The sequence below is a fragment of the Ammospiza nelsoni genome, chromosome 16 (assembly GCF_027579445.1).
Source record: "Ammospiza nelsoni isolate bAmmNel1 chromosome 16, bAmmNel1.pri, whole genome shotgun sequence".
NCBI lineage: Eukaryota > Metazoa > Chordata > Aves > Passeriformes > Passerellidae > Ammospiza > Ammospiza nelsoni.
Genome location: NC_080648.1, coordinates 1,248,247 through 1,391,727, shown reverse-complemented (window position 1 = coordinate 1,391,727; position 143,481 = coordinate 1,248,247). Strand labels below are relative to the sequence as shown.

Below are 143,481 nucleotides of genomic sequence, written 5' to 3'. Positions count from 1 at the left end.
GTGAGCACAAACATCTAAAGAGAAGAATTTGCCCTTTCAGACAAAGAGGAATCGTTTCACCCACCGCTGAAGTGCAGCTGCCTGTGAGGCAAAACATGGCAAATGGTTAAAGGTTCAGACCTTGGAGGTGCTGATCTCTATCAGCTCTTGAAGACAACGAGACCTAAGGATAGTCAACACCCCAGCAGGGTGCTGAGCTGGGTTTCAATTGTCTCGAGGCAGTGTCTCATCAATACACAACTTTCTTGGCTTTTATGGGCTAAAAATTAAAGAGCTCTTAAAATTAACTTCCTTTGTTTCTATTTTGAGCTGACTTGGACTTTTCAACTTGAAACATTTCATTTCAGGGCTTTCTAAGGCCAAGATTTGCAGACTGGGAAGGCTGAGTGGCACCCTTGGGCGCTGGTGCAGAAACCACCATAGCAGAAAGCTGTGCTTGTTCTGTTTGCAGCGCTGATGGCAGAGTCGTTTGCACATTCAGGAATTATACATCAATTTGGTTTTCTTGCTCCAAAGTCCCTCGGGTGGCACAGACGGTTCAGTGCAGAGGGTGTTTAAGTTCCCTTCACTGGCACAAGCCAGGGTGTCAGGTTAGATGACAGTGGCCTGGGGCACATCCAGCTGCCTGAAGTCCTTCCTGCCTTTCCTCCACCACCTGATGGCTCTGACAAGCACTAAGACAGATCAGGGCTTTAAATCCACAGTGCAGCACACCAAATACCAAAGAAGAAACTCCCTTCCCATGCTCTTGCTTTGCTTTGATTTTACTAGAAATGGCTGAATTTCCAACTGCTCTGCCTGAGCTCTTTTTTGGATAACCCACCCCCAAGATGCAATCCAGATGCATAGCCAAGTGCCTTAAACCTCCAAACTGACTAAACCAAGTTATATAAAATCTTCTGAGTCTGCAGAATCGAGTTGGGAGTCTCGAGAAAACAGGCGTGCTTAGGGGATTTCCAGCGCTTCCTCCTCCTCCTCCTCAGGCTGGCAGTATCACAGAGCAGCCTCTTCCCGTGGTGTTCTGGCACTCGGGGGCTCCATCCCAGCCAGAACAGTCATTTGCAAAGGTGCCCAAAGTTTAAAAAAAATGTGGGGGAAAAAATATTATTTGGCATCTTTAGCTCACAGAAGGCTTCTCTGAAGCACAGGACAAACTGGTGGCTCATTACCCAGGCAGGTTCTGCGGCCCCCGACTCTTTGGGTGATGGTTCAGTCACAGACCTCCATGGAGAGCCAAGCACTGCAGGGACCCCAAAGGCCAGAAGGCTTTGTTTCTTCCTGTTTCACTAGTGGATGGGCTTTAACCAAAAGCTAAGAGCCATACTGAAGGAAAATTGGAATAAGGGGCCAGGACCAACTCTCACAATAGTCCTTCCGCTCTTTGTTAGTGTAATTAACACCCGGATGGCAAACCTGGGCTTTGGGAGCACCTGAAGGAAGCCCGGGGGTTGCAATTCATGGCCATTCAAATACTCAGTGGCATTTGCTAGTACGGTTTTGCACTTTGCTAAATGCAAATATAGTTCCACTCGCATTTCCCCAGGAACTCTGCCTCTCTCAATGCTGTACTCAAAAACTCAGAATAAACCAGGAGCCAGACTACCTAATAAACAAAGAAGCTTCATCCCCTCGCCATTCCCCTCTGTGAGCTCCGGAAGCACAAAATCCCTGACCATGTTTCGAGGGGAGATGTGCGAGCCCCAGCGCTGAGAGCTCACGGGCAGTGCCCGGTGAGGGGCCCGGGGATCGCGGCCAGGGCAGCGCGGAGCCGCAGGGCTCGGTGAGCCCGGCCCGGGGCTGCTGGGCGGGAGCTGCGGGCACACCGGGGCTGCTGGGCACAGCCTGGGCTACGGGGCACAGCCTGGGCTGCTGGGCACACTGGGGCTGCTGGGCACAGCCTGGGCTGCGGGGCACAGCCTGGGCTGCTGGGCACACCGGGGCTGCGGGGCACAGCCTGGGCTGCGGGGCGGGAGCTGCGGGCACACCGGGGCTGGCTGGGCACAGCCGGGGCTGCTGGGCAGGCACACTGGGACTGCTGGGTGGGCACACCGGGGCTGCTGGGCAGGAGCTGCGGGCACACCAGGGCTGCTGCGGCCTGGCAGGGGAGCAGAGCTCATTACCGTGCAGTAACTCAATCACCAGCTACCATCCCCATCTCCAGTCTCTAAGGCAGTGGGTTGGTTTTTTCCGAAGGCCGGAGAGCCTCGCAGGTCCCCAGGGCAGCGGGGGATGTGCAGGTGCTCCAGCCCCGGAGATCGGGGCCTTTTGCCGCTGGGCGAGCGCAGCCGTGCCCAGCCGTGCCCAGCTGGGCCCAACCGAGCGCAGCCGAGCGCAGCCCGGGCCCAGCCGTACCCAGTGGTGCCCAGCCATGCCCAGCCGAACCCAGCCGAGCGCAGCCCGTGCCCAGCCGTGCCCGGCCATGCCCAGCCGAGCACAGCCCGGGCCTAGCCAAGCACAGCCGTGCCCAGCCCGGGCCCAGCCGTACCCAGCTGTGCCCAGCCCAGGCCTAGCCCAGCCGTGCCCAGCCATGCTCCGCTGTGCCCAGCCATGCCCAGCCCGGGCCTAGCCGTGCCCAGCCGTGCTCAGCCGTGCCCAGCCGTGCCCAGCCCGGGCCTAGCCGTGCCGAGCCGTGCCCAGCCGTGCCCAGCTCGGGCCCGCAGCGGGGCAGCCCTGCCCGGAGAGCAGCCGGGCTGGCATCGCTGGGCCCACAGGCACGGGCTGGGATTGAACGGGGAAAGGCAAAACTGGCCCAGACCGTGGGGGTGGGACGGGAGGGGGAGCGCCTGACCTCGGAGTGACTCCGCAAACCCTCATGTCTATTTATCGTTGTCATTCTCGCTCTTTAGGCTTCCAAATGCGATGAACCAGTTTCCCTGAGATCATGTTTTAAATATACTGCCCCGGGGCTACTCCTTAAAATTCAAAACATTGGAGGACACACAGGGAGGGCGTTTCGAATCATTTTTGACAAGCAGAAATTCTCCTTGACAACCTGAAAGGTGAGCGCTGGGAAGGCCTGAACCCCACACACAGCGCAGCACAGCATCAGAACAAGACCACAAAAATGCAGTTTTCTTGTAAGACACTGCCTTTTCATCTGCACAATTTGCCAGCAAATCTGAACCATGTTGCCGAAGGTTTCGATGTTGGATAACCCCTCTGGAGCACAGCCTGCTTCAGCAACTGCAGACCTGATGGTGCTGAGGGCCAGAAAGGCTCAAAGCAAGTCAGGGAAAGGCTCACCTGATGGTCACTGTCCCTTCCCATCCCATACACTGGGTGTCCAGTGTCTCAGATTGAAAGGAAAATCCAGGCAGATGGTGGTCTGTGCCCCCCCATCAGAGCCCTGGGTCCCTCCCCATCTGGGGCAAAGGCAAACTGGCACAGTTTAAAGCCATGACTTCAGAGTTCAATCAAAGCTCTGCGTTTCTGCCAGCAGCTATCCCAGTGGACAGACCATATACCTTTAAGTGCTGCTCACTTGCCCTCTAAAAGGGAGAAAATAATTTTAAAAAAAAGAAAAAAAAAGAAAAAGAAGCTGTCAGGAGTTATATTACCTGCAACAGCTGAATTTAATTAGTACAGCAATCACAACAAATATTTAAAAGGTCTAAAAAGCTGTGAAGGGAAATTTTCTTTCCTAGCAGAGACCTGCGCCTCGCGTGCTCTGTGCAGGACAGAGCTGCCATGAATGACTCATGTTGGAGATGCTTCACACAGCTGTGGGTTTTTGCAATCATGGCATGAGCTGGAGTATAGAGACAGGACATAGAGATTTTGGTACAAATCAGAATTTCGTCATCCTGTTGCCAACTCTTTCCAGCCTGTTCCTGGATGTGCTGGCAGTGCTCTGTGTGCTCTGGTCACTGCCATCCCTCCCTTAGCTCTGCCTCCAGCTGGGAGGGGAGTTGTTCCTCTGATAAATCATGAAAAAAGCAGCAGCAATAAGGAGAAGGTGGAAGATTTGCTGCTTGCTTTGAGAGCAGTGCAGCAGCCACCAGGGAGGCAGCACTCAGCCCAGGGGCAGCTGGGTCAGCTCTGCCCCAGCCTGGGGTCAGACAGGGCGGGTGGGGAGGCTGCTGTTCTCTGTCCAGAACACAGCCTGGATCAGGGAGAAAACAAAGATGTTTGGCCAGTTGGTAACTACACCTTTATCCTTACCCGGTTTTCACTGTGTGTGTGTTTTCTAGAGCCTGAAAGATCAAGGATAATGACTCTCTCCGAGGGATGGGCACAGATGGCAAGAGCACTGGCATTCCTTAAAAGCCTCATGGCAGGAAAATAGCCCTGGTGGAGAAAGGGTCCCACAGCCTTGGAACTCAGGTGACATGGGTTGTGGCACTGTCCCTAAATGTGAATTTGGAACATCCAAAGAGTTCATTTGTGGTGCCAGCATGGTTCTGTAGCCCCCTTCAGCCCAGCAGGCTACTCCTCCTCATGCAGGCTTGTTTCTGTGTCTATGGCCATCGTCACTGGTGCTGGGTGTCTCTTTTCCTGCCCTCTTGTTCTATTTTAAGGACAATATATGACACAGTATGTGGTTTAACATGTTCACATACCAAAAAATGGAGGGAGTATAAAAGAGTCATCTGTCTGGGGAGGGATTCTGCTAAAAGAGGAACCAGAGTAGGGTAAAAGAACTACAGAAATAGTTAACTTAAACACAACACAGTTTGGTGCAGCTTGGCTCTGCTCACAGCCAACACATGGGAACTCTGGGCAAAACCATATTGCACTAGTTACAGGCTCATCTTGTGGACTTAGAGATGGAAAAGGCTTATTAGGTCATTGAATCCATCCCACCTGCCAGTGAAGGATTGTTCCCTGCAGAATTTCCTCTATTGCTTTGTACAGTCCAATTTTAAATGATCCAAGCGATGTGGTCTCAGTAACTTCCTTGGGGAGGATCTTGCACAGATATATTTTGTTTGACTCAATCTTTTAAATGGTTAACCCTTTTCTTTCCCAGTTTGTCTTGCATTTTTCATTCTGTGTCCACTCTCTGAAACATGGAAAGTTTCATTTTATGTTTCCCTTGTTCTGTACTTACACAGTTATGGTCATACACTCCTGCTGCTGCAGGCTCTGAAACACAGCATCATCTCCAAGAGCTAAAAACATGACAATGTAATGCACAAAACCCCCACATTTGCTTTAACCATCTATGCCAACAAGCTCCTCAAAGCCAAGAATCATTCAGGACATTCCAGCACAACATAACTATCAGGAGGATGCTCCAGGACATCCCTGTTTGGTGGAAAACCAACCAGTTTCTAGCTCAATACATTTCATTGTCACCATTAGGATGTAAAGCCAGTACAGTTCAGAGCTCAATTTGAACACTGGCAAACTCATCACAGATTTTCCCTGTTACTTTGGCACCTAAGGGCAAAATTTAACCAGGGACAAGCCTGGCTTATATTTTGCCCATCTCAGTGGAAGTGATAGTATAATAATAATTCTAGATAACAAGGTTATCTAGATATCTTGCTAGATATCAAGACCTGGCTCTTCATTGTTTCAGTCTTTCTCTAATTATTCTTTTGGCATTTCACTGTGAAGTGCACCATCAGCTCACAGGCCTGACACAACTCAGCTCTCTTGGCAGAGTGGGAAATCAGAGCTGTGATGCCACGGAGGAGGAAGGCACTGACACAGGGGTCTTCAACGGAGCCTTTGGGATTTTTTCTTCGCATTGGAAAAAGCAAAGAAATCCAGGACATGCAGCTCTGTGATTTGAGGAGCTGCAAAGATGGAATACAGACAAGGAGGATGATGTACAGATTACAGAGCGGTGTCCATCCCTGCAATACCAAGGACATAGCAAAAGGTGTTGCAAAACTTTGTTGGTTTTCCTCAAATCAAAGGCCAGGGATTGCTCCATTAATCTCTTAAACCACAGGATTTATAGAGATTGTGCAGTTTCCTTTCTAGAAAGGAAATTTGCACAGATAAAAGTAGTATATTTTATCAGACAAACTGATGCAGATGAGAACAATCTACCAAGCCGTGGGGTCTAGAGGACAGCTATGTAAGACACTGTGTCTTAAAGGCTTGGGGTTTTCTTCCCCCAGCCCATTGTGATTTTAATCTCAGACAAGTTCTATTCCTGAGACAGAATATGCATATATTTATATACATGCTAGTATGTTTAGATTTTGTTGCTGCTGTTGCTTCGGAGACCTTTTCCCCAGACAGCTGTTGATCAAACACTAGAGGTGTCATGCCTAAAGACATTCAGTTCCTGGGTATTTCAAGGAACAGTTTAACTACTTCCCAGCAGGACCCTAGATCAATCCATCCCATGCTGATTTAGTTGGTGGAGAATAATGTTCCTCACGAGATGAAGAAGCTAGTCGGATGACCACCTTTGGGCTTTGTTTTCCTCCCCAGTAACGTGGAGCTGGTGCAGCACAGTAACTGAGAAGGGTGGGAAGCAGAGGCTTTACACTGACTGTGCTCCATATCCTGCAAGGACCAGCCTAGCTGATCCCTTCTGGTGCTTCTCTGGCTTAGGGCTGGGTTGTGCTTGGCCATGTCTTTGTGTGAAAGGTGGTTTCTCACTCAAGGTAAGCAAGAGAAAATTATCCGAAACCACAACCTTCCACTGGTTTTTGTTTGTTTCTTTGTTTGGCAACTCCCAAACCACCCAGCCTATATTTAGAGGGAGGATCAGGAAGTGGTGGAGAGGGAAAGCTGGAAGGTAGGTGTAGGTGAGGGGCAGGTAGGGCAGGGGACTCCCAGGTGGAAGTGAAAAACAAGGCAGGAGCCAGACTTGGCAAGAGCGAGCTCAGTACCGGCCCCGGCGGCGCGGGGCTGCCAGCAGCATGGGAGGGGAGCAGAGGCACTGCAGGGGAGATGCCAGGTGGAGAAGGGAGAGGGGAGATGAGGTCAGGGAGGTACTGGTGGGTGGAGTGGGTCCCGTGAGGGAGGTCACATCCAAGAGTGCAATTTTATATAAGCCAGAGAGAGTGATGAATTATCCTGTTTAGTGCAGCACAGATAGCAGAGAAGGAGGCTGAGGCTGTCTCTGACTCAGGTTTCCTTATTCTGAGCTTGCTAAAAGATCACCTTTTACTGCCTTGTCTACAGCCAAACAGATAAATAACCCCATGCCTCTCCCCCAGGCTGGCTTATCACAAGGGTGTGAGTAAGCCTTGGTGCCTGGATCCAAATCCACACTCCCAGCCTCCCGGGATGTCCATCACGCTATTCCGTTCAGACCTACATGCATCCTCAGGACTGAGCATATCCCCAGCAGGGGCTGTTCCATCAACCCTACACCACTTTCCATGGGAGACCTCAGTGTTCTTCAGAGGGGCCTGCTGCAGGCAGAGGTAGCCCCACGGCTGCTGTGGGCTAAATAGTCAAAGAAGCTGTCCAACAGATGAAAGGAGTTCCTCGTGTGTAGCAGGATCCTTCCAGACTTCAGATCCAGTTGTTGATCGGTAATTAATTCCATCGCCTAGCAATGGTGGTGATCCAGGCAAGGACCAGTTTTTGGGTATTGAGCAGACCAAATCTGTTGCCAAGAACCAAACACTGCTGAGGTCCTCACCACTGAGCAGACAACAGCTCTCCCCACCTTCCCCGACCCCTTCTGGTTTCGCCCCAAGCAGAGTCTGCTTTAAAGCTCTGTCTCTTTATTCCCATACAGATCTGGAGGTGGGGAACATGGTGGTAGCAACATCCTGACCCTGACATGAGAGATGAAGCACTTTGAGGCTCATGCAGGAGTTGATGTGAATGGATGGTAGTGGTAAAGTCTTGAGAATGGTGTAAACACTGCTGCTGCAAGCTCACAGCTCTGTGGGTGACCCACCAAGCCAACAGGTCTCACCAGCTCCAGGATGTGCAAGCATCTCCATCCAGAGCTAAATCAGTGAATCCAACCTATGGGGCTTCATGTGCCCCCTTCCACTCCAGTCAAGTCTGAAGCCTCCAAAGGTTCCACCAAACTCCAGAGGTTTTAGCATGGCTCCTGAGGTTTTAAGGACCCAGGAGCCAATGCCCTCACATGCACATGTAACACAGCACAGCAAGTGGTGATTACAAACCAGTGGATGAAAAGCATGCTGCTTCCACATTGCATAGGATGAAATTAGTAATGTGTTGATAAAATCCACCACCCTTCAGGTAGAAGGTACCATCCTTCAGCTGAGATGCAGTAGCAGCAATTTTAAATTTGGGATGGTACCAGGCCTCAGGGTACAGATCACCAGGCACCATAAGCCAATCAGGAGCTCCTGACCTGATGCAGAGAAGGACCAAATGTTCTCCATCATTTCCAAAGGAAACAGCAGAGTCAGCACAATCCCACCTACACCCAGGCTCTGGTGAGTCAGCTCCAGATTGGAAAATTCCATTACCACCCATGGAAACCTGGTCAAACAATGTCCCAGGTCAGGCAGGGACTGCACGGGAGCCCAGGCTGCCGCAGTGCACACTGTGCCTGCCCGGGTCACACAGAGGCTTCCCAAAGCTCTCAAATCCACCCAATTCAATAATGCAACTTCTTGGCCCAGCCAGGCTCGGAGGGAGAGTGCTGGGCACCACCTACAACCAGGCTGGCTCTGAAATTGGGGTGTTTTGGGCTGCTGCAGAGTGTGCCGTGGAAATACCGAACATACCACGCAAAGTGCTCTGCATCTCAGCCCTCACTTGGCTGGAGGTAGAACTCTTCCCAAAGCAAGTATTCCAGGCTTGCATATAAATTAAAGCTCATAAATCAGTAGAGAAAAAAATCTTCTCTATGGAAATGGCCAGCTTGTTAGAAGGGAGTTAAAGGCTGCAGACGGATTCAAGAGAGCCTTCCTGGCTGTCAAGAATGCACGAGGCAGCAGAGTTGTTTGGGTTGGGAGCACGAGTTGGATTTTTCTCCCCTCTTTTGAGGACAATGAAATGTAACAGCTTTCCTTCCCCTCTGAGCTACTCTGAGCAGTGTGAGCTGGGAGACAACAGCACAGATAACATCTCTGGAAATCATGAAGTGACTGAAGAATGGCTGAGGAGTTCTGAATAACTAAATAAAGCCCTCTGTGTTTTCTTTAGCAAGTAAAGAAAATACTTTTAGCATTTTAGTGTGACTTTTGGGGTCAAGGGGGAATCTCAAGTCCAAATACAACAAACTGGTGTGGAAATTACTGCCAAGAGTCTGATAGGCTGGGAGCTTGCCTTAAAGCTCAGATGAGAGAATACCGCTCACAGAAGGCAGGCTGAGTCTGAGGTTTTGCTCAGATCATGGAAATCTTGGCATTCCTGGAGGTGCTTGCTTTTAAAAGGTTGAGTGTACCTCAGCAGCCCACAGGAGGGGCAGGGACTGAGCTCCAGGGCTCCCCAGAGAAGGAGAACACCCTGGGAATGGTGGCAGGTCTCATGTCCAGCAGCACTTCCAGGACACCAAGCACAGAGTCACTACTCAGCCACCTGCAAACGCTTCCCTGACACGAAACACATCTTCCCCTTGGGAATCCCAGGTCAGAACACCTGAAAATGAAATGTTCCCAAAGTGTTCACCGTGGGACAGCAGCGAGAGGCTCCACCCAGTACCCAGCACAGACCACTGCACCTGGGGACGTCTGGTTTGAAACCATTCTGCTTTCACCAGTCTCTTCCCCAAACAGGAGCTTTCAGGTTTCCTTCTGTGTGCCATAATGAGAGCAGCAGCTCTCCCAGCACCAGATGGGAGATGGAAACAGTACGTAAAGGAGCACATTAGCACTGACTCCAGAGAGATGTGAGCTGGGAGGAACTAAAAGGCTCAATAAAGAAGCAGGAAATTAAGAATTCATATTTCCCAGCTTCCTCACTTTTGATGCATTTACTATTGGAATTGCCATCTCTACCCATCCCACTAGAAGGTCTAACCTTTGTTTGGCTTGTGCTGTTAATTCCAGTGCTATAGTCTGAATAAAGTCTATATTAATAATTCTAGCTTCAAATACACATTCAATAGATTTTTGAAGAGGATTCTTTGTTTGCTGAGGTGGTAAATGAATAGTTACATTAGTACATCCACCAGAGACCTATCAGGCCTGGTTCCTGTTTCATAAACCCTGTTTTCATCAGTCTGGGTGGAACAACCCTGCTGCCATGAAGAGCAGAAGAGCACTTTAGAAGCATCACATTTATTTCTTAAGCTAACAGTGGTACTGCTGGAGCATGAGAGGCTTTTGTTAGCCCAGTACAGCTGGAGAAACAGACAGGCTTTCAAGTGCACAAGTGCTTCTTCTGCTTTCCTGGTATCACCACAGTTAGCCTAATAAAAGCCATGACCCCTCTCTTCAAAATGGTCTTTGTTACTCATGACATGCAGTCAGATGAAAAGACGATTACAATAAATAGCATGTGGATTTTGTCTTATTTTCTTCTGTTTCATTTCTGTGTCTGCAATGGGGGGCACCAAGGATTCCCAGAGAATGTCCTGTGCCTCCACTAGTGTGGAGCCTTATCAGGAGCTCTTCTGCTCCCAGAGCCATCCAGCATCTGACACACCGTGTCCCAGCACAGCCTCCTGTGGCAGAGCATCCCCTGCATCTGCTCAGCTCACAGTCATTTCCAGCCACCTCAGGTTTGGCCTAAACCCCAGTACATCTGCTGGCTTAGAGGTACCACAGCAAAGTAGCTCAACAAACCAAAGTGATTGGTTTTAATAAGAGTCTTGGCTTGTTTTGACAATGCACGGAATCTTCACGTTGGCACTAGGAACGATTTTTTAGGAAAATATATGCATCTTTGCAGCACTCAGCAACTAAATCCCCTCTGCTCTTCATGGAAAGGGTTTCCTGGCTATTTGCTTTCTGATGGATTCCAAGTCTCTCGCAGCTGTTTGTTGTCTGGCTGGGAACACTTTCACATGGAGCTCAGAGTGTCCCCGCTGTGTGCTGTGTGTGGGCAGGGGCACGGGGCACGAGGGGCACGAGGGGCACGAGGGGCACGAGGGGCACAGGGCATGAGGGGCAGGGGGCATGAGGGGCAGGGGGCATGAGGGGCACAAGGGGCACAAGGGGCACGAGGAGCACAGGGCATGAGGGGCACGGGGCATGAGGGGCACGTAGCATGAGGAGCACGGGGCATGAGGGGCACCTAGCATGAGGAGCACAGGGTATGAGGGGCACAGGGCATGAGGGGCACAGGGCATGAGGGGCACGAGGGGCACAGGGCACGAGGGGCACAAGGGGCACGGGGCATGAGGGGCACGGGGCACGAGGGGCACAGGGCACAGGGCACAGGGCACGAGGGCACACCCTGTGCCCCCTCTCACACTTCCCAAGGTGCTCCCAGAGTGTGCAGGGGCACGGAGGGACCCCCTGCTCCTGCCCCGGGGAGCAGAGGTGTTTGCCACGGCTGCGGGAGCGGCTGTCTCCTGCTCCCGGCCCTGTTACAGGCAGTAGCAAAACTCCCGGAGTTCAAAGGCATTTCATGCTCACTGAGCATTTTTCAGCAAGAAATCTGAGATTAAATAAACTTGAATCCACTCTGAGGAAAAAGCAGAAGATGGAGGGCGAGGAGCTGGCTCTCAGCTGCACAGCACGGTCCCGGTGTACCTTGGAAAGGTCCCAGGTGAGGTGCACCTCAAACCCACATCTGGCCACATCTGCAGGCCGGGTTGTGCCTGTTGGCAGCGCTGTGGGTCTCGGTGTGCTGGTGCCACTGCTGCCAGCCTGCTGCACACCCCACAGTCACCTGAGATGCCTGCCAGGCTTTTATCCCAGGGGATTGCTGAGGGTGGGGTTTACAGTGGATTAACATATTTTCTCTATTTTCATCCATAAAAGATGACCCGTTAGCTTATCACCAACAGAAATATCCAGCTTTCAGTGAGTACAGGCACGAGACCCTGCCTCTCTGGAAGGAGCTGAGCTGTTCACTAGCAGAAGGCCACATTCCCCCCTGGTGCTAAAGAAGTAGGGCCCTGAGCACATCAGCACCCTGAAAGGTGGCTGTGAGCATTGCTCATCCAGGACTCAGCACAAAAAATCCAACTGTTTGATATTTTCCCTCTCCCTAACAACTCTGCCTCTGCGGGAGAAAGAAAATATTTGGGTCACACAGCTGACTGAAATGTCATTCCCACACATGAGAGCTGTTTGTGCAGTCTCCGTGATGGAGGAAGCTGGAAATGCCTGTCCTGGGCAGCCCCCACACCTGAGCCCCAGACAGCAGCTGAGTGCAGGTGAGCTGGGAGGTTTTATTCTGGAGTGAAACCATTCCCCAGAGCTGGGGTGAGGTGTGTGCTCAGCTTCCAGGCTGGGATTCACCGTCACCAGGCTCCAAAAGGTGCTGGTGCTTCTGCAGATGTGCAGATGTGTCCAGGGCATGGAGCCCTCTGTCCCAGTGTGCCTCAGAGCTTAACTCCACTGCCTTCCCGAGACAGACACAAGCCCAGTGTGGTTTGGAAAATCCTGCTAGATACCATTCCTCATCTTTAGGTGACCAAATACTTCTGAAATCCCATCCCAAACACCCTCAGAGACTTTGGATAGTCTGCACGTAAGTTGCTCCTGGGCTGCCCAGTTGAAAGTCACCGTGGCTTTGCTGGAAAACTTTCTAGGTCAGGTCTGACTTAGGCCTGTCCTTGAAAAAGCCATGGTACTCTGGAGCTGAGAATGCTGCAGTGGCAATTAGCACATCTCTGCTGTAGACAAGAAAAGTCCCGGACAGATCTGAAAGCTTGAGAGACAGACATACAAGAGTGTTATGTCCTCTGTCTGAGAGCTGAATTCCAGGGAGGGTGGAAACAGCAATGTAGGACAGCTGTGAGTTTGCTTAGTATTAATATAAAATATAATGGTAATTCAAAACAGAGTCTTTTGGTACAGATCTGAACTACACGAGCCAAGTTATGAAATGATATTAGCAGCTGGATCTGAGGAGCAGCTGAGAGTAAGCTGGCCAGCAATTGCCATATGTCTCATCTGCAGAGAATATTTAAATAAGTAAACACAATGAGTTAATAAATACATGAAATAACTGTGCAAGATAAGCACCTAGTGGTGTGGCAGGTCATCAGAATGATCACATCCAAGGGAAACCCTGAAAGGGAAAAATGTGTATGGCTCAATGCTGGATATTTTTTTGAGTACTCAATTGACTGAACAGCATAACCCAGAATGGTGAACACTTATGGTGATCCTTATCTGCTGGCAGGTGAGAGGATCCTGTTGCCATTGCCAAAGCCTTAACTCATCTTGGAACTAAAAGCTGAAACCTTTTAAAGACCTTCTAGCTACATCCCTGTGTAGGCAGAAGGGGCTATCATTTTACCAGCATCAAAGGTATAGAAAGTCATGCTGCTTTCCAGTAATTCCCTGATAACACCTAGAGGGTGAAACAAACCTGCTGGTGGTCTACTCTGAACTGGAGGAACAAAAAAATGCTAAACACTGACTCTGGGAAAGAAACTATTCCTTAAAAACAAGCCAGACAGATCCAGTGTCCTGAATTCATCCTAATTTGTGCATGTTTTTAAATGTCTCCAGCAAGGGCTTAACCTACAGAGGATTTCAGGATTTGACCCAAGGGAAGCTCTTGAAGGACCACCAGACTTCAGGGGTTTTATTAAGAAATCTCCCCCCCTTGAGCAGCAGATTGAGGGCTTGAGCATGAGGTCAATGGCTTCCAATTGCTCCACATCCACAGCTCCCAAACACATCCAACCCCCGAGCAGTTCCCTCTGACTCTGAATCACATTCTTTTATTGACAGAGGAGGCAGAATATTAATTGCATACCAAGGACATTTTTGCACAGAATTTTTTTGTAATCTCAGCATCTCCCTAGAAGATGTCAACAATTTGATTCTAATAGGCTCTGGCAATGCATGTACTATCAGTTTATCAGCCTCAGCTTTTTTGCTTTGGGTGGTACAAAATGGTACTGAAAATTAACACTGCTATTAATAATAGGTGCTCAAAGTGATACTTGCAGTCATTTTAGAAAAGTTCAAAGCCCAAGTTTATTTTGGCTCTCTAAACTAGATCACATAACACTGTTTTAATTTAGAACAGGACCTTGCTTCAGTTCTTACATGGGCGAGTTCAAACAGGACTGACCATCTCAAAGATGCACAAGCTGAATCCTCCTGACTTCATTCTTGTTTGCTCTCCTTTCATGCAGGACAGGATAAATTGTGTCATTCAGTAGAATCAAACCACATCTATTCAGGTTTCCTGGGGTTTACTTCCAACAGGTGTAAAATCCCTGTTTTAACATAAAGCAGCAGTGCCTCTCTCCAGCAAATCTTCCACCACTGAGAAAGGTTTACTCCATGAGGGCAAAGAGCTGTGTCAAGACCTGACACACAAAAGCAGGTCTAACCAACCATCAGTATCACTTTTTCCTTGCCCCTTGTGAGTAATTAATGAACAAAGTTAAATTTTATAGAGGCTGGTTGTGATGGGTAGCAGATGAAATGGTTGTGATGTTTGGAGGATAAGTTCTTTAGGATTCAGTCTGACTGGCAGAAGCTGCACAAAAAAATTCTGTTGCCACCCCATCATCCTCTCCCCATTTTGCTCCCTCGTGGGCAGCTGCACATCTGCCAGGCAGGGGAGGCAGAGGAGCTCTGCACCGTGGGGCTGTGCTTGGGTTCACTACACCTTCCCACCTCTCTCAGCCCTGAGCCAATAACATGAAGGCTCCACACCCCCAGCAACAGCCCTCAAAGGTAATTTGCACTTTCACAGCCTGGTTTGAAGTTGAAAAGCATATTGAGGGAGTTAGTTAACGATACAGACAGGTATAAAATATATGCAAGTGCCTAAAACAGAGGAGTAAAATGGCTCGAACCAACCAGACAGAGCAGTCAGCCCAAGAGCACAAACACAGAAATATGATGGGTATGAAATCATTGGGAGCCAATCAGTAAGCTCCAACTTCTAAAGCAATTTCATAATTGAGTAATGGGACACAGCAGGGTCTGAACTATTGTGTATTATAATCTGAATGGAATGCTGTGAGAAGGCTGGAGCAATCTGATCGCACCAAGACCTCGCTCGCAAGAAATGCCTTTGACATATTTCCTTAAAGCGCAGCAATAAGAGCAGAATAACTGCTTGTTAATGACACCCTGATGGGTTGTCTGCAGCACTGAAACTGAGATAGCATAGATTGGAAAGCATGTGCCTCTCCTTGGCTGGAGTTAACACAGCAGCCCCCACAGACTGCCCACCCACTGCAGCCCTAATCGCCGGCGTGCCTGTACAATCACCAGTTTCACTTCACTACATATTTCCTCCCCCAGAACCTTGCTTATAAAACAAGAGGCTCTAATAATCTGAGATGATCCCACGCCAGCCTCCTGTCATGGCACAGTGCTCCTGCTCCGTGCTGGCCAACCCATGGCTATCTGCGCAGCTATGTGAGCTGGGCTCTGTTCCTTTCCAATTTTCAGTCCTTCCTTGGATACATGTGCACTGACTCCACCAAGGAAATATAACCTCTTTCTGGTTTAAAAGACATCACCCATTCTGCCTTCTCTTCACCCCTTCCCTCTGCTCTACTTGCAGACAAGCCTGGAAAGAGGCAAAGCTGGGCTGTGAAGAGTTTGACAGTAGGGATGGGTTTGGGTCTGGATCCCAGGAGGTGCTGGGGGAAGCAGGGCAAACCCTCAGCCTGCTGTTGGGCAAAGACTGGAACACATCTCTCTCATTCACATCTCCTTCACAGATGTGCTCCAGTGTGGACAGGGCTGTTCTGGGGCAGCAGACCTTGTCCTGCTTTCTGTGCTCCACAGTGTGGAGCTTCCTGGGGAGCAGGGACAGGCTTTGCTGGAGAAAGCTGAGTGGGTGCAGCAGCTGTGGCAGAGTTTGCATCAAATGGCAAACTGGGAGGCTCCTGAAAGAGTCAGGAAGTGTGACTGTGGTGGGGACTGGACTCACAGCCAAGCCTCAGAGGTGACACAAAGACTGGGAGCCAGAAGAGATCTGTGCAACCCATTGAGCCAGCCACTGAACCTTCTTTGGTTGCAAGAGACCCCCTTTTCTCCCTCAGAGAGCAGTTTGTGCTTTCAGTGCTTACTCTGTTTCAAGAAGCAACCTTGAGCACTCTTGCTCTTTTACAGCATTTCCACACTCTGAGAAGACATCAAATGTTGCTGCAGTTGGGTTGAGGGCTCCAAGAGCCTCACATGCTCCATCAGCCAAAGCCCCAGCAGGTGAAGAACAGGGAATGAGGGAGATTTTCAAAGAGTTGAAGTGCTCCTGGGGACAGCCGAAGGAATTCACGTTGCAGAACCAGATTTTGTAGGTCACTGAAGATACAAGGAGGCTTCAGCTGGGAGTTCCTAAATGGGTTTCTAAATGGGTTCATAAATGGGAACTGATGGCAGCACCACAGGACTGAATGTGCCAGGAGCTCCACTCTCAGCACCTCCCTGTGACAGGTGGCACCTGTGGCCCACGCAGACGTGTGGTGGCTCTGGGGGAGAGATGGGCAGCTGGGTATTGCCAGGGCTTAGCAGGCAGGAACAGAGCCAGCAATGAGAGCTGCAGTGGACAAACCAACATAAGAGAATGAAAAGAAAGTGGGAATTGGGCTTGGAAACTGGAAAGGCACTTTCAGAAAATTCATCCTATATAATTCTAGCCCTTTAAATACCAGGCTGGCTTCTCTCCTCTGCCCAAGAAGCTGTTTTCATAAAACCTGTAAAAAATCCCTTGCTAAATTCTGAGCTTACAAGGATGCAGCCGAAAGCTCAGTCAGGCTTGTTGCCAGAGGAGTTACTGGACAGGTTTGTTCCCTGAATGGACAAATGTTGAGCCAGTATTGAAGAGTCTCAGCAAGCATGATGAATACCTATAGCCAGGAGCAAACCTATCCCAGAGTGTTCCTGTCCTTTCCAATGAGGAAGGTCCTCTCCATGGACCTTCCAGGGCCTGCCAGTGCCAGCAGGAAAGCTCCCTGGCTTTTAGAGGGATTTAATCAGGCCCATGTGAGTTGTGTGCACGCATGCAAGACAGCCTGGACTTGGACTATCAAACACTAACAACAAACTACTCACTAATAAGCTCCAGACCAAGATTTCCTTTCTTTTCAGAGATTATTTTTTTTTTAAACCTTCCAAATAAGAAGTTTTTCAAAGAAAAATCCAACCTTTTCATATAGACAACTCACATAGTGGAAAAAAAGGCATCATTGCTATTTAGATTATTCATTACAAATTACCCACCTATTTCTTGCTACCAGTGATTCTTCTTGTATACCTGGAGCTGTGGAAAAGCTAGGGTCACCTCAGAGAAGGGTCACTAAATGCAGCCCTGGGGTATCAAGCCAGATGAGGATGATGGTGGGACCTCCTGACCTGGCATTTGTCACATGAAATCTCCTTTTGCACCTCCTTGGCACCAAAAATCTCCTTTTTAGCCCATCAGTTGTTTTTCTGCCCAACTCTAACCTTCAATCCACATAAAAAGGCAATCAGGAGAAGTTATCCAAGATGTTCCCAGCAAATCAGCATAAAAATTTTAAAAAAGGAAAAAAAAAAATAAAAAGAGCACCTGTTTATCTCCTAAGGGTCAGCAGAAGTAAACAATAGAACTTCACTGCAAAGCAGAGCCTTGTAGGTTTCCCTCTTGCAGTGTAAGCTCTGTGTGAGTGGTGTCCCCACGTGTGCTGGATGCTGCTGTTCACTGTCCATGCCCAAGGGCTGTGACTGGCAGGTCACAGCTTCCATCTCCTCCTCTCCACGTACTGACACCATATCCCAGCCCACGGCGTGGCCAAGCTCCAGCACAAACCCACCCTGATCTCCCTGGGCTCACAGCGCTCCAGAGCCTTAGGGCTCACAAATGAGCACAGCTCGTGCCATTGCAGAGTTGTATTCTACCTTCCTCAGGCATTCAAACAAGGTCTCACCTCCTACCATGAATCTGTCACACATATCTTCCAGCTGTGAAACTCTTCAGACAAATCCTCCTGTTGTGTGATAGTCTGAATGCACAACACTTGAAGAAACCACAGAGTGGGGGGATGTGCTATGTCTGTTGTGTTCCTCCATTTTCCCAGTGTAGCCATGGCCAAACTGGGCCATGCACGTGGGTACCTGTGGCAGCTGCAGCTCCTCAGCTTGGGCTGAGTCTGGCTGAGTTTTCCACCTAGAGACAAAGCACCACATGGTTATGTACCCAAAAACAGGGCACACATTTTTGTGACTGACAGCTCTTCTGAATTGTTACATTATTATTATTTTTTAGCACTTCAGGTATATAATTTGACTAGTTTACAAGGAATTACTGGAAGTGAGGCAGTTGTGGAATTCAACATGTTTGTTTCCTCTCACTCTGAAGCTGACCACAGAACAAAGTAGGCTTTCAGACTTAGCAGGTAGTTAAGATTCACATGCCATGGATGCACATGGAATCACCTAAGAGGAGATCAAGTGTCAGTTTGAACCAGCAATTCCTCATCTCTGATGCTCTCCTTTGGTAGACGCGTGTCTAGCAGAAGACACGAGCACATGTTCCAGGAGGTCTGTTCCAGAGAACGGCTCCTCTCACTATCTTCCTTCTGCTTCCACATCGTACATCTGCTCGGAATTTAGAGGCTGATTTGGGACCTGACTCTGGCTCCTGGCGAAGGCACCCTGACTTGTCAGTGTCTGTGATGGCTGCTGTGAGAAGCCTTGATATCAGCTTGGGCTGTGTCCACTCCGCAGAGGCAGCGCCCGGTGCGGGGCCATCCCGAGGTGCCAAACGCTGCCGTCCTTGTCCAGCCCAGCCTCCTGCTCCAGGCCAAAGGTGTTTGATGAGTGGCTGCCCAAGCACTGGGGTTTGACCCTCATGTGTCTCCAGCCCTCCCCAGCAGTGACATCGTCTGCTCATCAGCTGTTGACTCAGTTTGCAATAGAGCCAGCTGAAAATTTTTCAACAGAGCGATTTCTCATCCAGTAAAGTCTATTTAAAAATCAAAATATTTCTCGGCAGTTTGTCAATTTCAATGAAATTTTACACCAGGAGAATGTCAAAACACGGTGTTTCATCACCACGGCGCTGGTTCCTCTCAATGGCATTGACATGCTTCATTTCATTCTAGTCTTTTTGCTTCCACTACTGCATAGAGCTGAATATTGACCCAAACCTTCTGGAGATTTTACATTTCTCACTGACTAATATCTTAGTTTTTCCTGATTTTGTATAATAGGAAAGTAGAAACAAATCACTTAAATAAGGCTTTCTTTTCTGAACAGTTCCTAAATTTACATTTTGGGGAAAACTTCCAAATTTCACCTTTTTATCTTGATTCAATAACAAAAGGAGCTGGGGAGTGTCAGAGCTTCTGCTACAGGAAATTCCACCTTCTGACCAGCTCCCATTAACACCAGCCTGACCCAGCTGCAACCCTTGGGTCTGTGGGAAGGTCCAGGGCAGATTTGCTTCCCAAGCCCAGCAACAACCAGAGAACACAACTGGCAAATCAGCCCTTTGTGAATCATCACAGCTCTGATGGAGCCTGTCCTCCGTGCAAGGAAAATGTACCTCAGCAACAGAAATAAGATCTTAAATCAAATCAGACGCAGCTTGAAATATTTATCTACTGTTCTGGGAAGAGGGATTGTAGTGGAACAAATCCTCAGAGTTATTCTACTCCTAAGATGGAAAGAAGAAAAGAAAATCTGAATGCAGTTTTACCAAAAATGAGGGAGATGACACACAACTGTGAAGAAACTCTGGCCACTGAAGTGTCATATGAACTGAACAGGCAGCCATCCCACAGGCTGAGGAGCTTGAACCCACACAAGATACCTCTAAAACCAGAGGAAACACTTGCTGGTGTAAGTCACAACACAAGTGCTTGTGAAACACGAGGCTGCTCAATGCAGAGTATCAGATCTGGGTGAGATTCAGCCACTCTCCTCTTCCAGAGCAGCACTCTTGGGTCAGAGATGCTCCATTCTTTCTGAAGGTGCCCAGTGACTGCTGGAGCTCATCTGCCATCTGCCTTAGCCCTGTTTCAGATGCTGCAGCTCCTTGCTGTGTGTTTGGTGATAACCTGGCAGGGCAGGAAGCAGAGGATGGGGGACATGCAGGCTGTGGCACCTGGGGGTGACAGTCATTTGCAGAAAGACAGAGGAGCATGAGCTGGCAGGATGAGACGTGATCCAAACCACTGGTTCCACACTTCTCTAGAGGAGCCATCCCAGAAATCCAGTAGCACCCATGGGATTGTTTGCCTCAAAAAAGGCTTCAATCATGTTCCAGGGGCAGTTTCTAAGATCACCCATAAAATGACTTCACCTCTGCAAGGCAAACTGAGGGTTACAGTCCCAAGAGATGAGGAACCTGGCCTGTAAGAAAATTTAAAGTATCAGCTTCGTTGATCTCGACCAAATGGTTCCAGTTCCCTCAGCCTTTGCTCCTACACTCACCAGCATTCTGTTGCACCTAAGCAGGTTACAGCCTTTGGATCCCATTCAAAAGAAATGTGTCCAGTCTATGACTTGCTCTTCTTTCCCCTTCCCTCCAGCCTTTTCCCTGCTCATCCAGCTGGAGATGAGTCCAGCTGTGAAATGACCACACTCCCAACACAAAGCAGGGGCAGTGAGTTTTCCCTCTCATGGGTGCCCATTCCCAGCCAGAGGGTTACAAACTGCAAGGTTAGATCATAAGTAAAACAGGGTGGGAACTTCCTAGCAGAGCAAGGAAGCCTCTCAGGGCAGTCCAGTGCAGATAAACAAACAGTATATTTCAAACGTGACTGATGTGGAGCCCCAAATATCTGAGGCTGGGTACCCTGAAGCAGAGCCCTGAGGACCAGAGGCCCCTCTGAAATGCAGTGACTGGATCTCATGTGAAAGCAGAGCGCAAAGTGACAGAGCCTGGCTGTGGTTTTGCAGCTGCACTGGCCTGGGCGATGAAATCAGGCCCAGACAGGAAGCAGTTTTCCTCAACAGTAAGGTGCTATTTTTACCCATCTCAGTTCTCCAATCAAAGAGACATTTGGAGTCCATGGACTCTGTTCTGCTGCCTGTCAGGACAGCACCAATGTCTGGAGTGGGGCTGGGCAATGAGCACTGCTGGCTCCCCTCTCTATCAGTATCCCTCTGCTATCTCAACACACCCCTGATCATCTCAACATCCCCCTGAAGATCTCAACTGCCCCCTGGTCATAAACCTTGCCTCCATAGGTCAGACCACTCAGGCCTGAAGCCCAGTGGCTGCATCTGCCCTGTGGAAGAGGACAAGTTGGATTTCCCATGGATCAAAGAGCCCAGGGCGAGCACAAGAGGCTGCAGCAGCCTCACCAGCCACTGACCCTGCTGCTGCACCACCCAACACTCAGCGTTAGCCTCCAGGAATTACGGAGGAGGAGCTGTAGGGCATGGATGTGTCCAGTGCTTTCCTATCTCAGCTGCTATGTGAGGATCTCATGTTGCTATTTATATTTGGAGGCGATGGTTTCCTGCAGCTTCTGCGTGTCCTGGCCCTGGTCACAGCCCTGGCTCCCACTCGGGGCTGCAGCTGGGTTGGGCAGTGCAAGCACGTCCATCTGCCACTTTGTGCAAGGTGACAGCTCTGTTTATTCCCCAATTCTCCTTCTCCCCACCCCACAGCAGCGATGTGGGTTGAGGGAGTGGCAGCACTTCCCAAATCCCAGAGCAATAGATCTGGAGTGAAGTCACGAATAACTGCTGCTTCACAGGAACGAGCTGGAAAATAGAGCTCGGAAGGGGGAACAAGCTGTTTATGCCAGAACCGCTGACATCCAGTAACACCAAGAAGCAATGAGGGGGAACATTACCGTCCCCTTCTCCAATGGCTGATTTTCTCCCAATTTCAGTACTTGTCTGTGGGAACTGTGAGCTCAGCTGGAAGAAAGTGAAGTGAGACAGGCAGGGGTTTGCAGCTCTGGCAGCAAAGAGCCCCTGGCCCCGAGTCCCACCGAGGGTGAGGCAGCTCCCTGCGGATCTGTGCCATCCTCCTCCCCACCAGGCACCATTATGGGCTCTATTTCAGCTCTTTGCTTGATGTCTGTGCACATGCAGTGACCAGAACATCCCATTACTCCTCCCCAACACTGTCACTGTCCTTTCCAGCAGATGTTTAATAGCAGAAAATGCTCTGTTTCCAGCTCTCTCCAACACTCCAGGCCCAGCTCTGTCTCCCTTGCTCACTGAGGACCCTGCCACACTGCATAGACAAATTGGGAAGCTGAAGACTAGACTTAATGAAAACATATAAATTAACATATGCCTCCTAGGGGGGTTGTTAGGCTCAGCTCATTAGTGGTTTAAAGCATATCCAATGCTCTAAGTTATTTATTTGTTTGTATTTTTGCAGCTGTCCTTAGTTTTCTTAGGTCAAGTAGAGGTGTGAGGTCCAAAATAGCATCGGGATGGCTGAGCTTATGTTTCCAGCCCTGAAAAAACAATGAAGTGCTAATAAAAAAAAAAGCCTTGTGAGAAAGATTTCACTCCAAAGTTCTTTGCAAACAACACACACAACAACATGGAAATGCAGGAGCCTCTGCTCCCCGGGGAGGGGAGCTGCTGCCAGCTACTTTGGGAGGAGAAGTGAAATCTCAGTGGCCTGGAGAGAAATTTTGGACACGGATACCAGAGTAAGAGAAGTCAGTGGATCTTTTCTCTCTGAGCATTGCAGCTCAGCTGGGCAGCTGATGGGGTCAGAGGAGCCTGTGCATCCCACCCTGCTGGTCACTAGCACTGAAGGCAGCTCTGCCTGCAGCAGCGCTCTCGGCTCCGGGAGCAGCCCCAGCCCCTGCAGTGCCTCTCTCCAGCTGGCACTTTAGCCCAGGCTCGTTCTCTCACTACAAAGCAAGGGGTGCATGTTCCCAAAACACAGGGACTGTGCTTGGGCTAGGGGAGCAGCTCTTCCTCAGGGGAGCTGCTTTGCCTCCATACCTTGCCCTCAGAAACAAAGAGATGCTTGAAGCAGACCTGTCCCACTTTGAAGTGCTCCTCCCTTTCCCAGCTGAGCACAGCATTAGAAATCTGGAAGTGCAAAGGGATAAGTAAGGCTTAGAAGCCTCAAAAAATGCTAGAAGAGCTGTCACCCCTCTCTAGAGTGCACTGAGCCCAGCAGCTCCTGCACTTCCCTGTGCAGGCTCTGAAAGAGAGAAGATCTGACTTTTCCTCCAGTGGCAGTGTTGGAGTGGACTGGCACGTTTGCATCCTGGAGTGGACAAATAATGAACAGTGGTTAAAGATTCCCATTTCTGCAGGGAGCTGAGACAGTTCTCCAATGGGCTTGGTCTCATTTGGTGACAACACCACTTGTTTGAGGTCTGCTGGATGAGCAGCAGCACTGAGGGGTGCAGGCAGCATGAAGGTGCTGTAAGGGCAGGGCAGCACGTTCCCCTTTGGGTGACAAAATCAGACTGGTGGTTCAGGCAAAGCCTGCAAACCAACTGGGAGCTTATGAGAGGACCTTTTCACTTGTTTTGGTTAACTCCACCAGGGACAGGCCATCACTTTTAAGCAAAGAAACTCCACTAAAAATAAATGACACCTCAGCTTGTGATGCCTCTCCATTCCTGTGTATAAACACTACTGGGAGGTGATGGAAGAACAAACCATCAAGCAACACTCTGATGGAAACTTTATCCCTAAAAATTGCCCTGAGCACAGCAGGAATTACTGCTCAGTGTCCTACCTTTGAGAAGAGGTCAGGGAGAATCTTCCCACTAGATCACTCTCTTTCTACAGCAGTCATTAATCGCAACCCTCTTTGCCATCAAGAGAAAAAAACCACATCTTTAGGGCCTCAGAGGTAAAAGACACTTTATCACAGTGTCCAGTGATGGGGTGACTTTTTGAGCAACATTGGGGCAGTTGGACTGTCCCTTCCATTTAACAGGAGGCTTTTAACAAGCAAAACCCTTTCCTCCCCTGGCGCTCCTGTCCCCACTTCCACCTCACAAATTTAATCTTAAAAGTCACTAACAGTGGTGTCAGCCCAGGCAAAACTATGACTCCATGAAAGCCACCAGGATTCCCTTTTTTTTGGTAGAGCCAGAATCCCACCAGCCAGATTTCAGATGGGCAAGAAGAGGTTCACTCTCAAGTAGGAGAGATGCTGTTTGGCTGCAGGAGCAGTTGAGGAGACCACAGGCAAAGCTGCACACCCAGGCAAAGGCTGAGCCCCATTCCTACAGGCAGGACAGGAGCTGGGGCAGCCTTATCTCACACTGCTCAAACTCAAGCTCATTTCAGGAAAGTGTTGTTGTTTTGATCCTTCTTCGAGGGAATGAGCTCAGATGAAACTGAAGCAGGTGCTAATTAAAACCAGAACTATTCTTCAAACTGGGATTTTAATTACTGTAAATATATGTAAAGGAAAGTTGCAAAGAAAAATAGTAATTTCTTGTGCTACCTGCCATTTTCACTTGATTACCATCACACTTTTCTGTAGAGCAAAAACATCAGTCCTTCATAACAAACTCCTCTCTTGGGGGCTAGTGTGAATTGAGAGCTGTGAGGCCCTGCCATGGGTTCCAAAACTAGCAGCATAATGTCTGTAACAGACATGCTACCTAATTAAATTGTTAGGGAACAGGCTTTTATATCTTTAACACCTAATTTACTATTGTTTCTTTGAAAGTGTTTGGCTTCCCTGTGGTTTTTTGTGCCTCCCGTCTCAGTTTTACGATAGCTTTTAAGTTTTTTGTGTGTGTTTCTACTAAATAACCATTTTGGAAGTTTTGTTAGGGTCCCGGCTCGAGTTGGACCGAGGGAAACAAGGGCCTGTTTTACTGTTGTTCATGCTGGGTGAGTTACCACTACTGTGCTAATTATGTAATTACCCTATTTTAATAGCTATTGTACACTACTTTATTGCTAACAAATCTGATTTCCTCTTTCTTTGCTCACTGATAGAACAGTAAAGACACAGGGACACACACAGACATTATACAACTCCATAAACCTCAGCACCAGAGCTGGAAGGACTCTAACCATAAACAAGCATCTTCAAGGCAGCAGGTTTAGCCAAATCTACTTCACACTAATGACAATATAATTCGTGCTTATTGGGAAGACACAAAATTGAGTTAATTTCTCAAGAACCAAGTGTTCCACAGCTGTTGCTCAGGGAGTGTATAATGTGCTCACCACAAAAATCAGGGGCTATACCTGATGTTTGGACTGCGCTGTACCAAAAATGAGTAATGAATGTGTTAATCAGCTACTTCCTCCCTTGTATTTGTGGGGGGAGGAAGGAAATATTTGGGCCCAGAGAGGTGGGGGAACATATGTTCCAAAATATTTCTGAATTCTGCACAGTCATTTGGAGACCATGGCTGACAGGACAAGGTAGGGTACTCAGGGATATCAGAATGCAGATAGGCAGGATGAAAAGGGGAAACGTCTATCCCATACAAAATTCAATCATAATAGCAAAACCTTATTTTTCTGCTCTCCTTGTCTTTTCCCACAGCCAGACCCAGGTCTCATTCCCAGTTTATCTGAAGGAGAACCAGTCTCCAGGCAAGTAAAACATACGTTAAATTCAGCTGGACTTTCAGCAATAAGTCATTTTGCCTGCTCCTTTCCACTGACACTGATGGGCCCCAGTGCCCTCCTCTGCACCAGGAAGATCCCTGCAAACAGCAGCAAGCTCTGACACTTCACATTCCTCCTTAAATCCATCCGTTGCCAGCATATCCACCAAAAAATTGACAGCAAGAAACATTGCATTAGGCTGCTGGTGTGCTAAGACCACTGTCTATCATAGTGAGCAATATTGGCTCGGCTCTCCCTGCGCTCGCTCTCTGTCTGCACCCATCTGCTGCCTTTCCTCTCCTGCTCGTCACTGGGTCAAGGACAAAAGCTTTGGGATGCTGGAAGGCTACCAGTGAATACAGAGAGGCACACACATATGTGTATGTGTATGTGCAATGGGTCTGTGGCTGTGTGTGCCTGTATGTATGTGCTTATGGATGCACACGTATGTGTATGTATATATTTCTATATATATCAATATCATGCATCAAAAGCAGTGTGGGCAGCAGGGCAGGGGGGATTCCCTGTGTCCCTGTGCTCAGGTGATTTCCCACCTGCAGAGCTGCCCCAGCACAGGCAGGAGCTGGAGCTGCTGGGGCCAGGCCAGAGGAGGCTCCAGGATGATCCCAGGGATGGAGCAGCTCTGCTGGGAGGAAAGGCTGGCACAGCTGCCATTGTTCACCTGCACAGGAGAAGCTTTGGGGGGAGCTCAGGGTGGCCTTGCAGGGCCTGAAGGAGCCCCAGGAAACCTGGAGAGAGACAATTGACAAGGGATGGAGGGACAGGGCACAGGGAATGGCTCCCACTGCCAGCGGCAGGGATGGATGTGATATTGGGAATGAGGAATTGTTCCCTGTGAGGGTGGGCAGGCCCTGGCACAGCCGTGGCTGCCCCTGGATCCCTGGCAGTGTCTAAAGCCAGGTTGGACACTGGGGCTGGGAGCAGCCTGGGACAGTGGGAGGTGTCCCTGCCATGGCAAGGGATTGGAATAAGGTGATTTTTAAGGTCCTTTCCAACTCAAATCATTTTGTGATTCTCTGATTCCAGGACTCTGGGCTATTCCAGAACACCATCATGACAACACTGACTGAGATCTGCCTACAACCTCTGCCTTTCAGACCCCTTGTTCATTTCTCAGCCAGGCTTTTAGGGTGTTCTTCAGAAGGGTCCAAACCTGATCACTTGGACACAGGCTGTGCTCCTCAGGGTTGTATAGATGTCAGGTTGCTTAGAGGAGATACCATGCACAATCTCCATTCCACCAGCTTCTGCCTCCCACCCTGAAGGAGTTAAGCAGAACTTACAGCATTTTTAACTTATATTACTCACTTGTATTGAATTATTCTTGGATCAGATATTAAATGGAGATTTTCCATATTATATCTGTCACAGATGGAAAAAACCCCATCATCTATGGATGAGTGTAATCCATTCATTGGTTTACGGATACAGTCCTCTCCAGGGATTGTCAGAAATAAACACCATGTCCCTGTTTGCTGGATTTTTGCATTTGGATTGCTGAGCTAGCTGAAAAAATGTGTGAAATCGCATGAAAGCCGACAGCTCCCTATTGACTCGGCATACGAACAAGCTCCCATGTGTTATTTATTCCAGCAAGCCCATGGACTGTGGCGTGTACATGAAATGCAAGCCCGCTCTGAAATTCGAGGGGATAATAATCAATAATGCTTTGTTTGGAACGCAGCTTTCATCTGCAGAGCCCGGAGCGGTGGGAGGGAGCTGGGGGAGAAGGGAGGGGCACGCAAACAGACCCTCACTCAAAAGACACAACTGGCACCTGTCTCTCCACCCTGCAAACGCCAGGGACAAGCTGCCTGCTGACAAGGCACCTTTGGCATCTCAGACACGCTAAATCCGTGGATTTTTGTTTGTTTGCTTGTTTTTTAACAAAGCAGTCTCTGCCAGAGCAGCTTTCCAGTTACCTGCAAAGACCAACTGCAGTGGTTAAAAACTACTTGTTCTTTTGGGAATTCCTGGGAGGAATTGGGGATATCAGTGTGCCCAAAGCAAGGGTACGGCAGGATGGGAAAAGCCAGGCCTATTTCCAGCCCTTGCTTTGATTCCTGAACACGGGATTTGCTGTAGCATCCTCTTGCCAGGCTGGTTGCATCTGGGTCACCCGGGACGGGCTCACCCCGCTTCCTCGGCACTGCTGCCTCGTGCTCAGCAGCGTGGCACAGCTCCAGGACAGCATCACCCTCAGCACACAGCTACCACTCGCTCGGGGATAATTAGTATTTCCCCCATCTGCTAGATGAGCCTGGGGAAGGGAGGCAGGGGAGCGCTGCCAGGGTGTGCTTAACTCTTCCATCCTCAGGCGTTTCGCTGCCGCTCCCACTCCCAGGCTCGTGGCAAACCCAGCTGGAGCCTCATGAGGGCTGGGAAAGGTGGCTGGATCCTGCCTCCCACCTGAGCCTCTGAAGGGCTGTGGGAAGGGGAAGGGTCTGTCCTGCTCCCACGGGAGCCACCACCGAATCCCTGCCATTCCCTGTGTGTGGCAAAGCACCCGCTGCTGTGCCCAGCACGGGCGGCCTCCAGGGGAGCAGGTTTGGGTTCCTCAGCTGCAAACCCCTGCCCTGCTGGCCCTTTCTGCCCTTCCCAGCCACGGCAGGGGCCCATGTGCCCGGGACAGTGTGTGGGTACCCCTTGGAACGGGGCCCTCAGGTCCAGGAGACAAAGGAGGATGTTAACAACCACAGCCCAAAAGGCAGATGCAGGATTAGTGCTGCTCCCGGCAGCAGGCTCCTTTCCTGCATTAAAGTCAACACATCACCCGACACTTACTTCCCACCTTCCCTGGGGTGGCCAGAGAGCCCTTTCTAAGGTTAATGCCTCCTCCTCCCCCAACACCCTGAAAGAAACAGGATTATTTCTTAGCTAATTTGTATGTGTCTAATTTTCATATCAAAAAAGCAAAGTCATGATTTGAGGCTTTTTCGGCTTTGCTTTCTTTCTCACCACATTCCCGCCCTTACTGAGGCCGTTTCCATTCCTCCACTCCTTTCCCAGATTTCAGTATCCACAGGTTTCTGGGTTAACAACAAAATAACACAGGCTGGAACCTGTTCAGGTGACTTTTTTTATTAATTATTTTTATTTTCTTGCTTGGAAAACCTTTTCCCCTCTCTTTCACCCTCCTCGCCAGGGAGTTCAAAGGGACATGTTCGCAAACAGGGGCAGGGCAGCTCTCCACACCCACACTTGCCACCTTGAGGGAGGGAGCGGCATAAAAACTCTCTGGTGAACATTTGTGCAAATATTCATTTGGCATCTGCTAATGTCAAGTCTAGCTGGATTGGGGCTCAGAGCTGCAGAAAAGCATAAATGAGTCAGGCAGACAGCAAAAGCCGAGCTCTTCGTTATGCAAACAGGAGCCTCTCTCAGCAGCTCTTGTGCACAGGGAAGGGGCTCATGCTCCTCGTCATTTCTGTCGTGCTTTGTCCTGCTCTTCAGTTACCATGACTTTTCTCCTGCAAAGCCCCTGATGTCCTAAATGCTGGACAAACCTCTAGCCCCAGAAAGCACAGCCTCAATAAACCCCAGTCCGACACAGAGCTTGGCAGCCACGGGCAGCAGCAGCAGCAGCAGGGACGGGGGCTGCTCTCGCTCCTGCCCTCATGGCTGTTCTGCTTCATGGCTGTTAGTGCCACAAAACCCTGGCAGGACTGAGCTCCTGGGACATACACGGAGCTCCACGAGCCTTTGGTCCTGCCAGCTCCCTGGCTATGGCAAACGCAGCAGAGCAGGTAGCGAGGAAGGGAGGGCTCCCTGCCAGCATAAGCAAAATGCTCAAACAAGTGTAAATAACCCGCTCGCACGATGGCAGCCACAGCCGGGGCGTGTGGCTTGTTAGTAAAGCACCCACATGCAAAAACAGACCCAGCCTAAAGAATGGAGTCAGTTCCCACTCACTTACATGGTGACAAAACTTTCCCCGAAATCAGCAGGACCTCATGGGAACAGCAGAGCTCCCACAGCCACAGGAGAGTTTCACTGCAGGAACTTCATCCATCCCTTGTAAATTCAACAGCACCAATGCAGTGGCTCATGGACCACATAATCTATAATTTAGAAGTAAATTAAACAAGGAGCAGGATTGCTTCCTGGAAATGATGCCTCCAGCACCAAGCACATGGATCCTGGGAAGGAGGTCACCCCACACCTTGCTCTGGTCACAAACATTTGGATGGCAAGAGCTGGACTGGCCATGTCAACACAGCCCTGATCCTCCCTGGTGCCCTGCTCTGGCTCGGTGCTGCCCTGCCATGGGTGACACAGGGCTGGAGCCAGCAGGAGAGGGCCTGGCAGTGCACTGTTAACCATTGGAAAATTGAGCACTGCCATTTCAGATCTTATGAAATGAATAATCAGTTTCAGCTGGCTGGAAATCTCCACACGCTTACAGGTAAGCAAAAATTTTGCATTGAAGGAAGCCTCTTTTTTTGTCAAAAGCAGAAAACCTGGGACCTGAAATGCATTCTTTTTACTTTTCAATATTTTTAGATTTTGTTTCTAGGCTGGAAAAAGACAAAGAATTTTTCAAGAAAAAAAAGGTTTAAAAAATGCAAAACTTAATCCATTTCTTTAGCTGTACTTTCCAAGGCACAAAGGACAAAATTCCCAGTCATATTTCACCAGACCCCGGGCTGATTCCTGATTTAATGTTTAGTCCTTGTTCAATCATCCCAGCCCAGCCCCAGGTTCAGCATGGCCTTGGTGAAGGTGTTCCCTGAGGTGGTGCCAGGACCAGGCACAAGGGAGGGTGTCCCTGTGTGCCCAGGGCAGGTGGTCACCGGTGTACAGTGGGGAGGGAGCTTCTCCAAGGCCCCAGCTGCACCTTCCATCCTTGCCTGGGTCACACCATGGTCAGAGCACAAAGGGGCACTGACTCTCCCAGCAGCTCCCACCAAGTATGGCTCCCTTCCTGCTCCTTTAAACAGCTTCCCACTGCCAGAGGGCAGGGTTAAATTAGATAGCAGGAGGAAATTGTTCCCTGGGAGGGTGGGCAGGCCCTGGCACAGGGTGCCCAGAGCAGCTGGGGCTGCCCCTGGATCCCTGGCAGTGTCCAAGGCCAGGTTGGATGGGGCTTGGAACAGCCTGGGACAGTGGAAGCTGGCCCTGCCATGGCAGGGGGTGGGAGTGGATGAGCTTTAATAACTGAACCAGTCTGTGATTCAGTGACACATCCTGTCCAGAGAAGCCCTGGGAGAAAACCCGAGCTCCTCCAGGGTGGAACAGTGTAGGTGTAGGTGTTGGGTGTAGGTGTGCAAAGACTAGTTCCTTAATGACACAAACAGCTGATGAGTCCATGGAGAAGGACAGGCAGGTGAGCCAGGTCTCCTGCTTTCTCCATTGCACCCAGAGCCTGAGCAATGATGTCTGGATCCCCAGCAGCATCCCTCTTCACTCCCAGAGCAGCAGGGTCTTGGGTTCCTGGGTTTGACTGAAAACACTGCAGAGATGAAACTAAATTCCTTCTCATCAGCCTAAAGACTTCCTTATTATTTATGACTGGGAAAGATTCCCACCAGAAATGTGTAGCTGGTTATAATTTAAATGTTTCTTCTAACTCGGGAAATTTCCAGGAAGGTCTAGCAATAAACACAATAACGTGCCCACAAGTTACAAGCCAGATATTCTGTTTTTTAAATTAATTTGCCCAGAAAAATAACGAATACAAAATTGATGATGGTTTTTGTTTGTTCCCTAAAACAATGTTATTGGTACCTGCCCTGGTGCATTTTTACTGCAATTATAAAGGTTTTTCCATCTGGAAAGTGAGCCAGCTTAACTTTCTTCTTTTAAACTAATGACCATTTAATGTCAGATAAAAGGTTTAATGGAAAGGATTAAGTACCACTTTCAACAGAGATGGTGGGAGATAATTGACTCAATTTATCCCAGATATCCATGCAGGACACTGAATGCATGTCTGAGATCCAGCAGAGCAAGGGACCCCAGCGGAGGGAGGCCTGCACTCTCCCGTGCAGGTGGGTGTTCACATTGTCCCCCCCATTGTCCCAGCACACCCAGCACTCCAGTGGGTGTCCCTGCGCCCTCCAGGAAGATGCACTGCCTGCCCAGGAACCAGCTGCACCTTTCAAACAGCAGAGATGTTGCTCGGCAGATGTGAAGCTGATAATGCACCCCCAAAAGAAGATAACAGAACAAAATGCTCCAGATATTTGCCAGCAGACAGAGGCAGAGCCCTCCCCTGATTCTCTAACCTCCAGCCACAGTCACATTTTCACCTGCACCCACCACCACTTCTCTGGATACCAAATGACTTTTAATCTTTCATCCTGTGCACTCCTTTGATCCATTTTTTCTTCCATTTTTAAGGACTTGGGGTAATTCCTCCTGGAGCAATGATTTTATGACCTCTTTGAGCAGGATAGGCCCCACCAGCAGGGCTGCTTCAGGTGTCATTGCTCCCCTCTGCTCACAGCCAAACCCACCCTGGAGCTTGCTGTCTGTGTCCCAGGTGCAGTGTGGCCCTTTCCCCTATGAGGCTGCCAGGAGAGGCTTTGATTGCTGCTCTGGTGTAGGAACCTCTTGGCTCGGGTGGAAAGGTGTTTAATGAAGCACAACCATAAGGCATTCACTCCATCACTGCTCCCTCCCTACACAGAAGTCACCTATAAATTTACATGTCATGAATTCCACCCAAGGGCAGGGTTTTGGTTTATTTGCCAAGTCAGTCACTTCCTGAGAGCGATCGCTGCCTCCTGAGGTGGCTGGGAGCTGCCTGTGGGATCTAGCTTGCTCCCTGCCCTTGGAGAGTGATGCCCTGAGAGGAAGAAGGGCTTTGCTAGCTTGTGGCTCAGCTGCTGGCAGGTGGTCCCAGCACCTGAGTGAAGCCACCCCATGTTTGGAGGAGCCACCTGGAAAGAGTGAGGGTCTGCCCTTGCTGTGTTGTCTCACAGGCCACGGTCTGGGTTCACACCTTGCACAGGTACGAAGCAAACCTCCAGCCCTGAATCATTTGGCTGCTGCAGCAGATCAGAGATTAGGGCACCTTGGGCCGCGTTCAGACCACCCACAGCAGCGTCTGCCAGCAGCATGTATGGCTGGGCTGAGCCCACAGCCAGGCCCACAGCTGGGCTGAGCCCACAGCTGGGCTGAGCCCACAGCCAGGCCCACAGCTGGGCCCACAGCCGGCTCATAGCTGGGCCCACAGCCGGGCTGAGCCCGCAGCCAGGCCCACAGCTGGGCTCACAGCCGGGCCCACTGCCGGGCTGAGCCCACAGCTGGGCCCACAGCCGGGTCCATAGGTGGGCTGAGCCTACATCCAGGCCAACAGCCAGGCCCACAGCCAGGCCCACAGCCAAGCTGAGCCCACAGCCAGGCCCACAGCCAGACCCACAGCCGGGCGATGTCCACAGCCATGCTCAGAGCTGGGCCAGGCCCACAGCTGCGCTGCCCAGCCCAGCCCCTGCTGCTCCTGGAGAAGACACCAGCCATGGTAGGGCCCAGAGCTCTGGAGCAGATTCACTCCCGCCCAGCAGCTGTTTGTGGTGCTTCCCAGCAAACCATGCCATGCAGCCATTTAGATTCCCAGAGCAAAGGGCCTGTCATGTGCAAGGATCTCCTCCTGAAATCACGAGAGAAATCTGGCTGTAAGGTGCCAAACAGATGGGACTTGAGCATCTAAATCCTCCAGGCCACAAAAGATCTCAGCCCAAAGGTGTGTAAGGAACTTGTAGGATCAGGCTGTGAAACATGGAGAGCAAAAGTTGCCATGTTCAAGAAAAACCAGTAATCCCAACTTCTCCACCTCCAGAATGGGACCACTTGTGCTCAGTTGTCTGGCTGGCTGATGTGAAAGGCAGTGAAGGCTGGGCAAGGTCTGGGTCACCCTGTGGAGGGGTAGGACAATTCTCCTCTCCAACTCCATGCAAAACACGGCCATACATCCCTGTCACATCCCACACTGGAGCTATCTCGATGGTGAGCAAGTGGGATGGTCCCTCTTTGACACAGGAAGGGCCTTGGAATCTAAAAAGCACCGAGAAAAAAGGCAAGGTAGGGTTTGCAACCAGGATTGCCACATGGGCAAAGGTCTCAAAGGTCTCATTAGAAATAGGTGCCTGTGGAGCTTCTTGTGGGGATGGAAAGGTAAAAGAGTGAGGATGGACCACACAAGTGTCCTGCAAGGTCATCATGGAGCGTCTTTGCTGCTCCTTCAGGCAGCACAGGAGTGTGAGAAGAGCAGGCCTCTGTGACACAGGACAGGGCGGGGACTCAGAGTCCATACATGTGGAGTTATTCTTTCTCCAGAGCTATTTAATGTAGGTGAAACAAGGTTGAACCCCAGTGGTTTTCACTGGGTGGGATGGGTGAAGCATTAGTCTGTAGGGGGGCGTGCTGCCCAACACCCTGCTCCTCTGAGGCTGCTCTCCAGGCTCCCACTGTCTGAGCCCAAAGCTAATTTCCATGCTACATGTTAATTTTCCCCAAGTCAAGAACCCCTCTCTTTCAGCAGTTTTGACATTTGCTGCCTTTCTTTGAATTTCTCTGCGTTGGGAGGGCAGGTGAGTGGGAGATCCCAATTTACTTTCTCTGCAGTCTAGACTATTCATTACTTTTCTGTCTCTAAATGAAGCAGGCACAGTCCTTTCAATACCTACATAAAGCATTCCCTCACCAGGCCTCTAAGTATTTTCATTGTCAGCCTCTGAACACTTATTATTTCCACTATATCCCCTTTTGAGATCAGGTATCCAGAGAGAAGCTCGGTGTGTTAGCCAGGGTCTCCTGCGGATCTACGCTGTGAGCAGACAGGAATTAGGGAATATTTTACATCCCTCTCTTTAACCATCCTCATATTTTGTTTTACTCTCACAACAGCAAAGAGGGGAAAAAAAAAAAAAACCCAGAGTGGCTGTTATTGCACTCATTTTGTGAGTATAAATGATTACAATTAACGTGGAACCCGACAGAGTGCAGGCACAGCTCGAATTATTCTTTGCCATGCCTTGCCTTGCAGTTATCAGGGGTGAATTTTATCTGCCATTGTGCTGCCCATTCACCTAGCTTTGTGTGGTCTGACAATATCTCAACCCAAGGTGGTATATGGTTGCAGGCACTGCCGCTCTCGTTATTTACAATGGCTAATTAAGATCCTGCTACAACCTTCATCCCACCCTTAATTCTTATGAAGCAGCCAACAAAAGGTTTTGATTTCCTTTTTGGCTGGAAGACCTTTTGGCTTCTGCAAAAAGGGGATTAAGAATGAAAGCACATAAAGGTATGTGCACAATCACAAAGTCATAACAGCTCTCCCAGTGCAGTCTCCCAGGAATGAAACGCAGCATTAGCAAGAAGGGCTAATTGGGACCGGTTTAAAGAGTGCACATTGTGTAGCTCAGTCCGGTAACACTTTTGATCAGGCAGACAACACAGCCACAAATTGCTTTCTTCCCCCTCCAAAATATCTGACCCTGCAGGAAACGGTGTTTTACCTTTCCCAAGGAATCCAGACAGGCAGGCAGGCAGACGGATGGTGCACATGGAGCTGTGTGATCACCCAGCTGCTCTGCAGGGCACAGCCTGCACAAGCCCAGCTCTCTGCCAGCTCTGGGCAGATGCAGGGTTCTTATCCTTCGCCCTCAGGGTCCCCAGAGGCTGGTGCTGGCTCTGATGGTGATTGCCACTGTCACTGTCATGGCAGCTTTAAGATCAGATGGAATCATACACACGCAACTCACCCAGACTTTCACTCTAGGGAGTGCTTCAGGCACTGCCATCAGAGGTGGGTTTCCAAGCAATTGCTCTCCATCACCTCTTTGCCTTCCAGACGAGTTGGGTCTCAGATCCCTGGTTTCAGGTTGCTTCTAGAGAGCCTCCCCATTGCACACCTTGCTTCAGAGCCTCCTCACTGCCCACCATGCCCCATGGGGTTCAGCCCTCCCCACTGTCCTCTCCCCCTGTGGGCAGGCACCCCATGCAGGCTCTCCTGTGGTGCTGTGGTCCCCAGAGCCTGTCCCCAGCCCAAAGGCCTTCCCTCTCTGTCCCTGCATCCCCAAGCCAGCTCTGCAAGTCAAGCCCGGGAATCTGGTTCGTTAGCTCTTGGCAATGCCACCCCCCAAATGTCATGGCATGCAGGCATCTATGAAAACCAGAGGCCTGGGACATGTGTTTTTATTTGTTTGCATGTGCCAACATTTCCAATGGCTCAGAAATGTGTGCCTGTGAAAGCTGCATGTGTGTTATTCATTTAGGATTATTTTCAGTCCTCATAATAGGAGGCTCATTTTATCCTTTTGAAAGCTCTCGAGCAGAGATGATCACAGCCCGAAAGCCTGCCATGGCTGTGAACAACATCTAAGTTCCACATAGCTGTCTCTCCTTGGAAAATGGTCCCACCAAGGAGTGGAAAGGTTTTCACTTTGTGCTCGTGTCAGATACACACATAAAGAGCAGCTCATTTCTCTAGACTCCTTTGTAAACGCCAGCCAAGATTTTTACATTCTGATTCATGCAAATCCGATCATCTGATCAAAGTAACGTGCTACCTCCCAGGAACTCAGGCCCTGCTGGCTGGGCCATGGCCCATCCCTCACACACCAATGCCTCCCCTCTGCTTCCTGGCCGCTCCCTCCGGCCTCACACACAAATCCCTCTGGCCAGCAGGAGCTCCAGGTGTGTGCCGTGGTCACCTTCCAGCTAGCCATGGTCACCTTCCAGCTGGCCATGGTGGGCTCTGCTCCTGTCCAGCTCCAAACTGGCCACCACAGGGGCTGCTGACTCTGCACAGACTCACAAGACACTGGGACATCCTTTCCCTGCACCCACCCATGCCAGAGTTTCTGGTGGCACCTCTCTCCTGGGGAGTCATAGGGGTGTACCCCAAAATGGGCACGTCTCTGAATCCTCAAGCTGCAAAGTTTTGAAGTGAAATTTTTCAATTACAAATTTCTCCCATGATTGCCATTGCTCATTGCATTCATTTGGGGACAAAAGCAGGTTCAGAATTTCCTCTTCAGCAGAAAAAACTGGCCCTTCCAAGACTGGGATTGCACAAGCCACTGCAAACACATTCCAAGGGAGGAAGAAGCCCTCAGCTGGGAAGGGGAACATCATCATCACCTGCAGTGCTTCCCCCAGCTGGGCCACACTGTCCTGCATGCAGGACATCCCTCAGAACACACCGTGAACCTCAGGATGCCTGCGCTGCTTCACCCGGGAGGAAACTCCCATCAGAGGCTTTGCTGCGGTTACGTCTTCTGTTATTCCTGGCCGCTGCGGTTGTTTTTTTCAAAACAAAGACAGTGTTTTCTATCCTTTAGGCCTGAGCAGACCAATTCATCTCTCTTTAGATGGGTTTGATGTGGCTTGGGAAACTCAACCGCTTGTTTTCCAAGCCCAGCATAACTCAGTTATGCTTCCTGTGGCTCAGCCACGGGTCCTCCAGCCTGGCAGCCACTGGGATGCACAGACAGCTACCCTTTAGTCTGTTCCAAGGCTGGGAATCAGCCCTTGCCCAGGCAGGTGTCAGCCACCTTCATGCTGCACTGGTTGGACTAAACTTTCCACAATTTTCTGAGTAGAAACGAGTCCCACCCACAACAAACAGTCAGGGACTGGTGACTACGAGCCCAGAACTCACAGCTCGGCTTGTCTGTGTCAGTAACCACTAAATTCACAGGTCTTGATGGCCACGGAGCCCCCAGCATGTGCCAGACCTTGCTGAGGGACGGGGACTCTGGAGGATGCTGACAGTGTAGATCTCCTTGAGTTGGCACCTTAACACAGGCACTTAAAATGCCACAGGAGAAAGAAAACCGTGTTCTGAGCTTTGCTCCCATCAGCCAGGATTCAGCCTCTTATAAAAGGGGGGGAGGCAGAAGGAGGGCAGCAGGAATGGGTGGGACAGGGAGAAGGTCTGGGCTCTGCACCCATCCGTGGGCTCCAGAAAAGGTTCCATCCAGGGCCTCAGTGAGTGGAGAGAGGCAGCATTTGCTAAAGCAACAGAAAACTGCCAAAGGACTGAAGGTTCAGTGGGGGGCTCACATCAGTTTCAACTGACAAATAGGCAGGGGAGACTATTTTACTCATCACATAATTGTTTTTTACCTTCTAAACTTCTATTTCTCTTTTTTCCCCCTATGAAATCACATGTATTTAAAGAAAGTAAATAAATCCTTAATAGCAGTGAATTAAATGTCTCTGGTAAACCCAAATCACTCCACTCAGAACTTTGTCTCACTTAAAAAGAAAAAAAGGAAAAGTTTCAGTTTGACCTGGTTTTTCCTCCCTAATTTTTCAGCTCACACTGTTGGAAATAACAGTCTACATAGGTTACATCATTTGTGAGGAATCTCCTCTCATCTGTCTCCAAATGAATAACAACAAACATTCAAAAAATAATTGAAGTTTTATATATATCCCTTGGCCATTCAGGTGGTATGGCTGGCACAAGACATAGGCACTTTAAACAGCTGTTGTGAATCTTAAGTATAAACTTCCACCCTTTGGCACAGCACCAGGAAATTCTGCATAGGAATATACCTGCTCTGCCTCACAGCAGACACAACCCACGGTGTTTAATACCTTGAGAGTGGACAGCAGAGAAAAGCTGTTTTCCCAGGGGACACCTCTGCTTTGTGTGACCCTTTTCCCTCTATTGGATGAGCCTGACTGAGCAGTGCTTGAGGGAATGTACAGACCCCCACACACACGGAGCTCCTCTTCCTGCTGCACCAGCAGATACTTGTGTTGTGTTACAGAGTAATACAATGGCCTAAAAAAGCCCAACCACCACTACACACACACACCCCCTATTTCACATACACATTTCACCTATCCCAACCTTATTTCTCAAAGGCAGGCATTGTAACACAGTCTGCTCTGGGAGCCAAAGTAACCCATGTTTTCTGTTACCCAACCTGTCCCACTAGAGCTGACTCCAATTGCTCAGTCAGATCTTCCTTGGTGGACAAACTCTTCTAAACAACACAAAGACCAACTTCTACAGCTGGAGTCTAAAATCATGGCTGAACTCCCGTTCCACTGCTTTTGTGAAAATACAGAGACACCAAATTGAGCAGAGAATCAGGGAAAGCTGATGGACATCACCAGGCACATGGTGCAGAACACCACCCCTATGGCTACATGTGTGCCTGTCAAGCCTGGCTTCAAGATCTGGTCTAGGCTGGTAGTTTGCCTAAGCCAGAGCTAACTTGCACCTTGCCATGTTTCCATAAGCAGGTAAATAAACTGCTGCAAGGACTGAGGTGGTGCAGCAGGCAAGGCTGGGCTGAGCTCAGGCCTCACAGCGCTTTTAGGGTCGCCCCCAAGCTCTGCCCCACTCCAACACCCACCCACAGACATACAGGGCTGACAGGCATGAGGGCATCCAGCCTGTTCAGATTATGGCTTTAACTCCACAAGCCAGGGACAGAAATTTGGTCTTCTTGTCATTTAACTGCTAGGGCAGCACCCCTTCCCAAAACTGCATTATTTTGACCTGACTGCTTCCTTCTCCCCTTGTCCCACCTCACGACATTTATTGGAGGATGGATCAGCCATGCTCCCAGAAGCTGTTATAATTACAGCTGCACAGATATCACACATGTTGATGTGTAAGACATGCAGCTGAAGAGATCAGTTTCTATCACAGGTAAGCTACACCTGGGCAGGTGCAGTAGGGCAGGGCTAAATCTGCAAACATGCTCCTGGAAGAGGCTGCCCCACTGCTTCACATCTGTGAAAAGTTCATCCGAACCGTCTGTGTGACCCAGCACCAGGGGGGTGATCCTGAGCTAAAGACTGCAAGGACAGCACAGGGAAACAAGCACAGGTTTCCCACGCCTGCACTCCCAAGGGATTGTTGCCAAAAGCCAGCTGCTGGCCCAGAGGGACAGATCAGGCTCTGCTGGGCACTTCAGGTCAGAGCCTGCCATGGCACTTGCAGACACACAACACAACTCTACTGCTAAGCAGGAAAGACCACACCAGCTTTGGGGCTCCAGCTGCAGGGATGTGAACTCAGTCACCCACTGACAGCTCTGTGGCAGGGGACAGGAAGACCAGAGCAGCTTGGCAGGGGGTTGGAAGGCACCTTACACAGGGACCAGGACACTCTTTGTCCTCTTGGCCAGTGGTAAGCCACGGGCAGGGCACAGCACCACCATGGTCGGTTGTGGGGTGGAGGGTTTGCCCTGCCTGGACCAGACACTGGGCCTAGCTGAGTTGTGATCACTGACCCTTCACCCTCACAGGGATAGCACAAGAGATCCAGCACCCAGAAGGTCTCATCAAACAGCTCTGGTTTGTGCAACATGCTCAAAAAGCTTGTACCCACAAAGTTTCCCTCCTGGGCTCAGTGGCTCCTGCGCCCAACAAAGCCAGCCTGGCATTAGCAGCCCATGCCTCTCTCTGATCTCAGCTATCAAAGCAGTGTGACTAATCCAGCAGTGTTTCTGAGGCAGTATCTCCAATACATTTGTATTAATGCCAATTAAGCAGAGTACTGGTTACAGTGTGCCTGCTCAGAGCTCCATGCACATTAATGCCATCACAGAGTGTTACATCCCTCGCTCTTGAGGCGGATCCCAGAATAGCAATTAAATCCTCATTAACAACCCTCAATTATAAAGTAAATCAAATGCAAAGCCTCCATGGGAAATCTCAGCTCATATTCAGGGTGACTGAAGATTTTATGAAAGGACAAAATTAGGTTAAACACCACAGACAAGCTACTTCTCTGCTCTGGATGTCAAAAAGGGACCTGTCCAGCAGGGCTGCTGACAACCACCTCTAACCAGCTCCTGGCCTGATCCCTGAGCACAGCCCAGGCAGGAGAACCATGTGCCCCACACACAGGGCTGTCCCTCACTGGGCACAGGATGGATTCCTCCTATTCCTGTTCAGTCTTTGAATGTCTCCTACCCAGAGAACCCTTCTGTCCAACATGAAGGTCCTCTGAAGGGGAATTCTCATCTTTGCCCCTGCTTTTGTTGTTAATAAAGCCTGAAAGCAGATGTTCAAATACAAACACTTAATGAGCACCATCAGCCAACAAATCCCTCCAGCATCACCTAATCCAGGTGAGCATCAATCTCCTCACCACACTGCCTTTCCACAGCCTGAGGAACCTGTCCCACTGCTGTCCAGGAAATACTCCTGTAAAGCGATGACATGAGAGGCAGAGGCCCCAGCTGTATGCCAGTTGTATGACCCCTCACTCCCGTGTGCCAATTTCCCATTGTGGGACGGGGAGCAGATCCTCCCTGTTTGCTCCCAGCCTCAGTCTGGAAGAGGAGATCCCTTCTGCCCACACTGCTCCAGCCGTTACTGCCCCCACCCCTTTGAATTTCTCCAGTAGCAAACAAACCCTGTTGTTCTAACAGTGAAACCATCGGGGCCATGGCAGCATTTCAAGGAGAAGAAAGGCACCCATAAAACCTTTCTCACTCTGGAAATTACTGGGTGTCTTTTCTTGGAGGTACTAACACAGCAAATCTCCAGTTGCTCCCAATCCTCCACCCCAGCACTCCTCTGAACTTTCCCCAGATCCTTCCCACATGAATCAATCTGGAGACAAAGCTGGCAAAGCCTTCCAGCCCCCACCAACCAATTCCACCCTTGGGTCCCGCTCCTGTGCTTGTCTCCAGGTGCCCCAGGAGAGCAGCTCCCAGTAATGCCCTGGGACAGGGCCTGTTGAGTGACCTCCCATGCTCAGCTGGCGTGAGGCATCACCTGCACAGCTGCCCAGCTCCTCCTGGAGCAGCGTGGAGTGACCCTGCTTACCACTGCTCATTTTTCTCCAGGCTTGCAAGGTTTGGAGATTGGTTCAGATAAGCATCCTCAAGCTTGCATGCTTATCTGCCCCATCTCCCAAACAGCTTTGATCTGCAGGATTTGGCTGCAGCTCTCAAAGTTATCTTGGGAAAGCTTGTTCTGGGGAGAGTCATTCTCCTGATTAACAAGAAAATCTTTCTTAGTGGCTTTGAGCATTTCCAGCCCTGGCTGTACCCAGGGAATGTAGCCATGTCTGCAGACAGAGAAGGAAAAGCCAAGCAAGCTTCTCCTTAAAACTCCACGGGGACTCCCTCAGCATTCCAGCTAAAATCTGAGGTCAGATATTACATCTTGCTTCTTTTCGCCATTTTCTGTTTGTGGGGCACTTTACATCACCATATCCTGTGCAAAATTCCTGGAAGGAAAGCTGGCTGGACTGACCAAGGAAACAAGTTCCTGGATGAGCTAGGTGAACCATGCAGGACAAGGAAGAAGGATTTATCTGGCTGAGGGCAAGTTTTAAAAGGCACAATTTTGAATTAAACAGCTGAAAGCAAGAGCCCCTCTAAAAGCTCTAATGAAGGAACCACAAGCCACATGTAAGTATGTGTTAATGCAGTCAGATACTCATTTTCCAGTTTACTTTCTGCTTGGCCACAGCTTTAGGAAATATTCCTTGGACTGCAAGGTATCAAATGTGCCACTCTTGAAAAACGCTGGCGTGGATTCCCTCACACTCAGCCCACCACCATCACCCCACTGAGACTGTTCCTCGTGGCAACAACCAGGGAGGAAGAGGAAGATGGTATTAAGGAACAGGAGGAACTACAGAATCAGCAATGAAGTTTATAGTGGGGAAACTGCCCCGAACATTTCCTGCCAGCCTCGCATAAAGGATAAATATGCATTTAAAAAACACTACTCAGGGAGGGGAAAGAAGTGTGAACAGCAAAAATATGTACATATGTTTTAAATAATTTTTTTAATTGTTGAGGCAGTAATACTTGGTTCATGGAACTGCAATATACAGAGAGATGAAATAAATAGCTTATATATATATAATATATATAATATAGCTGGTTTTAAAATATTCCCTTATCATTGGTGTACTAGGTCATCTTGTAGTCACTTGAATGTAGTTAGCAGCATTCTCCAGAAGTGAGCGGGATGCAGGATCACGGAGCCGTGACTCCCAGTGTCGTCAGGAGGGTACAGAGGGTCGGCGCGCCGAGAGCTCCGCGGGCCCGGCCCCGCAGCCGCCGCCTGGCCTGGCGGGCGGGCGCAGGCAATAAATACATTACTGCAACCGGCACTTGGCGGGGCAGGGTCTCAGTAACTTTGGGAAAGAACTTGGGTTTTCTTTGGTTTTATTTCTTTATTTTTAATAATTTTTTTTCCCTCTGGGGATATGCTTGAGAAGTTGTCCTTTCCAAAAAAAAGCAAAAGAAGCACCTGTGTGTCATCAACAACAAGAAGTCAATTTAAATAGAGCAGTTAATTTCATGTTTCAAGTCACAATAAATCCCGAACAGCTTTCCCCAGCATTTGCCATCTAGTCTTTTATTAATTTTTTTTATTTTTATTTTTTTTAAACACAATGTACAAAAATAGAGCTTCTTCCTTATTTTTAATGTAAAAATATTCCTCTGGTGCAGTTTTTTTTTTTTTTTCTTTTTGTGGTTTCTTATTGTGACACTATTTTTGTCTGTTTAGCTGGGGTTGGTGGGTCGTATTCTCTTAGTCCTCTTGGTGACTGTTGTGTACTTGAAAGGTTTCTGTATCTCCATTTGCCCCTTTGGGTATCTCTTCATAAAGTGTACATCTTGCTGATTTTCCCGGGTCTTGGGCCCTTTCCGTGGCCTCCCTTTTTTGGTGAATCCAACATACCAGCCTGAATATTTTGCAGACATCAGTGCCGTGTAGTTGTTTTCTAGGACTTTTTCAATGAAGACACACTCCTTACTGGTGCCATCAGGCTGAAAAAGGAAAAAAAAAAAAAAAAAAGAAAGAAAAAATAAATAATCCAAATGCAAGCTCAGTGACCAAAACCCAATTTGGCATAAATAAAATCATCACATCTGGACCTCTTTTTTGGTTCAAACATTCTTAATAAGAGCCATAACAAGCATCAGCTAAAATAGATTTTTTTTTTTTAGCATGAAAGCGTGAGGTCATAATTTCTTTTTTTTAAATGCTCTTATCCAAGGGGAGAAAACTTTTTCAAAGACAACAGTTAAGTTTATCCAGTCCAGTGCCTTCAACTGCAAGCAAAGCAAGACATCCAGCTTTGCTTTCTTCCCTTAGGGAGAGAGGATGAATTGAATTCGTGCCAGGGAAACATCATACTTAGTCAGAAAAAAACCAAGCCCCAGAATCTCACATGGCCCAAACAACAGTGTTTCCCCTTCTACCCCTCACTCCTGAAATACCTCATGGGCTTTCACCCCCAACTACTCAAATCCCACTAAAATTATGACAAGCTTCAGTCTAAGCCTCCACAGCAATTTTAAAACTTTCCTCCATGTGATCCCAGAGCACCCCCTGGCACATGGACCACACATGGTGCTCCAGGGCTGCTGGAGCCACTGGGGTCCCCAGCACCACTCCAGTGCCTGGGACCCTGGAGAGCCCTGAAGCCAAACTGGGCTCAGCTCAGCCTGTAGATCCTACCAGAGCCAGAACTGGGCTTTGAACATGGCAGAACAAGGATCTCTGCATTCAGGATTCTCACCCAGCACAGGTAGCACTGGAGGGAGTGACAGCATCACACAACTGCATCTTCAAGTCCTTGAGCATTAAGGAAATTCTTCTCAACCATAACCTTCTGCCAGAAAACATTTTGCCCTTTAACTGCTGAGTCACTGGTACTGTACTTAGAATGTCACATGATTTGATTTATGCATCAGAAGATATTCAGGAGTAGATACAGGATAAGTAGACATAAACCATCACACAGGACTTCATTTAAAGCTCAGCAAACTCAAAGGAAGGATTTCCATCATAGTCCAATTCAGCTTCCCGCTGATATCAGATGAGTTTTTTGGAACTGCAGGCCTACATATACTACTATGAAACCCTGCCCACCAAACGAAACACTTTACCCATCATATCCTGGGGGGCAGGGAAGCTGCAGCAGCATGAGCTTAGGGGCCCCTCTGGGCACAAGGCTGGGGTGAGCAGCCAAACCCTGCATGGTCACCATCCTTCCCCCAAGGACAGCTCAGCCTGCCCTTCCAGTCAGCCATCCTGAAATGTGCTGCACAATCCCTGTGGAGTTTGCTGCAGTTTGTGGAAGGGCAGGGAATCATGGAACAGGAGGGAACCCCTCCAGGCCATGCTGCACAGGCTTCCCTGCACCCCTGAGCCCCAAACACACACGACAGGGAAACCATCAGGCACAGTGACCCAGGCTGGAGGCAGCAATAGAGGAAAGCCAGGATGGCTGGTCATCACCAGTCCCCAGAGCCAGCCATTCCTCCAGGACTCCATGCCTTCAGCAAAGCTTTGGGTCCATCTGTGTGACAGAAGGGAAGGTGATGTTTGCTCTGAAGTCAGCACCTTGAGGCTTTTGGCACCAGGGAAGGTCTCATTAAGAGGGCAAATTCTGGCAACTCTTCCAACAGATCTGCCAATCCAGGGCCTGCACAGGGGCTCTGCCTTAGGACCAGCAGTCTCCATCCAGGACAGGCACAAAGGTCCTCATTTTACCATCCCCAACTGGAAGCTCACAAACGCTTTAATGAACAGCAGAACTGGGCAAAGCTCAGTGATTCCAGTTCCTGGGGGTGTCATTCTACAAGTCCTGGGTTTGATCAAAGCCACATGAGTGGCAAAGGGGGAAATCAATCAACACCACAGGGTTCCACCAGAATTCAATGGGAAGCCATAAAACCAGCTCCAGGTTTCTCAGGGCCCAGCCCACTACAAACCCTTCCCCAGTGAGTGGAGAATTTTTAAACAATACCATGGCTGGGATTCAAATCCACCCAAAGCCAGGTGCCTGTGAACCGACCGGATCCATACCGCAGGTAATTGGAAGGGTTGTTCCCCCCATGCTCGTGGGAAGGGACTGGATTTGAGCCCTGACCTTGTTGCTAGGAGAATTAAGGGTTTTTCATGCAATTTGGGAGGGTTCCGCTTCTACTGCAATGTCAGTTTTTCACGGAAAATGAAGACTGGAATGAAAAGAAAACATGTGTGTAGGAGGGGGGAACTTATTCTATTAATAACAAAAAAGTATTTACTTATACCTTCAAATTTGCCGACAGAGCCTAAGACGGAGACAGGAGGTGGAGGAATAACAAGGTGCAACTTCAGGCCAACCTCAGGGCTAATTTGAAGTAAACAAGGTGCATGAGATAAAATAACTTCGTTCTGGAAGAGGAAGAGCTAAATGGTTTGATAACATGAAATTACAGCAGCATTTACAAGTACCTAGAGATAAATCAGGATAAGGACCTCACTTCCCCAAACAGAGCATTCCTGTATGTGCTAAGACACGTCACAGACACACAAATGATTTTCAAATACTGACAAGATAATTTTACAGTTTCTTTTATAATCCCCAACAGGATAAATCATTCACACAAGTTACCTACACCATGAAGAACTGTACTCTCAGCAATCTATTAGGGGAAAAATCAATTTGTGAGGGTTTTCAGTAATTTTTAAGCATCAGGTGCCCAACATTTAAAATTTAATAAGTTCCCTACTTGAGCCATAGCAAAACACTTCTTGGGTCGGTCAGCCATCCCCTCACTCCTCCAAAGAGAGGGGGGTGAAAGAGAAAAGGGAGACAGCTTTAGCCAAGCATCACTCCCTGCTCCAGCCACGGGCTCACCCTTCCCCAGGAGCTCCTGGTGCAACCGACCCAGGGCTGCACCCTCTGCCACCAATGCAGCTGGGAGCTGCTGCCAAGCCACATTTCATACACACAGGGATGGGCCCTGCAGAGCACTCACTCTCCAAAACACGGAGCTTTGCGTTTTCAACTGATTCTTGACAATAAAGAAATTCTTGAAAGCCTCAGAGCTGCACAGGGGCTGCCTGGCCCAGTGTAATGGCCTGGCCACAGGACAGAGGAAGTCCCACAGCCAGCCCCACATCCCTGTCCCCTCCACAGCAGGAATGAGGGCTTCCTGTGCCCCTCATGTGCCCCACTGGCTGCTCCTGCCTTTTGGCCTCATCATCCCACTGGCAGCACCTCCAGCTCAGAGCAGGACACAGCAGAGGCACAGCCCTGCTCCTGCAAAGGCTCTCTGCAAGTCAGACACCAAATTGTTGGGGTTGGCCAAGGGGCTGCTGCCTGGCCATGCAACAAGGCCGTGCCACCTGGCAGGTCAGTTCTTTGCAAAGGAATCATTCAGAGCATGTTTTTGTTTAAACACAGCCCAAGAACTTTGGGAAGATGTGGTATCTGTTAGCCAAATTTCTGATAAATGCCTTATAAAACGTCTGATCTAAATGCCACCTCCCAGGGAAGGCTCTGGGGAGTGGCCCAGGTGTGTGCAGAGTGAGGGGAAAGCGCAGCCTGAGCAGCGCCCAGGGCTGGCTCCAGCAGAGCATCTCCTGAACAGGCCTGGGGAGCAGCTCGGCTGGCACTGGGGCAGTGCCCAGCACAGGCAGGGACCTGGGCGGTGCCCGGGTTTGTACAGGGCAGGGTTGGAGCAGCGGCAGCCCGGGCTCACCCTGCGCTGAGGGGTTCGAGGAGGGTTTGTCACCGTGAGCCCGCTCCAGCCCAGCCGAGCCCAGGGGCCGCGCCGGGCCGGGCTCTCCGAGCACACCGAGGAGCAGCCCCGGATTGTTTGTGCAGAGCATTTGGTGAGGGGCTCTCCAGTCTTAAACGTGAAACATGTTCAACTGACACTAAAGCAGAATTAAGTGCCAAAGCATTTGCTGCTTCTACAATTACACTCCGGAGCGCTTTGGTGCTCCTGCTCTCCTTTTATGACCCAACTTTGGTCTTATTGTAGTTTGGCTTTCTCGTTTTAAGTTCTCCAAATGGAAAGGATCAAAGAGCTCTTTGTTGTCGTGGCAGGAGCGCTCCTCGGAGCGAGGCATTCCTGCCACGAACAGCTTGCGGCTCAGGGGGGATTCGCGGCCGCTCTGTGCCACCAGCCCGAGCCAAGGCATCAGCAGGTGCAGCCCCCGCGCTCCCCGCAGCCAGCCCAGCCACCTGAGCAGCTCTGCATGGCACACGGGGCCGGGAAAGGTCTTCTCATTTACGCTTCACAAATCTGGCACCGGGAAATCCAAACTTCCCTCGGCTCTCACAGCAACAATGAGCTCCGGCAGCAGCTCGGGTAACAGCGAGGAGCGGGGAGAGAAGCCTCCAGACGGAGAAGTTTCTCTGTTTGCAATCGGGGTTAGCTAAGCTTAGGTTAAAACACTTCGAGTTGTTAGCTAAGTTTAGGTTAAAACACTTCCTCTCCTCAGGTGCTGCTGTATTTAGGAGCTGTCTGGGTGAGCGACTGGTAGTGTGCTGCAAATAACAAAAAAACCCAACCACCACCAAACGCGTCCGCGACATCCCAGAAATGCCGGCTTGGCACAGGGCACAGCGAGTCTCAGCACTCCAAGTGAGAGGGGGCTGAGGCTCTGGTTTAATTATCACCTTTTCGGCAGCTCAGCCCCCAGGCTCGAAGTCAAACTGTGGTGACACCAGCCCTCCGTACAATGGAGAGCATCTCCCTCTGCGAGGGAAGCAAGACCCCGCCTCCCAAAAATCCTGGAGTAGGGAAAGCTACCATCCAAGCAAAAGGTTTCCAAGAGGTGCAGGCATCCAGGTTTTTACAAGGAAAACCGCCGAAAAGGGACCCTTCCTGCACCCATCCTTCTCTCTCCCTCCACACACAGGCACACAGAGGGGGCTCCCAAGCCCTGGTACCCCACCGTGCTGGTTTTCATGCCACCCCCAGGTGTGAGGCACACCCACTGAGCTCAGCAATCATTTCAAAGGGCTGCTGAAATCCCCTCGGACATTGACACTGTTAGATTCACCCACTGCATTACACGGAGGAAATCCCACCTTGTGTCTCCTAAATTCCACAGCAGTGACAGCAGGGAAGGCTCAGGTTTCTAGGAGCAGCACGGCTCAGCACTCCCCGTGAGCTGCTCCTGAAGGATGCCCAGCTGAGGACCCAAACACCACTGATAACCCCTGGCAGCCCCAGAGCTGATCCCCCAGCAGTGCCCAGACACAGGAGGCTTTCAGGAAGTTCCATCTCTGCAGTTTTGCACAAGCTCAGCTCAAAGCCAGAGGGCCAATGCTCGGAGCCTCCTCTAGACTTGCTCCACATGGCTTGGAAAATCCCAAGTGGAAGCAGGCAATACAGGAGCAGGGTTAATGTCACAGCTTTTAGCACTGCCGCTCTCCCGCTTGACACACACACACACAGACACACACTCCTTCTAAAGGCAGGTCAGAAAACACGATGGGGAGATGAGCACAGCCCTGCCAGAGCCCACAGCTCCACAGTTCTGGGGTGGCAGAACCTGCTCACTCACAGCAGTGAGCCTGAGTGCTCAGCCATCCCCTGCACTTTATGGCATTATCAGGACAGATCCATCAGCAGCATCCTGATGCTCAGCATCTTGGATTTATGACAAAGCATCCTGACCACAGAGACACCTCTTGACCCAAATGCACATTCCTGCTCCTAGAGCAGGCTGTAAATCAGAGAAGCTGCATCCATAACTGCCAAGAGTCACTCAGCCTCATGCGCGTTTCCTCCAGCTTTCTGCCCTCTGAACCTGCACAATCCTCCGAGGAAAATACTTAGGAGTCATGATGGGCAGTTCAATAAAAGTGTCTGCCAGCACAGCAGAGAAGTTAATTATGTATACAGGACATCTAAGTGCATTCACGAGGCAGGGAAGTAACACAAAACCTCGCGGAGGAGATGCTCCATGGAGGGCACATCTCCCTCCAGAGGCCCCGTTCCAAAGCAGCCCTGCCCACGTTTGCCCCCAGCTGCCCCCATGTGCTGGGAACACCCCATCCCTCCCCAAAACAGGCAAAAAAGGGCACAGTCCTGCATGTGTGGGTCAGGACACGCAGGCTTGGCAGAGCCCTGTGCCTGTCTGTGCCAGACACAAGCTGCAGGAACCGAGGAAGGAAGAGAACAGTTTAAAATTTTTATTTCCTTCCACCTTCCCTTCCAAAATTCCCTTTTTCTAACTAAGTTCAGTAATCCCCACATTGCCCTGGGAGAGCTCTCTGTCACAGGATGAACTGGAGGACACAGATGAAAGGAGGCTCTGTAGGCTGGACCAGGCAAGGCTGGGGTTACACCAGGACAGGCCTCCTCACCTGCTCCTTCCGTCACTGCCACAGCTCCTGCCAACGCTGCAGCAGGGTGGCCACAGCCTGAATTAGGGCAAACCAGGTGGCTTCACCTGGAAAGATGCACATTTACTTGACAGACATTCCTAACTGCATCTCAGAGAGCTGCATGTACTTAATGAAGAGAAATATCAACTGCTTTTAAAATGAACTTTATTAAATCAAGAGAAGATGTAGGAAACTCAAAACTGCAGGTTCCCTGGAGCAGGAAGCTGTTGCTCTTCAGGAGGTGTGAATCCCCAGGCAGGTTTCAGATGTGATATCTGAGCAGATCTATGGCATCTCCTGTTATCTGCACCCACCAGGTCCAGTTCCATGGCAGCTGGGAGGGGCTGCACGTGGTAAGGGATGGGAAGGTGTTTTTACCCCTCTGTACAAAGCACAACCTGCTGCTGAAGGGCTCTGCTGGGCTTTGCTGGGAGCTCTTTTCCAGCAGTCATTTCCAGCCTCCACAGGCCAGTCCTGAACTTTCTATAAAGCCATCTAAGAGCAGCAGCATATTTCATGTAGGCTTCAATTAAATATATAATTGTAGCTAGGTGGGGGTCACTCTTCTCCCTGGGAACAAGCGACAGGATGAGAGGACAGAGACTCAGGCCTGGGGGAGATCCAGGCTGGGCATCAGGCGGGATTTGTTCAACACGGGCAGGGGCTGCCCATGGAGGTAGAGTCCCCAACCTGGAGGTACCAAAGGAAGGCCTGGAGGTGCTCTGGGCTGGGGACAAAGTGGGCACTCAGTGGTCTGGGAGGGCTTTTCCAACCTCAGTGATTCTGTGATACAGAGAGTTGTGCCACTACAGGAAATGTTTTCTTACAAATTTGTTTAAAACCCAGGTGTAGATGATGAGTGGAGCAGGATAACAAGACTGGAAGAGTTGCTTGCTGACCTCATAGCAAGTTGTGTTTGTCCCAGATTTATTCACATTAAACAAACATGCACGCTTACTGTAAGTTATCATTGCAAACAAATGCAATTTAATCCAGCCAAGATTCTAGTAGTGACACCATTTTCCATGGAGCAAGCTTAAATGGGGGGAATTTAGAACCAGAAAGGTCATTGTTTGTATGCAGGATGGCATTAGCTCTCTTCATGTCAAGTTATATTACTAAGAAAAGAGAGAAATCCATCATCAAATCAAGGGCCATCCATAAAAAATTATTATCCAGATTTGTTCCAGCCTGTGTGACCAACTTCCATCCCTATGCAACAAATGCAAGGCTTGAGACTTGTCCTCCCTAGGGAAAACTTCGTATCTTTGGGTACCCAAAAGATAAGGCAAGAGAATCTCAAGAACAAAAATGTATTTAAGCAGAATCTACTTTTCTCGGACCTTAAATATAGTTCTGTAACTGACATATCAAATAGACTCTATTTTGCTACTGTTAGAGCAGAGGTTTTATTCTCCACTGCAAAAACAGCCTGTCTTCTCACCTCCCCTCCAAAATCAAACTGCAAGCCAAGAAGAAACAGTCCTTGAGGAGCAGGAGTCCCCTGAAGGTGATCTCAGCTGCACCCATTTGAGAGAGACAAGGCTGCACTGCTTCCTTCCTTCCTGCAGTTAAATACATCCATGTATTTGCTAAGCAGTGCTTAGAAGAAACATCACCCTCAGCTTAAGAGATGCTCAAGACCAACACAAAATTGCACTTAGGAGATGAAATGCTGTGAGGAAAGCAGTTAAATCCAACTTGATAACCGTCAGCACAAGATGCATTCAGCAGCACCCAGACAAGACAAGACATGACCAGGGCTCAGGGATCCCCATCAGTAATTTTAATTAACATTAAACCTTAGGGAACTGAAATAGTCCAACAGGACACACAGCTGCAGCCACCACAAAACAGGGGACAGGAGGTCAGCAGCTTTATGGTGACACTTGCTTCCTGAGGACAGCAAGGATTAAATTAAATTATCACACAGCTTTCAAGAAGATGGTTTTCTTCCCTGGAAGGGCATGGACACCTTCCAGCCATGGGATAAGGAAACCATTCAGACATCAAGCTTACAAGCTTGGGCTGCAAGTGAACCTTGACTTTGCAAAGCTTAGTCTGAGAGAGAGCTGGGGCTTCTTAGAAATATCCAAAGGAAACATGACATTTCCTAAAGAGGAAACACAATAAACCTGTAAATGTGTTACACAGCTCTCTGGTGCCCTGACACAGCCAGGACACACAGTGCTCATGTCCCCAGCAGAGTACCTGCGAGTCCTTATCATAAAAATAATACTATGAAGAATGTTTATTTTTTTTTTAATAAAAGGACCATTTGCTTTATTTCAGAGCAAACACTTGAAGAATTATGGCTGTGCTGAGAAGCTTAAGTTAACTGGAGATGTTCACATATAGATAAAAGCAGTTTTGGGCACCAAAACTGCCCCCCCAGCCCTGGAGGTGAGGCTGCCCCAGGCCAGAGCAGAGCAGGACAATCCCTCCCTTGCCCCTGGTGTCCCCAGGACAGGGATGTCCCTCCTGGCTCCAGGGCACTGCTGACTCAGATCCAACTGGCCACGGACCAGGACCCCCAGGTCCCTTCTTGCAGCTCATCTCCAGCTTCTCAATGAAGTTTGGGGTCTGAGAATGGAGGAGGGTGGTTTAGCTTCCACTTCCATTTTTAATTTAATGAATTTTAATTTAATTTCAACCCCACAGGTTGCGGGGGAAAAAGCCTGATCAGATAAATGCAGAAGATTCTGATGGGCCAACCGAAATAAAAGTGGTTTTGTCATCTCATTGTTTTTAAGACCTTTGCAATCTTGCAGGCTCTGATTCCAGATTTTTGGACACTTGAGACAATTCCAGATCAGGTCTCTCTGTCCTAAGTATGGCAATGCCCAAAGCTGGTTGGCTTCAGGGTCCAGTGCATGTGTTTATTTAGATGACTTAAACTAAAAAAATAACTCACAGGAGAGTGAAGACCCAGACTGCAGTTCCAAACGAGATCTGATCCCCAGCAAAAGCCATGGCAAGTTCTGCTTTTGCATGAGATGCCAAGTTGGAATGGTTTATGGCTGAGCATGTCACAGAGAGATCCACAAAACACGTGCTATTAAACCTGACACCCCACCAATCCTGCTCATGTTTATGTTGCAAATTCAGCATTCAAAAATGTAAGGTTTTACAAGCCCCTTTCAAGCAACCCAAATACTGAGCAACTCCTGGAAAAATCCTGGATAAGCATCAAACTCCAGTGAAACTTAGAGTTCTGCCCCAATTCCAAGATGCAGTTAGGTGTGGTTTTAAATATACAAGCTGAGGAGGGCAAACACCTCATGCACAGCACCAGAGTTCCAAACTGCAACCCCGGGGTGCCCCTGCCCTCTCCACACACCTCCTGGCACCTTTACAGCACCCCTGGCTGCCAGGATGGCCCTGGCACAGAGGCACAGGAGCACTGGCACCCAGATGTCACACAGGACTGGGGCATGTGGAGGGCACTGGGCTCGGGGCTCATCCTGGAGTGTCCTCACCTCAGCCCCCAGCCCTGCAGTAAGGAACTGCTTCTCCACCAGCAGCTTTTCAAAGACAGCTTTCCAAGAAAGCTTAACCTCACTCCCAGCCAAAGCCAACTGATGAAAACCTGCTCAGGGTACAGCAGAAAAGCTTTGGAGGATCCCCTGGTGTCTCCCACCCAGGTGAGTCTCCTTCCCTCCTGCTGAAGCCTCCACAGCTCCTTCTCCCATGGGGCCAGAGGGTTTCAGGGGCCAAGAGCACATTTACAGGCCACAGTGGGCACCTTCAGGCTTTGATGCTGTCAAGAGTTTTTTTAGCCAACTTTCCTGACTAAAGACACACATGCCTCAAGAAAACCCCTATTTTAAAGCTGTAATGTAAACAACTCCAAATTATTACTATCCCCTAAAGGCTACTGCTGGCAGGCATCAGTGATAAAGCTCTGCCAGAGCAGTCTGGCATCTAGCAACAATTTGTTTGTTGTCCTGCAAAAATACAGAGAGCCTTGCCATATGGTATTAGCAACTTTCTGGTAACATTAAGAAATATATTGGCTTGGAAAGCAGTTATCACACCAGCAAAAACGCTGTGTCTGAGAGGCAGGTCTCTGCTGTGAGTGGCACCAGCACAGTGGTGCTGGTCAGGCTGGGAGAGGCACTGGTGGCCAGCCCGGCCGTGCCACCTCCTGTCCCCTGTGCCAATGACGTGGCCCTGGCACAGCCAGGCTTTGGCTGGCACAGCTTTTGTTCAGGAGCTGGGCTGTGCCTGGGGCCAAAGCTCGACACGGCAGTGCTGGGAGGGTGCCAGTGCTGCAGACGTGGTGCCAGGGGACACATCCCCAGGAGGCACCCAAAGGATCTGTCACCTGTCTGGAGCTCTGCCTCAGGCTCAGCTGCCTACAGCCTCCTGCCCTTCACCAAACAGCTTTTCCCCTCTGCTCACATTCAGCTCAGAGAATGGAGGAATAAAATCAAACTCATTTAAATGCTTTTACAAAAATAGTGCCCCTATATGCCCCCAATACTACCATGATTTTGGGAGTGTGTGGACACCAGATCACTGAGGATCTTTGAAAGAAGGTGGGAGTGTGAAGAACCCTCCCCAGGGACACCTGCTGCAGCCTGAGCACCAGCATTGACCACACTGCCTCACCCCACAGGGGCTGTCAGGGAACTTCCCTGGAGGCAGTGCTGGGCTCAGGAGATGCTCTGCTCTGTTCCCCATGCAGCAGCCACCCACCCTGGCTGTGCCCAAAAGAAAGGCAGGCTCTGGCCATCCTTTGGTGCTTCAGGCTTCACACAGACCCCTGACTGCAAATGTTCTCCTGGCAGAGGATGGGACAGGGCAGGGAAAGGCAATCTCTGCAGCATCCTGCAGTTCCAGGGAGCTGGATGTGTGTAAGGACAGGCTCACCAAGAGCAGCTGGAGCCCAGCTCAGGTAGGAGCCACCTGCTCAGCCCAGGCTGCTCCTCACTCTGGGAGACTTCAGTGACTTACCCTTGCCAGCCTTCAGCAAACACACATGGCTTCATCTCAGTGCTAATGCATGAGATAAGAGAAGCTGAGGCGGAGAGAGAAAACACAGAAGGACTCCCCAGGAGAACCAGTTAGAAGCTCAAGAGCACCTCCAAAGAGACCATCAGCTCCTCTTTGCCTCTAACAGTGAATTACTGCCAATATTCAGAGTTGCTGTGTTCTAGATGACTTGTCACAAGTGGACAAGTCACATTGTGCCTCTCCTTTCAAGAAGAGTTGCACCTTTGAGTCCTCTTCCCCTTGTGTTTGTAAAAAGACTGATATAAATAAACAGGTTTAATAATTTTTTTTAAAGACAAAAAAGTTTCTCAGAAAAGCAGCTGGCATTCTTGTTCTGAATTTTCATATTTTCATCTCTCTCCTGATTCCACAATAGTGTGATTCCACCATAAAGCCTGGAGAAGAGAGGGCTCTAGGAAGAACTTATTGCAGCCTTTCAGTATTTAAAAAAAAGGTGAAAAAAAAAACAGGGACAAACCTTTTAGCAGGACCTGTTGCAGTAGAACAGGGAGTAATGGCTTTTACTAAAAGAAGATAAATTTGTACCAGATATAAAGAAGAAACTCTTTGCTTTGAGGGTAGTGGCACAGGGTGCCCAGAGCAGCTGTGGCTGCCCCTGGATCCCTGGCAGTGTCTAAAGCCAGGTTGGACACTGGGCCTTGGAGCAGCCTGGGACAGTGGGAGGTGTCCCTGCCATGGCAGGGGGTGCAATGGGATGAGATTTAAGGTCCCTTCCAACCCCAAAAATTCTGTGATTTTATAATAAAGTTCAATGGTCCACAGAAAACCTCAAGAAGACCAGAAAACTCAGGACCTACAATTTTTATGTAGGTCCGAAACACCATGGTCTAAGAAACAGATAGGCAGAAGTAAAAAGAAAGAAATTTAAATGTTTCTTGGGCCTTCTTCAAAACAACACCAAGAATCCACAAAAAACACACTCTAGTTTGTTTTCCCCAGGTGCTGCTCACCTGTGACAGAGAAGTGACTGCTGTACAACACATCCCCTGTCTCGTTTTCCAAAGCATCCCAGAGTGCCAGTGACCGCAGCAGCTCAGTTATAACAGAGTCAGGAGCCTGCCCAAACCAGCTCCGAGCCCTTTGGTCACTGCTGCCTGTGGACACACACAGCAGCACCTGAGACAGGAAAACCCACAAGGTTTGGGGCTCCTGAGCAGGCTCCATCAGAGGGCTGTGCTGGGAAATCATCAGAAATAAGGACACAAAGGCTGCTCTTCTCACCCCCGGGGGGTCAATCTGCTTCCCTGCAGCACAGCCAGCTCCAAGGTGGGGAAAAGCCCTGTCCACCTCTGGAGCTCTTGGGTTCATCACCAGTTCCAGCTGAGAACAACAACCTGCTCCTGACCGTGGGACTCTTTGTAGGTGATTATGGGACACAAAAGGGGCTGAATTCAAAGCAGGTTTTCAACTGAGGGGGATCCAAAACTGCTGAGGAGGAGAACAAAGCCAGATGGCATGTGCTGGTCTGTTTGGGGATTCTGCAGTGCAAGGCAATAGGAAACGAGCAGAGGAAAGGCCCGGGTTGGTCCCATGGCTCCTCTCCTGCCAAATGAACATAGCAGGACAACCATGGAACAATCACTCCGTGGGCTTCATTCCCCTCCACCCCCAGACTGAACTTAAATATTTGTATAAGCCCAGGCATAACTTTTATCTCATGTTTTCCTTGGGGTTTACTGGCTGTTTAGAGCATTCGGGCTAAAAAGCATTCCCTCAAACTCTTGCCACAAAGAGAGCTGAAACCATGACACTAATTAAAACCACACTCTTTGGTATCAAGAAGACATGCTATTGTTTTCGTTTGTTGCTCATGAGGAGCTGTTAATATGGGCAACACGTCTGGAACATTTTCCTGCCCAGCACCGCGTTCCCTCCAGCCCAGCTCGGCTGCTTTGGGAAATTGTCACAGCCTGGCCTGGGAGGGCAGCAGTATTTACAAGAACAGACTTATTTATTCTTTGTAACAAAACATTTGCCAGCTTAACACCATGAAAAGCATGAAAAGCACACAGGGGGGCGGGCAGAGGTTCACACTGCCTGAAAGGTGACAAGTGAAACAAGTGCCCTGCCTCAGTGCCCAATGTGCCATATCAAGGGATGAGCCTTAAATACACACTCCATATAAATATATGGAATGTTTGGAAAAACTGAGTGCCCAGGAGCATCCTGACTTTGCCAAGATGCTCCTGGGCACTCCATTCAGAACAGGAAAGGCTGTGGGCTGCCCTGTGCCACTGCTGACTCACCTGGGGCAGGGTCTGCTGAAGGAAAAGGATTTTTCTAAGATTTTGTGCTCAATTTTTCTAAGAATTTGCGCCCCACCTGAGTGCTTCTAAGGTCTCCATGACTGGTATCAGCACCTCATAAACATTAACAACATTATCCTTACTACACTTCTGGGGAAAATGCTCAGATCTGGGGAAAATGCCATGATCACATTTAAAGGATGGAAAATTAGGGCACAGAAAAATCTAAGGTAGGTTTGTGTCCAATGCAACCTTCAAAAGCATCCAATATGGTTTAAAACCAGTTAAAATAATTTCCCTGTCCAGACCAAACAATGGGGTCCCATGCAGGGTGGTAACATAAGTGCAGGAAGCAGAGACAATTGGCTGCTTTGCCCCAGCCCTCTCAGAGTGCTAATTTCCATTTATGCCTGATTTTAAGCAGTGCCCTGGATGCCTCCTGCCTCGACAGGTAGCTCCAAAGCAGGTCAGGCACAGGGCCCTGGCTAGCAGCAAATAACCTGGTCTTAGGCTCCACAGAGCATCTGATCCCCAAGGAAGCACAAGTGGAAGAGGGAGGGGTCCTCCAGGAAAGGCAGTGTCCCACAGGTGTCACTCCTGGGACCACAACAGTAAACATTTTTTCATCAGAGCCATTTGGTCTCTGGTTTCTGTTTGGGAGCATGGCTTTCACAGCCTTGACTAAAAACAAAACTCTGCTTCCATTTTTCACAGCCACAAAGATGCTCGATTGGAACTCCTGGTGGTGCAAAGTGAGCGCAGCCGAGGTTTGAAGGCTGGAATATTCTATTTGACATTTATTTTTTGGTGGCACTTCAGCTTTGCACCAGCCTCTTCCTGGTTAGCAAGCCTCCAGCCTTTCCAGCAATAAAGAAGGACTGTGTGAATTACAAAAATACTACTTCAGCACACAAGTTGGGCTGAAGGGGTGAATACCCTGTTAATAACATGTAATTTGTTACATGCTTCCATTGGGGAGCCATCCCCCAATGTTCAGATTCCAGCCCTGGCTGTGCCATGCCAGTCCCTGGCTCCTGGAGGGCAGGAAGGAGCTTTCTGCTGCCCAGCACAAACCACAGCACAGTGCTCTGCCTGTCCTTCTACTCTGAATTCTTCCCAAAAGGAGTTCTGGGGGAAATTCATATTTGAATGTACCCCCAAAGAAAGGCCAGGTGAGGAAGGTGCTGTGGAGGTGGCCATGGCACTGGGATGCTAAGGTGACATCTCACGTGAGTGCACACCTGCAGCAGCACTGGAGAGCCCTGTGAGGCTGCAGGGCTCCTCTGGCAGCGTGGGGGGACCCCTGGGAGAGCAAGAGCTTCCCAGCAAACCCCACATCCCCCATCCTGCTCCTCATCTGAGGCTGACAGACGAGGCTCAAACACAGCATTACGGCCTTGAGGAGGTTGCTCAAGGTAACACTCAGGTTACAGATGAATTAACAGGAAACACTTACCTTCCCCACTAGCTTGCCTTTCCTGTTCATGCAAAGGTAGAAATCTGTCTCCTTCCCTTTGATCCGGACTTGACTTCCGAAGGTGTCTGTTTCCACTAGAAGCTGGGCTTGGAAAGGAAGAAGAAAAGAAAGCATTTAGCTGTGTGGTCCATGAATGCACAGGGTGCAGAGCTCCCTGGGCACTGTCCCAGTGCCCAGCTGGACCACACCATGCCCAGGTGCCCTGCAGGGCACAGCCCCAGGGAGCACCAGGGGCCAAGCTCGTGGCTTGGTGCAGGACTGACACCTCTCCACTCACTCCCACACTGATACCCCAGATTTAAAGCTGCTTTACCACAGAATAACCAACAATAAACACAATACAACCACACGTGTGGGCTCCATCTGTCACACCAACCCCACCACCACCAGCAATATTAGCTCAGTGTTAATAGAACCAGAGAATTGCTTATGTTGGAAAAAACATCTCAGATCATCAAGTCCAAAACTGTTCCTCCAGCACTGTTGAGGCCACCACTACACCCTGTCCCCAGGTGTCACATCTCCATGGCTTTTAAACACCTCTGGCGATGGTGATGCCACCACTGCCCCGGGCAGGCTGTTCCAATGACAATGCTCTCCTTCACACTGCAGGAGGGTTCTTGGAGGGTAAAACGTGGATTTTATTCTCATGAAGATGAAAGATTAGCATGACAAGAAAGAAAATCCTTTCCCCACAGCCAGCAGCCTTCAAACACTGCACAGAAGTGGTTCAGCCACACACTCCAGTGCAAAACATTACAGTGACCTCCTGAAGGTCACCACAACAGCCAGCAGGGAGAAATTGGGCACTGCTTGTTCTGTCTGATGCACACCCACCCTGCACAGGTCCTCCATGCCTTGTTGTGCATCCAGGAGGTCAGAAATTTCTTTCTGGCAGTCCAGACCGAGGTGTCCAGCTCTAGCTGGGAGAAATGTGGCCAATCTCAGTGTCTTGCAGGGTATTGATGCCAGAGCTGGTTTGCAGCAGGAGCCAGGGTAGAGGACAGATTTCTGCTGCATCTCCATAAATGCCCTGCTTTGCCACAGCTGTACCTGCAGAAGGGGCCAGGCTGCACCCAGACAAGCAGTGTGCCATCATCATGATCATCATCATCTCAAAACCCCAGACAGATCCAAATCCAGCCTTTTACTCCATCTCTAATCTAAACACAAATTCCAGTCATGCTCAAGATTCAGATTCCAGGAATTTCCCCAGAGAGGCAGGAACAGGCAGACTGGACATTTTGGTTCAGATCCATCCCCACCATGGAGGAGGAGAAAGGAGACATGGTTGAAACACAATGCAAGAATGTGTGAGTGTCAGCAAGTGCAGCTCCACGCTCCTGCTCTGGAAATACTCACGCCTGTGAGTGCTGAGCCCCACCGTAGAAATACAGCTTTTGCCAAACTCTGGAGAATGTTTGATCTGTGCTGCAAAAAGTCACATTCTTTTTGGCATTCATATTTCAAACTTTAAAGCCCTCTAAGAGCAAATATGTTCATTGTAAGGATTTACCATGGGGATAGAAATAGGAGTTTGTTTCATTTAAACACATTAATATTTTTCCCACTTGTAAAGTCAGCTTTTGGCTTCTGCAGCAGTGCAAATATCACAGACCTTTAACTCACAAGGGCCCTAAACAATTTTCCCCTCACAGCTCAGTCACATCTGTAAGTTCAGGGGTTTCCAGTTACTAGCTGCTTACATTTATTTAGATCTATTTGTTAAACCTGTTATCACAGGGGATATTTAAATTATAACTGCTTTCTGACAGCAAGTGGGATTATGTCTGTATTACAGCAGGATATCACTTGCAATCATGCACAGATATGGATATTTATGGAAGTTTTTCAGAAACACCTCATGGGTTTAGGTACCTGTAATGGAGAGCAGCTTGAAGTAACAGCTGGGTGCTGCCCACTTTGTCCCTTCACCTGCCAGGGCAGTACCCAACCTGTGACCACTTCTGTGAGGAAGGGCCCTGAGCCATAAATAACCCCTCAAAGGGAGGCTATCAAGGTGAGCCAGCCAGGAGGGGGTGATGGCACAGGGCCAGGCCAGCTCCTCCAGGGCAGGCTGGAACCCGGTGAGTGCCCACTGCTCCAGGAAGCTCAGGGAGGCTGCTCAGGTGCAATGCAGCATTGACAGACAAGGGAACAGCAAAGGTGGGACTGTCTGCCTTTAAAGAGGTGATTCTGAAAGGGCTTCTCCTCACATGAGCAGAGGATGGAGCTCAGCCTCAGAGCGGGAGTCCAGCAGCCAGCACATGAGCAAAGGTTGTGGAGCCAGCAAAGGCTGGTCCAGGAGCCATGGCCAACACCCAGAGCACCAAGGAGCTGCCCACAGATGTGCAGTGGCCAAACCACCCGGGCATGAACACTGGTGTGGGGCCAGCCAGCACAGGGCTCAGACAGGGCTCCACACAGGCCAGAACAGGAGAGCACAGCTCCCTCTGAGCATGCGGGGCATTCGCTGTCCACTCCAGCCTGAGAGTAAAAAGCTGCTGAGAGTGACTCCGAACATCAGATACAGGCTGTGGCCAGCCAAAGGAGGAGCTAACACTGACAAAACCCTCCACATGAGAGCTGTGGTCCCACGGGACTGGCAGCAGCTCCCACCCTCTGACGCAGGTCCCCGTGGCAGCCCCTGCTCAGAGGGACAACACGGGGCACACTGGCTCATGCTCCCCACCCCCTCGCTCTGCAGCCAGTATGACTAATATCCAAGCTGATTTTAATTTGAAAAATATCACCTTAAAAAGATGCCGGTTCCCTGCTGTGAAAATTAAAACCATCTGGATGGAGCGATTTCAAATAATTAATCTAGGACTCCTTTGGCACCGCTACTAATTAAAATATGATACCTTCCTCCCCTTTTTTAAATAAAAAATTTAACTAAAGTTTAAAGATCTAATAAAATAATGTCATAATTTAGAAGTAGATGGAAGTCACCTTTCCTGCAGGCTGCAGAGGTTATGGCAATTACGGAGGTTATTCCTCCCAGGCAAGTGCCACAGCACAGCCTGAGCACCAGAGGACAAGCAGGCATCCAGGGAGACATTTGTGCTGGCAAACACAGCAGCATCCATCCCAGGGCCCTGAGAGCCAGCCCAAACCCCCAGGGACCAACCTGCACCCCGTGCTGAGGAGTGGGAACAGAGGCCAGGAGGTGCAGCAGAGGATGTCTGATCCCTGCTGTGACCTGAGCTGCCCCAGGACAGGCCAAGGCCTCACAGAGGTTCCCCACTTCTGCAAAATCTGAGGCTTAAGATGGAGGAAACATCTTATTTCTAGGGATCCCTGATCCCCTTTTCTACAAGAGAGATCAGTGCAGCTCTAGGGTGGGTTATAACCTATAACCCAGGGGTCTGCAGCACCCCTGACACCTGATGCCTCTTTGTGCAACAGGCATCTCCCTAAGTTCTCTCAGGAGCAGGGACAGGCACCTTAAACAGCACATCTGAAATCCTCTGGGATGAATCCTAGCCCTGAAGGATGCAACCAGAGTTCCTAGGGGGTGGAGGCTGACCCAGCACCCAGGGGCTGCTCATGTCTCCCCCTCCACTCACACACAGCAGGAGAAAAGCTCAGCCAACACATTTTACATTCATTCAAACTGGACTTGAATGCTGTCCTGTCCTGTGATAGGCATGCCATAGCACAATGGAAGTGCCAGAGAAAATCCAAGAGAATGTACAGGAGAGTTCAGGTGATATGAGAGCCACCATGCCAGAGCAGCAGCCCCACAGCACTCTGCTGCTCAGCCCCCTGACTTCCAGCCCCATCTGTCCCTGGACACACCACACAGAGATTACAATCTTTATTTTCAAAGGTCCTGTGCTCCAATCTTCAGATCAGGTGTTATTGTTTAAATTCTTTGACAGCTAGATATTCTGATATATTTTCCAGGGGAATAAAATAAAGAGCAAAAGAGAAAAGATGTCTTTAGAGGGTGAGATCTCCTGCTACATGTTTTGCCTTATTGGCCCATTTAACCTAAACCTTCCTGAAAACTCCCACTGGAAGAGACTGGAATTCCTCACAAGTCTAGGTGAAAAGGATTACATATATATATATACATATATATATATATATATGTATGTTGAAAAGCTATCTACCAGCTAAGAAAACATGAAGTCAGGGAGATATGTGAAGGTGGCAGAAAATATGCCAAATTATCTTTCAGGTATTTCCTGGGAGTGGGAGGACAGGAGCCAGAAAAGCACAGGGAAAGAGAGGAGAAAGAGGGCACCTGAGAAGTGTAAGGTTTACAAGTACCAATCACAAAATCCTCAGGTCCAGAAAAATAAAGAGATAAAGGGGAAAACACAAGAAGGGTGCAGAAGGATTAGATACTTCAAGTCTATCCACGGGTTTGTGGTTTTTTCAGGTGAAACCCCTGCAAAGGGAGCCACAGGGAGAAGGAACAAAGCTGCTTACACTGTCCACAGGCACCCTGCAGCTGGCAAGACACTGGGGAAAAGGATCTCAGAGGGGACAAAGATTTTGTTGCTTTGGTTGCACTTCTTTTTCTGAAAAGTCACGGGAACCATTCTCAGACTTGAAACCACTTCCAGCTAATGAAGAGGATGCAATGACACAGTGAGGCTGGGAGCACAGCACCTGGGATGGAGGGCAGCTTTCCCAGTTTGTTACCCTGGAGCTGTGAACCAGGACATTCCCATTTTTCACAGTGCACAGATCACATCTGATGGGAGAGCAAAATCCACTGTGCTGAGACTGAATCTTCTCCTGAGACTCCCAGCATGGGCAACAGTGCTTTAAATAGTTGAAATCTGTTCAAACACTGCCTACCCCTACCAAAACCACATGAATCCCTTCCACGACCACAACATAGGAGAGAATGACCCTGTCTCCACAGTCATGATGTAATGATGAGGGAATAACACCAAAATTAGGTAAAGTCTGGCAGGTCTAATGAAGCCTGCAGGCTGTGGCCCAGTGAGGGAATCAAGGCTGCATCCCTAAGTTTTGTCTGCACGCTTGCATAGTCCTGCAAACTGAATGGTATTTAGTAGTTATAATCCACAGAACCCAGCTCCCTTCTCAAATATTCAGGTGCAAATTAGGAGTAACCACCCCAATCAGTGAGGCTGGTGCTCTACCCACATACCACTGCCCTGAGCTCATCCTGTCTCTCCTGAGCACAGCATATGCACATCAAATTATTAAAAGGTATGTTCGTGGGAGGAAGACTAAGAGCAGCTCTGAGACCCAGGCTCCAGATATTGTCTGTTTTAAGCCACCGTGTTTCAGGAGCCAGGAAGGTGCTCGGTGTCAGCACAGAGGCTGCCCAGGGAGCAGCTCCAGTCCTGCCCAGGGTTTGAAAGATGCTGTTACACTAAATGAGGATTTCTTTCAAACGCTGTAGCTTTCACTCGGTCAGCACCCTAACTGTTGCACCTGGGGATAAAGACTTTTTGGGGTGTAAGGTCCTCAGAGCACCAACACATCCGCCGAATGCCAGGTCCCGGCAGGTTTTCCTGCCCCATCCCAGGCGGGAAGGGAAGCGGGAGCGAGGGCTCTGTGTGCACAAAGGACAGGCTGCAGACACAACCTGCCACCCGCACAACTGCCTCAGTAGCTCTCAGGGACCAGACAGGTTAAATATTTGCATGGGAGACATCTGAAGAAAATCTATAATGCAGCAAAGACCTCAAAGACATTTCCACTACAGCAACCTGATCTTGTAAATACTTCCACACAAAGGACTTCACACACATCGGAAGTGCTTCGAGTGCTGATAAAGACCCTACAGGCCGCAGGGTCCCTCCTCTGCCAGCGGCGGCAGGGAGGGAGCACAGCCTGGGACGGGCTTTGGGGACAGCTTCCCCCGGGGCTGGGTGCTGCCCACTGCCCACCCCGAGGGGAAGCTGCAGGATCCCGGCACGAAGCCCCCTTCCCCTCCTGGCAGCTCCCTCGGGCCTCCCATCCGCAGCAGCCGCGGCAGCCTCGGCCTCCGGGCCCTGCTCTGGGCGCTGCCGCTGCCACGGCCCGGCCTCACGCCCGGGCGGCTCCTGTCCCACATCCAGCGCTCTGAGCTGTTCCTCGGCGCTCCCTGGGCTCGGCCGCGGCACTCGGGGCCAAGACAGGCAGGAATCTCCGTGCTGGTGCCAAGCACACCAGCCCGAGTGCCCAGCTGTGCAGACAGGACACGCTGTGCTGCAGTCAGCCCAGCCTGCACGGCCTGGGATGGTCAGCACAGAAAGTAGCGCTCTCAAGACTCTTTGGTGTCATTCTCCACTATTTAATATCACTGACACACCATTCCTAGAAATATGAAATCACATAGTGGTTGAGTTGGAAGAGATTTTCAAGCTCAGCCAGTCCCACCCCCCTGGGCAGGGGCACCTTCCACTGGACCAGGTTGCTCTGAGCCCTGTCCAACCCGGCCTGGACCATTACAGAGCTCTTACCTGTAGGGATGCCCACCCAAAAAATTTCCCCACCACTTCAGCAGTAGCTAACAAAACACAGCCAGGAGACGATGCTGAGCTGGTGTTCCCCAAGCATCTCAGGGACCATCTCAGGCAGATTCTGCCTCCCCACCCTGTAGAGATGTGTTGTTTATGCCAGAATGGCACTATCAAGGTAAAAAGGAGGTTCTAAAACATACAAGTCCTCTTCCCCAGACTGCCAGGCTCCTATAGGATGACAAAGCTTCCAAACATAGTCCCTACAAACTCACTCTAGTCACAACATCTTGCGAGAAGCTTAAATGAAAATGTGCTAATTTGAGGTCTTTTATTAGCCTACACATATGAAAATTGTTTGAGAGTTCAACAGATATAAGACCAGAATCAGACCAGAATAAATGCCAAGGTAGGTCTAAGAGATTTTTGTCCAACTTAAATAAAACTTTAGTAAATCCCTGAATCTGTAATTCTATGAAAAACAAATAAACACACACAGAAACACCCCCCCATCGGAGCTGTAAGTACCATATTACTGGCCCAGGCTGGTACTACCCAGAGGCTGGTCATCCCTGCCATGTGAGAAATGAATGCAAAATACTGTCATTCTAACAGGGAGCCATCTGCACCCTTTTGTATATCTAAGAAAACAGGACTAAGCAGTGGGAATCAGACTTGACCTCTTGCAGATGTTTTATACATAATTTACCATAAGAGACACTAAAAATATTTTGGCAGTTGCTTCAACGATGGTGAATAAGTTTCTCTAAACAAGATTCAGTAAAAGGGAGGCGTGTAGGTTGTGTGCTTTAAAAACGCCTGGGCGGGGACAGCTGTGAACAAATTCTGCCCCAAACTTTGCCACCTGCAAACTTGCCATGACTAAGAAATAAGCCTGGAAAGAGAAACGTTCAGAATGTTAGCACAGAAATTCCTCTATCTCACCAGGGTTTCCCGCTGCCTCCAAGCACAGCTCAAGTGGACAGTATTTCTACAGAGGCAGGAAAACTGCCTGACAAGCTGCCAGGCTCTGAGTCTGGAATTACTGAAGGATGAGCCTCAAAAAAGTTCAGAAGATCTGTTATGCTTGAAAAAGCACCTAAAATGAAAAATAAAGGGCCAAACCCTGATGTCTTTGATCATTCTCATTTGAATAAACTCCTACTGACACAGTCAAGCCCAACAGACAACGACCTCAGAACCTGGCCCTGAGCTCCTCGCTGAAACGCATCCAAAGCGCTGGAGTCTCTCAGGTCTGGAAAGAGTGTGAACCTTTCCCGTCCCCACAGAGGGTTAGAATTACTGCAAGAACAAACCCCAAGGAAGGTATTTTGACTCTCTTGTTCCCAGTCTCAGCTGGACCCAATAAAAACACTAGTGTACGCAAAAATAACAATAAGGAGAGAATGACCAGCCCAGGAACCCACGTGCTCTCGTGTCTCTGCAGAGCTGCTCCGTGTGTGCCCAGGAGCTCAGGGCAGAGCACAGGGACCCTGCAGCACTGCCCACCTCCCTCAGGCAGCTGCTGGTGGGCTGCTCATCCCCAGGGATGAAGTAGGAGTGATGTCAGCACCGCCACCTCCTCTTTCCAAGGAGTCCCAAACACATAAATCTCTCCCACATCCCAACACCCAGCTGGTTTCACCCACTGCAGCAGCCAGCCTGTCCAGGCTCCACTGCTGAGTTTGTGAGTGCTCCAAAAGGGGCTGATCAGGACAAATGTGTCAAGCATCTGCAGTACAGCTTGAATTATCAGATGTGCTGAATACACAAAAATGTTAAGTTCTACCAAGCAGGGTTCTTATTCTGCACCAATAAAAGCTGAAATTAAGAAAATTAATTTTATGAATCAGAGTAAAAGTGTGTCTATGCATTCTCTCAAAGGGACTCATTGTAACATTCACTTCTTTCAGCAAGTGAAAAATATGCTGAAAATAAGGTTGCAGGATGCCCTGGTGTTTTAAGTGGGATTCTTGTGGCTCTGAAAACCCAAAGGAGCAAAGGCAGCAGCGCAACCTACCAGAAGAAAATGTTCTGGCACACACGGAAAATTCCTTTCTGTTTTAAGATTTTAAGCAAGATTTGCTCTTAGACATAGTCACAAACACAGTTTCAAAGATACCTGCCTTTATAAAGCTTGTGTTGCTGAAGCTCCCTTTTGCCAGATAAAAGATAACTTACTAAATGAAGTACAGAAAATCGTCACTCTTGGGTCAGAGGATATACAAGTGTGACTATTTTGGAGTAAGGGTTAAAACACGTGGGCAAGGACTGATCTTCTTACAGCACCTGGGGACACCTGGAACCAGCTGCACCCTGAAGACTGCCTCAGGGGAAGGAGCATGGAGAAAAGTCCTCTGCACCACCCCCTTTGGAGAGGTTTCTCCCTACAGACACGGCACAATTCTTACAACTGCTCTCAGGGCATGAGCAACAGAAATAGCGCACCGACCACCAAAAATCAGGTATCACATTAACTCTCCCTTTAACACCTTTGGTTTCACATATTTATTTTTGGAAACATTTATCACGGGACTTCTCTTAAACTGTTACCCCTAGTCCTCAGCATATGTAAGACTATATACTTCCCTTTTACTGCATTTTAATTGCATGAGAAGTTTTAAAAGTCTTTTTTTTTTCTTTCCTGAAGTCATTTGGGACAAAAGGCATCTGGCACTGGGTATTTAAATAAGACCTGTCAGAACTGTAAAATTAGTTTTATGTTTTAATAAAGGTACTTTAAAAATCTCAAATATAATTCTGCATTCAAACCATAAGTGTTTGGATTAAGAAAAGCAGATCCCATGTTAAATCTTAATATAAAAAATAAGTCAAGTACAGAACTAAGCCAGTCCTCATCTGTGGCATTATAAAGAGCAGCAAAGAGGTAATATCTCCAATAGCTTTTTTGGGGGGGCATTCTAAGTTTAGAGAAGCAGCATTGACAGCAGAAAATATCATATTTATATTATATTATATTATATTATATTATATTATATTATATTATTTGCTATTTATTTCAGTTTATCTAGAGACCCAGGCTACCTTTAAAGCTCAGACTCAGCCCCCTGTTTCCATCCAAAATTCTCTCAACTCTTTCTTATTCTCCCTGGGACAGACCATCCTGCCCTCCTCTCCCCACCCTGAAGGGGTGGCCACAAGGACCTGTATGGCAAAAGATCCCTGGAGGTGTGGGTGCCACATTGGCAGGGGACATTTCTGCTGTAGGTGTGCAGCCCACATCCATCCAAACTGGGATTGACAAAGCTCACTTAGCTTGGAGGGCTCTGTGATCAGCTCTGCAATGGGCACAGAATTCACTCCAAGGACCTGCAGACATATAGACAGAGGACAAACCGAAACCTCCTCCCAACACTCACTACCCTCCACCAGAGAGCACATCCCTCCTCCCCACCAGGACACCTTCTGACTCCCCTTCTGTCACCCCATCCAGTCTTTGGAGTGCACAGAGAATTGCCCACTCCTATGCCTACACAGACCTGAATATTTTAGGCAGCCCTTGGCCACATCTGTGTGCCAAGCCCGAGCACCAGGCTGCCCCCACCTTTGGCATGGGAGGACAAAGCCACCTTCAAATGCCACCAAGGTGACCAAGTCTCCCCATGTTTGCCACCACCTGAATTCAGCAACCCCTGCTGGGACACTCATAGCCAGCACCACCAGAACAGAGGAAGCCAAGGACACACCACAGTGGTGGGACAAGAGACAGCCCCTGGCCAGCACCACCTTCTCCAAGGGCTTTATAGCCCAGCACAAAGCTGCAGCCTGACCTGTGCCAGAAGGGAGCCACTTCTCCATCCAGGACCCCAAAGGAGCAAAGGAACCAGCTAACACGGACTAAGGAGCTTCAGTGCAAGCTCCTGGTGGGGAACTACCTGACCTTTACGATCCCTTCCAAACCTTTCTTCCCTTCCTTCACTGTTCTGTGACTCTGTGAAGTGGTTTTCCAGGTGCTCAGCAGGCCTGGCCCTCCTCCGAGGTCACGGTGTGGATGAAGGGAGCAGGCAGGGAAGTGTCACAGGTGCAGACAGGCGGGGGCAGCCCCCCTCCCCCAGGCGTGCTGTCACCTCCCTGCCGCCAGCTGCCCAACCTGGCACTTCAGCACAGGTCACCTCTGGTGTGAGGAGTTAACGCTCATCCCCCAGCAGGCGCGATGAAAAGGAGACAAAAAAGCAGGATGCTGGTGAATGACAGCAGTGGGTGGCCCAGCCCTGCACACAACAGGCACAGCCAAGTGTGTCTGGCACCAGACAATGCCTGGGCTGGAGGTGTGTGGGGCGGCAGCGCCAGCGCCGTTCTCACGGCGGGGCACCCGGCCATGTCGCCTCACAAATCCACTCCTCTCTCGCTCCCGGCTCTACCCCGGGGTTGGATTTGTTTTTTTCTGTGCTGTCCTTCCTGTTGGGACATTTGCAGCCCTGAAAAGAAAGCAGGTCAAACCCCCTCAAACGGTGTATTTAGAGCTTCCCCTTGGGTTCCTGTGGCTTCCTTGCCATTTCCCCGCTGCACTGGGATGTGCAGCTGGATTTTGGGGTAGCAGCCTGACCCCTGGCTGCTCAGGGCCTGATGTCAAGTGCTGCTAATGCATTTCGCATTTGTGCTCGGGGGCAGGAAATCTCAACTTCCAGTGCCAAGGGGTTAATTATAATTTATATAGCAAGAGCTCAGGCTGCGGGAATTTTTTTCTCCAGCTAATTAAGAGGTGCAATTACCTTTGAGAATCAAAGGGATATTCTGGTACCCAGCTCTGAGAAGCAGATTACAGGCACTTAGGACACAAGGACATCTTTGCTTTTCTACATGTTCTTAGTTTTCTGTGTTGATCATTAACAAGAATTTGTCATATTTCTGATCTATCATCACCATGTCCTGCTGACCACATGCTGAAAACCACTGCAACAGGGTAACACAGAGCATTGCTGCTTTCCCTGTGATTACCTGTCCTTCCAGCAACATGCTCAGCTGGCCTGTCACCTGCTGCTCAGGACTCCGAGCAAAACTTCTTGCTTATTAATTAACAAAGCTTCATGATGACCTTGAGGTGGGCAATACCTAACAGCCCAGTCTGTGCTCAGACCACAAGCTCAGGACTACTTACTCCCAAAGCAAGCAGTGCACTGACGAATGTTGTATTAATTTAATTAAAATGTTTGTGTTTATTTGTAAATATTATTATAAGTAATAATTATAAATTTGTACAATAATTATAATAGGTATTGTATTAATTTAGTAATAAATATTACTAAACTGTCCCATGGCAGCCGCTCTGCATTGCCCTGTCCTACCCAGTGGTCCAGTGCAAACAGGAGGACACCATTTGCAAATCCACCCCCTCCACAAGCTCTTCCCATCAGCTCCTGGCCTTCGTGTTTGTGCAGAGGCTTAACAGTTCCAGCTCTCTCTTCTCACCACTCCCGGAGATGACTGCTGAGCCATTTGCAAGGGGCTAATGTAATTGAATATTCAGATGTGGGGAGTGGGGCTTTTGGCTGAAGACAGCAGTGAAAGGTTCTGGGGAACTCTCAAAGTCCTGCTCTGGGGTCTCAGCAGCATTACACATGCAACACAGGCTGCAGCCTCAGCCTGGCCCAGAGTGCAGAAATAAATCCTCAGCCATTCATTGTTTTTTAGGGATGCACTGGGCCATTGCTCTCAGTGAAATGGAGTGCTTAAGTTAGAAACTGGTGCCATGCAGTTGTCAGCAGCCCACACACACGGCAGGGCTCACACACCCACAGCAGCAGCAGCCTCCACCCTGACCCAGAGCACAGCCAGAAGCAGAGGTGAGGCTGGCAGTGGCAGGAAGACCAACCCTTCCTCTGAAGAGGGGATTCCAAGAAGAAGCTCTGTGTGGGTTAGAAATGAAGCTCCTACTGGCAAAGGCGACAGGGGAGCTCAGCAGCTGGTACCCAACATCAGCAACTCTCTACCATGACTTGATTACGCTGTGGCAGCTTTATCAGGCTGCCCTTTGATGTGCTGACAGCAGCAAACCGCCTGTGTTGTACTTGTGGCCACGCAGGCTGAAGCACACACCCCAAACCCTCAGCACGTGAGGCGTTTTGTTAAACGACGAGGCGATAACACAGATAACACAGCTGACACCTCGGCATGGAGAGATGCCTACTGGCACTGCTCATCTCACAGGGAGCTCCAAGAAGCTCCTTTATGCCTGACAACACTTATCCCACAGGTATTGCCATCCTTTGGTAGGTGGCTACCAGAGAAAGGGCACATCAGTTGTCATAAGCCATTTTACAAGAACATCTACAAAACTACACAGACCTGTACCAAGCAGAGCATTTTCAGTACAACCAAGTCCCCAGAAAGAATAATCTGTTTCTCTTCAGGAGACTAAGCAAAAATCAGGAAGGCTTTCCTCAGCAAAGGTTGAGAATAATGAGGGTAGAGGAGAGGATGGCAATTTTTAGAACACTTATTACTCTACACAGGAAGGTATTTTGCTCCTTGTTGGTGCAGGGAAGAGGTTTTGGGAAAGGACCTGTCTCAGCCCTGGAAAAAGCAAGAGAGGGATTACAAAACTATGCTTGTAGTCTCAGCTTAACCCACGAACCTGCACAGCATTCAATGAAAAAGGTTGTAAATGCTTCATCAGCAACATGACCAAGCTACATAGGAAAGAAAAAGAAAGGAAGGGCAGATCCAAAGGGAAATAAATTTACTCCAGCATTACCTTTCCCTACAGCTTGCTATTTATTGAAGAAGCAGCAAAAGCTTCAGCGTGCTTCAGGATACAAACGCTGACACGGAAATTCAGAGCCCTGAACCACCTCCAACAGGGAAAATATACTGACCGCAGTCTCTTTGGAGGTCAAACAAAATCAATAGCCTTTCTCTCCAGTCTGTCTCTAAACTAAGCTTCTTTCAAAGACATCCAGAGAAAATGGATCATCTTTTGTTGTTGTGTGTGGTTTTGGGTTGGGCTTTTTTTTGTTTTGCTTTTTTTTAAGTGGTCAAACATTCATAGAAGCATAAGAACTCCTTCCTCCCTAAGCATACTGAAAGGATTGTATAGAAGTCAACACTGCCCATCAGTTTTACTACACAATAGATGAGTTATCCACTTCTTGGGGAGGAAACCAAGCTGGAAGCTGCTTAGTGCTTGGCAAGAGAGGAAAAAATAAATCAATGCATTTGCTTGATTGGGGTACGTTTAAAGCTGGTTGTCAATTAGTTCAACACAGTTTGCTGTTAGAGAGCACAACAGTTTAGCCCCAGGAGCTGAAGTTTGCTGCATTTCCTCAGATTCCTCCTGCTGAGAGACAGATATTGGATGCAGCCAGGTCAGGCACAGAGGAGGAGAAGGGGTGAGGCTGAAGTCACAGCCACAGAGTGGGAGCCTGACATCAGATACAGCCAGTGGGGATGGCTTCCTTCTGTTCTGAGCACACAGCACACCAGGCTTGTGTCCAGAGAGGAGCAGAGATGAGAGCTGGGTCTCACCCTGGTACACAGCACGCCTCTCCCCTCCCCAGCACACATCTTCTGAGATAAACTACAGCTTATGCACCCTTGTGCAGATGGCATCATCCATTCCACACAAGGGGGTCACCCCAAGCTGAGCAAAAGGGCAGAAGGACCAAAGCGGGAGGATGAAAAACTTTGCCTATCTCCAATTTTTAATGTAATTCTTAAAAATCTCAACACAAAAATCACAAATAGGGACAAACAACAAAAGTCACTTCCTAAGGGTCCCTCTGAATGCATCCAAAGGAAAATCAGAGAAAGGGATCACCAATGGCTTTACCTGCCAGTTCTATTCTGACAATCAGTGTTGCAAGACACTCATTCAGGCTGAGAAGGCTCTCAAGAGGTGACCCAGCTCAACCCTCTGCTTCGAGCAGGACCACCAGGGCTGGGGACCTTCACTTCTCAGCTGTGCTCCAGCTACCCCGCAACAGGTCACTCTGAGCAAGTGACATCCTGACCTAAGCACACCTAAGGGTGGCATTAGTATGTCACAGGCATGGCTGGAGAGGGACAGACACATCTGCAGCTGGCAGGGGTCCCAGCACCACCAGCAGGGCAGAGCACTAACCCAGCAGAGTGAGCTGCCCCTGGCCATGACCATGAGACCCTGGTGCCCTCACAGGCACAGGGAGTCACGTTTGTCAGGAGACACCCATCCCACACGGCTGGGCTGTGCTGGCAGAGCCTCCACAGGCCGTGCTCAGGCCACAGGCACCCATCCCTCACTGCTGGGCCATGCTCAGACACAGACACCCATCCCACACTGCTGGGCCGTGCTCAGGCACAGACACCCATCCCTCACTGCTGGGCTGTGCTCAGGCACAGACACCCATCCCTCACTGCTGGGCCGTGCTCAGGCACAGACACCCATCCCTCACTGCTGGGCCGTGCTCAGGCACAGACACCCATCCCTCACTGCTGGGCCGTGCTCAGGCCACAGGCACCCATCCCTCACTGCTGGGCCGTGCTCAGGCCACAGACACCCATCCCTCACTGCTGGGCCATGCTCAGGCACAGACACCCATCCCTCACTGCCGGGCTGTGCTCAGGCACAGACACCCATCCCTCACTGCTGGGCTGTGCTCAGGCACAGACACCCATCCCTCACTGCTGGGCCGTGCTCAGGCCACAGACACCCATCCCTCACTGCTGGGCTGTGCTCAGGCACAGACACCCATCCCTCACTGCTGGGCTGTGCTCAGGCACAGACACCCATCCCTCACTGCCGGGCTGTGCTCAGGCCACGCTGTGTCTGCAGCCGCCCTTCAGGCCCAGGACACCTGCCTCACGGCCGGCCTGCATTCACACCACGGGAACGAGGGTTTGTTCCCTCGGGCGATGTGAGGGCCGCCTCATTTCCGAGCGGACACATTTAGCATCCTATCGTTAGGATCTTAGTCCCGTGCCCACACGGGTCTAATGGTGCTGGGAAATCCCGGGGAAGCTCAGAACAGGCTCCAGCAATGGTGACCATCAAACGTCCAGCCCAGCTCCAATAGCAGCAGGAACAGCCAAGGCTAGGAGCTAGAAACAAAAGCGCTGCTGCTTTGTAATGCTTTTTTATCTCCCCTCCTCCAGCCCCCCCAGGTGGGACAATTTACCCGGTGACTATAAAGCTCTTACATGTGCTTGTTAGCACCCCCAAATTAGTAGGTGTAAAGTCAATATCCTTTTGCCTATTTACTCCTAATGAGTCACCAGTCAGAAACTTCACTTGAAAAAAACGGTTACAAATGCAGATGCCGAAGCAAATGAAATAAAGGCAAGAATCACAAACGTTGCACAAAGGCAAGGGGCTGGGCACACCACACAGCACCAGGCCATTGTCACCGGCTCAAACCTAACAGCTTTGATTTGCCTCCCACCGGCTAAAATGGTTTGAAATGCAAGGTCTGAACAAAGGTGCAAGACACAGGAGGAATGGGAGGCACTGCTGGGCACTTAATCTCCTTTCAGTCTCACACAGGAGCTCCAGGAATGGCTCTGTTGAAGTCGGTGGAGTTTCGGGAGTGTAGGAAAAAGGATAATCAAGCCTTGGCTGTAACAGAGATCCAGCCCTGTGATCCCTCCATGCAACCAGCAGAAACCTTATTAGGGATTTGTGCTGAAGTTACCTTTAGGCGAGTTCCTTTGGCACTGGAACCTGGGCCTACATCACTGATGCCAAGAGGACAAGACCAGCTTTTGGGAGCTGCAGTGTTCGCCCTCTCACTAACCAAGTATGTGATTTGAAATCAGGAGCCTGAAGCTTCCCCCAGTCTGCTTCAGCACTCACCCCTGCAGCTGTCCCTGGCCAAGCACTGGGGACACCTGGACAATATTTTTTAGATTTATCTGGTGCTTACATGCCATCCTATTCCTAGCCCTTCCCTGCTGCTTCTCTACTCTAAGGTCCTCACAGCCTCCAGAGGCTGGGGGTGACATCCCTCTCACAAAGTACCTCAGAGCTCCCCTCTCACATTCCAACAGCCATTTCCTCTCCTGCTTGTCCTTCCAAAACCTTGAGTACATCAGATATAAACCAAAGCACACCAAATCGAAGCCAGGATCCCAAGCATGTCACCCACCATGTGGGTCAAACACCAAAGGCTCACATCACCATCGAGCTGCTCAGGAGCAATGTCTGCTCCTTCTCTGCCCCACCAGAGAAGCCCAGAGCAGCTGAGCAGCTCAGGAGAACAAGGACTCCTCTCCACAGTAATACCTGCGGCCAGACCCCTCCAGCCAGCACAGCTGCTGTCGCTGCTGGAGAACACCCAAAGCTCATCACAGCTGAAAGAGGCAGGGCCACAGTGGATGGTGGGGTTTTGTTCGTATTGCTCTGGGAAGAAAGGCACCTTTTTTGGCAGCTGCAAAGGTAGAAGAGGAGAAGGCCTCCAGACACACGTTTCAGCTCACAGAGACAAGGGCAAAAATATCTGAGCACTACCCAGTCACGTTCCAAGCTCCACCACTCCAGGCAGCATCAGCAAAGGACAGACACATCCCCAAGGCAGCTACAGCACAACTCAGGGACACAAAGCTCAGGATATATTGAGAAGGTCTCAGCCCCTGTGTTCACCATGAAAGCATGAACTGTCTATTATGGGCATTCAAAAGTACTGAAAGCTCTTCAGGGACCAAAATGGGCACTATTTATTGCTGACACAGCTCATTAAAAGGGATGCTTGCTGAGTGCAGCTCCCTTGAACCCCAATAGCTCCACATTTCCTCACTGGAAGAAAAGTAGGTGTTTCTTATTTTTTACTGGGACTTCTCACTGCCTTTACATCCAGCTCACCTTCCACTTCTTGAGAGCACTGCGACCGCAGACGCTCCACACGTGTTCTCCTCTGCATCCGACTGGCAAGCAGTCTGGAAAATGCCAGTATTGGAACGGCCTGCATTCAGCGGTTTCTGAATGCTGATCGGAAACTATTTCATTCAAGCCACAGATAGTCATTTTTGGGGGGTATTTTCAGCTCCCTTTCTGGACTCTTCCAGCTTTCCAAGCATCATGCATCAGCAGTTTCTCCTCTTCACAGCTTTGTTATTTTTCACCTTTCTGCCGAACACCGGTGCAGTTCTGCAGGGCCTGGGCTCTTCCCTGTTCCTGCAGACAGCCAGGCATTGCTACTGGCCTTGTTAATGTTTTCTGTGCTCCACCTTGCAGCTGCGGAAATTCCTGACTATCTGTTTTTTCAAAGAGCTGAGGTGAAATCCGAGTGACTAAAGTGCCTTGTTTTTTATAAATTTAACACCTTTCTTGAGGAAACCCCAGCCTGAAAACAGGAACAGTCTCACAGCATCTCAAAGCACGAAATAATTACTTCCACCCAGGCTACCAGTGTGGTTTCCGTTAGCACTGTCTCCTCAGCATCTCTCCTTCTGCAAACCTTTCATCCTGCTGGCACACCATGGGCTCAGGGAGTTCTGGGCTGGGGAGGGACACATGAGGACACTGAGATGATGAAATTCATGCTACTTCACTATACATGAGGAACAAAGTTCCTTCTGTGTCCAGTGTCTGGAGGGTCCAGCCCCAGCGTCCCAGCACCCCAGATCACCCTTCCTGGAGTAGGAGATGCTCCAGGTGAGTGTGTGGCCAATGCCAACACCACCATGAGTCTCCAGGAGTCTGACTTCAGGAATCTCAAGCAACAGGCGAGTGAGGTTCCATGATAACTTCAAGGAGAAGTGTAATCTTCGCATCAAGTTTTGTATTCCCCATCCTGTCTTTAGTTAGGCAGTTTTTAACAGGGTTATTGACATTTCTCTTTCTTTCCAAATGTTTCTTGTGAAGGAAAAAAAATTCTTTGGCCCCTTGACATCATGTATGGGAATGTACACAAAGCAAAATGTACAAGAGCATTTGTTGATGATGTTTTCCTTCCTTCTTCTTCAAAGTAAAAGCAATTAAAAACCCTTTTGGAAATGCAGACTATTTGTAGGGTACTTTTACTTGTGCCCCAAGAACCGACTTGAATTAATCAATGACTGGCCAAATGCTTAGACATGGGAAAACCTCAGAGAGCACAAAACAAGGTTTGGTAATAGGCACCAACACAAAACAACTGCAGTGAACCCAATGGAGCTCTCAGCATTTGTGCACAGAATCACTCCTGGCCTAGAAATATACTTAAAATTATGCAAACTTCTTCCAGAACTTCATCGCAGAATGAATTTGGGTTGGAAAGACCCTGAAGATCACCTCCCAGTGTCCCCCCAGCAGTCCCCAGTACAGATTTCAGACAGAAGTAATCACTATACTGAGAAGCACAGAGCATTTCCGGAGCCATGGAGGAGAAAGGGAAGCCCTAAGTTTGTTTCTGTGTTATTTCATCAGAGCCAGGGAAGAACATTTAACAAAGCAGATGCTTGACCTTCATGGGAAAGCACCATAAACACAGCAAGGCAGGAGCAGATAACATCATATTGACCTGTCTTCAGGGGCTGGCATTCACATTTTCATAAAGTGTCTAAGAAGATAAATCACTATACTAATAATATTTGTATTGATTATCTAAACTGAAGCAGCAATCGACTCCATTGTCTCACTTCCTCTTAAATTGCTCACAGATGGGATCCTATTTCCTATTCTGCATTTCTAATGGGAACACTTAAATCACAGTGCGGAATTATACACACACACACAAACTGTTAACAAAAACCCTTTTATGACTCACATGCAAATAAAATTTTTTCACTTTGTAGCTCACTTTCCACTCCACACAAGAATTAAAAATGACAAATTATCAGCAGATCCCTAAATTACCTCTCCTCGTTATTTCTGAGTCTCTAATATTTGCTGACAGACAGGCCTATGCTTTCCAAACCCTGACCAGTGCTTGTGGAGACTTGTGAAGTACAGACACACAGTTAAAAGGAAAGTCAAGGTTCTTTAAGCTATCTCAAGGTCCAGGAGTAGGGAAATCTAAAATCAGTGCAGTGTCAGAGGGAAAATAAATGTAAGGCTTTGCTGTTATGCAGGTACAAAACAAGGACTGGTGCAGAGAGACTGGGCTTCAGGTGTGATGCTGGTTGCAGCAGGAGCTCAGGAGAGCAGCTATCAAAATCAAAAGTAAAGGAAATTGGCAACAAATTAATTTTTCAAAACAGGTTTGCCATTAATCAAAAAGGCTAGGATTTTTCTCAAACTTCTCATCCTGCCTAAGCAAGGCTTTTCCCCACCCTGGTACGAGCACAGAATATGGCAGAATAAAAACAGAAAATGTCTTCAATATACAGATGGTTTGTATAAGATGCTAACAGTGTGTTTCAAATAGAACTTTTCAGAGCCACCAGGAAGGTGAGGGCAACCAGGAGCCCTCGCTGCCCAGAGCAAGCTGGAAGCCCCAGCTCAGGTTTCTGCCTCACACAGAAGCTCCTCCTGGCTCAGCAAAACCCTGAGCTGCCTCAAGCTTCAGCTTATCTGCTTTAAAGGAACAGTTTCACCACTGCCCCACTGCAGATGAAAAGGGGAGACGTTTTAAGGGACAAAATATAATACAGCTCTCAGGGATTGCTGGGCAAGCAGGGAGAAGCCCAGAGCCACAGCACAGCAGCTGGAGGGCAAAGGCTGCTCAGGCCTGTCCCCAGGACCCATCTGACTGTACAGCTGCCATGGTGAATGATCATCCCCTGCGCTGAGGTCAGCTCTGCCCCCGGGCTAAGTAAGTGAAAATAAATGGTTTAGAAGATAAAAGGTCTTTTAAAAAAATTATTTGTCTTGTTGTGATGTCAAAACTGTAATGGGAAGAGACTGGAGGCAGCGATACGTCGGTAAAATGGGAAACAGCCATTCTGATGGGTCAGCACAATAAATTACAAGGCAGATCCCAGCTCATGTGGGATTTGGGGCTGAGCTGCACTGACAGACAAAACCTTGCACGCACCTGTTCCTGGCAAGAAAAGCAGCTTGGAAATACATGTGGAAAAACTGCGGAAATACAGCGATATTTCACAAATCCAAATTGATGTTCGGACTCATCTCTTATCTTTCTTGCACAGAAATTCTGAGCCTTCCAGCCACAATGAGTTTAGTTTTTTTACTCCTGCTCTTTCCAGGAGATGGATCAAAATTGATTCAAACTATTCCAGGAAGGGAAAGGGTTAATCAGATTTCCCAAGGCAGCTTGCTGTTAAGGTGCCAGAAATACTGAGGGAAAGAATGACTTGCTAAAGATGGGACAATGGCACTGGTATTTTGCATTTGTTTCCAGGCTTTCAGATAGAACAAATGGGAGTCATTAGTGAAATGAGTTTAGGGAGTTCTAAATTAGCTGTCAGGCTGCCAAGCCCGAAGAAGTGCTATGTCAGCCATTAATTCTGGAGAGCACCAGATTACCCAAACCTAGGAAGGAATCCTGCAAAATTTAGAGTCAATTAAAGGAGGCTATTTTGCTATAATATTTTCCACACATATTACACCTCCTCATGGAACAGAGCCCACTTCTACCACAAATGAAATCTCTGGCAGGATGGAGTGTGGCTGATGTCTAGACAGCAGTAATGTGCTCTCCGTGGGCAGGTCCGCTGGCATCTCAGGGCAGCTCCAGCCCGAACAGGAGGTGGAGGCTGCAGGACTGGGGCGGCCCCGGGCAGTGACACCCGTTTGCCTCAGCGCCTTGCTGTCCCTGTACCACCCAAAGCAGCACATCTGTGTAGGGCGTGATGTCTGTGCCCAGAACGCCCTTCCCCTTCCCTTCCCCGTCCCCTCCTGACCCCCCTGACAAACCCAAAGACCCAAACCCGTCCCTCGGGTTTCTGAGCCGAACCCGCTGAGCCGGGGGAGCCTCCAGGGGCTGGCACGGCCTCAGTGCCCAGGGCTGATGTCCCACCTGTGCCCTGCCCCAAAAAAGCCTCCCCGCTGTAGACGAGAGAGCTTATCGGTAGGCAGGTTTATAAAGCACAGAGTTTGTAACCTCCTGAGGGACCTGGGAGTGTTTTGAAGCTGTGATGGAATGGACGCACGGAGCACACAGCGCCTGGGATGGACGCACGGAGCACACAGCACGTGGATGGATGCACGGAGCACACAGCACCTGGATGGATGCACGGAGCACACAGCACCTGGGATGGATGCACTGAGCACACAGCACCTGGATGGATGCACTGAGCACACAGCGCCTGGATGGATGCACGGAGCACACAGCACCTGGATGGATGCACGGAGCACACAGCACCTGGGATGGATGCACTGAGCACACAGCGCCTGGATGGATGCACGGAGCACACAGCACCTGGATGGATGCACGGAGCACACAGCACCTGGGATGGATGCACGGAGCACACAGCACCTGGGATGGATGCACTGAGCACACAGCACCTGGATGGATGCACGGAGCACACAGCACCTGGGATGGATGCACGGAGCACACAGCACCTGGGATGGATGCACGGAGCACACAGCACCTGGGATGGATGCACTGAGCACACAGCACCTGGATGGATGCACGGAGCACACAGCACCTGGATGGATGCACTGAGCACACAGCGCCTGGATGGATGCACGGAGCACACAGCACCTGGATGGATGCACGGAGCACACAGCACCTGGATGGATGCACGGAGCACACAGCACCTGGAGGTGCCGATCAGGGATGTGCCCCTGTGCCGAGCCCAGCCCCGGGACACCCCCACACTCCGCACATTAAAGTTGCCTCCACCGAGGGGAGCACAGGGCTCTCACACCTCCGCACTGATGGCTATCGCTGCTCCGTGCCCCGCAGGACAGCAGCACTGCGAACAAATTAAACCAAAAACCTCTGAAATACAAATGAGGCAAAAAATGCCTTCACCCAACCAAGAGAGCTCTGCCTGCCCAACTGCGCCGGATACACAGATCGTGAACAAACAGGATAGAATGTCTTCTGCCTTTTGTGAAATGAAAATAAATGAAAGGATCTAAGGTTTCAGGTCACTGATCCCTCTCTTTCCTATCTGTACCATTTATCGGAGGTAGATTATAAAGGTTCCAGGTCCTTTTTTTTTTTGTCAGCAATTTAATGGTTGTTTTTCATCCTTTCATTTTCTGAATGAAAGGACCACTTAGGAACATGTAAAGCAATAATAAGCTTATAATAGAAATACTGTTTTTCTGGGCCAGTGCAAATTCTTTCTGAATAGGTTCAAGGGATTAAAGTAAAAATGCAATTTGTATATACATCAGTCCTTTAATTAGTTTATAGTCTGTTAAGAGATAATATTTTGCTCACACAGATCATCTATTATCTAAAGATCTCAGAGCACTTTAGGAACATCAATTAAGCCTTTAAAAAAAACAACCTTGGGAGATAGGTAAGTGTATTTAGATTAATTAGTGTTGCTGTGAGCAGCAGGCATTATTATTAGATTTAATTTAGTCCAATAATTGACTTATCTGTTAATGGATTGTAATTCATCTGAGAAGGGATCAAATCCATCTGATTAAATGGATTACATCGACTCAATTAATTCTATTAACTGACTTAATTTAACATTTAATAATCTGACACACAGGACCAGATCTTGGCCCCAAAGAATGCATAAACCAAAAATTACACACTGGAATTATTATGGCAGCAGAATTATGCATTGCAGAGCATGCATTTTGCCTTGCACATGGCATTTACACACCTGGATAAAACATTCAAGGGGATTCCTCTGGCTGGGTCCCCCCGCCCTGCAGCAGCATTCCTCCCTGACCAGGGCTGGCTGCTCATTTTACTCTACTTGGGGTGGCTGCTTGGAAAGCAGAAGTTCCCTGCCTGAGATCGGCCACCTCCCCTCTGTTCTGGGCATTCTCTGCAACCAAGAGGTGAGAAGTTTTACAGAAGTCAATAAGCCTTGCAATAAAAGTAACCTCCTTTCAAAGGCAGGACAACCCTCCCATTTGGAAGCTGGATATGTGGGGAAAAAAAAAAAAAAAGGAAAAAAGAAACATTTGGACACTGTTGTGAATATAAGGGAAGACGGGAAAGAGGTGTTAAAACATTATTTATTCCGCTATCCTTAAAACGGGCTGGTGCTAAAGGGCTGGTGATGAGCACCAGGGACCTTCGCCCTGACAGAGCTTCCCAGGTGAACCCTGAGCCCGCGTGGCCCTGCCCGATGTCACCTTCTCCTGACTGGACCCGGCTGTTGAGAGGATGCACGGCTGGAGCAGCTCACGGGCACTTTGCCCACGTCTCTTGCCTTTTCTCAGACATTTCTCAGACGTGTTTCTCCTCCCAAAACCTTCCCCAAGCTGCAGTCCTTAGTCCACCAGCCCTCACAGCCCTCACCGTGCGCTCCTCAGCAGGGCCGGGGCAGGAGCCGGTGCCATCTGCGAGGGTGGCACAGCCCGGCTCTGTCACGGGCAGGGAAAGAGCAGGGGGACCCTCAGCCATCTGCTGCGTGGGAGGAGAGGTGTCCTCCTCCAGACGCAGACCTGACCGGCAGGACGGAGATGTGGATCAAAAGTTTACAACTGTTGAGATCCCCAGACCCGGTTTAAGCCTCTCTCTGGTCTTGATCAAAGGTTACTCCATAATAATGCCTCAGGGGGCGGGGTTCCTGGCACATAATGAACCCTGTGTCATTGCTTTTGTGTCCAGGTTGGGCTGTAACACAGATGGTTCTCACTCCAGTAACTCCGACATCTCTCCCCCCTCCATTATCCCAGACAGGAGCTTTGCGTGGTTCCATCCCGGCCCGCCGTGTCCCACCTCACTGTCTCCCCGATTGTCATGCTCTGAGTGCTCCGTGCCAAGCAGCACCAAGAGCAGATTTCCATAACCTTTCACAGCTCTGGGGGCGAGGAGGCTCTGCAGCCTCGGCGCGTTTGCTGAGAGGCTCTGGGGAGGGAGCTGGACGGGGTCTGGGGGGGCAGGCAGGGATGGGGAGGGGGTTTGGATGCAGGCAGGGATGGGGAGGGGGTTTGGAGGCAGGCAGGGATGGGGAACAGGGTTTGGAGGCAGGCAGGGATGGAGAACAGGGTCAGGAGGCAGGCAGGGATGCAGGAGCGGGGTTTGGAGCAGGCAGGGATGCAGGAGCGGGGTTTGGAGCAGGCAGGGATGGGGAACAGGGTTTGGATGCAGGCAGGGATGGGGAGCGGGGTTAGGAGGCAGGCAGGGATGGGGAACAGGGTCAGGAGGCAGGCAGGGATGCAGGAGCGGGGTTTGGATGCAGGCAGGGATGGGGAGCGGGGTTAGGAGGCAGGCAGGGATGGGGAACACGGTTTGGTGACAGGCAGGGATGCTGGAGCTCCCGGCCGGGAATCTCGGGCTCTGTCATGGCAGCAGCGCCCTCGGCCACGAGCGCGCTCCCGCACGCGGGGTTTGTTGTTCAGACACGATTGCATATGTATGAAGGGGACAAGATGGGCTTTGACACATAAATTAGCACTTGTCAGCTGCTCCCGGGAACACTTCCCTGCTGCACCCACTGTAAATGCCGCCTTCTTTCAGCGAGAGGAAAACTCCATCACGGCACCTGACAGGCACCGCGGGCAGCAGCCGCACCGGGCGGCCGCGGCAGCGCCCAGCGCCTCGTTTACACATCAGAGCTCAGGAGGATGAATGCCACAAAATGACACAATAATTAGCAGCCAAGTGGCACTTTTCACTCCTGTAATATCTGGGAAAAAATTTGGGAATGACGAAGGGCAAGGCTGACGAGACGTGAGGGCGGGGCTTTCTCTGAGAGAGGGGTTGACCCCGCACAAGTGCTTTGGGGGTCACTCCCTCCCTGCCCGGCGCTCTCTGGCTGTCGCTTCCCGCGGCACAGCTCCCGCACCTGCAGTGGCAGCGGCTGCCCTCAGTGCCCAGCGTGTGCCTCATCCCTCCTGAGGCCTCCCGAGGGAACAACCGCTCCCAGATTTTGACCTGCCCTCCTCGAAGCTCGGCTCCACCTCACCAGTGCTGCACCAGACAATCCCATGCGAGTGGCTGAGCCAGCAAACTCTCACACAAACCTCTGCAACAGCACGGGAACGCACAGGCTGCACATCCCAAACACGGACAGGACCAGGCTCTCAACTGCACATCCCAAACACAGACAGGACCAGTGCTCTCAACAGCCCTAAACTCCTCCCAACAGCCAACTAGAGTAAAAGCATCTCAGCAGAAACCATCTCAGAATGAACCAGAATTACAGCATTTTTCATAGCCCAGGCTCTAGCGGCGTTTCCAGCATGTTGCTTGTGTGCAAATCACAACAAGAATAGCTGAATGTGCTATCAGCACAGGGTGAGTGCTGTTTTTCCTGCAAGATCCACACACTCAAGAGATTCAGCTTGAGCTCTGGGGTACTCTCAAAGCTCTCAAGGTCTACGTTCAGTTTAAACCAAATATCCCACCACCCGAAAAGAAGAAAGTGCTTCTTTCAAACACTGGATTCACCCAAACACGAGCCCAAGAGTTCATGGGGAAAGGACTTCCCCAACCACCAATTTAGGTATCATTTATGAATTGCAGTAAGCACACTGTGAGCTCATGGCCCGGGGAGAAAGACATTCTTTTCTTCAACCATATACTAATAAATTGGGGCATGGCAGTATTGTGGGAACTGCCTGCAGCTGGGAGGCAGCACCAGCAAAATAAATCTAATGTTCTTAACCTGGAAATGTTATTTTTCCTTTTATTTTGTTTTTTATTGCTCCTATTACTTTTCTCCCAAGAGGTTCTTAGCACAACACCCTGGATTAAAGCCTTTGACCTGAAGTCTGGGGGATCCCAGTAAATATTCTTACCATATTTATCTCCATCTTCTCCTTTGGCACTGATCCTCCTGCCGAGCACTTGGATGTGCTTCCCACTTGTCCTGCTGTAGAGCTGATAGAGCCGGAGCTGCTTCCTGCTCACATCGTCCCTCGCTCGCGTCTGGTTCTCCACGTGTATCCGAAAATCCACATTCTCCTCAGCAGCAAACATCTGGGATGGTGGGGAGTGGGGAGAGAGAGCAGAACAGAGCATGAGCACAACAGGCTCTGGGGCAGAGGGACTGCACACTGGCCTGCCAAGGGGGGCTCAGGTTTGGCTGCCTTTCATTTGGCAGCAGTGTCAGCAGCCACCCAGAGCTGATTCTCCACAGCAAACCGAACCTGGGCCATTGCAATCAAACTGAGAGTTTTCAAATAAAAACTTCTGCTCATCCTTGCTTTGATTAAATCCTCGTCGACCATGCTGACCATAAATTAGGCTCCCCACTGCATATGCACAGCCTCTACCAGGTTACACAGGCCCAAACTGGAGAGTGGAGACAGCTGAACCCTTCTCAGAGATTTGGTGCATCACCTTCAGCAGCTGCACTGATTCTCTGAGATAACTGCAGGAAAACATCAAGGGAAAAAACTCTTTGTGTTGCCCTTAGCAGTCTGGACTTGAATTCCAGACTGGCATAAAGTCCACTACAACAGAAGTGACACTTGTACACTCTACAGCTTAATTGTTTGACAACTCTGCTCTGCAGTGAAGAACACATGGTGAACACATCCATGATCATCAGCCATGGATGTGTTTCTGTCCACCTCAAAAGGGCCACAGGAGAAGTGGTGAGAATCAAACCAGCTTTTCCACCAGTGGCTGTGATCAGCAGGGGTCTGACAACCTCAGCCACCTCATCTGTTTGTCTGCCAAGGGAATAAATTAACCTTAGTTCACTACAGCCTTAATTATTACCATAAACTTTTCATTTTGTTTCCTATTTTAAGTATCCCCAAGAAATATCAAAACAGGAGTCCCACTTTTCCTTCCAAAGAGTCATCCTGACTGGCCCAAGGTCAGAGGACCCAATAACACCACTGCTCTCAAGATGCCTTCCCAAAGGGGAGACTGGGCAGCATGCACCCAAAAAGCTCTTCACACCCAAACAACAGGAAGGCCCCAAAATTGCTCCATGAACTGTCCATCTATGATCTGTGGAGCATTTGCACCACAACATCCAAACTCACAGATGGGCAACATTTTGGTGGCAGACTTTACAGGACAACAAATGACATGGAACATGGCCTGCAAGCAAAAGTGTTCTGATGTATCAGTGTGGGGAGGGAACTGGCAATGAAAATGGAAAAGGTCAATAAATCCTTGTTCAGATCCACTCCAGACTAAAACACAAAGAAAGTGGCCACAACACCAAAGAGCCCCACTTCAGCCTCCTGCACATCATCTCATACCAGCAAATACAGCGAAGCCTGAAAGTCAAAACCTCAATAGAGCTTTGCAGCATTTCCAGTTATCCTGGGAACACCCAGGCCTGCAGCAGGAAGAAAAGCTCACTCAGGCAGGCAGTGCTGCTGAGCACCAGACCTTCAGAAAGCACCGTGGGCCAAAGCCCAAGCTCAGCACAGCAGCAGCAATCCCCAGTGATGCTGTGGGATTGCCTTCAGTGCTCTTAGTAAAATCTGGGATTCTGGTATTGATGTTTTGAGGAGAAAGTGATTTATCTCTGATTTGGCTGTCAGAAGCCCATAGGGAGCTGAAGGCACAGGCAGAGGCTGGGCAAAGGAGGCTCAGGGCAATGCTGGGACATTCACAGCGATGTCAGAGGTGACAGACAGGGCTCACAATATTTCCCACTCAGAAAACAGGGGGGCCAGGAGCTGTGGCCCAGAGCTGGGCAGTGGGAGGAGGAGCAGCCCTAGCCAGAGGGCATGGCAGGGTGCCACATTAGGATGCTGACAGGGCTCTGGCCAGCAGAGAGCAGGGCTCTGCTTGCCTGCCCTCCTCAGGCACCACAGCTACACCTGAGCGAAGCACACAGCACTTGACTTTTGACACAAATCATATTAATTTATTTTTCTCCTTGCTATGTCTTTTCTTCCTTTCTTTTCAAATCCCATTGTTGCAAAAGATGCTGAACTACCAAACCCAGAAAGGTTCCAGTCATGCTGACAGTCTGCCTTGTGCCCACAAAGCAAGGCTACTTGCAGCTAAAATTCTGGCTCCATTATTTTAAGATTTAAAACAGATTTTAAATCAAGATGACGTCGTTACATTGCTTTCACCACATGTTAATGAATGTCACATTTTTCTAGGAAAAAACCAAAACAGGTGGGATTTGAAGTGGGGGGAAGGGCAGGTTGCTTTGCTTTTTTGGAAACTCCCAACAGAAAATGCAATCTGTTTTCCAAAACATGTTTTAATTATCCTCTAATTGTCTCTGGAGCACTCACAGTGCAGAGGCTGTAGCTGCAGTGCCTCGGTGGGCCCAGGAGCACCCATGAGCATCCTGCACAGTGCTCAGCTCCAACACGTCACCAACACCCCTTTGTCACCACTGTCCTGCCTGAGATCAGCTAATTAAGCAGCCCTTCCCTTTGCAAGAAGGGCACCAGCAGCACAGGGGTGCCATCTCCTCTTCCCCTGTCCAAGGAGCCGTCTGGCCCCACCCTCAGCCAAGAGCTGAGCTAGCTGATGCAGGAATCAGCAGGTGATGCTGACCCTGAAACACAGCCAGCCCAGCCTGTATCACTCCAGCACTTCCCTAGAAGTGCCCAGCTCTGAGCCAGGGCAGAAATCCTGGAACAGGCTGCAGGCTCCCCTTGCAGCTGAGCTGTCTCCTGGCCAGAAGCTGTGGCAAGAGCAGCAGTGAAACCACCCGGATTTAGCCACCTGCTTAAAGATAAGCTCACACTTAACCACCCTGTGGAAACAGGATGCTCAGCTGGAGGGTGGCCAAAGGGAATTACCCATGCCAGCCTGGGCTGCATCTGGCCTGCAGCACAGAATATCAATACCCAAAAAAAAGTTTCATGCAGTGTTGATTTTATGAGATAAAACTTGTTTGATCATTGCTAAAATCCACTCTCACAGGACCCCTTCCCTACAGGGTACACTCCCTCAAGCAGCAAACTTCTCTGAGATAAGGAAGTCCATGTATATATACCAAAAGAGAGACTCTTCTATAAATCTCATAAAAATTAGTAACATATGTCTCCTTTGGCAACTGATGGCCAACACTCAGTCAGGGAGGTCACCTGAAACCAAGTACACTCACCCTCAAATACACTTGAATGCAGAAATGTCTTTAAGTCCCTTAAACTGAAGGGCTTTCACTCCTGTTCACCAAAGCAAGTTTTCCTTTTTTGTCTTGACTATTGAAATGATATTATTGCACATAACACACCATACACAAAATGAGGCCCTTTTTTTCCTTTCAGTCTGATCACCCGCACCTCCATACAGGCAGCAAAACAGACCCTGGGTCCAGAGCTCACACAACAGGTCCCTGAAGAGAAGGGCTGCGTGCACCTTCCAGCCCCTGAGCAGCACTGTGGGACACAGGAGACAGGGCTCTGTCCTGTCTGGCGTCTGTCCAGCTGCTATGGGCTGCTGTCTGTGCATGTGGATTTCAGCATCTCAAGATAGTGGTTTTGTGTAACTCCATCTCATTCCTTGGCAACAATTTATAACCTGCAAAATTCCAGCTGTTAAATCAGAGCATTGAATTTCATTTCATTTTCACTCTGCCTCTCTTTTCCTTTTCCACCACTTTCTTATCCATTTTTAATTTATTTGTCACTATTTATCACCTTTCAGTGATAATACCCAGCTACAAATACAAGTGGCTATCCAAAGTTTATACAAGGGAATAAACAGCATTTACTTTAAAAATAACCATCACCTCCAGCCCCAGAAGCAACAGAAATGCCTCACTCATGAAAGGAAGCTGCTCTCCCTTGTCTGTTGTCCTTGCCCAATCATTCAAGGTGGAGCATTCAGTTCAACCTCCTTTCCCAACAGCCAAAGGAACCAGAAATTACATCTGTCTTCCAGCAAGTCCACAATGGGAGATTTTCATGTGCTTTTTTGCTAAATGAGTCTCAAATAAGAGTGGATTTCATTTTAAATGGCTTTACAATGATCCTTCAGCTTAAAGAACGACTGCCCTCTTTGTTAAATCCCAGAAGGAGGGTGAGGGAAGGACCATTTTGCTGATGCAGCCTAAGGTTTCAGTGTGCATTAATCCAAGAAAAGCTCCAAGAGCAGCTCTGTGATGTCAGCCCTGCACGGCTCGTGCCCCATCTCTGCACTCTCAGATGCCTCCTGTGCACGGAGCAATCCCAGCCCCGCCAAGGTCCATGGAAGCCTGGCCGTGCCAAGCCACGTCTGCAGGATTTGGCTTTCCACCCAACCAACCTCCAGCACTTTGGATTTTTCTATTTCAAGCTTTCCAGTAATGGGGGATGTTAATCTGTTGTTGTTCGTGTCATAAAGCGTTACAGCATGAGATGTCCAAGGCCCACAGCATACCCAAGTTAGCTGGGAGCTGGACTTGAGAATTTCCTGGTGTTTTGCTATTTATGCTACAGAGCACTCAATAGAGAGCTCCCTATGTCACTCAACCATATGTCATTCCCCCAGCTGAACCAGGAATACAAAATCCCTCTAGCTAAGGGCCATACCGATTGCAAAAGATAAACAAATCAGGCAATTCAAAGTCCTCTCAAACCCCATCTGATAAGCAGGAAATACTTATTACCTTTCAGCCATCAAATCAACCTAATATTAATGATTTTCTCCATGACCTTCTAAACACATGAAAGTTAACTCAATAAGGTCAACAAGAGGAAATCCAAGACAGATCTCTCTCAAGCCCTCAAAGGCAAGTAACAAACCACTTTGCTTCCATGACTTTGGCAAAATTCCTGTACAAAAATCACAGCAGGATTTGCTAGCTCCCCACAACAGCCACCCTCAGCACACACTGAAACACAATGCACTCCTTTTCCCTCCATTTCACTGCAAAGTCAACCCACCACCAGGATGTTGTTACCATCGTGTCACAGAGCCTCCCACAGCTAGACAGGAGAGGATGAGCAGTGCTTGGTGTGGTCCCTTCTGTGGCTTTAGGAGCATTGGCTTTGGAAAAGCAGCTCCATGCTCAGATATGCAGAGAAGGTACTTCACAGTGAAGCTCTGTACATCCAATGGGAGACAGGCCATGGTGCAACAGTGCCAGGATTCCACAAATGGAGCTAAGCCTTTCCAAATAACAGAACTTAGAGCTTTGCTTTGGTGTTTGTTTCTTCCCAATACCCATGGAAAAATATTTTTGTCTTGAAAAATAAATTTCCAAAAATTTAAGCTGCACTCTTAAACTGTGAGAGATGTCACCATGGATGGTGACTGTGCACCTTTTGGGATAGTCTGTGACAAAGAGCATGGAGCACTGTGGAAGTGGCTGTTCAAAGTGATCAGATATGAGATTCCACAAAAAACTTTACCAATGGCATTTACATTGAAATGCTTTTTGGTATTTCTTTTTGGTGAGAAAGCTGGAAAAGGAGAAGGAAATGGGGTGATGCGGGGGTCAAGCCTGCCCATCCCTTTGGATTTCAGAAATGTTAAATAAGACCCAAGGAGAACACATTTCCAGGGCTTGTAAAGGGGACACAGCTCCATGAAGTGACACATACTTGGATCCAAAAGCTGCTCTGCAAGCGAAGCCTCCTTTCCTCCAGAGAGCTGCCTTGTACACTCAGAAAGGCAGATTGAATCTCCTTGGGCAGTGCCAGACCTCTGTTCCCTCTGAAACACACAGCCTCTGAGAAATTCAGCCATCACTCAGCCAGCCACACTTCCAGCAGCTCCAAGACGCCGCTGGCTGTCCAAGCCATGCACCACTGCAAAAGCAACGCATCTGTCGGCCTTGGAATGGCAGGCACAGTGTTACTGAGCCTGGTAGGAAACCAGGAGGGAGGCTGGAGGGAGTGCCAAACAACTGGAACCTGAGAGTTTGAGGAAATGAATGTTTTATGGCCCATCAATCAGTATTTGAGAAGAGAAAGATGATGCCACCTTCAAGAAAACGAAGTTTCTCCTTTTGATGGTGGAATGAGCCGTAGCCAGAACTGTGAAAATGCACCACGTGTGATATGCTGAGATTCTAAACTTGTTGCACCCTGGGAAATGGTTAATCCTGGGGAAGAGCAGGGTTTCAGCCTTGATGAATGGCTTTTAGGAGCCCAGCTGGGGCTCATTGCCTCTCATCTCCCCCTGCACCTGTCTGCCCTCACTGGCTTAGAACAGGTCACTGCCAGCAGCTCCCAGGTCACCTTACTGACAGTGTCACCATGAGCAGCAGCAGCTCAGCTGCCTGCACTGGGCAGCCCTGGTGCCCCCCATGCCCCTGAGCTGTGCCCTGGGGCTGCAGCACCAAAGGGGCCAAACCAACCTCATGCACCTCAGCTGAGCTTGCCATGGGCTCTTGACAGTTCCAGTCTCCAGAAATACAGTTTAGACCTTAACTCTTTTTCTTATTTTTCTCCAATTCTGATATATCTTGATGATAATGATGGTGATGATTATTAGTTAACAGCTGGTATTATTTTACCATGCTGTCCATCAGGCAAGGAGCAAGCAGGGCTTTTTCTTTCTTCCTTTCTTTCTTTGTCTTTTTTAATGCTTGTTATATCTCTGCTATATACTTCCTCTCCACACAGAAATATCCCTTCAAAGCTTGATATTATTGAGCAGCTTTCAACCATGCCCAGCAGAGCCATGTATTCTCTGCATTTGTCTGGCCTTTGTTTCTAGGAATGAAATACCAATGGCTGAACAGTGTGACTTCGTTTCACTCCTTCATTCCAATACTTGTTCTATTTCTATCCCACTGGGTCAAACTCACCTATTGTGAGACCTCACCGATTTCAATTACATCAGGGATTAATTTGTTCCATTGCGTTGAAGCTGTTAATACAATCCTGGCTGGCTCTAGATTAGAAAAGGCACGGTGAGACCTCCCTCACAGGCAGTGTGTTTAACAGCAGTCTTGATCTTCAGTTTTGTTCGGCAGTGGGGTGGGTTTTTTCTTCCCTTTGTGCCCCTTTGCCCCTCTTTTCACAATCTTCCCCTTCCTTTCTAAATTGCCCTTATCAGAACTGGGTGGTCCCTCTGCCTTCCCCGGCGCCTGGCCAAGCGCTGCCGCCCCGAGCCGCTGCCCAGGGCTTGCCAGGGAGGTCTGGGCTGACACCACACAGGTGTGACCACTCCAGCCTTGGCCCCTCATCTCTGCATGGGGCTCCAGAGGAAGTGTCTGTGCTCATCCATGTCCCCTGCTCTCTGCTGACCAGTGGCAACGTCCTCCACCCTTCACGTGGGCCACGCTGGGCCCCACATCCCTGAGAGGCTCCGTGCTGCTGTCCTCACTGCTCACTCCAGGACACACAGGTTTGTTTCTCAGAAGTCATTTCATGTCCCTGTCCCTCCTCACAGCATTGGTTTTGCTGCAAAGAAATCTGCAACAGGCTTTGCAAAACAGCCCCGACCAACCCCTGTGAAACCATGGACCGGGGAGCTCAGCATGCTACAACTGCCTCCCCTACCTTAACAAAAAACCAAATTTTCTTGATGGAGAAAGCACATCCATAACCTGTCCTGGTAAGCAGGAATTAAGCCCTTGCCTAGCAGAGGTGGCTCTGCACAGGTGAGCACAGGGCTGAGGGGCTGCCTGCCCCACCCGAGGGTGCTGCTGTCCCCAGGGCTGCAGGAGCCTGGCTGGCCACAGCAGTGGGGCTGCAGAGCTCCCAGTGGGGTGTTCCTGGCACAAAAGCTGCAGCACCCCACTAAAAATACTTACCAGCAATTTGTTCACCTCTTCAATTGGACCAGAGTCCAACTACTGAGAAAGCTGCCAGGTTCAAAGCACCCCTGACCTCTTCTCCCCTTTCCCCAGGGGAGATGCTCCTGCTGCAAACCCCTTTGGCCACAGCAGCAGGGCAGAGCACAAACCCCAAGCCCACTACCCTGAAACTGGTCAGGCATTTCCTAAACCCTGGAAAAAGGCAGAGTTATTCACCACAAGGACTTAAAATGTCAGTTTGAAGCATGGGCCTGCCAGGTTCAAGGTGACATCTCTGCTCTTCTGCTTGATGCCGGCCCAGCTGAGACCGCCACAAAAACAGGAGCAAAGGCACAAGCTACAGAAAACCTGAGGGTTACTCAGGAAACCTGAGGGTTACTCAGGAAAACCCTGCCATCAGAAGGAGATGGAAGATCATCCAAGACCAGCCTCCCCATAAGAGAATAAACATTTACAGGGGCAGCACCTCAGCGGTGATGCCGTGCTCTTCCTGGGAGCTCCTCTCATCTGGTCCCCTGACATCCTCCAAGGAACACAGATCCCTGCTCCCACTGCAGAAAAGCAACTCCCTCTAGGGTAAAACACAGCAACTACCGAGCAGTGCACACAGGGCAGAACTCACAAAATACCTTTTTGTATTGCATTTGCAAAGAAAACAGAGACCTGGCCACCAACTGTCCCCACAGCAGCTCCCAAGTCCTGACCTCAGGTGAGAGATGGCTTCTCTAAAAGCTGATTCAGCAGAGACACCAGGGGACCTGACTGAATTATCCCAGCATCACCTTCCTCTGTCAAGTGTCCTCTCTGGAAATCTTTTACTAAGCTCCAGTCAGTTCCACTGCTGCTCGTTCTGACAAGGTAACACCCAGTGACCCTCTGTGGGAATGGTGCCAAGGGGAAGGGACCTCCTCAGGAGTCCCTGCCATTCACACCAGCCCCGGAGCTGCTAACAAAGGGATCCAGCAGCAGCCTGGCATCCTAATTTCCCTCTGTGACAGAGTCCCCTTCCTGAGGAACCACAGGATGGGTCATAGAATGACCTGGGTTGGAAGGGACCTTAAAGATCACCTGGTTCCAATGCTGCCATGGCAGGGACACCTTCCACCATACCAGGCTGCTCCCAGCCCCAGTGTCCAGCCTGGCCTTGGGCACTGCCAGGGATCCAGGGGCAGCCACAGCTGCTCTGGGCACCCTGTGCCAGGGCCTGCCCACCCTCACAGGGAAGCACTTTTCCCAATATCCCATCCATCCCTGCCCTCTGGCAGTGGGAAGCCATTCCCTGTGTCCTGGCACTGTATCACCTTGTAAATTGTCTCTCCATCTTTTCTGCCAGCTCCCTCACTGCCTCACCACTGCCTGCTCCTGCCTGAGCACTGATCAATTCTGCTTGCACAGAACCCTCAATGCCAGCCCCCGTCTGTTGTCCCAGGCCATGCTTGGAGCATTTTTGCTCCAAGTTATGAACTCTGCTCCAGGCTGTCCATGCAGTGCCCACAAAACCCATCAGCATTAACAGGGAGAAATAAAAAATATACTGGCTGGGTTGGTCTGTAAAGGCTCTTCCTCCAGCACAGCCAGGACCACCCCATCCCTGCCAGCAGTCATGGAACTTCTCCCTCCCCAAAAGCCCTTTGAAATACATTCTCAAGCCCTGTTATCTCTCCTGTTTATACCACACTCCCTCTATCATTGAGAAATCTCCAAATAATTTATAAGCCCACAAGCTCCTGCACTAACAGGGCCATAAATCACATTTATAAAACCCATCACCTGCTGTTCCAGGGCTGTGGCTCCACAGTCACACGTTCTGAGGACAAGGCAGCTCTGCTCTGCACCAGCCACAGGTTTGTTCCCAAGCATCCAAGAGGATCCCAGCCCGTGTCCTGCCTCACTGTGCTCTCCCCATCTGACCCCAACACAAGCACACAAAAGAGGGTTTTCTTTGCACAAAATCAAGCCGAGGGAGGAGGATGTTTCTGGCTCCTTTCCTCAAGGAAAAAGGTTGCCCATCTAATAATCCCTAAATGAGCAGTGGGTTTTTGGGCTTTCATGTTTGCCTTCGAGCCTCCCCTTGCCATGCCAGGTCGCTGGTTTGCTTTTCCACGGAATTGCAAAACCCCTGAATAACAAGATTTGTGCATGGAAGTGCTGACACAACCCTTAACTACAGCATCCTGAACATGATACCAGAATAAGGACGCTCCCTGTGTGGCCCAGCCTATGGATAAATAAAGCATTTCAGCAGCCAGCACCGACAGATCATAAACCTCCACGAGCATAAATACCAACAACAACCCAAAAAGATTAGAGGGCTTAGGGGCGAGGCATGCTGGGATGATTTAGAGTTGGGGTGGAAGGGTCATTATTGCTGAATAGGTGGGGGTGAGTGGGCCACAGAAATCAATAAACCATTCTGCTCCCAGGGAAGGAGGGGGCCACGCTAATTGTGCAAACACATTTCCATGGCAGGCTGGAGCCCTTGGGATGCAGGAACCCCTCCATGGGCTGAGGGACAGGGACTGAGCCCTGCCATGTCCCAGCAGGGCCACTCAGGGCACAGCTCACTGAGCCCCTGGCTGGGCACACCCTGCTGCTGCAGGCAGCCAAAGTGAATGTGCAGATGCAGGCAACATTCAGCTCCACTAATTCCACTTTCAAGGGAGTTCATGTACAGCTGGCACAGGTATCTCACTTGCTTTCAGCATCACCATCGAGTCAGAGCTTTCCCAGTGTCCAGTTCTAGCACTGAACAATCACCCAGTGGGTCCTGCCAGCACCAGTTACCCTCAAGCGCCAAAGACAACTCTGGGGCCCATTTAATCCTGATCAAACAATCCCATTTGGAAGTTTCCACACTGGCATCAGAGATGGAGGTGGCCACAGATTGAGCCACAACAGCTCTGTGGATCCTCCAGTGAGGACAGGCCCAGCTTTGCAGATGGGTTTCCAGGCACAGAGTTCAAAGGCAGTGAGCAATTCCCAGTTCCTCCTTGGGTCCTCCCCAGTCCCAATTTTTCTACTTTTTTTCCCCCACCTTCTTTCTAGGAAACACAGTGATGACAAAGAGACACTCACTTTGGAGTGTGAAGCTTATTTATAAACAGGATAAATCCAAGCCATACAAATACACAAAATGCTGTTTGTACCCAAGGGTAACCAAAGGCCATTCTGGGGATCACCAAGCAGGGAACCAGCAGCATGTGGCAATGCCTGTCATTCCCAGGAAGAACCCTGAGCTCACAAGCACATACAGGGGCAAATGGTGGCAGTTTTCTACCTGCTGGTGGGAACTGGGTGCTGGTGGTAAAGCACAGGGACCTGCTCTGCTCCCCCTGCATAAACCAGTCTCCTCCTCTCTGCCCTTCCAAAGGCATTTAAAGAAAACACTGTCTACATCAGTTAATAAAATAGCCTGAAGTTTGCCCAGCTCACATCAAGCTTACAGCTTGCAGTTAATGGATTTCAACTTGACTTGGGATTTTAAGAGTTTTTGAAACAAGAAATTTCATCTTCCCTCCAGAAATAAATTCTTCAATATCTTCACTGCAAAAATATTCCCAGGAATGGACAAGTCTACTACTTATGTACTAAAGACAGCCTGGAAAAAAAATCAGATTACTGCTGAGCCTTATCAAAAATATGGCATAAACCATGTATTGACTTTAATCCAAACCAAATTGTCAATCTGCCTTCAGGATCCCATATAACAAATATGAGCCTAGAGCCAGAAAAGAAAAGCAGAGTTTGTTTTCTAATAGAAGATTTGTTCTGATCTCTATTAGCCACACTTCTGCCTGGAAATATTTACACTGCAAACACCAGGCAAATAGGATTTCTTATCTTTCAGCTTTGTTGAGTTAGGGAAAAGTCTCATTTGGTTTTAATTAATTTAGATTGCAAGTTTCCCATTTTCAGGGAACAATTCTCAACAGTTTTGGAAAATAAATCTGTTTTTTAAATATTTTAAATAAGGGAAAAAATAAAGTGGTGTTAAAATCACTGAGGTTTGGGTGCTGCATCCCTGCCCACCTTGGGGGTACCAGGGAGAGCCCCACACGTTTTGATCCGTCCATCACCAGTCACCAGCAGTGGGAAAATGCTGCTGGGGGAAAATTCAGGCCAGACAAGGGCAGACAGAGCCATGAGACCCTGGGCCTGAAGCTGGGGATCCCCAGGAGCCTTTCCTTGAGCACTGGGGGGTGTAAGGCCCTGTGCCTCGTCCAGACACCCCCCGGTCCCTGCCTGCTCTGGGGACACGCTCAGGTGCCACCCCCAGGGTGTGCCACCACCCAGCACAGGGCAGCTCTGCCAGCTCAGCCTTGCTGACCTCACATCAGACTTTGCACAATCTCCTTGGGAAGTGAAACCCCACAACTGACCCTGATGGGGCTCGGTGTCTGGGCTCACACGGTGATGGTGCACACTGGGGAAATCAGGCTCCCAGAAATGAAAGCTGAGCAAATCAATTCCATTTTCTTGTTTGCTACATTTAAATAGCAATTTAATTCCTATTACCTACTCCTTCGACATAAACAGCACAAAGCAAGCGTCTGCCTTGCTGGCAGACTGCTCCCATTTATTACAGGACAAGGGGGAATGGGTTTAAAGTAAAAGAAGAGATGTATAGGTAAGATGTTAGGAAGGCGGTCACACACTGGCACAGATTGCCCAGAGAATCACAGAATATTCTGAATTGGAAGAAACTCATTAGGATCATCCAGTCCAACCTCTGGCCCTGCACAGACACCCCAACAGTCCCACCCTGTGCTGTCCAAACACCCCTGGAGCTCTGGAGCCTCGGGGGGGTTCATCCCTGGCAGTGCCCAAGGCCAGGCTGACACTGGGGCTGGAGCAGCCTGGGGCAGTGGGAGGTGTCCCTGCCATGGCAGGGGTGGCACTGGGTGGGCTTTAAGGTCCCTCCCAGCTCAAACCAATTTGGTTCTCTGATGAGCAGGGCACGCTCTCCATGCTGGCCAGAGCTGCCCTCACTCCTCCCTTCCAGCCTGAAATGTTCCAGCTTTGAGAATCCCAATGGAAACACACACAGAGTCCCTCCCATGCCCACAGCCTGGGTGAGGCTGGCACAGCCCAGCTCTCAGCACGGAGCTCCAGGTGGAATTGCAGGGGAAGCTTGAAGCACTGCCTGCTCCCTGAGACAAAGGTGCCAGTGCCTGCAGCAGAGCTGCTGTCCTGCAGCAGCAGCAGTGCTGTCCCTGCAGCAGCAGCAGTCCTGCAGCAGCAGCAGTGCTGTCCCTGTCCTGCAGCAGCAGCAGTGCTGTCCCTGTCCTGCAGCAGCAGCAGTGCTGTCCCCATCGATTGGTGGCCCTGCTCTGATCTCAGCTGGCCGGACGCTCCCAATCACCGCAAGGTCGTGACCACGGGGTCAGAAACCTGCACCTACATACATCACAATTTATTGTACAGCTAATCAATACTGCCCTGCCCTGTGCAGTCCTACAGTGCAGCCTCACACCAGGCACTGAGGCTGCTCATGCAGGGTCGTAACCCTCCAGCCTGGGAGAGTAAGGGGGCCAGAAGCAGCTTCGTGTTAGAGCTGGACAACACGGCTGGAAACAGCACAGACTCCATTCCCTGCTCGTTCCTACAATGCAGTCCAATTCCACCTGTGGGAAGGCAAATCCAGTTATCTGACCAGGATTGTACCCCATACTCCAGTGGGAGAAGCGATGGAGCCGCGCTGTGAGATCGCCCCGGGTTTGACAGGAGGGAAGTGACCCCTGTCCTGGTGGTCACATCACTGCCAGCTTTCAGACCACCCCTCTCCTCAAATGGATAAAAACCATCAGAGAAGCAGCAAAATGCCCTTCTATCAAAAATGTCCTTCACCCACTTTCTAATTTATCTTCCCAGGCCTTCCCATGCCAGCAGCCCTGCCTGCAGACACCCAGCACACACACTGCTCACAGTCATTGACCAGGCTCACCGCTGCTCCCTGCCTTTTTCTGTTAATTCTGGATTTCTGTGCAAGAGCAGCTCGGGGTATTCCAAAAAATACAAAAGCTTTTTAACAAGCTGTCCTTAAAAATTATGCCAAAGATAGTACTCTAGCAGGAAAAAAGGGATTTGAAATGCAGGAGAAAAAGGGAAAAAGGAACCGTGAGGACTAAAGAGTGCTAGGAATATCTTGTAGGAAAAGCAATCAGTTATTAATTGCTGCATCCTAACATTTCTATCCACACAGTATGCACTTCTCTGGGACCTTCACCAAGATTTAGCACCCATCCATTTGGATTTTAAAAGACGAGCAGAGGAATCACAGGGCACACTCAGCCCCTCTACACCCTGCTTTCCCTCAATGCCAGCTCCTCCTTGTTTCCAGATCCAGCCCCTTAGCCTGGCACCATGGGGTTCTGGGTCTGTCTGGGCCAGGTGCCAGCATCCCCAGCCTGCCCCCGCTGCCATCCCCACATGGGTGAGCCCAAGGGCTGGGCTCTGCCCCATCTCCTGTCCATCACCAACAACAGTGAGCAGGATGTGCTGGGCCATTCCCCACTGCCCACTTCTTATCACAGAATCATTTTGGTTGGAAAATGCTCTAAGATCACCAATCCACCTGTTAACCCGGCACTGCCAGGCCCATGGCTAAACCAAGTGCTTGAGTGCCACGCCCACACATCCTCTGAACACTTCCAGGGATGGTGGCTCCACTCTTCCAGTGCTTGACAACACTTTTGTTGAAGAAATTTTTTCCTAATATCCCATCTAAACCTTCCCTGGCACAACTTGAGGCCTTTTACCCCAATGCCATAGCCTCAAATCTTCCCGTCTTCTCCTGCAGCCTCCAAAGCAATGTTGACCTCCAGCAGCAGCAGCAGCAGCAAACTCAGCAGCACCAGCCCAGCTCCAGCCCCGCAGCCAGAGCAGCAGCCCAGGCAAGGAGCCATGTGCAGGACATCATCAGAGCTGTTCTGCACCCTGGGCTCCAGAGGTTAAATGTGCTCTGGCTCTCCTGGCTGCAGCAGAACCAAGGCAGTAACTCCATGAACAGGCACAGGGAGCAGGGTGTGAGAGCCTGGCCCAGGGGAGGATGAGCTGTCCCTGCCGTGTGGCTCAGCCTGAGCTGCAGCTGTTTGTGCGGGCAGAGCCGGCAGGGGCTGGGGCAGCGCTGCCCGGAACCAGCCCCACATGGAAGCACCAGGGCTGAGCAGTGCCCAGAACCAGCCCCACATGGAAGCACCAGGGCTGAGCAGTGCCCAGAACCAGCCCCACATGGAAGCAGCAAGGCTGGGGCAGCGCTGCCCGGAACCAGCCCCACATGGAAGCAGCGGGGCCGAGCAGTGCCCGGCCCTGGAGGGGAAGATTGGCAGCCAGCTCCCACCCGCCGCAGCCCCTGGGGCTGTGAGGAGGTAGCACAAAGGGAAACACACAGACCATGACAGGCTAAGCCTCCTCCTTCCTCTCTGTTCCCCTTTCTTTCTCTTCATGCTATGGCGAGGCTGCTGAATGGCAACAGCAAAATACTTTTGCGGAGCCAGACGGTCTTTTATATTTTGGGGGTTTTTTTTCTTACTTTCCTTCCAGCTGCTTTGCAGGATGCCTAATCCTCCATGGACATCTGGAGAGGCATCAGGACACAGAGGCGACATGCTAGGTAGGCAGCACATTGCACAGCTCTGCATAATTTCTGCTTGTACCTGCTGTTATGGCACAGCAGGTGACCAAAACACAAAAACCCAGGGAAGGAAAGAAAAACAATCATGTCTGGACCTTCCAGGCCACAAGTACCCAGGTGGAAGCCTCCTGGTTTCAGCATCAGAGCGTAGGAAGGCCGTGCCCTGCAGCAGAGCATCTCACAGGCAGGAGGGCATTGGGTGCCTCCCTGGGCCCAGGGCTCCCAGCACCCCCAGCACAGCCCACCCCAGGCAGGGACCCTGGCACGAGGTATCCCCATCCCTGTCCAGGCACCAACAGCAGCCATTCCTCTTTTGCCTTTTTAAATCATGTCCCATGAACACATTTTTTCACCTGCACTTATCGTAATAAAGTATCTAAATCTGTGGAAAAACAAAGCAAAAGAAGCTCAGCAAGGGAGAAGAGGAAAGAGCAAAACAGAGTCCTAAGGAAAGGAAGAGATACATAAAAATACTCTCAAGGAACTGGGGAGCAGCTTATATATCTACAATAATGATTTTCAGTCCCAGATGAGTCTCTCTCGTGAGCTCAGTCTCACACAGCAGAGAGGGCTGGCTGACCAGCTCGGTGCTATCAGCTTACAGCAAAATCAAGTATTCAGTGTGGCTGCCCAAGCCCCCAGTGCTGCTCATCCTCCCTGAGCCTCCTGCAACCCTCAGCAGTCACTCACAGCACCAGCTGCATCCCACATGCCAGCCACAGCAACAGGGCTCGGGCAGTGTCACCCTTTGCCCATTCTGCTCTTTTCTCTTCCACCTTGGTGTGCTACAGCCAAGCTACTCTATAAGAAAAACTAATTCTGAGTTTGAGCAGGAATTCCTCCCGTGAATCCCACTCCGCTCCAAACCCAGCACTGCTCCAAACCCAGCAGCTCTCAGAGTCCCACACTGCACTGAACCTCACACCACTCCAAACCCTGCACTGCTCCAAACCCCACGCCCCTCGCCCCCATCCAGTCTTGTACTTGTCAGGTGCAACAAGGAAAGCAAAAGCAAAATATAACACAACCATCACACCGCATCCAATTAAAAGCTGAACTTCATAGTGTCCTTCTAGACACTCTCCTCAACAACGCCCATGGCCATCTCTGTTCCTCTGAAGCACCTCACACATCTCTGGAGCTTTGGCAAAGCAAACTGCATTCATGCAGGGGTGCAGAGCAGAGTCCCTGAGGAGCTCTGCTCTGCTGCCCATTGCCACAGCAAAGCCAAGCCCCCAAATGCTGAAGCAGCTCACGTTTGCGTCAGCCTCGCTGGGGTGAGAATCTGGAAACAGCTTTGCAAATCTTCCTGCTAAATGTCTTTGAGGGGTCTTTGTGGCAGAGAACCTATAGGGCTGGGGACCTTCAGTGAGAGGCAAAGGCGTGGTGTGCCCAGGGCAGGCAGCTGGTGGGGCACAGGCCGCACATCCCCATCTGTGAGGAGCAAGACCCACAGCTACGCTCACCTGAGCTAGGCTGAGCCCACGGGGAAGCCCAGCACACAGCAGCCCAAGCACCAGCCCACTGCCACTCACCTTCCCTGCTCCAATGTGTCTCCTCTTCCTCCACAAGCCCAAGCTCTCCAAAGTTCAGGAGGCAGAAGCAGGATACACGGGGCAGCTTCAGGACACAACACTTCGTATTCTGGTGCAATGAGTCAGCAGCAGGGAATAAAAATCCCTTGTGGAAAACCACATGGTTATTTCCTGGAGAGCAAGGGCATCTGCAACTGGAACAAACGCTCTCATGTACAACAGGACCCAGCCTCTGCAGGCCAGCAGAGCCATACCATCACCATCAGGAAGTGCATCCACCACTGGGAGTCCAGCACAGCACAGAGCCAAAGCCAGGGCCCATGCCATCAGCTCCAGCCCATGATGGGGCCAAGCGCTTCCACATGGCTGAGCTCCTCTGCTCATTGACTCAGGCTTTGCTTACACAGTTTCTCTGGTCTTCTCAGTGCCTAGTAATCAAGGCAGGTGCAATCCGAAAAATCAACAGAGAGCTGCCCAGGCTTGCACAGACCACATTTGCCATATTCTGTCCTTTTCATGATGACTTCTCCACCCTCATGGAGCAGGAGGCAGGTACTGGCACAGGGATGCTGTGCCGAGGACGTGGTGTTGCCAATCCAGGCTGAGCAGAGAGGGCAGGCACGGGATCACCCAGCCTGGGGGGCTCTGGGCCCCAAGGACTCTTGGCATGCAGGGCCTGACCACAAGGAAGGAGCAGCTCACGGAGGCACCACCTGCCCCATCCCACAGTGCTTCAGGAGCAATGTAGGGATGCCCAAGCACCATCCCTGGCAGCACATGCAGCCTTGGCACCACCTCAGGACAGGCACTGTGCCACCCAGAGAGGACAAGGGCAGGTAGGTGCCCATCTGCAGGGATGGGAGACATGAGAATAACCTCGTTGGTGATGTGCAGTGCAGCTCCCCGCCTTTGGTGCTGTCACCAGCAGGGCAAGGACAGGGCAGGCAGGGAGCTGTGGCCCTGGCACTGCTGCACACCTGCAGAAAGAGTGGCCAGCCAAGGCAAGCTGGCCGGGTTGTGACCAGGAACTGCTTTGGCTTCAGTCCCCAGAGCTACCTGGTGGCACTCACCACCCATCCTGCCTGTCCCGGGGAGGACAGCCCTGGATCAGCAGGCAGGGAGAGGGGAGGGAGCTGCTCACGCCTCTGACATGTGCTGCGTGGGGCTTGGCCAGACCGCAGGATCTGGCTCACTGAACGTGTGGAAGCAACACTTCTCCGTGTCTCACTTTACAATGTCCCAAACAATAACTGTCTGTCGCTGCACAGGAGCTTAGGAGAAACACAAGTTGCTATTGGCATGGCACACAGCAGCCTTCCTCTTACACAACACCAGCAGATGTGAAAATAGCCTAGTGCTGCCTTGTGCATTCCTCTGACCTCCTGTTTGCTTCTGGATCAGATTCCAAAGCTGGATCTTAACCTACAAGAGCCATAAAAGCGAAGGATTTGGCCCTATCAGGGACCTCTTCATAATCTAAGACAGATGCACTCCGTGTAGGAGAACACAGCGAGGTTGATCAGGCAGGGAAGGGGCTGGGGCAGGACCACCCTCTGCTCTGCAGCACAGCCAGGGCAGCCCACGCTGGCACTGCCCCGTGCTCTGCCTGCCCATGCACCTGACGTGGCACTTGAGGGACAGAAGAGCTGGAAGCTCTTGCAAACGAGGACAGCACTCAGAACCTCGGATCCTACTGCTCAACTTACACTGAAGCTGCCTCCAGCCCCCACCTGCCCTGGCAAAGGGGCCCTCTGAGATCTCATTTTCTCACATTTGTTATCCTCACGGTCACTGGTGCTGCTAGAGCCAGCACAGCGTGGGGCAATCCCCTCAACCCTGCAAGGTGCTTCTGGGCTTTCTCACCTGCTTGTAGAGCAGAGATTGACTCCAAAGCCAAAGTGAAACCCAAAACCACTCCGGGCATAAAGAACAAAAAAGCACATGGAAGAGAAATTGCTCCTGGAAGTGTGAAAACGTAGGAGAATAAACTGAAAAATGCTAAAGATGTGATAGAGGGAGAGTTCAGTAACCATCAGCGAAAGAGCATTCCTAAGAACAACCTGCATAAATAAATTATTGTCTCCAGGGTCTGCAGGGGTATCCAGTGTCCCTGCTTTGGAACTGTAGCAACTCCAAGCATCAGAGTGACTTCCTAAGAGGCAAGAGAAGAAAACAAGACAGGGGCATTGCTGTCACAGGGGAAGGTGCGTGACCTCTCCTCCAGGCAGCCCTGTGAGTCCAGGGCTGCTCCCAGGGCTGTGCTGCACCCACGCTCCAGCAGTGCTCCCCTCTGTCCCACCATGTGTCCATCCCTGTGCTTCTTGGTGCAAATGTCACACGATGGCAAAGCCCTGGAGGGGCCCGACTCACCCAGGGCTCTAAATCCTGCTCCTGGAAACTGCCGACCCTCCGACCTCCCTGTGGCCAGGGCTGGGCAACACTTCCCAGGGCTGCCATAACCTGCCCACAGGAGATCCTACACCCGCCCCATCAGGAGATCCTACACCTGCCCCATCACCCCTGGCGGCTGCAGTGCGGCCTTGGGGTCTCTGAGAAAGCTTCTGGCCAGAGCTGAGCCCCCAGCACAGAACTGCAGCAGCTCACTCGTCAATGCAGCACAGCCCTGTACACAAGGATCCACAGAACACACAGAGCATACCCAAACCATGGTGTTTTGTCTCAGAATCCCTCCAGCCCCACACACACTGGGGTGATTGCTGCCTCTGCACACAGAGCCACAGGTACCAGGCAGCAGCATAGCACAGTAATTCTAAGACCAGCACACAGGACGAGCCACAGATCATGGCTTGAGCGCAGGGCAAGAGGCAGCCTTAGAATATAATCCCCTTCAGGAACTCTTAAATCTCCCCAATACAACACAGAGCCCTTTAAGCAAAACTAAACAACTTCCTTTAGACTAAATAAATATTAAACCTAAGTGATGCATTAATTTACTCCAGTTCACCAAAGGCTAACTCCTACCCAAACTGATCATTATTAAAGAAATCCTATAATCCCTTGGTCCCATTCAGGCTCAAAACATGTAATCCCATGAATAAATCCAGAAAGAAAGTGTAACAAAACGGGCAATAAAAACTTACAGCATTCACATCTTTTCATCTACCATTAATACTGTAAACACTCACTCGAAGGCCCTCGAGTATGACTAATCTAATGTTTTGGCTCCCCACACCAATCGCCGGAGGAGCTCGGTGTGCGTGTGTCACCAGCGAGCTCCGGCTCCGCCGCCTCTCCAGCCCGGCCAGGACACCTCCGCAGGGCCCATCCCACCCCACAGCCCCCAAACGCTGCAAAATCAGCACAAAAGGTAGCAAGTATGGTTCTAATAGCACCAGAGCACAGAGCTTTCTTCTTTTTTCCTTTTTTTTTTTTTATTATTTTATTGCTTTGGAAGCCTGCAAGCTCCAACTGTATAAATGCCAATAACTTTGTTTTAAGGCTGCTGAAGTAAGAGATCAGATTTTAGCAAGTGCTTTCCAGGCAGCCGGCCAAACTTTTTCTGATTCACTAAAAGCACCGAAGGGAGGGGGAGAGGAAGGGGGCTGGAGGGCTGATTAACTTCAGTTACCGCACAAGCGCAAAAAAACCTCTCCCCGCTGCAAAGGGTTCCGGCGCTGCGAGCCCTGCGCAGCCTGTGATTCTTCGGGCTGAAAAATCCCGCAGCGGAGAGAGAGAGCAAACACCTTCCAGCGGCAGGGTCATTCCAGCTGCGGATCCTCGCCTGCCGGGGAGGCTGCTCCACCAGCGGAGGCTCTGCCGGTGTCGGGTTCGAGCTGCACTTTTTGGAGGGGATGAGGAAAAAAATGTGATCGGGCATTTTTTGGATGGGTGGGAGAGCCGGGGATGGAGCCGGTTCGGGTTTTAGCTCTGCCAGAGGGATGGAGCCCCCTCCAAGGCTGTGCTCATCCAGGACCGTGCCCTGCTGCCGCTGGGGATCCGGAGAGGCTGAGCAGGTGCAATCCCGGCCAAGGCACAGCTCAGGGCCGAGGGTGTCACAAGTGTCCCCCAGCTCCGGCGGGAAGGGGCCAGAGCCACCCAAGTGGCACCTGCTCTGCTCAAACCCCCGGGGCAGCGGGGCAGCCGCCATCCATCCCCAGCCGGGGCACCTGGGCCGCGGAGCCGCGCTCAGGGTGTTCCTGCAACGGCCTCGTTCCTGCCGAGACAGGATCAAAGGCTGGAGCTGACTTGGACGGCGTTCTACTGAATAATGGGGAGGGAGCACGCAGCCTCCTTCTCTTGGCTAGGAAAACTTGTGTTTTTCAAAGCATCGGTTTTTGGGAGTGAGTTACCGAAGAGGGGGAGAGGAAAAAAAAAAAAAAGAAAGAAAAAGAAAGGAAAAAGAAAATTTTAAAAAAGAGAGGGGCGAAAAAAAAAAAAAAAAGAAATGGGAAAAAAGGGCGAGCAGGAGAGCGCCTGCTCTTCCAAGGCAAGTGCATCAATCAACATTGTGCAAGGAGAGTCCAGCACTCCCTCTCACATCATTAGCCAGGCTAATGCACTCCAGAGGATGCTGCTACGGCAGGCTACCGGCGCACCGGCTGCACCCCTGCCCGCACCGGCGGCAGAGCACAGCGGGGCACGGCACGGGAGCTGAGCACAGGGGAAGCCCCGGTCCAGGGCAAGTGACACTCCAGCATCTGGTGCGGGGCTCGGTTTCATACAGCTATAAAAACTAGAGGGAAACAAGTGAAAGCCCCAGCCAAACCTGCCTGGCACTCGAGGTCAGCACGCCGCCTTTGTTTCTATTTTACAACCAAAAGCGAGAGAGGACAGAAAGGACACGTACCTGTACCTGAAAGCACAGCAGCAGGAAATGTAAACATCTGGAGAGGAGAAAAAAAAAAACAACAAAAGATCAAATGATGCGGTAGAATGATTAAAGTTGATTTTTGTTTGGTTTGGTTTTTTCTTTGTTTTTGTTTGCAATTTTTAAAGGGTTCAGAGCGATGCTCTGCTTATAAAAAGGCTCAGGTCCCCATTACCACCTGGCTGCAAGGAAAATGCAACCGGAGCCTCCAGAATGAAAGTTTAAAAAAACAATTAAAATATTTTTAAACATAAAAAAAAAAAAAAGAAATATGCCGTAATCCTTACAGGCAAGTGCAGGCTGAGAGCAGTGAATACATCGCTGGGCGCGGAGGGGGCTGGCCGGCGGCTGGTCGCTAGCGGAGCGCAGTCCCCCGCCGCCGCGCTGACATGGGAGCGATCCGGCCGGCGAGCTCCGATCCCCGCCGCGCTGCTCCGCGCCGCTCCGCGCCGCCGGGAAGTTGTGGTACCGCCCGCTCTGCCTCCGCCGAGTGACTCGTCAGGCATCAGCTCTCCTCTCCCCCTGTCTCTCCTCCTCCTCCTCTCCCTCTCTCCGCCTTTGGGGGGATGAAGGTGCTTATTGTCAGTAACTTCCGATCATCAGCAAGTGCCCCCCCGCGTCCCCCCGGGCCGGGCCAGCCCCGCCGGGCGGATGGAGCCTCTCGGCCGCCGCCGCGCCCCGCTCCGGGCTCCGCTGGGCGCCCCGCGCTGCGCGCTCCGGGCGGGCGGCATAGCGATGCGCGGGGCGCGGAGCGGGAGGCGGGACCCGCCCGGGCGGAGCGGGGCTGGCACCGCCTGCGCGGAGGGGGCACCGCCCGGCCGCGGGCAGCGCCGGCCGGGGAAGCGTTTTCCACAGAGAAAGCGAGGGAGGGGGTCGGGCTGCCCCGAGCCCTGCCCGGCCCGACAGAGCGGGCGGCGCCGCCGCTCGCCCGGGACGCGAGGGGCTCGGAACGCCCGGCACAGCGGCCGCTGCCCCGCTCACCGGCGCGGGGGCCGCGGCTCACCGGGGGCCGCCGCGCCCTCACCTCCGACGGGGCAGGAGCGCGCCCCGTGCCCTCGAGCCCCGGGCGGGCGGCAGCGGGGCCCGGCAGCCCCGGAGCGGCGCCTCGCGGGCCGGGACAGCCGCGGCCGCCCGCTCCGTGGGCCCGGCTCCGCTCCCCGGCGGGACGCGGACGGCGGGGTCAGCGCGGCGCTGCCGCCGCCGCTCCGCACGGCTCGCCTGCCCTCCAGCGGCCGCGCCGCCGCCCCGCACCGCCCGCGGCCCCGGGGAAAGCCCAGAGGCTTCCTCCGCCTCAGCTTCGGGGAGGGGTTTTTGTTTGTTTGGGGGTTTGCTTTTTTAGGGAAAAAAAAAAAAAATCACACGCTGATAGCGTGTGGTAACTCTTTCCTCTTGTCTGGAAGCTCGTTCATAGCAGACAAGATGCCAGGAACCGTTAACCTCCGCACATAGCCGAACTCTCCAAAGAGCACCCAGCGTCAGTTAACACCTTATTAAGTGAGAACATAACCCTAGCTCAGAACTCCGAGCTTTCCAAATTCTCCACTCAAATAACAGCGTGCATCAGCGCAGCGTGTCGGGCCCAGCTGCTCCCACCCCTGCAGGGACTGAGGTGCTCGCTCCCCCGGCACTCTCAGCCACGAATAAGCAACATCTTTAATCCCTGGAGTTCATCACTGGGGAGCCTTCAGGTATCAAGTCACAGGGTTTTTCGGCCCATAGTTTCAGGCTCAAGAGGCACAGAAAACATTAAGTTTTAAAACAGTGATCAAAGCAAGTCCTTATAAAATTTCCAGCACTAACACATGTCTGTGATGTATCTAACAGACTTCACACTTCTGGTCTTATGGATCTGCAAGTTAAAAAAAAAACCAAAAACCCAAACTGCTGTCAATTGCTGATGTCACCAACATCAGAGGCCCCATGCATCCCTGTCCTGGCAGTCCCATGGCACCTTGCCACAGCTGAAAGCTGTTTTCACACGTGGCCAAGAATATCAGAGCCACCATCCTGAGCCCTACAAGTTGAGCTCACCGAGATGCCTACACTGAAACAATTCAGAATTTGGGGACTCACAAGATCACAGTATTTAACTTAGATGTGAAAATATTCCATGTATCCCTAATCATCACCAGTACCTCATTTCTTGGAAGCAGTTTGGGTGGCAGAAGCCCAGCCTGTGCCATCTTATGCTAGTAGGTGCTGCTCAGCCCCCAGGAAAGGTACAGGGTCATGGCCACCACAGCCCCTCACCTTGCTAACTCCAGTATGTGCTGCCCAACACACACAGGAGTTCTGCAAAGCCAGGGGCAGTGACTCCTCCAAAAGCCTCACAGTTACCTGTCAGCATGAGCTTTGACTGCTCCTCAGGCTTTTCCATCACTTGCCTCCAAGAAAAAGCTCCACAGATGGCCACTGATGGCTCTGCCCAATACCCAAGGTGGCCCAGGGCTGCTGCACCTGGCTGGAAGAACAGCTCAAAAAGGAATTTGTAAAGCTGCTGCTAACATTTATCATTTTAATTGCCCCAACAGCACGTAAAATTACAGCAGCTACAACAGAGCTGTGAGCTATGCATGGAAAAACTCATCCCAGGTGATGCTGGCCCAGAGCATGCTGAAGAGCCATGTGCTGGTAGCACAGCTGTCCCCACAGCCATGACCCCAAGGACTTGGATTCACACAAGCCAGAAGGACCTGGACATGTCAAACAGCAAAAACTGCCAGGGCAACACAAGGGGTTGTTTTAAAGATGGCACATGAGGGTTTTCTTCTTTCAATTACTGTATTTGTAATCACAAAAATTCTTTTTTGTAATCACAAAAATCTTTTGTGCTCAGTAGTCTGACAAAACCCCTAAATTTTCAATATCCAAATAGTTACCTGGAGAATAATACCAATATTGGGTGAATTTCAGCCAATTACCAGTCTTGAACAACACAGAGGGGGCACAGAATAGAGAAGAGGCAGCTCATACATGTCTCTGAAAAAATAGAAATATCATTTAGCGGCATGCTGTTATGAATATATACGAGCATGTGTGTGTGTGTGTGTGTGTGTGTGTGTATATATATATATAATATTAAAAGCTCCACACCCAAACCTGTTGCTCCACTGCTGAAGGCTCCTGTGTGATCAGATTCCCAGCACAAATCTAGCCAGAGAAGCTGCTGCCCACTGGAAAACCTTTAAGGGTGTTTATTTTTCTTACAGCACGCTCAGGGTGTGAAGGCTGGCACAGCAGCTCCTGAGAGCCTGACGTTCACAGCACTTTATAAAACAAGACAGGACCAGGTAGGAGCGTGCACTGCAGGACGCCCTGGGAGCTCCTGGGGTTACTGCCTTCCACTCACCCTTGCAAATGCCTGAATTGAGGCTGTGTCCTGCAGTCCCTCGGTGGCTTATTGGATTAGTGGGCGCCCTTCAGCAGCTCAAATCAAAGTCTGAGCAGCCTGACCTTTCCCTTGCAGGGCAGTGAAGGTGCCCCCAGTGAAATGAGCTTCCCTCATTGCTCCACTGGTCCATATCTCACGAGGAGCAGGCGTTTCACAGAGCATGGAGCCCATTCAATGGGGCCAAGGACTTAAGAGCATGCTTGAATGGGAAGCCTTCCTACCCCAGATACCCCTTTGGAATGTGAAAGAGAAGCCAGCAGGAATGGCCAGGAACTGGCCCTGCTGCATCTGGCACACCAAGATTTAAATTAAACTCAAAAACCTGGGCTGATGTTGTGCAAATACCAAGTTCAGCTCTACATCCCAGCCCTGCTGCCAGTGAGCAAATCCGTGTGTGGTTTGCTCCTGTTATCTGCATCTCCAGCCTTGTGTTGTTCTATAAGCCAACTTTTCCTTACAGAGAATCCAGCTGAAGAGGTTTTCTGAATCTGAAAGCCTTGGTAAAAGGAAAGACAACTTGCAGACTGACTAGGGTGCATGTTCTGCCTATATCCAGTTTACACACAGAAAGACAACTTCATCCCAAGGTAAGGAATGCTTCTGCCACACAGTGTGGACACTCAGGGAAGGAGGGGATGCTGTGCAGTTACTGCCATTTGACAGAAGAGCCACCTCAAAATGACCCTGAGCTGTCCAGGAGGACAGGACTTCAGCCTCACCACATTCAGGGACAGTCTTGCAGAAGGAACATGGTGAAGAACAGTCAGGAGATGGATTCAGCCATCACAGCTTGGACTTCTTGGGAACAGAGGCAACTGCAGCATCCCTTCCAGCTCTCAGCCACAGGGATGTCTCGTGGCCCCTTGCAGAGGGAGAACCCAGCATGCTACAGCCCTTGTTCTGATGTGTATCATTACTTTCTAAGAGAAAAGAAACCCTAGAGAGGCAGGCATTATCCAGCAGGCAGGGTTTCAGAGCTTATAAAGGTTTTACACCCCTTGGATTTTCAATGGGATTTGGGGACTTAAACCTCAGATTCCTCTAAAAGCTCCAGCGTACTCATAAACAAATCCCAGTGTTTTATCAGCAGAGCAATGAGGGTAATCCCTGACAATGATGGACATCTCAAGCTAAGGGGCAGACCAGTGGGTTGCTTCAACACCCTGCTCTGCTGGGTATCAGCCCCTCTCCAGTGCCCAGGGCCCCTCAGCTGGAGCCAGTGTCTGGCCCAGGGTGCACACAGACACGGGCCTGCCTCGGCCCCAGTGCCCAGGAGCATGGCAGCTCCCCTCTGAAAGCATCAGACAGCTGCTTTTGAAGGGAGGCAAGAACAGGCCAACCCCTGCAGACAACCCTACACAAACCAGTGGGAAATTCCACTTTTCAGCCTTTGCACTGCACTAAATCTGAGGGCTTGGCTCCTTGTATTTATATTCCTCTATGGTTTCACTTTTCCCTAAAAAAAAAAAAAAAATTAAAAAAATCACAAGCTGTTAAGCTTCAAAACTTAATATTTCCTTAACTTAGAGCTTTTCAGCTCAACAGCTCTTAAACATAAACCTCTTTGACTGAAGTCTTCTGAATCAGGCTGTCTCCAGCAAGTGCCCAGCTCAAGCCCTGTCTGTGGGATGACCCATCCCTCCCCACAGCACCACCCTGGGCTCCTGCCCTCTGCCCCAGGGCAGGACCTCACACAGCGTGCATGAGCACCCCTGTCCCCACAGCTGGCAGGGACACTGCAGGGACAGCTCAGGGCTGATGCAGGCACTGCCTGGTGACACCACAGACCTCTCAATGCCCTGTGTCACTGGCCCCACTGGTGACACGAGTGAATGAGTGACCCTGGAGGAACTCAGGGTGGGCTGTGGGACAGCTCAGGTTCTGCAAACATCGCTGGAAAACCTGTGTTACTACTGACCTTTCTGAAGAGGAATTGCAGCCACACTTTGCATCAGAGCATGGATTTAGAAAATGTCATATGGGTGGATTTACACAAAAAAATATTGGAAAATGCCATTTTTCTGCAATGTCACAGATCAGTAAAGAGACATCTCTGGAAGCCCCATTCTCCTGGGGCATGCACAAACATCTCCTGCAAGCAGAGGAGGTACAACAGCAGGGCTCTTATCAGCATTCTCCACCATGGCCTCAATGAGGGCACCAGCCACAGCTGGGCTCTCAGGGACACTGACAAGCAACCCAGACAGGGCACAGATTCATGCAGGAGCACCATGTTTGCCATGGTTCCCAAGCTTTTCCCAGAGATCAGGGAAAGGCCATGCTGCTCCAACAGACTGGAGGAGGAACTGAAAACGATCAGAAGACTGAAAAGTCTGAAGAGCAGTGAAGGACTAAGCAAGAAGGTTCCGGCAAGATGTAGAACAAGGAAGGAGTTGGAAAAGACTATTTAGAACCATGAAGCCAGAGGGAACAAGTAGAAGCATCTCTCCTAATTCAAGACCCTAGAAATGAAGCCAAGATCCCCCAATCTCCCTGTCCTGTGCTCTCTGGAGATCACAAGGACTGGCTGAGGGCCCTGCACTGCCCTGAGCTACAATTATTGAATTAAAATCTATTTTCCATGTAGAAAATTGGAAGGAAAGGCTTGAAAGTATGGGAAAAATATTTAGGAAATGGGGAAGAATGGCCTGAACACCAGAGGTGGCCTTATTATTAAATTGGAAGCTTTACTTATTAGCTGTAGCTGTGCACTGTTGTTGGTGTCCTCACACACATTTACACCCAGGGAACAGCTTTCCACCACTCGAAGCAGTGCCCAGATAACATTCACTGCCTCAAAATAGCACGATAAGGGCTGCTAGGAGCCTTTCATCAAGGACATTCCTGGGAAAATAGCACAATTACAAGCTTTGGGACAAATGTAAGGAACGGTGGGAAAAGTTTCATGAACAGGCACAGATAAAGTTGGCTGCAGTGGTGAAATGCCAAATACCTCAACAGCTACAATACATCTTTAACTCTCCCTGCCATTATCACTCATTAAGAAAAACCATAACCAATGTAAAACCTGAGGCCTAATTTGAAAACAGGAAAGAAAAACTGTTTTCTCTAAAATTGTAGAAAGAGAAACAGTAAGTCAACAGAATTGGATGGGGCTCAGCAGGCTTCAGGCCCCCAGAAATTGGTTGAGTAAGACTCCAGGACCCTTCTAACTAAATTGCCTTCAATTGCCCTCAAAGGCTGTTTCTAGCACCAGTGTAATCACTTGAGGTGAATCAGGCACATCAGCTCTGAGAGCCCAGCTCTGCTCCTTCTCTTTGCCATTTGCAGTAAAGCAGGGTGGTGGTGGCCATGCCCTTGTCCTGGACAAGGCTCCAGGCAGCAGCACAGGGGATTGGCATGGCCAGCTCAGTGAGGGTGGGCACTGTCAGAGGTGCCCTGCTGAGCATCCCTCACAGGGCCTTCACTTTTCCCATTCTCACTTTTGACGCTTGGCCACCTTTTCCCCCCTTGTTTTATTCATTGCCCTTTCTTGCTTGTTTTCTCCCAGGATCCTTTTCCCATAGAGGCTCTTATGGCTTGGTCAGGGAGAGGTGACAGAAGTGGTGGAAGAAAGAAGTTTTTGAAGAAAGGAGAAGAGCAAAAGTCATCTTCATACAACTGGATGCAGGCCATACATGTGGTTCCCACAGCACACATCTTAATTAACATTTGATATATTTGATTGATTTACTTGGTCCCAATTAGGCACCGCTTAAAATTCATTTATGTAAGACAATCCAAAGGCCAGTCACTGAAGAGCTGATCCACAACACAGAATTGTTCCCAACAGTGTCCATGCAGGTAACCCAGTGAGCAGCCAGGAGGGTGTTCCCTGTGCTACCTGCAAACTGAGGACAAGGCAGGCCCTTGAGGCACACCTGCAAATCCAGCATCACTTTTCCTGCACCTCATCACACACACTCAGCTCTCTGTGTTCACATTGAGAACCAGGCTCAGACAGGGCAATCCTTAATAAATACCAGATCACAAAACCTCCAAACCTCACTCAGCACAATCAATTGCATTTGCTGTTGCTTGCCAGAAACTACTGCCCACTAGCCAAGGGCAGGAATAAAGGCACTGTGCTCCATCCAACACTGAGCTCCAAACCACCCCATTCTTTTGTAGCTTTATCTGACATTTCTAAGTAGGATCCAGTCTTTAACGCCCTTTTGGGAAAACAGTGAGGAGAATAAGGATCTACGTGCTGGTTGCACAGAGAAGGAAGGAAAAGTTGAGAGTTTGGCTGCTAGTCAGTAATGCACATGCAAAAGAGACAGGACATGGCTTGGGGTACCTGGGTAGGAGCACGAACTCAGCCCCTGAGGGACCGTCTGGGTGGCAAGGAGCCCAAAACCGCCACCCATCCTGCCCTGTTTGCCATTACCTCAGCCCACACACACGCCCACCCTGCTGCCAGCCATGCCTGAATTGCTTCTTTCCAAAGGCTGCAACCATTGCTGAGCACAGGCAAAGAGCCTTGCACTCATCACAGCCCCTGGACTCTGAAAAGCCATTCTGGCAGGTCTGCTGGATCACAGGAGCAAAGAGAACCCCAGGAGAGACCCAAGGCTGCCACAAACATTTCGCTTGAACACCCTTAGGAATTAGGCACAGACTGGGAGCTCCTAACAGGATGGTGCCCTTCTGTTATCACCCCTTCTGGAGAGAGATGCCAAGAGAGATCTGAATGGAGCAGCTCTATCTGCAGCACACACCCCCACTCAGCTGGGTGGCCTCCCCTTTGTCCCACACAGGGGGACACCAGCTACCTGTTCACTGTAGGGAATTAAACACTTGCAGAAGGAAATGAAATATGAAAAAAGCTGGAACAGACAGGATCTGCAACAGGAATGGCAATTCATGTACAAAGGAAAGGTGAAGGCACCACTACCTGGAGAGGCATTTCATCATCCTGTGAAGTTGTTTTCCCATCACAGTGTTAGGAAATAGCAATGCATCTGGCTGCAGAGCTCCATGCTCTCAAATAAGCCATCCTCAAGGACCAGGATCACACAGGACCAGGCTCAGAACCCCAAAACAGCTATCAAAACACTACAGCTTTGTTGCCATCATTACCATGGCAAGAACATGTTTCAACTCTGCAGAAAGTCAAAAGCAGTACTTGAAAAACCCACATCTGTTATTTGTCTTTTCTCTTCAATAGGTATTTTCATATCTGAGCTTATTTTAAAATCAAATTTTGAGGCTCTGTTCAAAGTGAAAGAACTGGCAGCTGCACATGAACATCCAAGAGGATACAGCTGCATCCAGAGTCACCATAGCCAGTCCCAAAAGGAGCCAGGGTTGGGAGATGTGAGCAGCACAACAGAGGTAGGGAAAAGGCCCCACAGCCAGAAGTGGGGCAGTGACCACCCCTCACTACTCCATGAACTGGCAGAGAAGAGTGTGGGACCTAACCAGGGCCAAGTGAAATTATTGTTCTGCCACCAGGGTGCCTCAAAGATGCCTCATGAGGTTCAACAGCAGCTGACAAGGACTTCAGCTACATTATACCTCAGCACCAGCACAGCAGTGATTCCCCTCAGAGCTGCCCATACAGGCTCTGCCTTTCCCCCACAATGCTTCTGCAGAGCAAGGCTGCACCCCAGACCTGCTTTGGTCAGTCACCTACAGACAGACAACACCCTGGCTTCTCTTAAAACTTTAGCAATCAGAGTATTTTACTGGCTAGCAATTTCTTGCTGAAATTACTGTACAATTTTCACTCCTTTCAGCCAAAATTGAGGGCAATTTTGCTTAAATAAGCCTGTCTGTGCCATTAGCTGTTTCACCAGGGAAATCTGCTCTCACTTGTGAATATGACATCATCTATTGACATAACCCCACCAAAACAGGCATTTCAAACCCTTATACTCTGCCATTTCACATGCTGCAATTATACTCAAGCTTAAACGAATCTTTGACACAAGACTTGCAGTTTTGCTTGTCTACCATGCACTTCCCTTGGCTTTATTTTCCCCAAAAGAACTATTTGCTTCTGGAGACTTGCACTGCTTTCCATTGCACCCAGCATCTCAACTATAGGAACTAAGGGTTTTATAACAGCAAACATCAAAAAATAAATTCAGTGGCAAACCAAATTGTCTATGCTACCTAAACAACTTGGAAAGAATGCTCAGTAGGACAGACCCCATGCCTAATCAGCACAACCTAGTGTGTTCACATGTCTTGCAAAGCCACTTGCTGCAGGACCCAAGTGTCCCAAGTCCTTCAAGTGGGGAAAACTCAACCTGTTTTACTCAAGTTAATGGGTTTTCTGCCATGAGAACACAAGTCAGTTGTGTTAATTCCCAAACACAGCAAGGATTAAAGCAGTTTGATAGTTACCATTTAAGTGTTTGAATGTTTTATGAGTATTCCTCCAGTCTCCATGACTGCAGTTACTGGACACAAGGTGGAACAGTCATGCACTGAAGTGACAGCAGACAGGAGTTATGAGTCTCATCCTCAAGGCACAGACATCCCCGCTTCCCTTCACCTGAAAGCCCTTACAAACATTGTTTTACTTCATTTAACAATGGCCCAAAATTTGAACTCTGGCTCTGAGCATCATGTGAAGGCCAGAGGACCAGAGAGGACTTCCTGCCCATCTAAGCTTTTGGATTTGTTGGAGATCAGTCTCAGCATTCCCAGGAATTTATCCACAGGCTCTGAACTCACTCAGTGAGCTCTCTAGGCACACCCTTACAGCATTCAAGCTAATTCTTCTCTCCACAAAATCCTCACAGGAGTCATTATGGGAGGCAGCCTCAGACTCTGCAGCTCCTCAGAGGAACAGCACAGCCAGCAAATCCCAGATCAAAAGTATTGCATTTTACAAGTGGAGTTCCAGGCCCTATAAACCCAGTAGTTAGAGAGAAACCATAAACCAAAGTGCAGTGAAGCAGGTCAGAAACTGAGATGCAGGAAGGGCTGTTTTAGGCAATTATATAATTAGTGGTCACTTTCAGACAAGAATAAAGCCCCCCTTGCCACTTCAGTCTTCTTCCCAATCATTGCTCCATAGCTCCAAAGCTCATGGAACTGGAGTTGCTTTTGAAGCTGACAACACAGGACAGTTTATGTGTGCTTGCTAAAGGGAAGCAGCTAAAATACTCAAAGGTAGTTCCTCAGAGAACTTTCAAGCCCAATTATCTCTGGGTTCAGTATGCAGATCGCCCTCACCCATAAAAAAAGAAACAATAGTACTGTATCAAAATACTAAATTTTATTTTTTTCACATACATTTAGTCTCCCCACCATTTCCATTTGTCTGACCACCACCATGCCTTATCAAAACATTCCATACATACTTAAAATGAAGCTGAGGGTGGAGTCCTGTCTTTAAAAACTAAACAGGCATTTTGGACAACACATTCTTGGCAAGGTAATCTGGATGACATTTATCAGACACAGGAGGGAAAGCTCTTTCAGTATTTGTAAAAAGAACAGCCAAATAATGGTTACAGAAGACTGCAGATTTTAACGAACTGTTTAAACTGTTTTCTTTTCTTACAGAGTCTGTCTCCACTGCCAGAGAGCTTGAATGACCTGGAAGTGTACACAGAAAGTTAGAAATTGAAATCCATTTAAAAAAAATTATTCTTAGCTTACTATCACCACTTATTTCATAAAATATTGACAAGAAATTGCAAGAAAAGTACATTCCTTTCAGAAAAAATCAAGTTGAAAGCATGACATTGGATCTTTCTGCTAGAAGATTATTATTCACACTAGGTCACAATAGTAAGAATTCAGTGCAGGTTGACTGGGAGGATGGGTGAGGATCAGTGAGGCAAATCCTGGCTGAACTCTGCCCACCCTGGCTAATGCCACAGCAGGTCCAGTAGCTGAGGCTGATGCTTTTCAACATTCCTTCAGGAACATATCAATTTGTCCATCAGACAAGTTTACACCAAACCACTGAGGGAAGCAGGAAAGCATAAGCAATTCTGTCACTGCAAAACTGACTTGGTGGAATTTTGTAAGGGAAATCTAAGACACATTTTCAGCTTAGTCTGTGTTAAGTAATAACTAAATTCAGAAACTTGCTTCCTGATATCACAATTTGGCTTGTGCTCTCTTCAAGAACTCTGTTGATTCTGGGAGAGAATGTGGCAAGAATGCCATAATCTCCATCACAAAACAGCTCTGCTGTCCCAGACACCCTCCCAACAAAGGGCTGAACACCAGACTGGCTGAGGTGGCCAAATTCAGCAGCAAGGGAAACCACAGCTCATTTCCTTAGCCAATATAGTGCCAAAAGGAAAATTCTGTGGGTTTAGTAAGCAAGAGATAATTTACCAACCATATAAAAGCTGGAAAAATGTAATAAAATATTAGCTTTCCCATCTTGGCCAACTAAAACCCTTAAAACCATTCCCATATATTTAACCTGAAGTATTGTTTGTGGTTTGCAACCCTTTAAAACAGTCCAATGCTTGTAAAGATTAAAAAGTGGAAAAGAATCCCCAAGGTTATAAAAGTTTTTGGACTTTATCAAGCTGTGATGAATCCTGTTACCTTCTGGTCCTCCGTCCTGAAGCAATTCTTAACGTAGTTGGCAAATTTGGGCTCCAGCTTAGGAAGGGTAGTACCCTATTTGAAAGAAAAACAAGCTTTAGGGTCTGCAGGTCACTTAATGCTATCAACATTTGATGCTGAAAACCCTTTGCAATACATGGAGTTGGAACTCACCTGGCAACTTCCCACACTAGTCTGCTTTAAACCATTTTAGGAAGTTTGTTCTTCTACCATGCCCAGCTATTTCTGACAGAAGTGGCTACAAACTGAATTGCTGTCCAAGATTCTTTGTTGATGCTGAAGAGCATAACAGTGTTCACCACTTAAAATCACTGTTTGTAGTAAACAGTCGCATTCTACTCAGATAAATTACAATAAATTCTTAATTTACGGACTCTTACTGCAACACACAACCTCAGACCACCCTTCACAGGCAGATTCTTAACTTCAGCTCTCTTCAGCAAAACACGAACTGACCTTCCACCTATCTTTTAAAACTCACTAATACACTACTCATTGATATGTGACTTGTATTAAATTAAATAACTGTTCTGGAAACACTTCCTTGTAATCCCTGGAACTGTGTTTGCACATGCTCAACTGTACCATGCAGATTCAGTAACTAAATCATACATACAAGTTTATCATCTTGTCTCCTAGTATCTCCAGGGAAAATAACACAGCATGCTACTTTAGGAGACACTGATTTCTTTTCCATGTCCCAAAATAAATACTTCCCAATTTCTCAGGTGAATCAATTGAAATATTGCATGTCAATTAGGACAGCACACTTAGCTGCTCCCTGCTAGACAGCATTCTCTGTAGAAGCACTCTCCAGCACCAGGTAATTAATTTTAAAGCTCTTTTTGCCAGTTATCTGCTCTGCATGTGTCTACTGTGAGCAGCTCAGGCACTTGTGCTCACCCTGCACAAGCACCACTCATCATGGCTCCTGAGTCATTCCTGACACCACACCTCATCACAGCCACTGCTCATTCTGCATCCACCCTGTATTTAAACACTTCTGGTCTTATTTTGCATTCCTGGAAAAAAGCAGCCCCAAAACACTAATGGATCTAAGCAGAAGATGATCCTAATTCTTTAGGTGACCTTTGTTATCCATATTATGGGTTCAAGAAATCTTGAATTAAAAAACCCCATCAGCAAACCAGCAATGCTTCCTAGCACTCACATCAGCACTTGTGAGCTAGCCAAGAGGCAGGCCCTCACTCCCATCTGCTCCAAGCTCAGGGATACTCAGAACACAGCCCTTGCTGGCACACACACTTCAACCCTGGCTCAGGAGGTAAAGAATCACCTGCTACACCCAACCAGCCTGCAACTGGATTGTCTATTTTGTACTTAAATAGCTGCTAATAACACTACTGACACCTGGTAACAACCAGAGCAAGTGACTGGCCTGACACCTTAGAGGGGTGAAGCATCCACTGAAGGGAGACTCAGGCCCGGATCCCTCCAGAAAGCAAAAGCTTTCAGGTCTGCAGCAGTGCTTTAACTCACACCACAAGCACCTATCTCCCTCTTCTGGAAGTTACTGAGCCTTACAAGCATCAGGATACTGCTTCAAGACCAAAGCATTCCAACCACGTGAAGAACTCACTCCACTTTACTTTAGCAACCCAAACTGCATATGCACTATTTAAGTCATCTTAACAGTAAGTATAGCCTAAGGGTTTTTTACAATTTGAACAGAGACAGTTCACCAAGAAATACCAAACTAATCAGCACTACTGGAAAAATACAAACAAAGTGGTTTTGTTTCTCTTGAGTAGAAGCTTTTCCCCGCAAATGTGTTTTCATTTCTCTGAGCTTCAACATCAACACCCACTCATAGCAACAGCACAGGAATCAGCAACATCATAACCATTTACTGAAACATCCAATTCTTCTGATCTGTGGAAGTGTAAAAGAAAGGCTGAGAAACTTCATTCCCAAACACTCACCTTATCTATAGATGCTTGCATTTTTGCTTTGATCTCCTCTAATGACAGAGGGACTTTTGGTGTTTTTGGAGTTAGAGTTTTATCCTTCTTGGAATCTGGAGTCTGAAAATTATTTCATTAGTAACTTGCACATAAAGTTACAGAGAATATAAGATAAATTTTATAAAACTAGCTATCACACTGATAGTCCATACAGGTTTTAGACAGTCACAAAACCTAAATTTATGCTTCCCTCACATTCCTTAGAAGCATGAAAAATCATGGTTTTCAAATCTGGAATTATTAGAGTTAGCACAGCTGGTGTCTCATGCTTCTGGGCAGGTGCCTCCACAGCTCTTTGAAGAGAAATGAAACCATAAATAGCCAAAATTTTTAGTGATTCACATTTTACTCCACATCTGCAGCCAGATTAGGTCATGCTTTAAAAGGCACACCTGCAGTGCTTCTCACATGTTGTCCTGCCATGCATCCCATGCTCATGTCTGTGTGAACCCTCCTGGCATCATGTCAGAGTACCTGCAGCAAGGAGAAGCTGCACAAGGCATCAGGACACAATCACACAGCATTAGCAAGGAAGGAAACTGCCAGTCCTGCAGTGGGTGATTGTCATGGGAGCCCCCTTTTCCTGTGTTTCCACTGGAAAACAGCCTCCAGTGTTCTCCAGTGGAAACACACTTGGCAGTCACCCTCTTGTACTAGGTGCTGCACAAAACCAATAGATTTAGTGTTTCAAACCAAAGAATTACCAGTATTCCCAAGGGACAGCATGTCTGATTTCAGATTCAGACTGTTGTAGGCACATACTCATTACTGAAGAATTTCACAGAAAACATGAAGCAGTGAACAGTACCTTCCCCATGCTTCATATCAAGATCTAAAAATCTAATTTGAATGTTAGTATGTTGTTTGAAGTTACCATTAGGCAAAAACCTAGCTTCCTCAGTAGAATAAAGCTTTGTTTTACTCAGTTGTTTTCACTCACTTTTGATTTAGATGCTGGTGTGGATGGCTTAGAGTCTTTTCCATTCTGCTTTGCTTTCTGCATGTTTTTCCCTGCAACCTCACGAGCAGGCTGAAAGGCAAGCACACAAGTTCATGTGTCAAATGACTGCAAAGTAAACTCAAGATAGCATGTTACAGGAACCCAAAGAAAAACCTCCTCCTGCAGAACAGTAACACACCCAGGAACAAGTTCTGTTACATCATTCAGGGCTGTCTTTTTTCTGTAACACAACCATTATCTCATTTGGCATTTCATCCAGAAATACTGTCTGGGATGTGCATGGGACATGACACCACATGCATATCTAAGACACAGAGTCTACAATTCCTGTATCAATCAGGACAGTTTTGTTCAGTCACCCCAGATCACCTCACATGGCTGGAATCTGCATTTCAGACTCACTACCAGGCCACTGTGCACTGTCACTTATGGCAATTCAGTAGGGAGCGAACAGCACATGGGGAAGTAAAACTATAAATATCTGGTTTTTAACAGTAGGTATGAACATAAAAGTTCAAGCTGAAGTACACAAGTGTGAGAACAAGCAAATGCCTGCCCCTCCTCGCGGCACAGCTGCCCTGCAGTGCGCTCACAGCGCCGCCAGATGGCCCTCGAGGGCTGAGGGTACAGCACTCCCGGCCCGTCCGTGCCGCAGCGGGCCCGGCCAGAGGCTCACACATTCACAGCCCTTGCGGCTGAAGTCGCTGAAAGCTCCTTTCCACAGCAGGCAGGACTGAACTGCCAAGCTCAACCCCCTTCGAGCAGGATTTCATTTGCTGTTTAACAGCCATCCAGGCCCACACCAGTCTGACCGCTGCATCCCTGTGCTGGTAAGACCCAGTCACCCCTTTGCAGCCAAGGAAATAGAACATGGACTGGATGGGTGCACATTCACACTGAAGTGTTTTCACACCCTATTACAATTTCTTCACACAGGCTGAGCTAAACCTAGTGCATCCCCCATTCACAGATTCCAAAGAGCTGTGATAAAGCTCATTGATTTAAGGGACTACCTGCTGGATTACTATCGTATCACAGGATTAGCCACTTACTTTCTTTACTGGTGCTTTAATTTCTTCCTCATCATCCTCTAAGTCATCCTCATCACTACAATTAAAAAGGAAGTCACTCACCATAACTCAAGATCCATGTTAAGAATTGATCTTCCCCCTCCCTCCCAATAAAATGTTTTATTCATGAAGGAAGCAAGCAATCTTTTGAAGTTTACTTTATACCTTAACACATGGCTAAGTGCTAGGGCAAGCACTACCTTTGAAGCAGTTAAATGCCCTCCCCTCCCTTTAATACTGAAGGGATACATCCTAGGGACATCCACTACTACTTTTAGAAGTTAATGAGTAACAGGAAGCCCAGTATAACATATCTGGAGAACATCAATTTACATAGCATTGTAGAGATAAGTAAGACAAGGATGCCTTTTCCCCAGTCAAGATACAGGAGCTTTTTCACTTAGCATTCAGTTGTGTCACACAATTCATGTTCTGAAAGTTAGCCCAGTATTTTAAAACACATTATCAAAACAGGAATACATACTCATCATCGTCATCCTCATCTTCATCATCATCCTCATCATCTTCTGCTAATTTTATTTTTTTCTTTAAGAAAGAAAGTCTGTTAAGTGTCGATACCATTTTCCGGTAATAAAGAGCAACTGGCATACAAAATAACTATGGCACAAGTACAAGGCTACTTTTCATCAATTTAGCTAAACCCAGGAACTTACAGCTGCCAAGTCCAAAGCTACTGACTAGTTCACTGCATTGCTCTGAGCCTAGGAACCCTTCCTTGTTAGGAAAGTCCAGTGCTTTAATCAGCATCAACTCTTGCAGTACACTGATGTTTTTACCAGAACGTGCAGTTACTACAGGAGACAGAATTTCCACAAAAGCAGCCATTCTATCTACCCCTTTAACAAAATTTTGGGACCTTCTGTAATTTAGTACAAAATAACCCTGTCCCACTCATAACAGCAAGACATTTAACTACTTCATCCTAGAGGCAGCACTAATACCAAACTAGAAGAAAATGCTGTGAACAAAGTGACTGCAAGTCCATATACCTGTGGTGGTTTAGCTCCTCCACTTGCTGGTCTCTTTGTTGAAGCATTAACAATTTTTGCATCATCTTCCTCCTCATCTGATTCTGGTTCTTCTTCTAATGCTGATAAAGCAAAGGCAAAGTGTAAAAACCTCACCTCACTTAACAACATAAAGCAAGACTGCTAGTAAGAAACCAAGAGCATTACCCATAACTGAGTAGGTTTGGCCTGGCTGAGGTGCTGAATTGGTATCAGGAAGCTTCCCACTAGTGACCTAACCTCTGACTAGGAGGTTTTCCACCTGACTGAAGCAGGTACTACTACAGGGAAATCCCAACCAGGTGAACTACCACCCCTCACACTGGTCAGAACCCTTTTCCACGTACAACAGACAACACAAAGTCAAAAATAATGTTTTCTCCAATCCTAAGGAGACATTTTTGAAAACTAGTAGAGCAACGTCAAAGACAATTTCTGAAAGGAGAGGACTAGCCCTGGGTTAGTTTAGGTAAAAACCAGAACTAATTCATGGACAGTCTTCTCAGTACCAGCCCAGGCACTGCTTGCAGCACCAGCTGCAAACCCTGTAAGTTCTGCAGGTGCTGCCCAGGACACAGCAGTGAGCAGCCATACGTACCTACGAGGTGCTGGCCACTGACGTACACAGGCCCTGAGCCACATTTCAACCTCAGCACCACTGGGGGTGTGATCTCGAAGCCACCCAATGAAACCTGGGGGACAAAGCATTGCTATTCAGTCACAGATTCCAGGCAAAGTGTATTTAACAGACATTCCACCCCAGTGGAAACAGCATCAACAGCTGGAGACTCCATGGCTAAGTTACTCCAAGTTCCCTTTCAAAGGAGTACTCTGCCAGTGTTAAAAGGTCAGCTCAGTGTCAATAAACACACAGAGGGGGTTTACTACACTCCTTGCTTATCCCAGTTAAAGCACATTCATTTGTTTTTACTCAGCAGCAATGTCAATTTGAACATCATCCATCCCACCTGCCCCAGCACTGTGTAGTTGTACACTATCAGCAGCTGAGTCAAACTACATTCCAGATAGCAGAAATGACAACAAGGTGCCCTTCAATCAGAGAGGAGCAATCATCTTCAGAGTGGCATTAGAGTTTGGGACCTGCAGAAAAAATTAATTGTTCCCATCCCAGGTTTAAAGAAAGCAACACAACCTAAAGATGCATCTGCTTGCATATGTCTGGACTTGTCTGTCTATAGATGGCATGAATAATTCCTGTTGCTTAAAAAATGTGTAATTTGAACACATCTGTTATCTCCACATGACTCGAGTACAATACCAGGCACAAAAAAGATGTATTTACTACATGCAGCCACTTCTCTGAACACACTGTTCAGTTTCACTAAAATTCAGCTGACCCAAGCCATTTTGAACTTTTTTCTCACTAGAGACCAAATTTACAGTAGGTTTCTAAGTTTCTGCACTTACTGTAGGCTGCACTGACATTTTCAGAGATGCCAGTACTACTTTTGTAGGGTTGCCTTCATAGTCCAGTGCTTCTGCTTCTACAATGTGTAATTCATCTTTGGCTCCAGCACCTAAAGTAACCTGTGAAAAGTCAAGAACAGGACACAGTCTGAGCACCCCAAATATTTTCAATCTTCTAAACTCCATTCACTGTTCTGCATCATGAAATACTGAAATTTGCATTTCTGACTACAAATTATTCCATCAGACTCCATCCTAAGCTGACACCCTTTCTCCACACACTGAAACTTTCAAGGGGCACCTCCAGGCGTGTTCTGATGACAGTGAAATCAGGTCACTTGCTGCTGGATCACTGCACCAAAAAGAGGCAGTGGCAAGTTCAGTCAGCTCTACAGCTGGTCCAAGGAGAGAAGTATAAACACATTATCTCCTCTACAGAATCACACCTAAAGCTTTCCCCCTCCTGCCACATTTTATCTGCCAATTGCTTCCCTTTACCACACTGTGCACTTCTGCTTACTTGACATTCACTGAGGATTTTAACAGCAGCTTAGCTGAATAGTGTGATTTATGCACATGCCTTTTGCTGTAATTCACCACAGACTAGGAACTGCTGCCCCAAGGCATTTCTAAACTGAAGTACCTGGATCCCTTACTCTGAGTCTGGCACTTTCTGAAGAGTCAAAACTCTGCAAGGAAACAATGAGTGACAGACAGTGGTCAGGCCTGAGACTCCAGTTCACTGAACCTTGGGCCCCTCTAACAGGGGTACATGGGAGATGTGGAATCCACAAATACTTTGCACTGCAACTCTTCCCAACAGCAGTGCACAAGGCTTTGTGCTTCCTTCCCTAAACCCCAAACAAAGAAAGCTTTCCAACCCCCACGGGAGATGTGGGTGTGAACACTTCAGGCAGAGACACAGAAGTTTCTACTCTTCAAGAGCTGAAGAGCTTTAATGAGGCTGCAATGGTCCACACTTTAGATGTATCAGACTGAAGGCTGGAAAATAGAACATCGGATTCACTACTTCTGGCAAATTTTGTTATTAGCAATTCAGAGGTGAAACTGCATCTCTGATCTCACCTCTCAAATGTGTTGTCAACAACACTCAATTGCTCAGCTAGTGGGACACAAATTTTAGACCATGTCTTGTCATTTGCCCCAGTTCAATACTATAGCACTTTTTATTTATTTCTCCTGTGTTTGTCAAGCATCCATGCACGTGCTTTAATTTCTACACTGAAGGAATGCACACCGAACAGGTCATGAAGGAGTGACCATCCCCGTTCTTAGCTGCCATAGTAAGACATTTACAGAAATTCATGGCACTTTTACCTCCTGCATCTATCCTCCTCCTTTCCTCTTTACTCCCTTTTCTCCCCATCTTGCTCAAGCCCAAGTCCCCCACCACACTTGCAGCCCTCAGGTATTTGCTGCATTTACACCTTTTCTTTAAATCCTTCCTCTACTCAATAAGGTCTTTTTTGGTTTAACCATGTCCCACACCTTTGAGATCTAAAAGTCTCTTAAATATTTTCTAGTTTGTGCTTTGGTATGTTAATCCTATTTCTCCTGTGCATCACCCCTTTTAATTCTAGAAGTGGTTACTGACATAGGACTTCATTCCCCCCACAAGCCTAACAACAAAGCAGTGGTGTGGATTTTTACTTCATCCCTTAGAGTACAACATCAGAAGACATGCTACAGGTAATTTTGAAAATATAATTAGAAAAAGAACTTAAAACAATACAATTTAAGTATCACTAATTTTAACTGCATAACGAACATTCAGACAGAAGAAATCTGCATGTGGACTTGCCCTAAACATTGCTATACTCTTCTATCAAAAGGAATTTTAATTAAAAACAAATTACTAATTGTCAAGTCCAGGCTGTAGTTTTCATAATATACAAGGATGAAAAGCACATGATTCACATAGCCAAGACAGAAGTGTTTTAAGTAACAGCATGAAATGTTTGGAGATACTTGTTATGCAAGTGACCTCCAGGTAGCAATTCTTCTGTAGGAATTAGTCCACAATTTAAAGACTCTCTTGTTTCCAGGTATAAAAGCATTTCCTTGCATTTAAATACAGCAACACGCCACAAAGATGCTACAAGTCTTCAATTTCTTGCCTGTTAGGATGGGGAACATTATTGTTTTGCTATTCAAAAAACCCATACTCAGTCAAGAACCAAAGCCTTGAAATATTGCATCTGACTTGTGTGGCTCCAGAAAGACCTAAGGACCCATCCAGGAATTCCCTGGGAGTCTGTCAGATGGATTATCTGAATGAAAGATGAGGTTTCCCAGTTACATCCTTGAAGAGGGCAAACCAAGGACAATAAATCAAAACATAAAGTTTCTGCTCTCTTCTACATATTTACTTATTATCTGATTCTAGGAAAGAAAAAGAATCCCAGCTATGTTTGTGAACACACTGAAATGATTTTTAAGATTCAAGTTCCTAGTAATCCACAAGAGTGTGCCTATGTATGACTCTCACAAGTCGATCCTTCCCCCTCTGCTCCTGTAGCATCAGCACTGTTTGCCTTAGGGATGCCTCAGTGTATAGTTTAGCATTTAATTCCATTTAGCCTATACTTATTAACCCACTGTAAGTTGATTTTTAACCTTTTCCAGCCTTGCATTTACTTGCTGTCTACAATGAAACATCAGTGGAGAAACGTTTTCAATACAGAAAATATCTGAAATTACAGAATGTGCTCCACTGCCAGTATTAGATAGTTATTTTAAATATTTATGTAACAATGATCACCGGTATTATAACTGGAGAAGTAAATAACACGTAAAAAAACCAACATCACAGCACACCACTACTTTTAAAACGGAAAAGCTAAACACTACTTGCCGTTCTCAGAGATAACTGATGTTCATTTTCTTCATCATCTACTTTAAACTGAAACTCTTTATCCGCTTTAAGCTCGCAGCCTGTAAGAAAACAATTTAATTATAAGCCTTCTGTTTCACTTAAGACATAAGTATTTGCTAACCAGTAACTTGGCAGCTCGCTGCTTGCAGGCCTCGTTCTTGCAGGGAACTAGCGGCACACTCCAGGCACGCACGGAGCGGAACACGTGGGGAGAGGAAAACCCCAGCGAGCGCGGCCTGCAGCGGAGCACGCAGCTCCCCGCGCGGCCCGCTCGAGCCCAGCACTTTCAATCAAACCATCCCCGCCCGGTGCCCGCCGCGGTGCCCGGGGCCACGGCAGCTGCGCTCCGCCCGCCGTGGGCGGCCGGGCCTGCCCGGGGCTACGGGCAGCGAGGCGCGCGGCCGCGGCGCTCCACGTGCTCCGCCCCCGGCCGCGCTGCCATGTGCTCGGCGGGCGCTGCCGGGCGCCGCGTCCTTAGGAACGGCGGGAGGCACCGGGAACAAAGCGCGGGACCAAGCGGGACGGGCCCCGCCACGTGCGAGCGCGCGGGAACGGCCGCTGCGCGCCCCCGGCCCGACTGAGCCCCCCCCGGCCCTTCCCCGCGCGCGGAGGGGCGGCGCTCGGCCGGCCCAGGCCGCGGCCCTGCACGGCACCCGCACGGCGCTCGGCCCCGGGGCCTGCGGGGGCGACGGGGCCAGCGGGCCCCGGGAGAGCGCGGCGCGGCGAGCGTTACCGAAGAGGAAAGTCTGCGGACGCAGTGGGCCCATGCTCTCCATGTCCATGGCGCTGTCCTCCATCGCGGGGCTGAGGCACGACTGAGCGAGGCTGCTGCGCTGCGGGCGGACGCGCACTAAAGAAAGCCCCGTGCCCGCCCACTCGCTGATATAGCCTCGTGCTCTCGCGAGAGCCGCGCGCCCGTCCCTCGGTCCCCCGCGCCGCTCCTGCGCACGCGCGCGCGCTGACGGTGGTCGCGCGCGGGGCCGGGCGGGCCGCCAGGGGGCGATGGGGGGCCGGGGCCGTGTGAGGGGGCCGGGGCCGTGTGAGGGGGCCGGGGCCCGCCCGGCCTGGGACTGCCGCGATGGAGCCGTGGCTGCCCCGGCGCCGCGGGGATCGCAGCGTTCCGCTCCAGGGCCGCATCACACGCGGGGCAGAGCCATGGGTGGGGATCGCAGCGTTCCGCCCCGCGGCCGCGCTGCACGCGGGGACAGCATGGGGGGCGCGGCCACAGCCCCGGGCCTGGCTCAGGGCTTGCAGCCGGAGAGCCGTGCTGCAGTGGAACGTGCCCTCCTCGCTCTGTGACGGGAGCTGGTTGTTGATGTCATCTTTGACTAAAATAATAAATGAACGAAAGCAGGTCCCTTTCTGTGCATTACCCGTTAGGATGAGCACCCACCCCGAGCTAGTGCTCCCTGTGCCGCTGGCTCTGAAGGCCACAGACAACAACACTGTGGGAACCTCCTTTTCAGCTGATGTGATGGGAGCAAACCACTTTTTAATGTGAATTGGTGCACGGGGAAATCTGGCACAACAAACCTTAAAGTCACGGGGTTATTCCATATGTTCTATCTTTCCAGGATTCCAGTCCTGGAAAGACTTGTTTGCCTCAGCGGTGGGAGCCCATCAGTGGCCCTGGGCTGGGCTCACCATCCACACATTCCAGGCCATCGTGTCCCGGGGCTGATCTGCAACAGTCAGGTCCCTTGTGTGCTAATCTCGCACTTACCTGAACACTTACTCTGCAAAAATAAAAGCGTATAGGCTCTGGGTACTCTTATCTCTCCACTGATTTGTAATGTGTAACTTGTAGTCGTGTTACCTTCATTTACATTCACAGAGGAACAACATTAAATGGTGTTGCTGAAAATGAGACAAACTGAAGTGAAGAATAATTGTCACAATGGGAAAATGAAACTTACCCTGTGAAAGATTCCCCTTCCTCACTCTTCCATGAGGCTGGCCCATTTGCAAACAGCAAATGCAGTTCCACAGGATACACATGGTTTCATCAGGATATGATCCCCTACTGTCCTCTTAACTTTAGAGCAGGTTGTCCACTGAGGTGTTTCAGGTGGGATGCCACAGGCTGACTAAAATTCAATAATAGTTAAATTCTGTGTGAAAACAAGGTACAGAAATAAATTGAAGCACAGCTTAGCATGTGAGTGAAGACAGATATTCTGTGATTCTGTCATTTACTCCCCTTAAAGTCTCACAAGGAACCAGAGAACAATCAGTGTTTATTTCATTTTCTAACATTTGGTTTGGTTAATTTCTTATTATCTTTACAAAGTAATTTCTGCTGAGGGTGGCCCTTAGGGTAGGAAGAGTGGCAACTATGGGAAGATACACCCAGGGATCTGTGGAGCAGCAGAGGCAGAAATCCCACCAAGTGCAGCTGCTGGTGTCCCTGGCAGAGAGAGGCATCATTAACTGATCAGACACCTCAGCCTTAAGAGCTGCAAAAATGCAAATGAGGCATTTGTTTGGGTTGGATTGAAAATGGGAACTAGTATCAAAATTTCAAATGAAGTTATGGTGTGACCCAGATGTCAGCCAGGAGCTGGAAGGCGAATCCTACACAGCAATAGTGGAAGGGAGTGAATGACGTTTACCTGTAATGCCAACAGGAGGACATGGCTGCTGGTCAAACCCACCCAAAGCCCTGCCCCCAGGGCACTGAGCAGCTCACAAACTGCAGCTCCAGAACACACCCTGCTGGATTGGATCCTGCTGAAGGGAACAGTGCAACCACAGCATGTCCTGTGTGCAGAGTCACTTTTAATACAATTACAGTCTTCCATTATGGAGGAAATAAATGTGGGAGGAAACAAAGGACAGACACAGAGAAGCAAAACAGGGGTAGGAAGCAGGAGATATATGCTTACTGTGTCTCATTTGGCTCCATAGGGCTTTAGAAGGGCTGTCATATATCATGACATTTATTATTTCTGCCATGGTACTAGGATGAGAAGTCCATTACAATATCGATCATTTTACTTTGCTCGGCTCTGTGCTGTGTAATACTCAGCATGGCAGAAAAGGCTTACAAGTGATTTAGAAACAGCTGTACAGGGACAACTAGGGGAAAATCAGAGCTTCCCTTAATGGAATTCTCTTTTTAGTGAGCTTTTACAAAACTTGGGAAATTGTATTTTAAGCATGGTTAAAACCACAGCACAGTTGTAGTCAAACAATCAGAAGCTATAGAGACAGTAGAGATTTCCTATGCAATCTTAATTTACATGCTGACATAACGAAATAATCTTCAGCTGCGCTGTCCCATGGCTGTCACATAACCTCTCCACCGGGCTCCTCCTCCCTTCACCAGCCAACAGGTTCTGTCCCAGTGAACGAAGGGCCAAAATCTTAACTGGCATCAAAACACTCTTCTCGATCTCAAAAAAAGATCACTTGCACGCCAGCAAATCCGAATATTTCACTTTAGCTTGAAATAACTGCACATTGCCATCCCCAGATAGGGCAGCAAGAGGCAGGTGTTAGCTGTGCTCACCCCCATGAGCTGGGGGTACCTGCAGGAGCAAAGTGCTGTGACAGAGCACCCTGCTGGGTGCCAGGGGAACACCCTGAGCACAGGTGAGAGCTGCATCTCCTGGGGCTGCTTTGAGAGGATTTGGCCTTGTGTTTGTAATTACCCTTCCCCTCCAGGCTGGTTTGCAGCCAGCTCAGGACAGGGAGCTGTGATGGAGGGACCATCCTTACCTGGTTGTCTTCTTTCTTACCCACAGTCTGCTTTTTGCTGCTGACCCTGCTGTACGTGGCACTGGAAGTTTTCTTCATCTTCCCTCTTTCTGTGGTGCCTGTTCCATCCCCAGCTTTGCCTGTAGCATATTTCATGCAGAGCAGCATAAAGAGCTGCACCAGAAAGTCCTTCAGCACCAAAGAATGCTGCTTAAGGGGAGCTGAGGGAGACTGGTGACCCGGCTTCTGCTTATAGCAGCACAAGCTGGTGCTGCTCCATCTCTTCTATAGTTTTGCATAGACCTTTCAGGGGATCCTTCTCCTATTAGGGCCCAATTTCAGACATACAACTGTAAAAGGGAGGAATGACAGGTGAGCCAGGATGTCCACAGGGGAGGCACTCAGGTATTGCAGTGATGAAAAGAGGTAAGGTTACACAGATAGATTACAGGTGTCAGTGTCCCAGTGTCCACAGCAGTAAAATTGAGATAGCCTGAAATTTCTCTCTCTCTGTTGTTTGTTTGTTTGTTTGTTTTTGTCCCTTTTCTTTAAATATTCAGTACAAAATAGCCTCTGGGTCTTGGCCATCTGGCCATGACCCTTCCTGGCTACTGCAAAACTTAACCCTGTCCTGACTGAAACTGGGTGAAAAGTCAGGATACTTTAAAACTTTCTGTGTCCTGCAGGTTGCAAAGGTGAGGCCACCTCCCAGTAGGAGCAGTAAGAGTTTGGAGTGGGTGGGGCTGACACAGGTCAGGACGGGAGTGGCAGCAAAGAGCTCCATCAGCCCTGTGTGTGTAAGGCTGGTGAGGCAGAGTGCACCTAACGTCCTCTCCCCAGCCCTGCCAGATGCCCTTGTCCCATGAGCTGCCCCTGCAATTTCATTTGCTGCTGTGTACTGATACATACCTGCTGCCAGCCCATGGCACTGCTCTGCTTGTTACACCCCATGAGCTCAATCCCAAAAATATGTTCTGCATCACTGCCAGGGTACATGAGTTCTGCTGACCACCCACAGGCAGCCAGGACCGTGGAGTTGGGAGACAACACCTGGTACTCCACATCAAAGCAGCCTGTTCTGGTGGTCCCTTTTCACATCTACTCCTACAGCAGCACAAGCTTTGAAATATTGTCCCTGTGCCCCATGGTTCCTGCAGGGTCTAGAAGGGCAGATATAACGCCACTGAGTGGGGCACAGCAGAGTCGTGTCCAGTTCCTGATTTTCCTGTGTTTGTTATGCTCCATTTCCACAGCTTCACTGCCAGGGCCCGAGGGGCAGGTCCATTTGGTGTTTGAGTAAAACGCAGGATGCTGTTAGTCAGCTATAACTGTGTGAGGATGCTCTGGCTCTAAGTTCAGGAAAGATGTTCCCTCATCTCAGCACTGTCAGTTCCCATTTCAAGGTCGACAGCACCATCTAGTGATCCCTGATCAGCTTCCTACATGGCTGCCTGCCTTCTCTCAGGTTTCATCCATGCCCCAGGTGTCCCAGGTGGGCTTTGCCTGTCTATGCCTGACTACTGCATCCTTCCTGCCAGAGGGTTGTTTGCTGGAAGGTCTTGCATGGGGAGGCTGATTGCCCTTGGCCAAAGTCACAGACCTCAGAGATGGGATGGCAGGATCCAAACTAAATCCCAGGCCAGAAAACATGGCAGAGCTGTGTTCCAGACCCCATCTGGCTCAGTGAGAATCTTTCCTGCCCTCCTGGGCAGATTCCACATTTAAAATAAATCTGCCCAGGGAAAGAAAATAATCCCTCTCATTCTTCCCTTGGGTCTCTGCTACATTTCACCTCAGTCACCATGATGTGTAAGGACCTCAAGCACACCAGTCAAAGGTGGCATTTTGCCTCCAGGTTCCCACTGGCATGGACAGTTCATAGCACAGATGTCAGGACAGTCAAAAGCTTGGCCAACATTATTTCTGATCTCTCAGCTTAGAGCACAGGCAGACAGGCAGCTCCACACCTCCAAAGTGCAGTGGGCCCTTCTGTTCTTTTCCCATTACACCCCCTGCAAAATACCCTACAAAAAAAAAAATCTGCTGGATCCATAGACAAACCTGGAGAGGTTTCTGTGTTGTTATCATCCTGCTCCTGCACTGCTGCATTTCACCCTCTCCACAAGAGTCTCTGGGGCCCCTGTGGTGGATAAAAAGGTAGAAGGGTATCATGTTGATGGCAGTATCATATTGTGCCTCTACTCTTCCTAGCTGGGACAATGTGCAAATTGCCTTCTCTCAATTCCTTGGCACTTCATCAGGGCATCTTGGAGGCTCAAGGTGCCCTGAGAAGAAGAAGGACAGAAGGAAACAGAAGGACACCAAATTTCTGACTGCTCTTGCTAGGGAATTTTGATCCATCAAGCACCTCCTCCATCAGTGAAGCTGTGCCAGGAAAACCATACTATGTGGGATTCATGTGGCAAGCTCTTGTGTTTCTACTTGATTGTTAGGCTACAACGGTTCCACGTTCCCAGTTTGTACTAGAGGACACTCTTGGAAACCAGGAATCTGAAGCCATGTGGTTATACACACAGATGTGGATCACAGCTCTCACATTTGCAAAGACAAACCTGGCAAAGTTCTTTCAAAACCATTCCAAAGCCATGCGGAACATGATGTATGTTTAAAGCCATACATGTGAATCAATTTATTTCCTGGACTTCCCTGAGTTTATCTAATGTGAGCAACAGTATGAAACTGCTCTGCAGGCTAGGTTGAGTGTGTCCAGCTGGGGCAGCAGGATGGGGTTTTATCATCACAGCAGCATTCCAGGGTGGGTTACTGGCTCCTGCACAGAAAACACCTGCAGATCATTTGATATGATTGTATGTATATCAATATGTATATATATGTGCTTATAAGCTTCAGCAGGCTTTTGGGCAAAGATATTTACTGAACAAATGAACATTTACCACATTTTCAAGCTACAGTTTTGAAAATCTTACAGATGAAATAATGAGCTCTGGTTGGATCTCTGATCACAAGTGAGTTTAGATATGTAATATGTAGCTGTATGATCTGTGTGAAGCACTGCAAATATCAAAAATCAAAATGAATAGTAGGAATCTCTGGGAGATAAACAACAAATATCATTAGGTCAGTGTATGAGTGTGGGGTACAACCACATCTTGACAACTGTAGGTAGCAATAGGCATGTTGGGAAAAAAAGAGACAAAATAAAGGGCTATTCAATAACAAGAAGCATGGAGAGCAAGAAACAAGTGCCTGATGTCTCCCCTAATACAAGAATAGAGGACATAAAATGAAACTTGTAGGTGTCAGATTAAATATAAAAAAAAATAAAGAGGCAGATCCTCAGCCAACACGTAGCAGAGCTGTGCAAGTCACTGCCACAGGATGCTGGGGACGTCAGAATTTCATGAGCATCAGACATGCTCATGGGAAAAGAAAAAGCAGCAAGGGAGAATAGGCAAAAGGCACTGTTCTGTGGCTCAATAAATCCTTGAACAGCTTGGAAGATATTCTGGGGGAAAGATCACTGTAATCTTAGTCTGCTCTCCCACATTCTTCAGGCACCGTTGGAGGCACTGGGCTGGCGGAGCGCTCAGCGTGCCCTGGTGCCACAGGGACAGATGTCCCCAGCCCTGGCACCCAGGCTGGGCTCCAGCCCCGTGGGCCCCACAGTGCTGGGTGCAAGGCCCACATCCAGAACAGAGTCCAATTTGAGGCTGCTCACACAGAGCAGAGGTTTAGGATATTCTGGCCAGCTGTTTCCATCCAGGTGCAGCCAGCTTTGGCCGTCCCACAGTGGAAGGCTGTTCAGTGATAGCAGAGGCTCCTACATGCCGGTACTGTCACCTGCATTGGAAACCTGCTGCAGATGAAGTCTCTGTTGTACTGCTGGTGGTAATCTGCAGCAGGTAAAGACAGAAAGGTGACAAAATATTCACACAATTATCTCAATGTTCATCTGACAACTCTATCCTATACTGGGGAAAACTAATCCCTGGAGGAAGGTTACCTAGGGCCCTGGTTCCTGGATGACACAAATGAAAAACACACAGACCCCATGTTTAACTCTCTGCATTTCCCAAACCAGCTGGGAACCTGGTCGTGAATGGTACGTGTTTGGGACATGTAGGCTTTCAAAAAGTGGGTGGTGGGTTTACCAGTGGTTGGGGCCCTGTGGTGTGTTAGCTCTCAGAATAACCTATAACTTCCTTTCAGAAAGGCTTTCCAGCTTCCTCAAGAATAAATTCTTCAATTTCATCTAAAATTTGGAAGTCTGAGTGCTGACAGCAACATTAAAATAAGAGTTCCTATCTGTCTTGTACTGCATCTACATGCTGTCACTGTGTCACACTCACCTGCATCATCTTGTATGTTCTGGTCTTGTCATGTTGCTGGAACACCTCCCATGTGCCCAGGCATCCCTCAGAGCAAGTGGCACATGGCAGTGCTGGAGCTGAGCAGGACACCAAGTGGATCAGCTCCTGAGGGTCCCTGAGGTCCATGATGCCATCCCTCCACGTGCTGTCATGGTCACCGTGGTGTCCACAACAGGTTGTATCAGACACAATCTAAACAGATGCAGTTGCAAACCACAATTTATATGTTGGCCATAGAGGAGTCAGCTGAGGGGGTCTCTGACACTCATTTGTTAGACCTGGCACACTTTTTTATTGCCACCTGCTGCCAGCATCCAAGGTCCCTGCAGGATCATCTTGCTCCTAGAACCATCCCATAACACACCTGCTCCTCCCTGTGCTGCTGAGGCCTCTGGCCCACAGAGGTTCCTCTGGCTTTACTTTACAGCACATAGCATTGTTGAAGACTTATGTTTCCAAAACTAATAGACCTTTTAAAAAGTCATTCCATGTAATGAAGAACAGATCAGAGTCTCAGCTAATATAAATGTCATTAGTCTCTGTAAGGATATCATCCTCCAGATAAACCCACTGGATGTAGAGCAAGGATGATTTTGGCTTATTGGTTTCTTATGAATATATTGGAATACTTGGATGAGTTCCGCAGCCCCATTCTGCCCGGGATCTCCAGTGAGTGCGAACAGTGTCACCACTGAGCCAAGGCCCTGTGCTCCAGGTCTTCTTATCAGTAGCAACATGAAACCATTTTCATCACAGCTCTGGGCTCTGATATCATCATCAGATCAGCAGAACTCTTCCCTAACTAATACAAAGTCTGGGAGTTCCCGGGGACTTAAGCCGAGTTCAGGCTCAGGGCTCGCACCTGCGGCCCCTCGTGGGCCCGTGGGTCGGGCACGAAGGGGTTAAAAGCGAGCGCTGGGGCAGGGCCGGGCCGGCGGGGCCTGGCGGGGTCCGGGCGCCAGAGGGCGCTGTGGAACCGCAGATCCGGCACGGAGCCGCGTCCGGAGGCGGGAACGGGCGGGAGAGGGACAGAGAGCACGGGGAGAGAGAACTGGGGACAGAAACTGGGGACAGAGAGCACGGGGGGACAAAACTGGGGACAGAGAGCACGGGGAGAGAGAACTGGGGACAGAAACTGGGGACAGAGAGCACGGGGGGAGAGAAATGGGGACAGAGAGCCCGGCGGGACAGAAACTGGGGACAGAAACTGAGGACAGAGAGCACGGGGGGACAGAACTGGGGACAGAAACTGGGGACAGAGAGCACGGGGGGAGAGAAATGGGGACAGAGAGCACGGGGGGACAAAACTGGGGACAGAGAGCCTGGGGGGACAAAACTGGGGACAGAGAGCACGGGGGGAGAGAAACTGGGGACAGAAACTGGGGACAGAGAGCACGGGGGGACAAAACTGGGGACAGAGAGCATGCGGGGAGAGAAACTGGGGACAGAGAGCACGGGGGGAGAGAAATGGGGACAGAGAGCCCGGCGGGACAGAAACTGGGGACAGAAACTGAGGACAGAGAGCACGGGGGGACAGAACTGGGGACAGAAACTGGGGACAGAGAGCACGGGGGGACAAAACTGGGGACAGAGAGCACGGGGGGACAGAAACTGGGGACAGAGAGCACGGGGGGACAAAACTGGGAATAGAACCTGGGGACAGCACTAGGGACAGCTCCTGGGGCCAGAAAGCCCGGGGGAATAGAACCTGGGGACAGCACTGGGGACAGGAACTGGGGACGGAAACTGAGGACAGAAACTAGGAACAGAACCCGGGGACAGAAACTGGGGACAACACCTGGGAATGGCACCTGGGGACAGCACCTCGGGTATCACCTGGGGACAGAAAATGGGGACAACACCTGGGTCAGAAACTGGGGACAGCCCCTGGGAGCAGCACCTGGGACAGCACCGGGGACAGCACCGGGGACAGCACCGGGGACAGCACCCTAATTGTATCCCCACGGGAGCGTGGCCTGCAAACACTGAACCCTGTGCTAGAGAAACACAACATTGTGCTAACAAAACATTGCCAAAGTCTTGAACTCAACCTCAGTCCTTGCAGTGTCCAGGTTCTGGCTGGATTTACCTTGCTTTTATGAAGGTGTAACTTTTCTGCAACTGTGCAGCGGTCAGGCCAATTTAATCAACATTAAATTTGGCCCTTTGGGTATCTTAAGCTGTTACAGATGACTCTTATTTTCAGCAAAACCAAACTTCCCAGTACCATCATCTGTCCTGAGACTCTATGGAAATACAGTCACCTGAACCAGGCAGGGAGCACCAGGAAATTCCTTGGTAAAATCCCTGTGCTCTCCAAGCAGGCCTGGATAAATAAATGGCCATGATTGCAGGGACTGCAGCAGCCAGAGCTTCTCTGGGTGGTCTTACTGCTAGAGAGCAACAACAAACACACACAGGAGCAGATGACTTATCCAAAGCCTCTGCTTCCAGCCCTGGAAACCCTTCCTGGAGCACACAGCATTGCCACCCTCAGCTCTGCCGGCAGACTTCTCCTCTCGTGATGAGCACAGTGTCACACACTGTCACCAGCATTAGCACTTCAGATGATTTTCTGCTTGTATGCAACAACTGAACCATGGAGCAGCAAACACAGAATGGAGGAGGTTTGAGTCACAAACCCAGAAAGGATTAAATCTGCAGCAAAGTGCAGGGCTGCCCAGTGGGTTCGGGTGAGCCCTGGAGCAGGTCAAATCCTGCAGGTTTCCTAGGGAAGGGAATCCTGGAGCTGGAGGGATCTCTCTATGTCATTCCAAGGATCCCAGCTCAATAACAGAGAGACAGATAATAGCATTTGAACACTATCTGCTTCAATTCAATTGCATTGATTTATTGCCTGTCCAATGAAGCCATCAAGTGTATAAAATGGTTAATCTTATTTTTTTTTCCCTGCTGTCTGTTCAGAGGAGTGAAGTTGTAAACACTGATCCATGCAAGGAGGGTGGCAGGGGAGATGCATTGAACTTTTTTCAAGGCAAATGCTGATTTGTGTCTGTGCAAAGCGAATCCAATTTTAGCACAGGGCAAAGGAAGGGCACAAGCCCTTCCCACTCCAGACTCCCACTGGAAAGCTGCTCCCCCTGAGTGGTTTGGACCCACCTTGCTGACCCACCTCCCTGGCATCACCACACCCACTCAGCCTCTGGGAGGTGGCAGGAGCCCCAACATCACCAGCCTGGGTCAAGTGACCCCAAACCCAGCTGGGGGCTGTGGGGCTGCCTCCCTCCTTGTCATACACAATCACCTCCATGATTTACCTAACTCCCAGCCTTCCCCAGCTCAGGGAGGGAAGCAGTGGTCCAGCCCATCCCAAGCAGAGCCAAGTCAGGCAGGACATGGCTGTTGTTTGAAATGCACCACTGCAAAACAGAGAGTGACGTGTACAGTGTGGCCAGCGGGTCCCTGCTCCGGTGCCTGACGCCCGGGAAAGAAGGAAAATGAGTTATTTTTTAAAAAATATTTTCTTTCAAAATGTACATTTGCAATTAAAGGCTGAGTATACTCTATATTTTATTAATGATGTGGGACAGCGAGGCATTTTAAAGCTTTCTATTTTGATGATTTTTTTAGGAGGAGGAAGAGAAGGAATTGAAATGGAAAACTTAACACTTATGATTTCAAAAATTTGGCTTGTATTTTAGGTTCTGGTAACATGCAATTACAGGCACTTAGAAAGAATTCCCTTTTTTATACTATGCCCTAGAGCATAAAATTAAGAGGCCAATTCAGGCTTTGTACTGCTTTCAGAGGCAGTTTGCTGCAGCATAGATCAACACGGAGACTGACTGTCGCCTTTCTATTGAATTAGGTCTATATTTTTGACAAGTATGGCAGCAGTATCATCACTTTAATCACCAACAATCCGTTGTGTCTCTTTATGCTAATAAATAAAACATTCTGCGTTAAATATTTCCCAGTAAGCACTTGAAGACCTGAAATCACCACTCCTCCTATATACGTTCCCAAGTAAAATAATATAATGGTAATAAAATCAAATGATATCTAGGAGTTTTATAGACAACTAATAGCAGTTATTGCAAAGTGCACATCAGATACCAATTGAAGGTTACATTTCTCTTTAATATAATATAGCATGCATATTTCACTAACTGTCTCTGTATATCAAATGAATTAAGCAGTAGGATGATATCAGTCAAAAATGGAGTTCTTAAAGAGAGGTCTTTAGGCAGAAGAGTTTTACTGGAGCTGTGTGTTAAGAGTAGGAACACTGACTGCAAAATATGGGAAAATCATCCCAGGTTACTGAGGAGTTGCCCAAGAAACCTCCTGACAGTTCCAGCCAGCCCTGTCTATGCACTGGGGCTTTGCTCCAGGGATTGGTGTGTGCAAGGGTCTCACAAATCATCATGGAAATGCGTGGGAGGGACCCCCAGCCCATCACCCACCCTCTGCTCTGGAAGAGCACACTGGGCTCAGCCCAGGTCCTGGAGCCATAATGGCAAAGCAGAAGTGGAGGCCTTAGAATGAGCACACACGGGTGTGTGAGCCCACAGAGACACCCAAGCTCCTGCCATGTGTTCTCCAGGGCTCTGGCAGCAGCTCAGCCAAGCTCAGGGATGGGCTCCTGCAGCCCAGGGTGTACCACGGGGCCACTGTCTGCCCTCTCCCGTGGCAGCACTTCCCTTTCCCCCACCATCCATGGGGCCCTGGCCTGTCCAGATCCTGCTCCCCCTTGCTACTTGGCCATCCCAGGGCTCCTGAAGCCCTGCAGCCTCTTTGCTGCTGGAGCGACTCCACACCAGCACTGGGAGCACGGCACAGTCCAGGAGACCCAGCACAGCTCCAAAAGCACACCTTGTCCTCAATCTCCTTCATTTCCCTGGCTTCATTCTCCCACTTCACTCTGGAGTCTGAGCCTTGGAGTCACCCTAAAGAAACCCTTTCCTAAACTTCAGATCTGCTTGTTGAGAGATTTTTCCCATACCCATTACTAACATAGCTCATACATTCAGGGGGCCCCGCCTCAGTCAACATGAATTGTAAACCATTTCTCTAATCCCCTCAACAATACCCTTCCCCAAACCTTTTTTCTATCTTAATTAGATATTCTATCCCTTTGGTTTAAAATAGTATTTAATTTCACTTAATGATTTCAACAAAAAATATTAGGATTCCCCAAACAGACATGTTCCCTCTGAATTCTCTCATTCTTTTTTCCAAGGGCTTCAGTTTCATCTTTTTGTTGCTTTGTCAAAACACAGCTAATTGACTGTCCTGAAAGTACAATTTTAGTAATTTCTCTCAATGAAGCATTGCTGCCTCCTCTATTAACACTGTCTAATTGGACTTTGAATCCCCAGCCAGCGACTTCACCCATGCTACAGGCCCAGATCACTGCAACAGTAAATATCAGCATCCCAGTTAAATGTAGGTTGGCTCACATTCCCCCAAAATTGGCTTTCTGCTCCTTAGAGTCCAATCTGATGTAATATTATATTAACCATTTTTTTCTCTGGGAACTGGAGGGAGGGAGGGAGGAGAAGCTGCAACGCAGATCTGCGTTTCCTCTGCTCGCAGAGCGCGTTTGCTCCCGGCGCTGGCGGGGAGGGAGCGCTGCGGGCTGGCAGGAGCTCTGCAGCCTCCCAGCCCTCATTTCCACCTTCTCTGTCAGCAGCTTCAGCTGCAGACAGCACAGCAGGCAAGGACACGGCAGCGCTGATCCCCACAGCTCCAGAGGTGTACCTGCCACCCAACTCCATCACCCAGCAATGGACCCCAGCACAACTCTGCTATGGGCAGCAGAAGTCATTTCTCTTTTTCTGCCCTCCTTCTCCGTAATACAGGCCGTATGACGCGTGCCTTTCAACCATCGAGGGTTTGGCACATACTGGGGGGCTGGGAAGGTTGAGTGGCCGTGCCACACTGCAGCAGCAGCAAACCACCCCCGGGCTTCATCTGCAGCCGCTCTAATTATCTCAGAGCATCTGCCATTAAAATGCAAGATCAGGCCAGCTACAAGTAGGAAACAGAAACAGAACTCTTCACTGATGCCTGTAACAGGCACCAAAGGCGTATAACTCTGCATAATTGCTAATTGTTATTACTGTTGCAGTTGATGCCAGAATTGCCCAGAGATGCCTCTTGCTCCTTGTGCCCCTGTGGGATTTGGAGGGAGGCTGAACCCCACCACGAGCAGTTGCAGTGTCCCCAGCAGGGATCCCCCATGGCGAGGTGTCGAAGCCACCCCTGGAGCCTGCAAAGCCCTGTCAGAAACCCTCAGCAGGCGCCGCACCAGCAGCCAAAATCGCAAGGCACAGAGCTAAGTGCGAGCTCAAGCGCGATGAGGGCGAGCGAGCTCTGAGGGCCCGGCCCCGTGAGGGCCCGGCCCCGTGAGGGCCAGAGCCGCACAAAGCGCCCCCGCTGCGCCGCGTCCGCGTTCAGCTCCCGCCGCCAGAGCTCCGGGGCCTAATGAAGCCACTTGACCTCTTGCTACCCCCATTCTCCGATCTCCAAAGAGGGAATTAATGCTCCTGACACACAGGCAGGCAGGGGGTGGGGGTGGCTTTGACACGGGCAACAGCGCAGCCTAAAAACATCCTAAGATTCCCCATTCTGTTGTCTTGAAGAGCTCCTTACAGTACACAATACTATCAGATGTTTTTTCCCCTTTGCCACTGCATTCCTGTGCCCCTAGCAGGGTTCAGCTAGGATATAATTTTGTATTTCTGAGCTGAATTTCCATTTCTCTCACTCAGACCACTTCAGGACCCACACTGCTCCAGGTGTGAAACCCTCATAAACCCGACCAAACAGCGCCGTTTCTGCTCTGTGTGTGCACAACCCACTTGCAAACATCCAGCTGAATGATTCCTGTGCTCCCCTGCAGTGACTCACCAAATGCTTCTCCTTGCCCAGGGCCCAGCTTGGAGGCCCAAAGCTCCAGGGTGTGGTTTGGAGCCTGGTCCAGGTTTGAGCCCAGGACCAGGCTGTGGACCAAAGCAGGACCCCGCTTTCAAAGATGTTGGGATCAGCTCTTTCTGCGCTGCAAGCAAACCCTCCAGCAATTAATGTTTCTTGTAAACATACCATGGGTGGAGGTAAAAGCCCGCAAATTGAGAAGCCAGAAGCTTTTTTTGTGATTTAGTTTCTTATTGGAATATGCTACCGAGGAAGAAAAGACATCTTTGATAAGACTGACATTAGAAGCAGCCAGTAAAATTAAAACTCCAGGGAATGGCCTGCCTTTTTCTTGTCAGGCAGGTACAGAGATTCCCTGCTGAGCACTTCGAGATGCTCATAAAGATACACTTTAGGATACTCATAAATGTTAGGGACAAAACTTTCAAATAAAGAAAGGAAGGGCTTCTGCTCCCTTCAGTTTTGGCAGACCAGTTTCAGATGCTTTAAAGGGCCTGGCTTCAATCTGAGTACTCCTTCTGCTGGCCCAGAAGGGGACCCAGCCCCAAGAAGGCACCAGCACACCGGGTTTTGGGGCTGGAGCATCTCATGTTTCTGCTGCCTTCCACAAGCTCTGCTCTAAATGATGCTAAAGAAAGGCAGTCTCAGAGCCCCACAGTGATCTTGGAGCTGCATCCAGAACACAACAGCACATGTACAAAGAGGATTGATAGATAAACCCAGTTCAAACCCATCCCCCCTTATATCTGCAGGCTTGTGGAGCAGGAGCAGGAGGACTCAGGAGCTCTAAGCTCAGAGGTGCTGGGAGTTTTATTCCTGGACAAATCTCCAGTAACTTCTTGGAGCTCAGATAAATGCTTTGCTTTATTCTCATTGGCCTCATTCTCTTCTTTCATTTTTACAGATTATACCTTACCCTGAAAGCCCATTTTTTCACAATGGTGAGCAGCCCATTCTGTGT

At 49.5% G+C, this 143,481-nt stretch overlaps 2 protein-coding genes across 2 annotated transcripts; both read right to left on the bottom strand.

Annotated features, from left to right (window-relative positions):
* Positions 1–42,577: 42,577 nt before the first annotated feature.
* Positions 42,578–106,768, bottom strand: FGF18 (fibroblast growth factor 18). Its single transcript, XM_059483620.1, has 5 exons — positions 106,548–106,768; positions 106,240–106,276; positions 84,433–84,613; positions 58,276–58,382; positions 42,578–43,198 (listed from the first exon to the last, which is right to left on the bottom strand). Exons 1-5 carry the CDS (start codon positions 106,577–106,579, stop codon positions 42,932–42,934), a joined length of 624 nt encoding a protein of 207 aa, XP_059339603.1. The 5' UTR covers positions 106,580–106,768; the 3' UTR covers positions 42,578–42,931.
* A 10,095-nt stretch (positions 106,769–116,863) lies between these two features.
* On the bottom strand, positions 116,864–128,427 carry NPM1 (nucleophosmin 1). The gene is made up of 11 exons (XM_059483708.1): positions 128,303–128,427; positions 127,549–127,628; positions 124,674–124,793; positions 123,844–123,937; positions 123,228–123,328; positions 122,702–122,763; positions 122,200–122,254; positions 121,127–121,216; positions 120,145–120,246; positions 118,181–118,255; positions 116,864–117,208 (listed from the first exon to the last, which is right to left on the bottom strand). Exons 1-11 carry the CDS (start codon positions 128,364–128,366, stop codon positions 117,170–117,172), a joined length of 882 nt encoding a protein of 293 aa, XP_059339691.1. The 5' UTR covers positions 128,367–128,427; the 3' UTR covers positions 116,864–117,169.
* Positions 128,428–143,481: the final 15,054 nt, after the last annotated feature.

What these genes read in the sequence shown, in the direction of transcription:
- FGF18 (XM_059483620.1), bottom strand. Translation starts at nt 106,579, where the DNA reads ATGTATTCACTGCTCTCAGCCTGCACTTGCCT. An exon ending in AGAAGATGGAGATAAATATG is followed by an intron (nt 58,383 to 84,432) that starts GTAAGAATATTT and finishes TTCCTTTCCAAG; the next exon opens with CCCAGCTTCTAGTGGAAACA. An exon ending in AAGGCAAGCTAGTGGGGAAG is followed by an intron (nt 43,199 to 58,275) that starts GTAAGTGTTTCC and finishes TTCCTTTTTCAG; the next exon opens with CCTGATGGCACCAGTAAGGA.
- NPM1 (XM_059483708.1), bottom strand. Translation starts at nt 128,366, where the DNA reads ATGGAGGACAGCGCCATGGACATGGAGAGCATGGGCCCACTGCGTCCG. An exon ending in TTAAAGCACCAGTAAAGAAA is followed by an intron (nt 121,217 to 122,199) that starts GTAAGTGGCTAA and finishes CTTGCCTTTCAG; the next exon opens with CCTGCTCGTGAGGTTGCAGG. An exon ending in TGCAAGCATCTATAGATAAG is followed by an intron (nt 118,256 to 120,144) that starts GTGAGTGTTTGG and finishes TCTTTCAAATAG; the next exon opens with GGTACTACCCTTCCTAAGCT.